We start from the raw sequence: 144,179 nt of genomic DNA on the forward strand, positions 1-144,179 counted from the left end.
ATTAACATAATAGAAAACGAATAAAGAGATATCGGTTATAATTTAATGAGACATTGACCCGAAACACCCGCTAAGGAAAAGAAACAATTATTTTTTTTTATATAAAAATGAATACCTTTTTTTAATTTACAAATTAAATCAAATGTATTTAAGGTAATAAACTAAAATAAATAGTTATTGCCAGTGTGTTTGGGTTGTTTTCAGCAGGACATCCTAATCCAACAGTTTAATAACCAAGGAGAGGCAAACATTTGATATCCTGGTTCCCGGTACTACGTTCCAGGTATTAGCTAGTAGTCATATTGGGATATGTGCGATCAGGAACCAGTCGATTTATTTGAATACTTGAATAGCTGTATGATCCAAAAGAATGGTCAGATCCTACTGAGATCGCATTGCAAGAGCTAATTGAAACATAATTGCTGAAGCATGATTGAATACATGTTTCATCTGTTTGGAAATATATCACATTCATAAAAGGTGTACGAGAAAATGGTTTACCTACTCTGCTTAATTATACCCCAAATATTGGCCTACTAGAATATAGGTTTATGAGATGACAATATTATTCCATTGGTAACTAACTATTGACTACTGATAGTTAATATTGTAGTGCCCCCTTGGCTTTAATCATAGTTACTTAAAGGGGCTGTACAATGTAGCTGTCAAATTCATGTTAACCAATTGACTCAAATTCTCATATTCGAAATATAACAAACTAAAACGTATTTCCAAATAAAAGATATATGAAACAGTTTACGATGCATAAACTCGAAATTACGTATCAGCATTTCGTGTGTACTTTAATGTATACGGCTTCTGATTAATGTTTGAATTAATAAGGATGAGCATTTGTAGATCGAATCAGTTACCCAAATTGTGTACCCTTGTTTCATTTTCATGTTAACATTCATTTCCTTTAACTAGCTAAATACGTCTTGTTCATGCGTAATCAATCTCAAGCTAAGAGGTTCAATAGAATTTCATACCAAGTAAATAACTCATTAGCGATGTTTCTTTGCTTATTTTGAATTCTGAACCAAATTGGCTGGCAAAAGTTAGTTCTTATTTCACTATTTCAATTTCATTAATGAATGAACAAATCCGATCTAATTTTTATATACATCTCGTAGCTAGTGTCCCTCTAGAGGAAACACTTCATATGTGATTATGACGTATACCCTATAGCTCTTTTATTCTAACGAATGATTTTATTATTTTCAATTTGAATTGCTGAAATAAAGACATGTATATACATTGCGACAGACACGTGCGTTCGTGCGATTATTAAATTTAGAAATTTTGATATTCGAACATTACTAAAATACCGTTTCTTTAAAAAAAATTCTAGAACTGAAATTTCCCTTTTCAAAATACGAATGTAGACATATTGCCGTAAATCTAGAATCTCTATGCACTTTACCACTATAACACACCACTTTATACATACACGTAGTTGATTTGAAGCAGAGATTAGTACCTGGTTCAACCCACCCCTAGTTTGCAGACAAGATTAACGATTTACGTGTATAAAGATTGAACTTATTCTTGGAAGAGAACAAAACAAGAGCATATTTACTGGTTAATTCCCATAAAACCGTCAGATAAAGGAAGCAATGTGATACTGTATAGTTACAATTAATAAACATAATTTTTCTTAGTTTTCATCGGTAAAGTGGAACAGACACAACGAGAATATGATTATATAAGCGTCTAGAATAAAACACTAAATTATATTCTCTCAGACAAACAGAACACATTTAACAGATTCAGTGTACAGAAATAGACTAAGAAAAACTCAAGATCGGTGTCAGACTTTTGATTTGGGCGTTTAAATACGACTTAGGAAATGCGCTAAAACAATCCAAATCAAATACGATGTAGAATATCTTTGACTAGGTTCAGAATCACATGGCCTGATGCAATGCAACACTAGACGTGAACAGTACGCATCGACAGGATGTAAGACAGTAGTTACTAACTTATATATAGCATAGCAACACACATTTAGTTATGTTTTGATATAACCAATACAAAATCAATGTAATTTTCTTGTTTCGATTGATATAATTTGCCGAATCATCATATTTGAAACATTGCAATTAAAAAAGTAAAGTCGGTGTTACATCAATGAGACATGTCCACATCATTAAAAACGTCAAAAAAATCTATAGAATTTCAATTAAAGCTGACAACTGCAAATGCTTCCAAGAAGAACAGCAAACAAATGTTTTCAAGCAATAATTAATACTTTTGATCATTAGAAATTCATATATCGTTAATTGTGACTGCTATACACACTACTAGCACGAACAGGTTCATTCTAATCATTTGTTTTGAAAAATGAAACCAGGTTCAACTCACCATTTTATAAATTTGAAAAGACCTGTACAGGAATATGATAGTTGTTGTCTTTTCGTTTGAAGTGTTTTATCTTTTGATTTTGCCTTTTGATTAGGGACTTTCAGTTTGAATTTTCCTAGGAGTTCAGTATATATGTGATTTTACTCTAAGCTTTTGAAAATAAGACGTGCATAAAGTGAAAACATGAGTGAATCTTGAATGTTATACAACCATCAAAAAAGAAATATATAAAATCACTGAAACCGATTCTAAGAAACAAGTTATCAAGCTTCCTAATTAAAATTCACAATGGTTACAACAAAAGTATATCATTTGGCAAATTACCAATTTTTTTTATCCGGTTAGTTCTGTAACAGTATTTTAAAACAATGCTTAGGACTATTTATGACGTCTTTACACAAAATCTGGTGAATGTGTACTGATTTGAGATCTGTACTTTAAAAATATTTTACTGACAAATCTACTGAGTTCAGATATGTATGCAGGAAATTAAACACTCACTTTGGATTTGGAATTTTGTATATTACGACAATCACATAGTGAGAATTCTATTACAATTAAATATGAGATGTAAAGGAAGTGAAGCTGCCTTTCAATGTTATCTAAGGGACAATACGAGTATTCAAGATGATGTTTATATGGGGGAAAGTTTAAATAAGCTGATTTATATTCCGTTTGTACTTTAAAACGTATTTGTTCTATCATTACAACGATATTATTTAATGAAAAGTATCAGCCAAGGCCATTTACATGCATAATTTTTAACATCAAAAAACATTTCTTACGTACAGTAGTTTTGCCGGGAATTTTTTTTAACATATACACATCATTTGTCTACAAATAAATCTTGTACATACGAAAAGATATATTAAACAAATAACCTATGTGCACTTTATCTTTATAGCTACTTAATTTCAACACAAAAATGCAATTAGGACTTCCCTTAGGCCGTAAACGATGCTTTATAAACATGGAATAACCCTATAAGTTATGTTCATCCGAAGTGCTTTTTTTTGGATTTACCTTTACCAAAAAAACGCTCAAATTATGTAAGTTTACATTTTATTATACCTGAACAAGGCCGTGTTCACACCAAACGCCGTGTAGAGAAAACATGTTTACAATTATTTTAGTGTAGTGTACACTGGTTTCACATTACATTTGTTCACATCTATACACCTTGTTTAGCAACCTGTACATAAGATTTGTTCCCACTTGTAAACTATATGTCATTTAAATGTTCATTACGTAGAACTTAATTTAAAATTTTTGGAAATTTTTTCTAGCGGTAAGGGAACAACCAATTGACTTCAAAAGGGGGGGGGGGGGGCGGAGGATGGGAATGGAAATATTCCGATCTCCAATTTGATAAAAAAAAAAAAATGGTCATACAGATGATAAAAAAAAAATGTTCTGAATCAAGAGTGTCCCCATACATTATAGTGTTAAATATTGAAAAAAAAAGTATTTGATAAACAGCATCGAAAAAAAGGAATAAAAACGTACGCGCGAAAAAAAATCTGACTCAGATAAAAAAAATAACTCTCCCCCTTTTTTTTAAGTTAAGTGGTTGCTACTTTAAGAAAGCCATTTTTATAATTTGCAGTAGTTTGAATATACAAGAGAAGTCTCGATAACGCATTAGAAAACGTTAGCTGCAACAGCGTGCTTACAGCCGAAAAAAAAAAGGATTGAGATATTAGGGATCACTACATTTTTATCTTTTCTGTTCGTTTCAAATGGTATTTCTTCTCCAAGGAGTATTTGGTAAAGGAATAGGGTAGCGTTTTTTTTAATATTTATTTTACGTGTTATTTAATGGATCTGAGATACTAGACAAACATATCATTTGAAGACCTTTTCAAATGAATTAGGCAACAATTATTTACTTCATTTTTTGTGGAGGGGGAGGGGGGGGGGGGCGTGAGCTATTGATTTTTTTCAGGACAAATTTTGGTGACAAGTCGAAATCAATTTTAGCATTATATATAGTGGCAGATGAGGGTGAAACAAACAATTTTTTTTCAGGGCCAAAAACTGGAAACTTTTTTAGTTTCCAAAACAAAATCCATAGCTCACCACCCCCACCCCCCTTGCCTTTATGTTTTATACTCAACTATAATAGCCCCCTCCCCCCTCCCCCGAAAATCAATTGGTTGCTGCCTTATGGGTTCGGCAATGATGCTGCTTTGAGTCTTGATTAGGGATTAATTAAGTACGTTAATTTTTTTTAACAAAAAAAATCTGTAAAAATTTAGACAACTTATAATTATCAAAAATATCAATTTTACTCAAAAATAGTTTCCTCCTTAAATATATACACGATAAAACTAATGTCCTAAATGCCTAGTTTTGTGTACACTTAACCTACACAAGGCCTACATTGACTATCGACTATGTGTAGGTAAAACATGATTTAAACTACATGTAAACATTGAGTTTTATCAATGGGAACGCAATTGTGTTTAGTTTATGTGTGAGTTACACTAACACAACACCAACTTTAGGTCAATGTGAACACGGCCCAAGTGAAGCGTAAAATATGATCAAAAGGAACATGAAACATTCATCTAAGGTCACTTTTGACTGACGGACTTTAAACCTTATTGTCTTAATACTTTTAGTTTATTAACGAAAAATTTAAGAAAAAGTTGTTCTATATAAATCGTGTCCTTGTGGAAGTACCACTGAGTAGACGATCATCGACTATAACAGTCTATGTCTACTTTCATCATGAACGCTCATTTTCTAAATTTTGAAAACCAAATGAACTTAACATGTGAAGCGCTATATTACCAAAAGGAACACAAACAATTGGGAAATTCATCTGAGGTCATTTTCGCTTGGGGGAGTTAAAACCTTAATGTCCTAATAACATCTTGAGTTTATGGAAATACAAAATATTCATTGTATTTACAAATCTTGTTATACCGCAGCACTGACCACTAGGTTAATGATTTCTTTAAAAGTGTACCAACAGTGGTATCGACACAGTGCTATTAAATTAATATAGATGCATGATTTTTTTTATTAGTTGTTAGTGGCTTTGAACTAGCTGGCAGATAACTGCGAACACTCTAAGATCTGTTCCTAGTGTCTTTTTGTTGTCGGGACGTACAAGTACCCGGCCACGTTCAATTGTATTTTTGTCCATTTGATGAGTTAAGCCTTTTTCAACTGATTTTTATAGTTCGTTCTTATGTTGTACTGTTATTGTCGAGGATTAATAGAGACTATCACAGTACGCGGGAATCATATATGTACTTATACGCGTAACCGCTCTCTATATGTAACGTCATGGTTGCTATGTGTTAACGTCATTGTATTCCAGCATAAAATCATCCATTTGTATAGACGTCTTTTTCTCAATTCATAACACAACGCAAACTACAATTATACGATCACGAGATTGGTACCGAGACCAGGATAAAAGATGGATTCGTCGAGAATCAAGTCTATTCGAGCTGGAAATAGAGCTGCTGTCACGAAATTCTTCAAGAAACTAGATAAGCTGAACACTGATTCGGAGATGGATATTGACATTGCAGGTCCAATTATTGACGCTATAGTGAAAAAACAAAGTGCAATTCTTAAACTGGGTGAACAGATTTTGGTAAATACATCGGATGAAGATCTAGAAGTTGAAATCACAGATGCAGATGAGTATGATTTAGAGCTTGAAACGCATTTACGCCGTTATAAGAAAGTAGCACAAACAGTTACACGTACATGAACAGAATTATCTCACGAAAGTATCCCAAACACAGGCCCCGTCATGAACATGCATGAAGTCAGTTCCGAAACCCGTCCTGTAATGAACACATAATTCATCCCAAGATTTTCGTCACAAACTAGTTCCCTGTCTAGTCAAAATCACCGCTTGCCGAAGCTAACCCTATCTACTTTTTTCTGGGGATATTCTTGAGTGGCAATACTTTTGTGAGTCGTTTGATAACACAATTCACAGCAATCATACACTTACTGATGTCAAGAAATTCACGTACCTACAGTCACTTCTAGATGCAGATGCTATGAATGTCATAAATTGTTTAATAAAGGCAACAGTCAAGCGCAAATTATCACAAAGCCGTGGAGTTATTAGTAAATCGCTTTGGAAAAACACACAAAATTGTGAACGCTTATATGGAAGCTCTTTTAGATTTGCCAGCACCCTCATACACATTAAATAGTATCAGTAATTTTTCGGATAAGTCAGAGGTTTATAGCCGTGGACTAGAATCTTTAGGACAGTGCCAAAATACATAGGGTTCCCTGTTAATTCAAGTTATGCTTGGTAAGCTCCCTGATACCGTAAAAAATAATATAACAAGAGAAACCGGAAACGACGACTGGACTCTTGGAAATCTAAGAAAAGCAATACAACGGGAAATATCTATTCAAGAAGCCAGCACTAATGGGAGTGAGACTTATGATATACCTACCGCAAGTTTCCATGCCGTAATTGGTAAGAAAAATGGAAATTACGTAAATAAATCAAAATCTAAAAACTATTCTCAAAGTAAAATGTGCAATTATTGCAATGATCAACATTTTCCTGCAGAATGTAAAAGTTCACCGACAGCAAATCAAGAATGGAGATTGTTAAGAAGAGAAACCTATGTTTCAATTGTTTTGGTAACCATAAAATATCCGAATGTAGGTGGAAAAACACATGACGTACATGTAAAAGTAAGCATCACATAAGTTTATGCAATGAATCTTCAGTTCAAAAATCTTAGAGTCAGAATATTACAAGCAATACAGAAAACGGCACGCCAATCATGCATACATCTGCTAAACAGGAAAATTCTACCGTCTTTTTGAAAACGGCAATCGCTCCAATATGGTCACAGAATCAGTACGCCGACGCTCACATCCTTTTCGACGAAGGAGCTCAACGATCATTTATGACGCAGGAAATCGCCGACAAGTTGAACGTCAAGCTAGACGGAAAGGAAACCCTCAACTTATCCGTCTTCGGAAATTTTGACAAGAATATTCGTCACACATGAGTAAAGCCACAGTGTATTTAGAAGCAGACTCAGGAGAGAAAATACCTTTGCAGGTATTGATTGTACCTACCATAGCAGCGCCGATTCATAATAATCGCAGGTACATTGCTCAGCAACTTAATAATTTGATGGGGCTAAAACTAGCCCAACCGTTATCAGAGGATAATAGCTTTGAAATTTCTTTACTCAATAGAGCAGACCACTACTGGGATGTAGTCAAGGATGATATCGTTCGAGGCGACGGACCGACAGCGATGAGCTCAAAAATCGGATATTTGTTATCTGGACCACTTACATGTACAAGAGGACAACGCAATTTACATATGATGCACATCTTATCTAGTCACACAAAAGAGGACTATGATATTGAGAGATTTTGGAAATTGGAGTCCCTTGGTATACAAGACACGACAAACTTAACACAGAGAAATAGAACATCAAAGAATTTTCATCAACATCGATAACATATGAGGATGGAAAGTAGGTTGCAAAACTTCCATCCTGAATTACCGACAAACTAGATGATTGCAAGAGCAAGGACCCATAGAGTCGTTAACCGCTTTAACCAGGAACCAAACGTATTTAAAATATATGGCGACATAATTAAAGTGCAGGAAAAACGTGGTTTCATCGAAAAGGTAGAAGAGAAGGAGGACGAGCCATAGCGCATACACTACATACCGCATCATCCCGTTCAAAAAGACTCTACAACTACTCCGATTAGAATTGGGTATGATTGCAGTTGTAAAGAGAACACAAAAAGTCCGAGTTTGAATGACTGTCTTCATTCATATCCGCCAATTTCAAATAACATAACTGAGCTACTTACCATATTTCGTACTCAGAAGTTTGCAGTGACAACAGATTTCGAAAAGGCATTTCTGCAAGTTGGACTTCATAAATCTGACCGTGATGTAACTTGCTTCTTTTGGTTAATTGATCCAACAGATTCAACCAGTCCGTTTACAACTTCAGTCTTATTCGGAGCTACATCCTCATCATTTATACTGAATACAACTTTATTAAAACACTTTAAAGAGAATCCTAGTCCAACAGCTTCAGGAATTACACAAAACTTGTATGTAGATAATGTTTTCACTAGTTTTACTGCCGAAGACGACTTAATGCAATTTTACCGAGATTCTAGGTATTTATTACAGAAAGGAGGCTTTAACCTCAGATCATGGAACTCTAATTCTTACAGACTACGAGAACTTGCTGACACAGAAAACGAACTAAATTCCAGTAAAGAGGTCAACATATTTGGAATGTGATGGAATTTAGCGGACGACAAACTTTTATTTGCAGAAGTAGACATATATTCAACCATGGTAGATGTAACAAAAAGAGAACTATTACGACAGTCGTCTAAAATCTTTGATCCGCTTGGCATACTTAGTCCCGTGACAGTGAAAGCTAAGATACTAATGAAGTCACTATGGAAATGTAATTTTGGATGGGACGAACGCTTACCTGAAGATGTAACTACGCAATGGACTATATAATACTTTATCTACAGATCTTAAAGATACAAAATCAGTTGAACTTTCCAGACTATTTAACAACGATGAATTATCGCCGCAAACAGCTAGATTCACATTTTTACTTATGCTAGCAAACAAGCTTATGGAGCATGCGCGTATATTGTACAAGGAAAACATTCGCAATTAGTTATGGCTAAAAACAGAGTTGCACCGCTTAAAGTAATTACTTTGCCGCGATTGGAGTTGATGGGCGCCGTAGTTGGAGCGAAATTAGGTAAACATGTGTCGAATATTTTAGGAATTACAGAAATAACATTTTGGTGTGATAGCCAAATCGTTCTGAGTTGGTTGTATTCGTCGAAAATAAAAAAAAAAACACACTTATAGCAAATAGAATTACAAAAATCCGACAACTTGTGGAAAATAAAACTTGGAGGTATGGTAACCCCGCCGACTATATTACGCGCGGCATGTCTTCGTCTAAGTTTTTGAATAATGATACTTGGTTCAACGGACCGAAATGGCTTACAAATGAAGAACAATGGCCGCATTGGGATCGAAATTCAGTTGCTATGACAACAATAATAGACAATGAAAGTAAAGAAATAAACCGGTAAATTCAACAAAATGATGACAGATTCACAGTTGTAAAGGAAGTCATCAATACAGAGAAGTTCAGCAGTTATCCGAAACAACTTCGTATAATGTCTTACGTTTTGCGCTTTATAACGAATTGTAGAACACTTTCACGAAATAGGAAATACCAACATTTAGAGGTAGACGAGATTCAAAATGCTTCACTCGTGTTGATACGGAATTTACAGCAAACTATATTCATGAATGAATTCCAAAATATTGTTTCAAAGGATACTAATCGACTACCTATTGTACGTGAGTTGCGATTATATATCGACGAAAAAGGACTACTACGGTCCGGAGGAAGAATTGACAATGCGTTCGCTAGCGACACAGTGAAATACCCTTATTTCCTTTGACAAAACACCCATTGACAACATTATATATTTTGGACGCACACAAACTACAAAATCACAGTGGAATAAATAGGACAATTACGTTAATTCAACAGAAATATTGGATACCGAAAATCCGACAAAGAGTGCCAACCGCATTACGGAATTGTGTTCCCTGAATGAAGATAATTAGCCGACCGTATGTGGTGCCTGACCCACCACCGCTACCAAAGGATCTTCTTGCAGATGACCCGGCATTTAGCGTCACGGGAGTTGATCTTACAGGAGCGTTACATGTACGAAAAAATGGGCACAAGGAACTTATGACAAAAGCGTACATATGTCTATTTACGTGCGCCTCAACCAGAGCTGTTCACATTGAGTTAGTTCACGATTTAACGACACATTCATTTTTATTAGCTTTTCGCAGATTTGTTAGCCGTCGATCTTTAGCGAAAATTATGATATCTGACAATGCTTCTACGTATAAATATGCAGCATCAGAGATTTGTCAAATATTCAAATCAGAAACTGTGCAAGGAAAACTTAGTGAGTTCGGAACAGTGTGGAAGTTTATACCTAGCAGAGCTCCTTGGTACGGAGGATGGTGGGAGCGACTTATTGGACTCACGAAAACTTCGCTCAAGAAAACATTAGGACGTGCCTGTATCGACTTAGATATGCTACACACCGTTGTTACAGAAATCGAGTGCACACTGAATGACCGACTACTGATGAAAAGGATCCAGAACCATTAACGCCGTCTCATCTTTTGTATGGCTGAAGATAAAAGATACTGCCGTATCCTTCAAATGACCACAGCGAATTTAAAGACACTAGAAAAACACTAACTTGCGCTAAAACGTAACAAACAACAACAAGAATTACTACAACACTTTCGGACGAGATGGAAGAAAGAGTACCTAACATCACTACGGGAATTCCACAGAGCCAGTGGGAGTAATTTACAGAGGATAAAGACCGGGGACATAGTACAGATTCATGATGACTCGCCTAGAACTGTATGGAACATTGGTATCATCGAGGACCTTGTGCGTGGTGGAGACGGTTTAGTGAGATTAGCAATAGAACGTACAAAATTTGAACTTACGAATAGACCAATCGTCAAATTGTACCCACTAGAGATAATTTTCTAATGACAATGATGAATCTCAAGTACTTAGAAGAAGTGTTCGTTTACAAAACCGCAATCAGAGACTGTAATTATAATTGAGAACAATTTTCAATCGCAACATGATTCAGAGATAGTTTTATTTGTGATTCATAGACTTTAAAATTTCAAATATTTCATTTCTTTTCATTTTATAGATACATTTCGTAATTAAGATAAATTGCTCATTGAGACTTTAATTGCACAACTCGCGGCCCCGAGTATGTCGAGGATAAATATAGACTATCACAGTACGCGGGAATCATGTATGTACTTATACGCGTTACCGCTCTCTATATGTAACGTCATGGTTGCTATGTGTTAACGTCATTGTATTCCAGCATTAAATCATCCATTTGTATAGACGTCTTTTTCTAAATTCATAATACAACGCAAACTACAATTATACGATCAAGAGATTATACCACTGTCCCAGGTTAGGAGAGGGTTTGGATCCCGCTAACATGTTTAACCCCGATACATTATTTATAGGAGCTTGTAATTCAGTGGTTGTTGTCTGTTTATGTGTTACATATTTGTATTTTGTTCATTTTTTATATAAATTAGGCCGTTGATTTTCTCGTTTGAATTGACATATTGTTGTTAATGTCTGTTTAATTTTGGTCTCTTGTGGACAGTTGTCTTATTGGCAATCATACCACATCTTCTTTTTTTTATAACAATTCATTTCGAGAATCCAAATCTTGCTGATTTTATTTTACAATCGTTTTATATTAAGGGTACGGATGTTGTTTTATAAACATTTGCATATATATTAAATGTATTGTACAATGAATATATAACATTGATGGTCGTATGTTTATAGCACATAAGGTATTCTGTTAAATGATAATACTGAGGGAAAATATATTCTGTTAAATGATAATACTGAGGGAAAATATATTCTGTTAAATGATAATACTGAGGGAAAATATATTCTGTTAAATGATAATACTGAGGGAAATGGTATTCTGTTAAATGATAATACTGAGGGAAAAGGTATTCTGTTAAATGATAATACTGAGGGAAAATATATTCTGTTAAATGATAATACTGAGGGAAAATATATAATACTGAGGGAAAATATATTCTGTTAAATGATAATACTGAGAGAAAAGGTATTCTGTTAAATGATAATACTGAGGGAAAATATATTCTGTTAAATGATAATACTGAGGGAAAAGGTATTCTGTTAAATGATAATACTGAGGGAAAAGGTATTCTGTTAAATGATAATACTGAGGGAAAATATATTCTGTTAAATGATAATACTGAGAGAAAAGGTATTCTGTTAAATGATAATACTGAGGGAAAATATATTCTGTTAAATGATAATACTGAGGGAAAATATATTCTGTTAAATGATAATACTGAGAGAAAAGGTATTCTGTTAAATGATAATACTGAGGGAAAATATATTCTGTTAAATGATAATACTGAGGGAAATGGTATTCTGTTAAATGATAATACTGAGGGAAAAGGTATTCTGTTAAATGATAATACTGAGGGAAAATATATTCTGTTAAATGATAATACTGAGGGAAAAGGTATTCTGTTAAATGATAATACTGAGGGAAAATATATTCTGTTAAATGATAATACTGAGGGAAAAGGTATTCTGTTAAATTATAATACTGAGGGAAAAGATATTCTGTTAAATGATAATACTGAGGGAAAAGGTATTCTGTTAAATGATAATACTGAGGGAAATGGTATTCTGTTAAATGATAATACTGAGGGAAAAGATATTCTGTTAAATGATAATACTGAGGGAAAAGGTATTCGGTTAATTGATAATACTGAGGGAAAAGATATTCTGTTAAATGATAATACTGAGGGAAAAGGTATTCTGTTAAATGATAATACTGAGGGAAAAGGTATTCTGTTAATTGATAATACTGAGGGAAAATATATTCTGTTAAATGATAATACTGAGGGAAAAGGTATTCTGTTAATTGATAATATTGAGGGAAAAGGTATTCTGTTAATTGATAATACTGAGGGAAAATATATTCTGTTAAATGATAATAGTGAGGGAAAAGGTATTCTGTTAAATGATAATACTGAGGGAAAAGATATTCTGTTAAATGATAATACTGAGGGAAATGGTATTCTGTTAATTGATAATACTGAGGGAAAAGGTATTCTGTTAAATGATAAAACTGAGGGAAAAGGTATTCTGTTAATTGATAATACTGAGGGAAAAGGTATTCTGTTAAATGATAAAACTTAGGGAAAAGGTGTTCTGTTAAATGATAATACTGAGGGAAAATATACGCCCTCTGCACCAAGTGTCGTCCATCGTTTAGGAATCATAATATAAAAAATGTATCGAAGAGAAAAAAATTCATTTTTGTACGTTTATCAATGACTATTTTGTATATGATGTATGAACTAAACAAATGTGATGAGTACATAGCTGCTTACATCTATTCCATTAGGTTTCTATGGATAGTTGTCTCATATGTTCTTTTTGTTTATAGGATGAAACAGGCGACAATAGTTTACTGATGTTTAAATCGATGAGCAGAAACAAATAAAGATAACAAACAAAAAATCATGGGATCGCATGAACTCCAAAATCACTACTACTATCCACGCACTATCACTCATGCAAGTTTTAACTCAGTCATAATGTCAGTATAGGGAAAAAGGACACAATCGGTAAATCTACAAATCGGAGGATTGTAATTGTGTCTTAGGATGTGTGACTACGAAGACATGTCGCTTAGGAGTTAGGACACCAAAACATCGTATCATTCAGCTAACACGGGATGATTACCATTAAACTGATGCAATGTCGATTAAAATCTTTCTACCTCATAATTTTGTAAGTGCAGTTTGTTATGTAATGAGCACAACTCTGTTAATGAAGTCTTTTCAGTGTGATCTCGTAAGAACGAAACGTTTTAACTGACATTTGTAAATGCCATACGATGGTGCTAAAGGTATGTTACTATTAAAAAAGGAAGGATGATAATTGGAAAGATGGATGAAGTACATAACAATACTTGCCTTTTAGATTTACGAAAAAACACAAATTGACTTAGTCAAAATGTAGTACAAAAAGAATATACTATATTTAATCTGACAAAACAAAGTTTAAATTCTTCTTCTGTAAGTGAACGACTAGAATTGAATAGTTATGTAACGTAACAGACACTTTTTTGTTATTGAAAAGAAAGCTGTCATCTCAGACATGTTAGACAACTAAATATACAATAAATGGGATCTGATCCATATACTATTATATAATACCTATTTTATTTGCTATCGAAAGTAAAATTAGAAATTAATACCAAAGCGAAAGTATAATACACTGGTTGTCCTTAACAACAAATATATGACGCAAACTTTAAACATGAAGTGTGTCGTCCTAATTGTTTTCATCTTAGGAATATTAGTATCTAGTGGAGCTTGTGAAGAATCACGAAAGGTATTTAGCTTTTAATAACATGTTATTTCAAAACATAAGTCATAAAGGTTTTAGAAATAACAATAATGTAGTTAATCAACATTAAGAATCAAAAGAATATACTAATATGATGCACGTCACTAACATATCATTTTCGTCCAGTAATTTACTAACTCTGTGATTGTGTGTCTCCAGTGGAGTTACTCAACATTACATGACAGATGTAATATGGATTAAGATTTCTAAACAAGAGATCATCTCTTGATTCCTTCTGTATATTTGTCCTAAATAGTTACTAGCCTACAAAGGGAGTTCTAATAAGTCTGAAAGACTAACGAAAATACAAAGTCAAATTGAACCGCAAAAAAGTAAATGATGCAAAATGTAATCTGGATATATATATGTCGTTAAATGAATTTGAATTCTTCTGTTGTAAGTCAACTACGAGAATCGAATAACGACGTAACCATGGTAACTAGTGTGGTTTAATTTTGTTTTTATATACATTTTACTTTTACTTTCGATACTGTATAAACGTGTTATGTTTTTCTGAATATCTAATATAGGTTATATCACGATGTATGATGAGTTTAACATTTTCTTACTAATGATTGATTTTATGTCATGCTTGTTGCATCAATGTGCCAAGATATTGGGAGAATCGAAATCACAAATATATTTAATCCTGTTAAATTCAAATGCATGTCTTAATCGACATTTTATAATACAGTGACTGTCTTTGGTTTCCTTCTGCCAAATTTGTATATCTTTTTGTTTAAGAATTCACCAGATCGTCTCTAATGGATAGCTATCCTATTCCTTTCCTCCCCTATGGTGTCATTAGCACCGTAATCAGCCCTTCTGTATTGGGATGAATTATCTTTGATATGATCACAATTATAAACTTAGTGTTGACAAAACTTTTATTGTTTTGAAATACTACGGATTTTCTCTTATGACCCAGCCAAAACAATTTCGGAATTTTGAATCGACTTTCACTGATATTTTTTATAGACGAAACGCACGTCTGGCGTACAAAATGTCAATTCTGGTATCTATGACTAGCTTATATCTACATGTATAATATTTCACAACAAAGGAAAGTAACTTATCGCACAAATAGAAAGTAAAATCACACAAATACTGAACTCAGAGGAAAATCTAATCGGAAAGTCCATAATCACATGGCAAAATCAAATGACAAAACACATAAAAAACGAAGGGACTGTCATATTCCTGACTTGGTACAGGCATTTTCAAATGTAGAAAATGGTGGATTAAACCTGGTTTTATAGCGCTAAACTTCTCACTTTGTTGACAGTCTCATCAAATTCCGTTATATATACAATGATGCGTGAACTAAACAGACATAATAAATAAAATAGTCAAAATATGGGTACAGCAGTCATCTACGGGGCGCCGAATGGGACTCTTGTGGTTTTGTACAAAATTCAATTCTGTCATAACAAAATCATTTTTGTCTTACAAAACTATGTGCTACAGACTTGTTTTGTGAGAACTTCACAAAATTCATTTGTGTAGACAAAATTCATTTTTGTCATGACAAAATTCATTTTTGTAGACAAAATTCATATTTGTCATGACAAAAGTCAATTTTGTCTAAAAGGTATGCAAATATAAACATATTTGCATACAAAATTGACTTTTGTTACCTGATATGGAAATTAAATCACAAAAGTCAATTGTGTGAGGTAAGATTCAATTTTGTGAGACAAAATTGACTTTTGTGAGACAAAATTAACTTTTGTGAGACAAAATTGACTTTTGTGAGACAAAATTCAATTTTGTGAGACAAAATTCAATTTTGTGAGACAAAATTCAATTTTGTGAGACAAAATTCAATTTTGTCAATTTTGTTGAGACAAAAGTCAATTTTGTTAATTTTTTTTGAGACAAAAGTCAATTCTGTCAATTTTGTTGAGACAAAAATCAATTTTGTTGAGACAAAAGTCAATTTTGTTAATTTTGTTGAGACAAAAGTCAATTTTGTTAATTTTGTTGAGACAAAAGTCAATTTTGTCAATTTTGTTGAGACAAAAGTCAATTTTGTGACGACAAAATACATTTTTGTGACGACAAAATTCAGTTTTGTAACAACAAAATTGACTTTTATGTGACAAAATTGACTTTCGTGAGACAAAAATCAATTTTGTTGAGACAAAAGTCAATTTTGTTGAGACAAAAGTCAATTTTGTTGAGACAAAAGTCAATTTTGTCTCACAAAAGTCAATTTTGTCAATTTTGTCTCACAAAAGTCAATTTTGTCAATTTTGTTGAGACAAAAGTCAATTTTGTCAATTTTGTTGAGACAAAATTCAATTTTGTCAATTTTGTTGAGACAAAAGTCAATTTTGTCAATTTTGTTGAGACAAAATTCATTTTTGTCAATTTTGTGTAACAAAAGTCGATTTTGTATGCAAATTAGTTCACAGAAACCAAACTAAACTAATTTGAATACAAAATTGACTTTTGTCGCCCAATTTTCAAATTAGGTAACAAAATTCAAGTCTGTGTAACAAAAATGAATTTTGTCATGACAAAAGTGACTTTTGTCCGCTGATAGATAATTTTGTATGACAAAATTTTAAATTTGTAGTATGATACAAATTTTGTTAAACTGAACTTATTTTTGTTGAACAAAAGTCACTTTTGTCCGTACAAAATTGAATTTTGAGTACAAAACCACAAGAGTCCCATTCGGCGCCCCGTATCATCATCGTGTAACAATTTTAAAAGGAACAATTTAACAGAACACAAAAACATCTATCTACACACGCATTCATTAATTCGCGTGTCTGACGTCAGAACAGTATTCTTTAAAAAAAAATAACTATACTTTATTGTAGACGCACTCCAACAGTGCCATTGCAAGGAAGATAGACGTGAAAGCGTTCCTTAAATTCGCTTCTAACGCATTACAGTTTGTCGCTGGCGGTATAATGAATCTTCCAGGTGTAAAAGTGATAACAGCCTGCATTCCAGAAGCATACTGTTTTTACAGTAAATATGATGATCCCGATCGAAACGTAAAATGCTCTATGTATGTCATAAAATGTCTGTATAAGCAGTTTGCTAACATAGGAACTTGTTTGTATGATCTGGCCGCAGACACAGGTATCGATTTTTATTATAATGGACTAAATTTTTATAATTATGATCATTTTACAATTCTTTCAGACGCTCTTGTTTGTAGTGGTGTTGATAGATGGACAATAAATTATTTGACAGAGATGTTTAAATATTAGATACCACAAAGAACTTCTTGTACATATGTTGGTTTGTTTTTCGGTTTATTTACCTTATAATACTCAATGTTTTACCTAATATGTTGTAGTGTGGGTGTTGTTGTTGGTTATATAGCTTATAAATCATGCCGGTTTTTAAAGAAAATAATGACGAAAAGTATGGACAGGTAACTGCTTGATACGTTAAAATTCAAAATGAAATTTTAAAATCAAAACGGTTTACATATCTTTCAAATAACGTATTTAAGAATGGGTCCCAAGACATAAGTCCGTTATTTATTGTTATTTTCATGGAAACAAATCCCTTCATTTCCGTTATGGCATCACACAACTTTCAAATACTTAAATACTGTAATTATAACTACGATGCTTTGTTTGCTTCATTGTGATATCGTGTCATTCATATTTAGATAGAAACAACAGTTTAATAAAACATGACCATTTTAATTGCAGAAATATTTCTTAACCTAGACAGTTGAAATTGGTTAACTATCTTTGTAGGAAGGCTTGAATATAGCTGTTTTATCAGTAATATATTTTGTTTGATTGATATTATGTGCTTTTCTATAAATTGTATTATGTGCTTTTTATGATGAGTTTATTTACAACCACTGGTCGAAGCCACTGCTGGTGGAGATTTATTTCCCCGAAGGTATCACAAGCCCAGTAGTCAGCACTTTTTGTGCTGACATGAATCATCATTGATATTGTTATAGCTATAAATTAACTGTTTACAAAATTTTGAATTTTTTGAAATAATAAGGCTTTTCTACCTCATGCATAGATTACCTTAGCTGTATTTGGCAACACTTTTAGGAATTTTGAATCTCAATGCTGTACAACTTTGTACTTTATTTGGCTTTTTCTTTTTAATTTTTTTGGATTCGAGCGTCACTGATGAGTCTTTTGTAGACGAACCGCGCGTCTGGCGTACATACAAAATTTAGTCCTGGTATCTATGATGAGTTTATTTACAGCCACTGGGTCGATGCCACTGTTGGTGGAGATTTATTTCCCCGAGGGTATCACAAGCCCAATAGTCAGCACTTTTAGTATGTGGTTATTTTACTATGTTATGTGATTTCTTTGTTATATCATGGGTAAATACATCTTATATGAGGTAGTGTTTATTATATTATGAGAAATTGTTTATGATATGTGTTTTATTATAATTATATATCAATGAATCAATGAATGTGTTTGTAGTTAGATGTTTTTGACTATTTTATTTATTATATCTGTTTAGTTCACGCATCATTGTAAATATAACGGGTCATCAAAGTGAGATGTTTAGCGCTTTAAAATCAGTTTTACTACATCATTTTCTACATTTGAAAATGCCTGTACCAAGTTAGGAATATGACAGTTCTTGTCAATTCGTTTTTGATGTGTTTTGTCATTTGATTTTGCCATGTGATTATGGACTTTCGGAATTAGATTTTCCTCTGAGTTCAGTATTTTTGTGATTTTACTTTATGTTTATTAGTCCCCTACCGACGAATTCGAAGTGGACTTTAGGTTTGCAAACTGTCTGGCTGTTTATCTGTAAAATCGTAAGTCCGGCAAATCATTTTTCAACAATTTTGTTCTTCACGCTTGAAAAAGTTGATTTTATAATTAGATTATAGTTTCAATATCACAAACTAGTCAAACAATTTACTAAATTTTTTCATCGGTATAAGGGCATCATGCAGACTTCTTATACGTTCAGGTATTTCAAATCCAATTTTTTATGAAATATTCTTTATAAAGCACAAAAATGTCAGTATTCACCTCAGAAACTAACAAAATCATCAAATAGAATTATTAAGAAGGGATATAGTTACGATACTGTTGTCAGGTCATTAAAGATTGCATATTTTGGCGTTAATATTGATACAATTATATGGTCTTTGCATCGGAACTGAACACATTTATTCAAAAAACAGTTGTTGGCATGACACGGGTTATGTTCTTCTCATATATGTAATGATGGTATGATACTAAACCCCTAACGAGAAGGATTGTGCCTGATATTCATATGATGAAATCATAATCTTTCAATCAGTTTAATTGAAGTCTTGAGCTGGCATGTCAGTTAACTGCTAGTAGTCTGTTGTTATTTATGTATTATTGTCATTTTGTTTATTTTCTTTGGTTACATTTTCTGACATCAGACTCGGACTTCTCTTGAACTGAATTTTAATGTGCGTAATGTTATGCGTTTACTTTTATACATTGGCTGGAGGTATAGGGGAGGGTTGAGATCTCATAACATGTTTAACCCCGCCGCATTTTTGCGCCTGTCCCAAGTTAGGAGCCTCTGGCCTTTGTTAGTCTTGTATTATTTTTAATTTTAGTTTCCTGTGTACAATTTGGAGTTTAGTATGGCGTTTATTATCACTGAACTAGTATATATTTGTATAGGGGCCAGCTGAAGGACGCCTCCGGGTGCGGGAATTTCTCTCTACATTGAAGACCTGTTGGTAACCTTCTGCTGTTGTCTTTTCTATAGTCGGGTTGTTGTTTGTTTGACACATTCCATCGTGACAAGTTAAAGATCAAGTTCGAATGTTGGTCCTATATGATAATGTTATGCAGAGTTATTGTGTTTGAACAAAGACAATTCACTCAAATAATGAGTTTTTCTCACTTTTTTTATTATGCTTGAAGATATTGATTTGATGATTGTTATACAGTTTATATACAAGTTACAGATTAAGTTTGGTCTGGGGAATATTATGCAGAGTTATGGTCCTTGAACTTAGAAAATTCACTGAATTCACTCAAACAAACAGTGTCTCCACACTTTTTTTGACCATGCTTGAAGATATTGATTTGATAATTGGTATATAGTTTTGTCATGACGAGTTACAAATCAAAATTGAATTTCCGTTCTGATGATTTTGTGCAGAGCTATCATGGTCCTTGCACATAGAAAATTCACTTAAATAATAAATTTAAAAGGTAGGGGACTATGCATTGCGTTGCAATACTATCATATAAAAAAGAAGATGTGGTATGATTGCCAATGAGACAACTATCCACAAAAGACCAAAATGACACAAACATTAACAACTATAGGTCACCGTACGGCCTTCAACAATGAGCAAAGCCTATGCCGCATAGTCAGCTATAATAGGCCCCGATAAGACAATGTAAAACAATTCAAACGAGAAAACTAACGGCCTTATTTATGTAAACAAATTAACGAAAAACAAATATGTAACACATAAACAAACGACAACCACTGAATTGCAGGCTCCTAACTTGGGACAGGCACATACATAAATAATATGGTGGGGTTAAACATGTTAACGGGATCCCAACCCTCACCCTAACCTGGGACAGTGGTATAACAGTACAACATAAGAACGAACTATAAAAATCAGTTGAAAAAGACTTTACTCATCAGATGGACAAAAATACAAGTAGACGTGGCCGGGTACTTATACATCCGACACAAAAAGACGCAATGAACAGATCTGAGAGTACTCGTAGTTATCTGACAGCTAGTTCAAAGCCACTAACAACTAATAAAAAAATCATGCATCTAAGACTAAACTATCAATCCGTACACATCCAACATCCAATGGATTTAGTGTAAAGACGTCATAAACAGCATGACCTTGTGCAATGCCAAGTTACAGGTATCGACAGATTGTAGATCCATGAATATGTATATGTATATAACATACTAGTAATATTTAGTTAGCTTTTAATTTACTGATAACAAAATCAATATTTATACCAATAAAAACAATATTCAATGATCTTATTACAGTGTTGAATAGGTAAACTTTTAAAACAAGTTTATTTAAAGGAGCGACAAGTTTACATGGATCATTTCTAAATTTCCGGGCACGGTTAACAACATTTCCGTAAAAATGAGGATGTGCTATCCCGTTTGAAATAAGTTTTCTACAGGTACAAGTTCAAACTTCAAAACCAAATCTTTATATCTATGGAAAAATTTAGTAAAGGTTTTAAGTAATTTATGGCAACGATATCCCTGGTTTAATAATTTACCAGTAATACATAGGTTGCGTTCGTTAAAATTAAAAACGTCACAACAGACACGGGCATAGCGAACAAGTTGTGAAATATAAACACCGTAAGACGGTGCCAAAGAAACATCAGCATCTAAAAATGGAAAATTAACAATAGGGACCGAAAAATCGTCTCTTTTGTCGTAAATTTTAGTGTGGATTTTCCCGTTTAAAACCGAAATATCTAAATCCAGGAAAGGACAGTTATTACCGAAAAAATTTGATTTATTTAAATAAGTTCCTTGGGGTAAATTTCAGCAGTATATTGAGAAAATTCTTGATTATTTAACGAAAAAATATCATCAAGATAACGGTAAGTGTTGTTGAATTTATCAATTAAATGCAATTTCGACGGGTCTTTACTAAGTTTAGTCTTAAACTGTGATTCGTAACGGTACGAACACAAGTCTGCTATTAAAGGGGCACAATTAGTTCCCATGGGGATACCTACAACCTGTCGATAAACTTTGTTGCCGAAACGTACATAAATATTATCAAGGAGAAAATTAACAGCTTCAATCATCTCATCACACCTCCAGTAAGTATATCTAGCATATTTACCTTTCTCATTTGAGAAGAAGGCTTTAAATGAGTTGCACATTCAGCTTTACCAAACGACCATTTAATTAAATAGGAAAAATTTTGTTTAGTAAGATAGTGTGGAAGTGTAGTGTAAAGAGTAAAAAAATCTTAACAGAATCTAAAGGACCATCAAAAGCAAGTCCAAAACATCCAAAGAATTTTTTACACTCCAAAAATGGTTTATACCACTATGTTCATATATTTTATTACAATAGTTTATGATAAGCTCTTTAATAGTAGTTAATGAACTAGTTAAGAGCACTGAAAGATTAGTTGTAGAACACTTACTAGAGGCGGAGATGAAACGATATCTAAATGGCTTTGTGTGTAGTTTAGGTAGCCAATACATAGTAGGGACCTTCAAATGTTCAGAAGAAGCCTTAAGCTTTGATGTGGTTGTGATATGCTTGTTTACTTTATGACTCTCTGTGGAGCGGATGGACTTGAATGTAGATGAATTTAAAATTTCATTCTTAAGAACGTCCGTGTAGTATTTACGGCATACCACCACCACATTGGCTGCTTTGTCGGCCGATACAAACACAAATCGCTTTGAAAGTATTTGAAGTTTATTTCTTATTCTGGAAATAGGTGCATTATGTACTCTATTTTGTTATAATAAAACACTCATGCAACCACGCATCCCATATTGCGGATAGGACCCGACACAAATATCAATTTCGTGTTTCGGTAGTTAAGCTTGGGATGGTCATTTTAAGATGCATTATTTGAATATAATCAAATATGAAAATTATTCATGTTTATATTGATATATTTATATTTTAATTCTTCTTCAATATATCTAGTTTTTATGACAGATCTACCATCATCAGGGGTCCAACTGTCAATTTAATGTTACATTCTTTAACTTTGATCTACTAAGCATATCTCCAATACTTTTATGTTTGCTATACGCAACTATTGGTGCTGTATTGAATATTTGTACACAGTCTTCGTCGAACTGTAATACATGCCAGTGTTTCATTATACGTTTCTTTATTTTACGTATATATGGATTATATTTAGTTATTAAAACTAACGGAATACTTTCCCTCTTTAGATTTGTTTTGTTGTAATAAATCAGTACGGTCAATTGATAAAGCATCAGTAATACTATCATCTATTTCAGCGTTATCATAACCCCAATCTAATAATTTCACTTTGAAATTAGTTAGATTGTTTATTAATTTGTTATGGTCACTTGTATTTCTAATTTGCCGTATTGCTTCATCTTTAATAAATCCTCTGAATACATGCTGTGAGTGACAGCTATTTCTGTGCAGAATCTGTTTCTTTAAAATGTATTTCAAGGTCAAGGATGCCATATGTTGTAAATCGTTGACCTTTAATTACATCAACATCCAAGAACGACATTTTATCGTTTTTGATGTCATAGGTGAACTTTAATAAGGGGTTATAATCATTTGCCTGACGAAAAAAATCTATAATTTCATCTGATGCTCCATCATATATTATGAATCCATCGTCTCTATATCTGCCATGATAGAATATTTTGTCTTTATATTGAAATGCAGAAATAGTTTGATTCATTATTTCAAACATAATAAAATTGAGAAAGGAAATGGTGAATATGTCAAAGCGACAACCACCCGACCATAGAGCAAACAACAGCCGAAGGCAACCAATGGGTCTTCAATGTAGCGAGAATTCCCGCACCCGTAGGTGTCCTTCAGCTGGCCCCTAAAATATGCATAATAGTACAGTGATAATGGACGTCATACTAAACTCCGAATTATACACAAGAAACTAAAATTTAAAATCATACAAGACTAACAAAGGCCAGAGGCTCCTGACTTGGGACAGGCGCAAAATTGCGGCGGGGTTAAACATGTTTATGAGATCTCAACCCTCCCCCTATACCTCTAGCCAATGTAGAAAAGTAAAAGAATAACAATACGCACATTAAAATTCAGTTCAAGAGAAGTCCGAGTCTGATGTCAAAAGATGTAACAAAAGAAAATAAATAAAATGACAATAATACATAAATAACAACAGACTACTAGCAGTTAACTGACATGCCAGCTCCAGACCTCAATTAAACTGATTGAAAGATTATGTCTTCATCATATGAATATCAGGTACAATCCCTCCCGTTAGGGGTTTAGTATCATACTATCATAAAATATATGAGAAGAACATAACCCGTGTCATGCCAACAACTGTTTTTTTTAGAAATAAATGTGTTTAGTTCCGATGCAAAGACCTTATCAGTGAATCAATGTTAAAGCCAAAATATGCAATCTTTAATGACCTGACAACAGTATCGTAACTATATCCCCTTTTAATAAGTCTATTTAAAGGTTTTGTTAGTTTCTGAGGAGAATACTGACATTTTTGTGCTTTATAAAGAATATTTCCATAAAATTTTGGATGTGAAATACCTGAACGTATAAGATGTCTGCATGTTGAGTTATATTTACGAATTATTTCCTTATACCGGTGATAAAATTTAGTAAATGTTTTGACCAGTTTGTGATATCGAAAACCCTGGTGTAATAATTTTTCAGTAATACATAAATTTCTCTCGCTAAAATCTAATACATTGTTACATACACGAGCGAATCGTACAAGTTGAGATATATAAACACCATAAGATGGTGACAAGGGAACGTCACCATCTAAAAATGGATAATTAACAATAGGAAATGAAAAATCATCTCTTTTATCATAAATTTTTGTATTAAGCTTCCCGTTTATGATATAGATATCAAGATCGAGGAAAGGGCAGTGGTCATTGTTATCATTAGCTTTATTTAAAGTAAGTTCTACAGGATAAATTTCTTTAGTATACATACTGAAGTCGTCATTTTTTAGAGCCAATATATCATCCAAATATCTAAAAGTATTGTTAAATTTTTGTATCAAATGTTGTTTTGATGGGTCTTTGCTAATTTTAGTCATAAATTGTAACTCATAACAATACAAAAACAGGTCCGCAATAAGTGGTGCACAGTTAGTCCCCATTGGAATTCCAATAACTTGACGATATACGGAATCTCCAAAGCGAACAAAAATGTTATCAAGTAAAAATTCAAGTGCATAAATAGTATCAAAGCATGTCCAATTGACATAGTTCTTTTGTTTATTGCTACTAAAAAATGATCTAAAAGAGTTTGAACATATGTACTCGCATTCCGACTTTTTAAATGCCCAGTTAATTAGGGATGTGAATTTTTTCTTAATAAGAATATGAGGCAAAGTGGTATATAGGGTAGAAAAATCAAAACTTTGAACAGATTCAAAATCACCAATATATGCATGCAATTTATCAAGTACTTCCAACGAGTTTTTGACACTCCAAAAGTAATTAATTCCATTATTTTCAAAGGCCTTATTTGAACAATTTATTATCAGGTTTTTTATTGTACCAAGTGTACTAGTAAATAAGTATGTCACAGATTTCCGGTGATATTAAATACCGTTGCTTTTATAAAAATTCTAGAACTGAAATTTCATTTTTCTATATAGGAATGTAGACATATTGCCGTAAATTTAAAATATCTATGCACTATACCACTATAAAACAACATCTTATACATACACATTGTTGATTTGAAGTGGAGTTTAGTACCTGGTTCAACCCACCCCTAGTTTGCAGACATGATAACGATTTACGTGTATAAAGATTGAACTTGTTCTTTGATTAGAATAAATCAAGAGCATATTTACTGGTTAATTTCCATAAAACCGTCAGATGAAGGAAGCAATGTGCTACTGTATAGCAAATGTAATGAACATAATTATTCTTATTTTTCATCGGTAGAGTAGTAAAGAAACAAAGAGAATATGATTATCTAAGCGTCTAGCATAACAACACTCAATTATATTCTCTCAGACAAACAGAACGCATTTATCAGATTCACTTTACAGAAATAGACTTAAAAACACAACATCGATATCATACTTATAATTTGGTACGCCTGTTGGTTGTGTCGTTTACATACGACTCTCGACTTATATTTTTTCCAAAATGTCCTGCACCAAGGCATGAAAATGGTAGTTGTTATCTTATAGTTTGTTTCTGTGTGTGTGTTACATTGTCGTTTGTTTATGCTACAATTTAGTGTTTCTGTTGTTTTGTTTTTTTCCTCTTATAGTTGATGTGTTTCCCTCGGTTTTATTTTGTAAGCCGGAATTTTTTTTAATCGATTTACGACTTTCAAACAGCGGTATACTACTGTTGCCTTTATCTGTATTGAAACACACATTTAGTTATGTTTTAATTTATCAAAAACAAAATCAAGGTAATTTTTTGGTTTCGATTGATATAATTTGTTGACTCATCATATTTCAAACAGTGCATGTAAATTAAAAAAAAAACAAGTTGGTGTTACATCAATGGCCAACAACTCCACATTATTAAAAACGGAAAAAATATTTATAACATTTCATAAAGAGCTGACAGCTGCAAATACTTACAAATACTATTAAAAATATCAAACATGTTTTGAAGCAGTAATTAATACTTTGAAACATTAGAAATTCAGATAACAACTAGAATTGTAATTGCTAGCAATAACGGATGGCACCCTCGTTTCCTCATTGGCAGGGTAATGGCAGCTATTTTAAATTTCCAGAGTAAAGGAAGGCACACATGTCTTTTAACATTACTGTAAAGTTTCAATTAGTTAGGAGCATTTTGGAATTGTTTACATTTTTGCTGTTTGCATGATCACGGCGGTCATTTTTAGAAATTCTAAAGTCAAATGGGACATCTGCATATGCCAGTCAATACATGTTTGTGTATGAAGTTCCATTAACTTTTTGAGCATATCGATATTTGACATTTTTGCTGTTTCCATGGTACCTGCAGCCATCTTGAAAATACCCCGATTTCAAATCTGCACATGCTGCTTAATATTCTTGTATAGTTCCATAATCATTGGTTGATAGAGTTTCATGATATAAGCTGGACAAAAAAAGAGGAAGAAAAAAAATAGAAAAAAAGAAACGCAGAATAACAATATGTCACCCCAACTCCGTTGAGGGTGCTCTTATTATAAAGGCTGACATATACACCTTACTAGCACACACAGAATCATTCCCATTATTTGATTTGGACAATAATACATGTATTCAAGTTAAACTTTAAATATTAGTGAATCATGAATCTTACACATTCATTAAAAAAGGAATGTTTAAACATACTCAAACAGATTCTAAGAAACAAGTTATCAAGCTTCCTAATTAAAATTCACTATGGTAACCACAAAAGTATATCTTATTTTCTTCATTTGGAAATACCTGTACCAAGTCAGTAATATGACAGTTGTCCGTTTTGAATTTTCCTCGGAGTTCACTATATTTGCGTTTTACGTTTGGCACATTACAAAGTTTTGAGTGTGCGAGTACAAGTAGTTCTATAACAGTATTTCATTACTTTGTCTAGGACTATTTATGATGTCTTTATATAAAATCTGGTGTCTGTGTACTGATTTGAGATCTGTATTTTATTTTTTACTGACAAATAGACTGAGTTCAGATGTGTATACAGGAAATTAAACACTCACTTTGGATTTGAAATGTTGTGTATTACGACAATCACATAGTGAGAATTCTATTTCAATTAAATAAGAAATGTAAAGGAAGTGAAATCGTTTTTCAATGTTATCTACGGGACAATACGAGTCTTCAAGATGATGTTTATATGGAAAAAAGTTTAAATAAGCTGATCTTTATTCCGTTTGTACTTTTAAATCTGTATTTGTTCTATCATTAGAACGATATTATTGAATGAAAAGTATCAGCCAAAGCCATTTACATGCATAATTTTTAACATAAAAAAAACATTTCTTATGTACAGTAGATTTGTGGAAGAAAAAAATTAACATATAAACATCATTTGTCTACAAATAAATCTTGTACATACAAAAAGATATATTAAACAAATAACCTATGTCACATAGTATGTGCACTTTATCTTTATAGTTATTTAATTGCAACACAAAAATGCAATTAGGATTTCCGTTAAGCCTTAAATGATGATTTATTAAATTAAAATAACGCTACGATTTATGTTCGTCCGAACTACAAAAACACGCTTTAATTTGGAGCCTATGATGTATTAGAAATAAACAGGTAAAGAGTTAAATATGGCGAAAAGAGACATGAAACATTCAGCTGAGGTCACCATTGCCTGCGGGACTATAAACCTTATTGTCTTAATAGTTTATTTTTAATTGTTCAACGAAAAATTAAGAAAAGTTGTTATAAGTGTGTCAGTACAGAAGCACTGCTTAGGTGATGATACCCACGGGACTAAAAGTTACAACGACCCTATGTTAGTGAAAGAAATAACACTATTTATTGTGTGCCTCAAAATCGCTCTTCATGGATTGACGTTCATCAGGAACGCAAATCCCGAACTTTAGAAATAACTCTTAATGTTTGCATCCAAATCACTTAAGTTGGTGATTTGTTTTACAGTAGTATTATTATATGTGTTCGAATTTGTTTTATATAAATTTGAATATGTAGTAGTATTGTAAAACGAGTATGCAACATTTAGGGTCTTTTGTTTATTGCACACTTATAAGAACAAATAATAATGTGATGATCGAAATGAATACTAGAGTCAAATCACCTGCCGTTCACGAAAGCGACACATACAAATGTTGCTGACGTGGTATTTTAAAAGGTGCACAATTGTTATATCAATTTATCCTGTAATCAACAATAATTGTAACGTGACGGTACCCAAATTGCACCTATTTTGACAGTTTTTTCACCTACGTTTTTTTATGATCAAGAAAAAAAATATCCATACTGTGTTTATTTTGTAGCCTTATCCTTCTTTATTGTATAGGTACACCAATTTAATTTTGAATCCATATTGAGTCATAAAAAAAATGGGTTTGAATCAACCTCCAAACTATCCATGATTCTGTAATGAGGAGTACCCAAATTGCATCCATGCTTAAATTCACATCGTCAAAAGTCTAATAACCGAGCTTTTGTTTAATTTCTTCAAATATTTTGAACAAGTGGATATTAGTCCATGCTTACTCTTCATATTTTACGAAATGAATACTTATAATATATTGTATTTGCTAATTTTAAGAAGATGACGCTTTGATGACGTCGCATGATGACGTTTTCGTACATTTTGCTTTTTCAGTAAACAGTCCATCTGTTGATAAACACTGTGAACGTTTTGTGTATATCTAAATATGTTTACCTATGTTAAAAGACGTGCATAGTATCAAATCATAAAAATACAAAGTGATTAGTCTCTAGGAAATCTTGTAGGATTTCTGTTGCTATTTTTTCTAAATAGGTGCAATTTGGGTACTCGGTGCAATTTGGGTACCCTTACGTTACAGATTTGTGGCAGTTGTGATAAAATAGACAGTTTCTATTTAGTTTGCGTTTGTTTTTGTAGTGTTCAGTCTTTCTGTGTTCTTTGTTTTCAATTCATAGTTAATGTATTTCTCTGGGTTCATAACCCGATCTGTTTTTGCTCAATCGATTTATTCGATGGTCTTATAATATGCACACGTCTTCTCGTTGTTCTATCTTCAATTGCGAGAAAAACAAATATAGAAAACTGTTTATCTTTTGGTTTGCTTTAAAGCAATGTCAATTTCTTTAAACAAATATTTGTGAGTTAGAATTGGAATATTTGTGCATGAATTGGTTTCTTTTTTAATATAGTCGGAAAGTATATATTTTCTTATATTGACTAAGAAACAGGATATACAATCGACGAGTTTTGCCTTAATTTTGGATTTAAAATGTCTAATTTTCCCTAATGTTTGTTTTATATTTACTTAAAGTTTCTTATTGTGTTATGCTTTTCTGTTATGTTGATATTATACAGATGTATAAAGATTATTTATAAGTTATTGCTCACGGAAAATATGAACTTTTAAAACTGTTTTAGATTTAAAATGACACTGACAATACAGCGCGTGTAAACGTTCGATACACATTGCACCTTAGTGGTATTTGGCATCATGCTGATGTCGAGTAAATACCGTTAGAGTCACAATCCTCTTCAGGGTCTAACCAATTTTAAAATTTGTACTTGCTGCTTCTCCGCTAAGTACATCGATGTTAAATACGTTTTTCTCGTTCAGATATGCATATTAAAGTTACTACTAGACAACCAAGCCATATATCAGTGCCTTTGTTTTCAGATATCCTGTAATCAAAAGATATGTACCTAGATGCCGTCTTTGAATTCTTGCAGACAAGCGTAATGATTTACTGTATGTGTATCAAGACCACACTAGCTCTTGGACAGCGACAATCTATGCTTTCAGACCTATGTAGATTCCCTTAAATTTGTCAGAAAAATAAAATAATACCATAGAATATAAAGTAATAGGCAAAATAACGTTATTTTAATGAGGATTCTCAGGTAAAGAAACATTTTAAGCGTCCTTGATTTTTCTGGTTGCTTTAGAAAATATTAGTCATTTTACAATATTATAAAACAGCTTGGACTGATCTTTATTTTTTTGTGCCTTTAATTGCCAAAACTATGGTATCGTTTTTTTAATTGTCGTTAAGGCCTAACGTTGGTGTATAATGGGTCATATCAACTTAAATTGAATTCAGGTGCATGATTGCGTAATAGTCAATCACGCCACCTATTATTTTTATATTGATGTATAATGTTAATGATAGCCGCAAATGGTCAGTTTAAAATTCTTGTCACAACAGTATCAACTCTTACCATATGTCTGACATAATTTAGCTAATATTTGAGCTAGAAGTGTTAAAACAAAGCCATATTTGCAATATTTGTATGTATGCGATACCAGTCTGATGTATAAATTCACTTAACAATTTATAGAAATGACTGCTAACATCTGAATTTTCCATAACTTCCAAGAAAAATTATTGGTTTCTTTATAAGGACCTTTAAAATCATAAAATCATAGCATTTACAAGTTAAATTATTTTGTTTTTTTGACCCACGGGGTAGACTTTTTTCTCTGTTTTTTTTCCTCTGTGGCCTAAAAATCCCTTAATTATTCTGCTGTTTCTAGCAATATGGAATATTTAGTACATATTCAGTATAAAACACAATATTGTTAGTTCTGTTAAGATATTTTTATATTTCTAACTTGTATTTTTTAAGCTGCGATGACAAAAAGCAGATTTAGGCGTTACGGCTTACTTTTCGGTTATCGACAGGACAAAACAGCCCACCAATAATATTCAGGAAGGTAAGGTCCAGGATTTTTCTTAATCTTAATGAAATATTTATAAACTTCATATTTGAGTAAATTTCTTTAAAATCTGTGCGATAAACCAAGTTTGCTTAAATTCAGTATGTTCTCTTTTTCACCCAATTAACTGGAACATGCACATTCAGGTAAACATGGTGTTTTCAATCATTTATTTCTTTTGAAACTAATTAAATCGTTTCTATTGTCATGTCATTAAAGATGAAATTTTTTGGAGTTAATATTGCTTCCCTAAAAGGGTCTTTGCACCGAAGATAAATACATGTATACTAATAAAACTAGTTGTTGGGATGGTACGGGTTATGTTCTTCTCATATATTTTATGATTGTATGAAATAAAACCCTTAACGGGAGGGATTGTGCTTAAATTTCATTTGATAAAGATCTAATTAGTTTAATTGAGATTTGAAACTTGCATTTCAGTAACTGTTAGTAATCGTTTGTTAATTTATGTTTCATTGTCATCTTGGTTAGTTTCTTCTGTTACCTTTTCTCACGTCGGAATCGGACTTCTGTTAAATTGAGTACTACTGTAAGTATTACTGATTATATTCATCATTGGATAGTGGTATATGGGGAGGATTGAAATCTCAAAAAACATGTTAAACCCTGCTGCATTTTTGCGCCTGTTCCAAGTCAGGAACCTATTGTCCTTCTTAGTCTTGTATGATTTTTTTAAGTACAGTTCATTTTCGGAGTTATTTGACGTCCATTTAAACTACACTTGTTCATAGTTATGCTCTTCAACTTTGTACTTGTTTGGCTTTACAACTTTTTTTTTATCTGAGCGTCACTGTTGAGTCTAGTGTAGTCGAAACGCGAGTCTGGCGTATGAAAATATTTTTCCAATGATTAAATTTGTTCTTTAGACTCTTTTGAGTACATTTGAACAACAAAATGGTATATGTTTTTTTCAAATTATCATTGCTGTTGCCTTCATGGGAAAGCGTGTATCTGAAAGTCTCATCTACCATTTAACATTTTAAATTAAAAGAAATAGTTGTGGTATGATTGCCAAAATGACAAAGGAATTAACAACTGTAGGTCAACATACGGCCTTCAAAAATAAGCAAAGCCAACACCGCATAGTTAGCTATACAAGGCCCCGAAATGACAAATGTAAAACAATAAAAATAAGAAAACACTACCGGCCTAATGTATGTACAAAAACATGAAGGAATCACAAATATGTAAAACAGCTACAAACGAAATCCAATGAGTTACAGGCTCCTGACTTGTGTCAGGCACATACAAACTGACGGACTGATACATCTTAGCGAACCCTCGCCCTTACCTGGGACAGTTGTTTAACAGAACAACATTAGAACGAATTTTAAAAATCAAGAGAAAAAGACATAACCCATCAAATGGATACAAATAGCAATACATGTAACAAAACATAGATTGGACGTGACTGAGTACTTGTACATCCCAACAGCAACAAAATCTAAGTGCAGATCTGAAAGTACTCTTATTTACTGACAGCTAGCTCAAAGGCAATATAAATTAATAAAAAACTCAATCATTATAAGAATAATTGTGCCATACAAATAAATATTTCCCCTATGACAACCATAAAATGTTATCAGTTGTAAGGTGAACCTCATGGTTTTTCTTGTAACTAGATATGACATTGAACACGTTACAGTGTCGACGTGCCATGGTGCACTTTATGGATTGCCATTGCGCTGTTTTTTTTGCATCTTTAATTTCAAGTTCAGTACAATTCATTTATTGTAAATTACACGGAAATTCCTTCAAATGTATACAATGTATCTAAGAACGTCAACACTCACTTTTTACTTCTCAAGGACAGAGAACGATGATCACACAATGAGACCGTTGTTTTGGTATAGAACTTTTATATGCATTTAAGGGAAACGCTGCATTCCTTCAGTGTTATTCACCATATAGTTATAGATACTTATACCGGTAACTGTTCCACTAATCCACAGAAATTATTTTTAAAGGAGAGAGCGAAACTTTGTTCCGTTTGTATAATCAGTCTGTACTTTTATTTTGGTAGGTTTTTAAAAATATTTTATTAAATGTCAAATGTTAAAAGAGCCGTTATTATAAAAACTTTTGAAGTCTCCAAGATATAGTAAATCTGATCTAATGCCACCAATTTTCGAATTTTGGGTCAGTCGACTATAATGTTACATAATGCATCTTATAATCACTATATTCAGCAGATAAATGATTTTATAACTTTCCGGGCGTTCTCTAATACGTTAATAAATGAGCAAACACTATACACCTATTTTAAATAATTGCATCGGTCATATTTCTTGAGAAGATAATGAATAAGACTTTATATGTATTCTTATGTCTAAATTAGTTTTTTGATTTATTGGTTTTTTGTTTGGTTTTTTTTCATCCAGTCTGCAGCGTTCGGAAATATTGGCCCTCAATAATGTCAATACTCTCCGTACTTTAATTTGGCTTTTTAACTTTTTTATTCAAGCGTCACTGGTGAGTCTGTTGGCAACGAAACGCGCGTATGTTGTACAAAATATTTTTCTTCTGGTAACTATGTTCAGTCAGGATTCTACTTCGTCAAAATTATCTCCCCATTACGCCAGTTCATTTACACAATCGTAGAAATGGAAGCCATTGTAGGGATGACGCGCTTCGAATTTTGCTCTTGGAAACCGATGAATTTATCCACATTGTACCATTACGATCCTTATATGTCAGTTGTATTTTAAAAGACAAATGTATCAACTAGGTAGTGAGCATCAGTTAATGATCTTGTCTGTATTGATTCAACTTAAAACTATTGTCTGATCGGTTGTCAGGTGGAATTTTTGAAAAGTCATAAACATTTAAAAAAATTTTAATTAAATATTTCGTGGAAGGGCAGACTAGATTTTTTTAGTGATTGAAGACTATAAACACTAGTTATTACACACAAAAAATTATAATTTTTCGAAGATATGCATTTTCATCATCCAACTTGAAAGACTGTCGTCAAGTACATTTAGTAAAAAATAGCTATTCGAACACACTCTGTTTTTGTGATTCATTAGATAGGTATTTCACTTGACCCATATATTTCATCTTTTAGTACTGTGATTTTTATGTTATAAAGTCAACCTGTAGCTTTGATATATAAAAATGATAGAATCTGAAGCGAGACGATGTATGAAATATTCTTGCTTTGTACGATATCAAGACAAAATATTCAACTCAAACACGCCCTAACATAAAAAGGTGCACTCAATTTTCTCTTTTCGATACTATTGTTACCCATTTTTTGTAATTTGTTCTTGAGTCACATAATGGAAGGGCAGACACGAAAATTACTGAACTAATAGATTGATATTTTTTCCGTCCGCGGTAATTTTTTTTTAAATCGGAGGTTATGCATTTTTTACATCCAACTTGAAAGATAACCCATGTCGTCGACTTGATATCTAATTGTTCTGCTTAACTATGTACTAGATAAATTAAAAACTTAGGCAAACGGTGTTTTTAAAATAAAACACTTCGTAATTGAGAAGAAATTTGTAATTTTGTTTGTTTCTATTAACTTTAAAAAATTTTGTCACTATAGTAAACATTACAGTACACATTTATCGCCTTCTCTAACAAAGAGGTTCGATTCTTTTGTTCTATTTCAACCGAGTTTCCGACTGTGTTGAGGTAATTCAGTATTATGTATAGTGATTTTTTTTATTATAACGCGTTATTTTCGCTTTCTACTATACCTGTACAAAAGCTTTTTTTATCCAGTGTTGTACAGATCTTTGGACACATTTATAGGAAAAGCAGCCTGTAATTCAGTGGTTGTCGTTTAATACTGTTTTATGTTCATTATTATGTACATAGTTATGCCGTTAATTTTTCGTTAATTTTTCATACTTGGGCTTTTTATAAATGACTATGCGATATGGGCTTTGCTCATTGTTGATCGCCTTACGGTATTATACAGTTGTTAATTTTTTCATTTGGTCTCTTGTGATGAATTGTTTTATTGGCAATCTTACCACATCTTCTTTTTATATTATAATTCGTTTTATTCTTTTTATGTATTACTAGTATACGAAGTGAAATTACAAGTCCTTAACAATAAATAAATAAAGTATTCCAAATCAATATATAATACTTCTTTTCTGTCTTTTTGTAAACGTGTATGTCAACTAGTAAATGATGACATTTAATTATTAATACATTCAATTTTAGGTGGGCTTTATTCATGTATAGAGACTTAAATGAAAACAAACTTTAAGATAAAAAGAAATAAAAAGGAATTGATCTAGCCTTCTTTTATACATATACATATATTTATATCGTTATGCAACATCAAGAACAATTAGACAGATCATATATCGAAAATACAACGAAAAGTCGATATCAAAACAAAATGATATAAATTGTTTTGTTCACGAAAATTTAACAGCTGCTGCCTTTGTATTTCATTCCAACAAATATGTGATGGCAGTATTTAACATGAAACATCTTATTTTTCTATTTTCAATACTTGGAATGTTTGTAACTGGAGGAGTTTGTGGAGGAGGGAGAAAGGTATTTACAATTAACTGAAATATATTTTGAAAGAAACATCTAATTTAAAATTTACATATTGACATTTGCGGAAACTAGGTCTTTACCGAGGATTACATTTTGACTTCAATAACAGTTGAACAGGGGACACCTCAATATACAATAACAAAAACCAACATTGTAAAATTTAAAAAAAAAACTTTATCAGGTATGTATGTCTTTTCGAGGATATTCAAATGATGAGCATATAGTCATAACAGATGTTACTCAGTGTCTTTGATATCGCAACAAAGCCAATCAATTCGTTTTGGCCCCAGATAACTTTTAAAATGTTCATATCATTGGAAAAGCTCCAAATTATTTCCCTTTTGTGCAAAATGTCATTTTTGCATTAAAATTGAAATATCTTTTTTAACTCATCGGTGACCTATATTTTCAATTCTTTTTCTTCAAATAAGCTCTACTTAGATTAAACAATAATAAAATTTAAAGGACTTCTGTAATTTGGTTCGTTCTTTATTTCGATAATACGTCTATTTCCCTTATTTGTTCAACAGACAAAAGTACAGTAACAAAAACGCATGCTTCTGTCGGAGCTAAAATGAACAATGACCCTATTGTTTTATTTTAGTTTTTCTATTAAGTGTATGCTTAAGTTCGTTTTCCTTAGTTGATTATCCCTTTAAATACTAAGTTAGCGGAAATATTTTTTTTAATTGTCTCAACCTAGCCACCTCAACGATAACATACTATAGTTCAAAGGACCCTACTTAAAATGTTACCTTTAGTCTAAAGCAAAGGCGTGAGGGCATACGCATCGATTTTTTTTTCTTGATAATGTCTCTATGGGCAAACTGTCACACACCTAGGACTAGGATGAATAATTTGCTTATAGGTAGCAATTAAAACTTGGTTCGTCTAACAGTGTAAATATAAACCATGCAAATTTAATAGTATATATGTTTGTTTTAGACATTTACCAGTGCAGATGGATTTGACGTGAAAGCCTTCTTCAGGTTCATCATTGCGGTAGTAAAATTTTTCGTTAGCTTTGTGATGAACATACCCGGTGTAAAAATAGCAATACCATGTATTCCAGAAGCATGGTGTTTTTTCAGTGACTTTGATGAACCTGATCGAAACATAAAATGTTCCATGTATATCATTAAATGTGGAATTAAGCAGCTGGCTGGTATAAAAACGTGTTTGTATGATTTGGCTGTAGACATAGCTATTAATATTTTTATTTATAGATTTAATTTTTATAATTATGATTATGTTACAATTCTTGGGGACGTTCTTGTATGTGCTGGTTTTAATGAATGGGCAATGAATTATTTGAAAGATAAGATGAAATACTAGATACCACATTAACCAGTGCTACTTTGTTTTTTCATTTGTTATGTAATGTGTAAATGATTTCCAGGATAATGTTGCCGACTTAATCTTGTTAATGTTTCACTGTAATAATTAATGTTCAATGTGTTATTGTTGTTCTTTATTTTGTTTGTTTTTGATTTTTTTAATACTACTATGTATGTTTCATGTGATATAGTAAATATCTTGCTGGAAAAAAGAGAATTATGAAATGTTAATTGTTTTGCCACTTTTAATTGAAAACCACAAAGTATCAAAATGTATATGTTCTCTGTTCCCGTCGTGTAATGATGTCGTTTTAGCGGTATATTTAACATTGCCACAAAGCGTGGAGGTTTGGCTAGCCACAAACTAGGTTCAACACGCCATTTTTTCTAAAAAAAAGTACAAAGTCAGGAATATTCCAGTTGTTCGTTTCTATGAATGTTGCATTTTTGTTTCTTTTTGTTGATCTTCTGTGTGTAGTTACTTTATTGTTTCTATTTATAGTTGATGTGTTTAGTTTCAGCTTGTAATCCGTTTTTTTTTTCTCAATCGGCGTATGAATGTTGAACAGCGGTATTTAGTCCTGGAATCTATGATGATTTTATTTACAACCACTGGGTCGATGCCACTGCTGGTGGAGATTTATTTCCCCGAGGGTATCACAAGCCCAGTAGTCAGCACTTTTTGTGCTGACATGAATTATCAGTGATATTTTTATATTTATAAATTAACTGTTTACAAAATATTGAATTTTTAGAAATACTAAGGCTTGTCTACCTCAGGCATAGATTACCTTAGCTGTATTTGGCAACACTTTCAGGAATTTTTTATATCAATGCTCTTCAACTTCGTACTTTATTTGGGTTTTTTTCACCTATTTTGGATTTGAGCGTAACTGATGAGTCTTTTGTAGACGAAACGCGCGTCTGGGTTAATATAAAATTTAGTCCTGGAATCTATGATGAGTTTATATACTGCTCTTGCCTATATAAATCTGCAACAACAAAAAAACCATACAGAGTATTTTCCTCTTTTGGTCTTGCCTATTTGCTAAACGGCTTCTAACTTCTGTAATTCAATGGCAAGTGTAGTTACTTCCAAAATGCTGGGATCTTGTTATTCTTATAAACCCATGAGCCAAATTAGAATCTTGAAGACATTTTGCTACAATTCAAATTTAGATGTAGTTTAAAAGAGGGGCGAACGATACCAGAAGGACAGTCAAACTGATAAATCGTTCATGGCTAGGTTAGGGTTTATGTTTTATGTTGCCAAAAACTATGCTTCAAATTGTAACTTAAAGTTATTTACGTTAAATTTGAAGGTTAGTGACGTCATAGTGATAGTTTAACCAAAAATAGGCAAAAGTAGTGTACTGGTGTTTTCTTGGAATTTGAATATCTGTGAAAACGCACTTGATACAATAAAAGTAAATTATCAGTTTTCAGATTTTTTTCTGATGTCGGTTTACTTCCTTGACTGTCTCTGTCATTAAACTGACATAATGTTAAGCTTCTCAATACTAGTACATCATATCAAAAACCAAATATGATCAAATATACATTTTGGGGCCCTTTAGGGACGGTGCAATATTTATCAAACAGGGGGGACCGGTGCAAATCGCAAAACCTGTTTGGAAAAAAGTATTGTCCCATGCTGATGTGATAGGAAAAAAAGTTATGTCCCATGACCTCTATTCATTAAAAAAGTATGTGTCCCATGAATATCATGAATATATTGAGTGAATTAAAACACAATCTGTACCTTAAATAACGTAAAGCAACAATATTTATTGTGATATAAATGTTTTTGACAATCATTTTAACATTCTCCACTAGTCTTGACCTTCAAATTTAGTTTTGACTGGTGTAAATCAGCCCATCTAACTAAATTAAATATTGATCTTACAAAATTCAAGCTTATTGGGTAGTTTGATTTATTGCTGTGAAATGAAAGAGTTTAATTTTACAATAGGTAAAAATAAAAATTATTATATAAATTCAGATAGGCATCTTTAATTTTTTTTATAACTTTTTCAAATCAACTTGGATTTTCATCAAACTATGCAGCTATCTTAGATATATATTAAGCTTACTGAATCTTAGGTCATTTTGTTTTTTGTTGTATTGCTGTCAAATTTAAGAATTAGATAAATCTAGGTAAAAAAAGCTAGAATTTGCAGTTCGAACAAAATAGAGATAGTACACTTTACAATTTAATTGTTAAATTTGACAGCAATACAACAAAAAACAAAAATGACCTGGGATTCAGTAAGCTTAATATATATCTAAGATAGCTGCAAAGTTTCATGAAAATCCAAGTTGATTTGAAAAAGTTATTAAAAAAATTAAAGTGTACTATCTCTATTTTGTTCGAACTGCAAATTCTACCTTTTTTGACCTACATTAATTTAATTGTTAAATTTGACAGCAATACAACAAAAAACAAAATGACCTGGGATTCAGTAAGCTTAATATATATCTAAGATAGCTGTATAGTTTGATGAAAATCCAAGTTGATTTGAAAAAGTTATGAAAAAAATTAAAGTGTACTATCTCTATTTTGTTCGAACTGCAAATTCTACCTTTTTTGACCTACATTAATTTAATTGTTAAATTTTACAGCAATACAACAAAAAACAAAATGACCTGGGATTCAGTAAGCTTAATATATATCTAAGATAGCTGTATAGTTTGATGAAAATCCAAGTTGTTTTGAAAAAGTTATTAAAAAAATTAAAGTGTACTACCTCTATTTTGTTCGAAATGCAAATTCTAGCTTTTTTTACCTAGATTAATTTAATTTTTGAATTTGACAGCAATACAACAAAAAACAAAATGACCTGGGATTCAGTAAGCTTAACATATATCTAAGATAGCTGCATAGTTTGATGAAAATCCAAGTTGATTTGAAAAAGATGCCTATCTGAATTTATATAATAATTTTTATTTTCACCTATAATTGTAAAATTAATTTTTTTCATTTCACAACAATAAATCAAACTACCTAATAAGCTTTAATTTTGTAAGATCAATATTTAATTTAGTTAGATGGGCTGATTTACACCAGTCAAAACTAAAATTGTTTATCATATTCTGTTTCTGTTAGAATGTTTCTTGTGTGTATTTTTGGGCTAATTAAAATAAAACGTTTACTACTTAAGCATTTGAAAAAAGTGTATGTCCCATGCATTAAGATAATGAAAAATCATCAGGCCCCACTACTTTGCATGTTGAAAAAAGTACATGTCCCCTTACCATTTGCACCGGTCCCCCCTGCTTGATAAATAATGCACCGTCCCTTATAGCTTGTTGTTCGGTGTGAGCCAAGGCTCCGTGTTGAAGGCCGTACATTGGCCTATAATGGTTGACTTTTTTAAAATTGTTATTTGGATGGAGAGTTGTCTCATTGGCACTCACACCACATCTTCCTATATCTAAACTTATATTGTATTTTTGCCAAATTATATGCTTCCTTTAAAATATAATTGTTTCGTATTTCGTGTTTTTTATTCGGTTGTTTTGGTCAAAAAGTAAAATCTCAAAAATAATGAACTATTTCGCCTGCCTTTGGTTCACGAAAGTCAGCAAAAAGCCAGTGAAATGTTATAATATTTTCTCCCTGAAGTCATTCGTTAACGAAAAGTAGATCAACTTCGTATTGGTGAAAAAATAAATCAGTAAAATCACTATACCTTTTAAAAAGATGTAGCACAAAGACCCGAATGTATTAGAAAAAGCCGAGCCAGAGTGGTCTAATAGTTTTACAAAATTGAATTTAAGTACCTGTTATCTCGAAACATATGGAATATATCGATGTAACGTAAATTTTCAATTGTTTTAACCACTCCTTGGAAATTACACCGGATAAACATTCGTAAGTCTGAGTGAAAACGAAGAAAACTAGACTTGATACTGTAAAATATAGTTTACAATATGCATTAGCACTTAAAATCTTCCTAAACATTCTAACGTGCCAAATCAAAGTTTAAAAAAAAACAAAAACAGAAGTAAAATATTTTATCGGATTGCATTTTGAATGACAATATCTTAAAAAAGATAATAGTATATTGCTACGACCGATCAGAAAATAAGAATTATGATATTGGCTTTGCAAACAAATCCGTGCTGGCCTGCATTTATGCCGGTCCATTAAAGTCGTCAAGTAAGAACATCAGTATGTGTCACTCAACTAATAAATGTAGACAACTTATCAAGGGCATACGATACAGTTTTGATCCCATATCGAAAATTTGATGATATTTGCATATAGGCTATGTTTTACCTAATTGAATAAAATATGATATGTAATAACAAATATACCATCATGTGCTACTTTTTGTGTAAATTGAGGTTGAAATTTCAGATATTTTCTCAAAATTCGGATATGTGGACGTATCTTTCCTTTCGATCGAAATACATATTTTTTTTGTTTTAAAAGATAAACACAGGCTGTTTTTCTAATTATTTTGTAATTTCTGTTTTTATATAAATGTTCTTTTAATTTTACTAATAACTCTTATTTATCAAATGTTCGTGATTGTAGGATAAAAAACCGTAATTTTTTCTCTATATTAATCAAATTTTAAAAAAATTGCACTATTGACTTTTTCATGACATTGGTACACATAATATTCATAAATAATCAAACCAAATGTCATTTTAAATAAGAGGGGCCCATGAACTCGTTTTCATGTAAAATTAGTTTGAATGATAAAAATCAGTCGAAACTGCATCTTTTCCCGATAAGTCACCGTTCGAAATCAACATCTTATTGGTTTAAACTATACCATTTGACGTCGAACAAAACTTCATATTTCTTTCAAGTGTCATAGTCCCGTCTGAACGTCGGGATTGCCTCCTCTGAATGTCGGGATTGCTTTGAGTGACGTTAATATTTTAAAAAATTTTGATGACTTTGTTTCTGCATTCTGCATGTTCGGTATGTGTGTTTAGTTATAAAAAAACAAACGGACAGGAAAACAATTATGTATATCTTTTGTTTAGAAGTAAAAAAAGGTATAGGCAGTGGAATAAAACATGCATTTCCCTTGGCATCGAGAAATATGAAGATTTTCTCACCCTCGAAAAATCATATTTCCCTCAGGCATAACCCTCGTGAAATATGAATATTATTGGGTGAACAAATCCTCATATTTCCCTCAGGCACGGTAAATTAATGTATAATGTTCAATACAACTTTATAAAATGTTTTGAAAAACAAACAAGATGACATAATTTGTATACAATATTATGCAGTATCCAGAATAGAATAAGCAGATCAAATGATATCGAAAGTAAAACTAAAAGTCAATTCAAAACGAAAGTATAAAATAGACTGGTTTTTCACGATATTTGAACAGTTTGTTATTCATACCAACACATTTATGATGCCATCACTCGCCATGAAATATATTATTTTTCTTCTGTTAATACTAACAATGTTTGTGTCGGGAGGAGTTTGTGTAGGAGAACGGAAGGTAAATATTTACAATTAAATGAAACATATTTTGAAAGAAATATATAATCTTTGATTTACAAATACAACTAGTACTAGTTAAGGAATACTAAATAATGAAAGTAAATATAATATCTATAATGAGCTAGTCGGTGAAAACTTAAGGTTTAAACTGAATATATCGCCATAGGAAGATGTACTATGAGTGCCAATGGGACAACTCTCCATCCAAGTAATAATTCCGCTCATCGAAATAAAAATGTACTATATAAATATACCTCCTTGTCATTAGAAATCAGAACGCAGATGGTTAAAGGGCACTAAGCTTTACTCCCCCTTTTTATAGCAAGACATCTTCAACAATAAGTGTAATTTCTTTCATATAAAAAGAACGTCTTTATTCTTTAACTGATATTCAGGTCTTCTTTCTACAACCCTTCAAAATTACTCCATTGCATATGGCTGAAAAATAAAGTGCACCTGTCTTATAATCATTTAATTGATTGATTGATTGATCGATTGATTGATTGCTTGCTAGATTATCTTTTTTCTTCCATATATGAAGATTATAACCATTTTAATTAAAACATTACACAAATATATTCATCTGGTAGTCTGATCAAAAAATATAACATAAATAATTTGCTTAAATAGTTATATATTTGATTAATTGCTTCAATCCACGATAATTTGACTTTGTAAGATAGTTTTCTCATTGGGAGTCGTACCTTATTTCAAAGTATTTAAGAAGAAGTAAGACGATGGCCAAATTTCGGTAATATTTACAAGATTAAGATCAACACAAGATAAATATATAGCTATAAAAAGTTCATACTCAACAACAGTATCAGGTCGGTTTATAAACAGTTTTAAATTACTAAACCTGACGTATTCCTGAGAATTTGATCAATTTCATTCATTTATTTCATTCAGCGACATTGAAAACTATCGTACAGGGTTCTAAATAAAAAAACAAGAATAGATTTCCTAGTATATGATATGTTTGTTTTAGACGTATGCTATAGCAAGGGAATTCGACGCGAAAGCTTTCCTAAAGTTTATTTCCAACGCAGGACAATTTTTTGGTGGCGCTATGATGAATGTTCCAGGTGTTAAAGTGATCACAGCCTGTATTACAGAAACATACTGTTTTTACAGTAACTATGATGACCATGATCGAAACGTAAAATGCTCCATGTATATCATTAAATGTCTGTATAAGCAGCTGGCCAACATTGGTAATTGTTTGTATGATCTGGCTGGAGACACAGCTATTGATTTACATCATAATGGACTAAATTTTTATAATTATGATCATTTTAGACTTCTGTGGGACGTTCTTATATGTGCTGGTGTTGATGAATGGACAATGAATTATTTAAAAGATATGACTCAAAGTTAGATAACATAAACACCTGTGTGTGTTTGCTTTTGTTTGTTTGTTTTTAAGTCTATGTAATATACGAATGATTCCTTCAACATTGTTGTCGAATTAATGTTTAATTATAATAAATAATGTTTTTTGTTGTTATAGTTTAATTGCTTTTGTTTGCATTTTGGTTGACATTGTAAAAAAATGATTATGCAAATGAAAATGTATGTAAAGGTATATTGTTTTGATATGTTAAAATAAGTGGTACAAATCTATCAATCAGTATCCTACAAATGCTCGCAAGCTCGACAGTATCTCTTTTTTCAACTTTTATGTCACATATTTGCGCAACGGTCTCAAACTTTTTTCATTTACTGTTCAGTGCTTCGAACTGCCAAACCGTTGAAATATTGTCAAACTTATTTAGACAAATACCAAAAAACAGTTTTCTACCATATGTATTATACAAATATATCGATGTAGGTTAACTATCTCTTTTCCTGAGGCTGTGATTCCAGCAGAGAAATTTAAACAAATGCTACAAAAGTGTCGTCCGTTGAACCAAGCTGGAAATATAAATACACTAGCATGGTTTGTCAGAATCGGACGTGGAGTCCAATGCCACATGTAGTATGAGAACAACAATCTCAGATGTTTGTAAAGAATCCTTTCAACCACAATTTAATGGGGTAACCTTTGCTATGAAAATTTTGTGTCCCTCTCTTACAAGCTCCATTGACCACTAGCAACTTGTCCGTAATTCTACCACCTAGTCATTCAGCGCTTTGTTGGACCTGTCTCTGCCAATTTGTTGGTGAATATGCAAGAACATGTTGCTACTGGACACATCAAATAAACAGCAAAATATTTTAGTCACTATTTTTAAAATAAATAGAGGCAATAGCAGTATACCGCTGTTCAATAATAAGCAATCTATTTTACTAAAACAAAAACAGGTTATTAATCAACACGGAGGGAACCACATCAACTATAAGAGGAAAAACAACGGAAAACAAAAACACTTAACTGCTATAAAAACAAACGCCAACAAACATAGAAACGGATTGCGCACAATTGATAACAACTGACATATTCCTGGCTTGGTTCAGGACATTATAAGAAAAAATATGTGTTAAACCAGTTTTATGGCTTTATCTAAGATAAGCAAAAAATCAAGAAAATTGAAACCCAACATATCAAGTAAAGATGCAAAGGCAAAGTAGGTCAAGGAAAAAAACTCAACAAATTAATAGTGTAGGTAAAATATATATGTATAGAAACTAAAACAATAACGGATTTTTTTTCATGGATATTAACAAAACATGTGTAGATAAAAGCAGAATGATTTAAAGTATATATGTTTTTGTTCAGATGTGTTAGTTTTCTCCTAACCTGTATCATAACTCTTTATAATTCAATCGGTTGAGTTGTATAGCACATTTCCAGATAAAAACAATACTTGTGTTTTTGTAATATATCAGAAAAGGAGAACCGTCTCTAAACTAATACCCTGTCACAATTTTCCTTCTATTGGTATCAATTTTATTTCAATCTTATCAGAATTTACACCACAATTTGGTTTTTTTAGGAAGAGCTTTTCTGATGAAAGTAACAATATTGAATCTTTACTGATATTGCATTCTATACTTTCACCTTTAAAGTTGGTGAGCATAAGAGAGGGTAGAGTATGCCTTAACCGATATTCGCATGGAAGTATATAAGATATATGTTATATTTAAATTTTGTCTTTGCAATTCGAGGAAGTATCATCAATAATGCTGAAATATGTGGTTATATATTGTAAAGTATTTTTGCGTTAATGTTTGGGATTATCCCTGGCATTCTATCTCTCCTGCTCTCACAAGCTCGTTTAGTCATTTCTGATTGGGACTAAATTGCTCAATATATGTGCAATAATCGCTCATGGAGGTTTCCTCCTAGATTGCATCACCAGCATTTAGTCAGCATTTCTGTGTTACGATTAATAAACGACTGTGCAAGACCATCATCATGATCAAGGGTAGTCATGGTCGATAAAAACCACCTTCATTTATTAACATTATAAGCATTGATATAATTGTATGTACAAATTATTCGATGTATTAAGAATTTTCTATCCAAGTAAAAGATTACTTAGATGTATTTGCCAATACCGTTCTGATTTTTTGTTCGTCCGTCAAAACTTCGTACTCATATGGCCCTTATGACATTTATTATTCGTCTGGCGTACACAAGTTTAATCTTGGTATCTATGATGAGTTTTTAACAATCACAAATCACAATTCCACTGCTGATGGACATTTCCTTCTCGGGGAAACATTTATCACCAGACCAGTAGTCAGCATTTTGGTTTTGAAATGAATAATAATTGGTACTGTCGTATGTAAATATTGACTGTAACGTACAAAACGTACAGTGTTCGATACTATAAAGAATTTTTCTACTTTAGAGAAAATTTACATAGCTTCGCTGTTTTTGACAAAAACGATCAGAATTTTTGTACATTAAGGTTCCTCAGCTTTGTCTTTAATTTTCTCTTTTAACTTTTTTTATTCCAACGTCACTGATGAGTCTAGTGTAGACGAAATGCGCGTCTTGCGGTTAGATTAAAATTCAGATATCGTTGATGATTGTTTTATTACCACACGTAAAAATTATTGGGAACCTCGTGAAATTTAAAACCTACTTAGAAAAATATTCATCAATATTTACGCATCAGCCTTATGATATACAAATTTGTTATTCCCTAGGCTTACGATAAAATCATTGATGAAGTAATACGGAGTGCAAACAAGTTGATTTAGAATTTGATAAATTCAGTTAAGAAAAGTAATCCCATGTAAAAAATAAATTAAAAAATATTGATCTGAGGAAAACTCTTAAAGGAAAGTCTCTAATCAAATGGCAATATCAAAAACTGAACCACATCAAGCGAATGGATAACAACTCAGTTACTGTTATATTTCTGACTAGGTACATGCATTTTCTTATGTAGAAAACGGTGATCTATTACATTTGAATTTATGTGTAATTGTAATTGACTTTGCAATTCGAATACATTTTAAAAGTAATGATTAAGAATAAAACAACCCATTAAATGTCTGCTAGACACACATATTATTTGTTACATGTTTAATGTGGAAAGTGTCATTTATTAAATATCTACTTTCAAACCAACACTTAAAAGAGTGGCGAAAGATACCTGAGGAACAGTCAAACCCATAATAAAAGCCATGGCTAAAAATGAAAAAGACAAATAGACAAATAATAGTACACAAGTAACAACATAGAAAACTAAAGACTTATCAACACGAACCCCACCAAAAACTGGCGGTTATTTCATGTATTCCGAAAGGGTAAGCAGATCATGCTCTACATGTTTTAAATATTCATGATTTTGTTTAAAGATATATTCATATTTATGCTATCATCTACTAGTACAATATCAATATTTGTTATTCTGACGTCTGTTGAAAAGATTAAAGACGCAGTAATACGAAGTGCAAAAAAGTCAATTCTAAATTGATCAATCAAGTTAAGTTCAACCAAATCAATGAGGATAGTGTATCTCTTATATATGTAACTGCTGAAACCTATGTTCAAACATTGAATAAACATGTCTTATTTTCGTTCCTAATGTCATATATAAGCTATAAGATCAATTTTTATTTACTCTCATGCACTTGTTATAATGAGATTAAGCAACTGCATTGACCCATGATTTATAGGCATTGATCATTGAACACGTGCATGTTCTGAATTAGTCAGTTATGAAACACCTTAGTGCACTGAAATGCTGATCCTTAAGCAACTTATGTCACATATTTCTATGTAATTTCTTAAGTCAAAAACTTAATGGTTTTTGAACAAACAGTAACAGAATCACTTTTGTCAACAAGATATTTATCAGCACTTTAGTTTTTCTCATGTAATTACTTCCGCATTTGCTGATGACGTGACTTCAATAATAGTCATTAAATTAATTGGTTAAATTGGCAATAAAGTAAAACAGTCGTTTTTATATCAACTATTGATCTATTTCTCTAGTGCATTTATCTTACTACTAATGTTCCTACTTCATTGGAGATTATATTAGATTCGTCTACGTTAGAATTGAAAAGACACAGAAAACAGGAGAAAACGATTATTAGTAAACATAATGATGTTGAAAAAGGAGTATTGAGTTATGCAACCAAACACCACACATGAACAGAAATAAAAAGATATTATCGTTCTTTTGGAGAGCCAAGTATGGTGTAGGAGGAGGAGGAGGAGGCGGAGCCTATAATCACATGTATAAATTCAGGACGAGAACATGATGTGGTATAAATAGTCGTCATGTTTTATATAAGATGGACACGCTGAGTCAAAAATATAAATTGCTAGGACGAGAACATGATATGGTATAAATATTAGTCATGTTTTGTATTAGTTGGACACGCTGAGTCAAAAATATAACTTATTAATTCCGTTTTGAGTTCACAAGGTTTCCATCCGCAAAGAAAAATGAATGTCACCTTATCCGGGAATCCTAATCAGAATTCGAGCTGACTAGTCTTTGCTCTTATATAAATTGCCAAATGTTTTAGAAAAAGCGGCAAATACCAATTTTCAGTCTTTGTGGATAATAAAACGAATCTATTAAAATTTTCACTATAAAGGAGCACGCTTCATAGAGTTATTTCCCAGAAGGAGTAAGTGATTAAAATTAGTGAAGTTACATAAGAATAGAATTTCGAAAATTCTTCAAAAATGGTATTTCCGTGATGTTATATAATTAAGCATAATCCTCTTTCATCATTTTATTCGTATAGTAAATGCAAGTTTTGTTTTATGTCTTATACTACTATTTGGGTGGAGCCTGAATATCCTAAACCAACAAACATGTAACGGACATACACACATTTATAAGATTTCTGTTGAAGCTAATTCTTGTGATCCAGTTTGAGTTTGAATCGTTTTTGTTCTTTTCGATTAGTAAAAAATACAGCCAGACCAGCAATCGACAAAACACTCAGTGCAAGTAAAACCCCAAATGAAATCTTCATGAACAGAGAGAAATCAGTCCATACTGCTTTAACACCTGAAATTAAATGACATTAGTTAAGATGCTTGTAGAATTATAAATAAATTATTAAACATGAAAAATGTGGATATGTATCCAATCTCAGCTGTAGGAATTTAAATTCTCATCGAATTCTTTGAGTAATATGAATTTCAGTTGATAATTTAAACCACCCGTAAACATTGTAATTGTCGTTACTTACACTAGAAACACCTAATAGGCGAGTGACTTATTTCAAAAAGACGCTTAGTTAACGACTTTAATGCACCCACCTAACACACGGCTGTATTATATATAATTCGAAAGCTGTTAATCTGTACTTTCTGTTTTGCCCGGTCGTAAGAAAATCGTACGGTGCATTTTTTGTTAAATCAAGGTCAAAGGTCATGAAAAAACATTCTAATTTTTGCGATTACTAAATAAAACGCCATTTTCTAATTCTTGTACCATAAAATTTTCCAAAAGATCATATGAACTTTATGGAACATGATACATATTTTCCAAATCAAACAAAAAATAAGAGATTCGATGCGCAAAATTTCCCGAAAATTGAAATTTATCACAAATCCTAAAAAAAATGAAAAATTATCCAAAAAGCAAAATATATCTTGGGGAATCGATATTTGTATGCTAAAAAAATAGATAAATGTATATGTTTTAGGTCAAGGAATATTTGTTTTGTAATTTTAAGATGCAATTATTAATTAATGTTCATGGAACAGCCTTCTATTGAAGTGTTTCCAGTTGCCCAAAAATCTGCCATCTGCAAATAGCGATCATTTTGTTAATCTATGTTAAAATAGCACATCGCTAATTGTGAATATCAGGGAGAAGAATGATTTTCCATAATAAAAGAAGGGGTATTTAAAATAAGAAAAGAATATATGTGAGGTAATTGAGGTTAAAATATGTTTTTTACGAGGTCAAACTTTTTTACTTTTTGTAATCATGTTTAAATGCAAACATTCGCTTTGGGGATTCCGTATATCGTCAGATTATCGGAATTCCAATGGGGACTAACTGTGCACCACTTATTGCGGACCTGTTTTTGTATTGTTATGAGTTACAATTTATGACAAAAATAAGCAAAGACCCATCGAAACAACATCTGATAAACAAATTTAATAATACTTTTAGATATTTGGATGATATTTTGGCTCTCAATAATGACGACTTCAGTATGTATATTAATGAAATTTATCCTGTTGAACTTACTTTAAATAAAGCTAATACTAACAATGACCACTGCCCTTTTCTCGATCTTGATATCTATATCACTAATGGAAAGCTGAATACTAAAATTTATGATAAAAGGGATGATTTTTCATTTCCTATCGTTAATTATCCGTTTTTAGATGGTGACGTTCCCTTGTCACCATCTTACGGTGTTTATATATCTCAACTTGTACGATTCGCTCGTGTATGTAACAATGTTTTAGATTTTAACGAGAGAAATTTATGTATTACTGAAAAATTATTACACCAGGGTTTTCGATATCACAAACTAGTCAAAACATTTACTAAATTTTATCATCGGTATAAAGACATCATTCGTAATTATAGCTCAACATGCAGACTTCTAATACGTTCAGGTATTTCACATCCAATTTTTTATGGTAATATTCTTTATAAAGCACAAAGGTGTCAGTATTCACCTCAGAAACTTACAAAACCTTTGAATAGACTTATTAAGAAGGGATATAATTACGATACTGTTGTCAAGTCATTAAAGATTGCATATTTTGGCGTTAATATTGAGTCACTGATAAGGTCTTTGCATCGGAACTAAACACATTTATTCTAAAAACAGTTGTTGGCATGACACGGGTTATGTTCTTCTCATATATGTTATGATGGTATGATACTAAACCCCTAACGGGAAGGATTGTGCCTGATGTTCATATGATGAAATCAAAATCTTTCAGTCAGTTTAATTGAAGTCTGGAGCTAGCATGTCAGTTAACTGCTAGTAGTCTGTTGTTATTTATGTGTTATTGTCATTTTGTTTATTTTCTTTGGTTACATCTTCTGACATCAGACTCGGATTTCTCTTGAACTGAATTTTAATGTGCGTATTGTTATGAGTTTACTTTACTACATTGGTTAGAGGTATAGGGGGAGGGTTGAGATCTCACAAACATGTTTAACCCCGCCGCATTTTTGCGCCTGTCCCAAGTCAGGAGTCTCTGGCCTTTGTTAGTCTTGTATTTTTTTTAATTTTAGTTTCTTGTGTACAATTTGGAAATTAGTATGGCGTTCATTATCACTGGACTAGTATATATTTGTTTAGGGGCCAGCTGAAGGACGCCTCCGGGTGCGTGAATTTCTCGCTACATTGAAGACCTGTTGGTGACCCTCTGCTGTTGTTTTTTATTTGGTCGGGTTGTTGTCTCTTTGACGCATTCCCCATTTCCATTCTCAATTTTATTACTTTGCGACTAAATCGTAGGCAACATTGAAATAAGTAACCTTGTTTAGAAACACTTGGTTATCTAAATCGGGATGTAAACGAACTACATAAAATGCGGCTGCTTCTTGTTTAGTTTAAAATCGTGTTATAGTAAGTCATATTAAATGTGTTTAGAAGTTTAATCGCTTTAATTATTTGAATAAAAGATGCTTTGAGCATTTTCTACATAAGCTTTAAAAATACAAATGCATGTCATTGTGTATGTAAAACACTATAAGCAGTTATAAAATAACAAAATGAAAAAGTTAAATACCCTTCCTGACCTCATAAGATCATTCGCTGTTTTAGGAGTGTTCGTTTTCATGGTATGCTGTGTTTTTTGGACTGTTGTTCGTCTCTTGGACTTTAATTTTATTTTGTTCATGATTTTAATTAACTTTATTTGATTCATGGTTTGACATGTTGATTGTCCCTTTGGTATTATTTTACTTTAAAAACATTAACTTGCAGTAATGAAAATCGGCCAAAAAATCACCTCAAAGTAAAATGAAGAAGATGAACGCAATAAGACAAATATCCCCGAAAATAACTTAATTTGCTCACGGTGATATATATATATAGAACAAAATCGTTATCATGATACATTTAGCTACACTGATCTATAATTTTTAAACCTTTTACTACTTGAATAGTGACGAAATATATCAAAGGGACATCAAACTCATAATTAAAAACAAACTGACATAGCCGGGCAAAAAATGAACAAGACAAGCAACAGTATACAAAACACAACATATAAAACTACAGATTGAGTTACACAGACCCCTAAAAAAAATTTGAGTGAACTAAGGGGCTCCCAAAGGGTAGGCAGATCATGTTCAACATGTGACACCCGTCTTAGTTTAAACATATTTATTTATAGTGGATTGGGAAACAAGTTTTGCAACTTAAATTAATCGCTTTCCACTTTGCGGGTGCGAGTGCTGCCTTGTAGCGGCATTAGCCTGCTCTTTTTCGAAATCTACAAAGGTGTGTTTAACGTGCAAGAGATATGGCTCTCTTTCAACGCGGGTCAGCCATTTATCGTCCCCTTCCGACGGACTTTCATCGTTTCGTCAAGACCATTCTCACAAATGGTGCCAAGGAAGAGCCGAAAATTCAGTCCCTAAAATTTTCATCACGGAACGGGAATCGAACCAGGAACCTTTGTGTTAGTAGTCCGATGCACTGACCACTACACCACGGCTCTCTTTTATCCGTCTTGTGGCTCATGTATTGCCTAACTCGGTGCCAAGCCTTATTCGGTTGGTGACATTCACGGCAGAAATGACGGCAATTTGGTTACGTCGATGGAACTTATCAGTCGTCATCTGGCGAAACAGATATCTCATAATTGTCAACCAACTCGTAGTGGCGTCCATGAAATTTTCAAAGGGATGATTTCAACTTTGCATTTAAACTCTGGTTTATAACATGTTCAAACCACCATTTTTCTACAAATGTCCTGTACCAAATCAGGCCTATGGCAGTTGGTATCGAATAATCTGTTTCTTTATATGTTGGCGTTTGTTTTTGTAGCAGTTCTGTGTTTCTGTTATATCGTTGTGTTCCTCTTATAGTTGATGCGTTTTCCTAGTTTTTGCTTTGTGAGCCGGATTTATTTCAGTTACTAGTAAATCGATTGATGACAATTGAATAGCGGTATACTATAGTTGCCTTTATGCCTTTATTTTAGAGGAGTTGAGGCTCAATGAAATCGGTCTCCTCCTTTAGTAGTATAGATATATAGATATGCAGGCGTTGCTATAATGTTGTTACATAGAAATGAAAAGTTTATAATTTGGTTCTAAGGGGTGTTTTTATGGGTTGTTTTATGCTCATCTCTTTTGTCGTAAAACTTGTTCTCAACCAACCCTCATCATCGATTGCAAGATACGTGATAGAGTAAACTTTATCTGTTGAGTCTTTTATTTTCAATTTCAATGGAAAATACGAGTCCAACATTGTCACAAATTTTGTACTTTTCAGTGAGATGACATCATCTATATAATGGAAAGTGAAGTTTCAAGATAATGATAGTTTCTTTTCAGTCGTCATCAGAAACTCTTGCATGAAGTCATCCTCGTATGAAAAATGAACTAGTCATTCAAACTATTCAGAAAGTCTAGTTGCAACTAGAATCGTTGCGTATTAATGGATATTTTTTCTTCAAAATTATTCTTATTTGATGAATTAATGCATGTAAACAATGAACAACGCAATTTAAGCAATCAAGTAGTCAAGTTTTATAATGTGTTTTTGAAATTCTTTGAAATTTCAATTTTCATCAATTTATTTTCTATTTATTTTGTTCTAAAGTTTCAATTCACATTAAATAAATAAAATGTCTTTTCACTACATCAATATTTATAATACAGCTTCGCAACAAACAATTAGAAAAGTCGAAATATGTTTATATCAGTCTGGTAGTTACAATGCAGATTGCAATCTCTTAGTTTCACCCCCTTTATTTCAAGCAATAAGATGATTCGCGCACATATTTTTTTACTCTAAATTTTTCAGATTCTTAAGAATTTGTTTATTAAATCTTATATTGACCACATACAATGTTTAAATAGGAAGAAATGCTTAAAAGCTGTTTTTTCGCAGATGGCGGTATTTTGGGCAACTGTATGCGTTGTTATGATTTGCTGTTTGATTAGAAGTAAGCATAATTTTATGATGTCAAAAACTTCTTTGATAGTCATTACAGGGTTTTACTTATTTTAATTGATTAGCATTTGCACCAGAAAGAAAAATTTGGGTTTTCACACATTTTGTTAACTTTTACTCGAATTTCAGGAAACATGTGCTCTCTGTCAAAAACACGCTTTAAATATTAAAAAATGCATTTGAATAATGACTGTTAATCTCTCTGCTAAAAGTTTAAATTGTTTGCATATGTGAATTTAGTATATAAAAGTCATATTATGCAATCAGGCTGAAATCTTAGAAAATATGCACTTATTCGTCCTTGGCCTTTGATCTTGATTTGACGGAAATTGCACCGTACGATTTTTTTACGACCTGGCAAAACAGATAGTACAGATGGGTAGCTTTCAAATGATATATAATTTAGCCGTGTGTTAGGTAGGTGCATTAAAAATTTAATTTTATGGTTAAAGTCACTCGCCTATAATGTCGGGGTCGACATTCCTCCGTTGAAATATTGCGTGCTTAAGTCCAGTTTATTACTTGTTGGTGAACGCACAGTTTTTCTTTCTTTTTCATATTTGTTTTCGTTCATAATTGATTCATCATAGATACCAGTATGAGAATTGTGTACGCATGACACGAGTTGATAAAAGAGCACTATCTTTTACACGTAAATGACACCTTGTAGATTTCGAAAAAGAGCAGGCGTATGCCGCTACAAGACAACACTCGCACCCACAAAGTGAAAGGAATTAGTATAAGTTGTAATAACGTGTTTCCCAATCCACTATAAATAAATAATTATGTTTAAACTAAAATGGTGTGTCATTGACAAGCATTTATTATAACGGACGCCAATATATACAAATGAAGTTTGGGTTTTGAGAAAATAGAGACAGAAGATACAAAAGTGGCATGTAATGTGCAGTTAGGTTTTGTCTGTATTTTATTGAAAAAATTATGTCCCTCATTTTGCATTATATCATTACCCCTGACAACATTTAGTAAACAATCGAGGGCAATTTTTAGATAATCAAAACGTGTTTCTTTAATCATGACCAAGCTTTCGAGATATGTATTACAGTACCAGATTTCAACATTGATACCGTTTGTTAAGTCACGAAATAAAACAATTCAGACTAAACCTATGAAAAAATGAAAGTATAATATGATATGTGCACACACCAAATTAGTATGTGCATTTTCACATATACTTGTCACGAAAAAAAACAAATGCAAACGTGTTATATTAAGGTATATATAGGTATTTTGTTTAGAGATAAATGACTGCATTAAATTATATTGAGGAATTAGCACTATGAAAGGGGACAGTATACATTCCATATCACCTGAATGAGTGTTCTAATGTTCAATACATAGTACAACATGTCATGAAAAGACGACAGACAGACAGACAGACAAACGGAAAACGAATGAAAACACTACATGATACGTACACCGTGATAATAGTTATCAAAAAGTACCAGATTATAATTTGGTTCGCCAGACACGTGTTTCGTCTACATAAGATTCATCAGTGACGCTCATGTCAAAATAGTTATAAAGCCAAACAAGTACAAAGTTAGAGAGCATAGAGGATTCAAAATTCAAAAAAGTTGTGCCAAATACAGCTAAGGTACCTGGGATAAGAAAATCCGAAGTTTTTAAAAAAAATTGAAAGTTTTGTAAACAGGACTCCTTAATAGAAATGACATAGAATACATGGCATGTCACCAAAATGAATAGGATTTAATGTTGAATATATAGCCTCTGGCCTTTGTTAGTCTTGTATTATTTTAATTTTAGTTTCTTGTGTACAATTTGAAAATTAGTATGGCGTTCATTATCACTGAACTAGTATATATTTGTTTAGGGGCCAGTTGAAGGACGCCTCCGGGTGCGGGAATTTCTCGCTACATTGAAGACCTGTTGGTGACCTTCTGCTGTTGTTTTTTTCTATGGTCGGGTTGTTGTCTCTTTGGCACATTCCCCATTTCCATTCTCAATTTTATTTTATACATACAGTGATTCAATATCTTACAAACCTGGACAATGAGCAAAGTTAGCTGATTCATCTCTTTCATTCATACAGTTATAGTACCCATCACAAACAAACGTCTTATTGATACAGTAACCATCTCCGCAATGGAATAATGATTTGTCACATTTGATCATCTCATCAGCTACCAAAAAATAATTCATACTTATAGGAAAAAGTAAAATAACAAAATACCGAACTCCGAAAATAATTCAAAATGCAAAGTCCCTATTCAAATGGCAAATTCAAAAGCTCAAACACATAAAACGAATGGGTAGTTATAACATCTGTCGAATGGATTTGATTCGTGCAAATGACATTCGAACGATTCCAACTCGTTACGTCCCCTGGATGGACAGAACACCATCGAACTAATAATACCTATCGTTTGATAAATAAAATCTAAAAAATCAAACCTATTTTATGAAATTTGAATAGTTTAAAATCAGCGTCCTACGCGGTACATATATATATTTTACAATAGACCTTATGTTTCATTTACTTAGGTTATTGTAATTATAGAACCACCAACACATGTTTTCTCCGAAGTACCTGTTGCACTGTAGTCAGTGCTGCGGTAGAATACCTTTTAATAAAAGGCATTTTTCTGCATTGATTAATTAACTACAGGTTCCAACTGCTATTTAACGTTTCTTTCATCAGCTATTATCATATTTAGAATTGGACCTTTAAAAGAAGTATTTAGTTGCAGTCATTTTTTGTCGTTGATATCAATAGACTAATTATGATTAAGTGTTCAAAGTACGTAGAGACACTACAATATGTTAAAATTCAATTTGTATAATTTTAATTTGGCCCATTCGTTACGAAAAGATTCAAATGTGCTAAAAAAAGTTTTCATTATTTTGATAAACTATGACATTTAATTTCATCAGCAATATATACGTAGTATAGTTATTTGTATAATGCATGTACTAAATAATCACCTATAAATGCTGCTATAAATCATATGACTAAGTGTTAACGGTTCGATCGATTAAAACCAACAGCCTTATTTTTGACGAAACAATAAACGAATATCATGTATGATAGCGAGCAACACACGACAACCACTAAATAACAGGTTACTGATTTTACTTTTGATAACCATTTACACCACTGGGTCGATGACACTGCTGGTGGACGTTTCGTTCCCAAGGGTATCACCAGCCCAGTAGTCAGCGCTTCGGTGTTGACATGAATATCAATTATGGTCATTTTCATAAATTTCAAGTTACAAAACTAAGAATTTTTCGAAAAAACTAAGAATTTATTATCCCAGGAATAGAATATACTTTATTGTCTTTATAACTATTTTGATTTGAGTGTCACTGATGAGTATTGTGTAGACGAAACGAGCGTCTGGCGTATTTAATTATAATCCTGGTACTTTTGATAACTATTATGAGAGACAAATAAATAATATGGCGGTGTTAAATTTGTTTGCGAAAGGGCATTCCTCCCCTAACATGTGACATAATGTCTAAGCGCAATATTAAAACAAATTTTATAAATCAGATGAAAAATGCTAGACTCATCAGCTCGACAACAAAGTAAACTTAAAAAACTAACAAAAAAAGACAAAAGTACTAATCTTCTCGCAATACTTAAAGTTATTTAAAAGCCAATAACAACTATTTGCAACACATATGTTTTAAATGTTTAATATGTTCACTATTTGCTATATAAATGTCTGTACCAAGTTATGAATATGAAAGTTGTTATCCATTCGTTTGATGTGTTTGAGCTTTTGATTTTATCATTTAATTATAGGAACTTTCCGTCTTGAATGTTCCTCGGAGTTCAGTATTTTTGTTATTTTTCTTTTTTATACATTCTAACCACACCATCATTGACCCTTATAACAGTGCTTGAAATGTTAGTAGTTTTGTTTTGGAGAGGTGTAGTTTCTACTGTGGTCTATTACAACTTAAGGTTCCTACTCCCGTTTAACGCCAAGCTTGTATGCTAATTTTATGTTAAAAAATTAATCTTTATTGGTAATCTTTGACTGTTGTCATTAATCGCGTGGAAACAAAGTACACCTACGGGTGCGGGAATTCTCGCTACATTGAAGACCCATTGGTTGCCTTCGGCTGTTGTTTGCTCTATGGTCGGGGGGTTGTCGCTTTGACATATTCACCATTTCCTTTCTCAATTTTATTGTATACCTTTACACAATACAATGCATTTCTTGGATTGTAATATGACTAGCTTGCTTCTGAAAAAGATCAAAGTGACCTAAAACAGTTTATCACGACTCAAATCAACCCCTGCATTTGTTTTCACTAGAATTAAATGCATTATGATTTTTTGTATCCTGTAAGCTATTCCGGTTTGAGATTGAGGTTTTCCGATATCCAGGAATTCTTATTTCGATCGAATTTAATTCATTTAAATTTTTACTTTCAACTCCGCTTTTGGTGCTAAATTCTTTGAATTCCGTATGAAATCCATTCTTTCATTTTGCTTAGTTTTATATGCGTTCTCGCAAACAACTTATATTCCTTTAATAATTAATTTATATATAAAAGTTTCTTACAGATAGGTAAAATTACCCACATGTTCATACTCAAAGAAAAAATAATAAATGGTATTTTATAGAAATTGGAAAAAGTGATGCGATTGTCTATGACAGAGCCACGAGAATAAAAATGAGTAGATAACAGTAATACTAGGTATTCGTATGGCTTTCAACAATGCATGGGTAGACCCAATATCGCATAGTCAGTTAGGAAGGACCCAAATATGACAAGATTTAAAAAATTTATAAAAAAATTTTAAAAAACCCAATTCCAACGAGAAAACCAGTGGCATAATGTATGACAAATTATTACACGAACAACATTTATGACGGACAGCAACAACCCCTGAAATGCCCAAGATTCGGAATGGTCACATAAAGAATGTGGCGGGGGGGGGGGGTCATTTGTTTATGAGAACTCAACCCTTTCCTAACCTTCCGACAGTGGTGTACTAGCACAACTTAAGAACAGACTGTAAAAATCAGTTGAAAAAGGATAAACCTCGGTTTTGTTTTGTGACTCGGATTTATCTATGTTAATTAATAATCGATTTATGTTTATTAAACAGAAGTATACTACTGTTGCCTTTATAGACACATCAGAGCAATACAAAGGTAAAAAAGAATGTACAAAAGATTGAAAACAAAAAGTACCGTTCTAAGAGTACTTGCAGTTGCTTATAGTTAATTCAAAGCCAATAACAATTAATAATTAAATGATGTTTCCCAGGCTAAGTAACTCTGTTGGATTACGTATAGGTATTCCAGTAAAGGTGAGACGAACAGAAAAACGTATGTTGGTAATGAAAACAATGATGTTACGATCACTCAAAAAAAGTATGTTTAAGAATTTAATATTAAAATCAACACACAAGGTTTAGTCCTCTGCTAGTTGTTCGTATTGTTTGATTTAGGTTTGCGACCCCCGAGTTTAAATGTCTATAATAAGTACGATGTAATGATTGTAGAGAAACGTTCACCTATTCTAACCCAGTCAATTTATATTATCTAAATATCAAGAACTTTTAAGATGTCTTGTTACTGCAAACATTTGCAGTAGTCTAGATATTGTATGTATCTTTATATGCCAACCAGAACTTCCATATTTGCTCAAAATCATTCATTACTAAAATTGAGGCCATTCGTTATATTCATATAGGGCCTCCCCGGTGTATGGCTACGCTACCGGTTTTAGACAAACCTTGCATAGGTGTTACTACTGCCTGGAATCCAGTCCCAATACTCATATACCGACTTTTAAACTTTATTGCGACGTCACGTCCTGAAGATACAATTGGTCGAGGAATAGTAACACCGCAAAGACCCTTTGATACAGTTATTTCGTCGGTTTCTTCGTCTTCACCTAAAACGGAAAAAGCAATAAGCATTGTATAACAATGATTGGTTAAGTAGTAAGTGAAAAATGCTACACTGCATGTAGTCCTTTCAGCAGATTTCAAACTTCAGTTATGTGCAGTTAGGCACCACAAAAGGCTATATTATCTGTACAAGTATAAATACATCGAATCGTTAATCTATCAATTTGTGTAATTAGTAATTGAAAACTCATAATGAAAAGTATTTATATTCATAAATGGCAGTGCTAAAAGAAGGTAAACTCGGACCGATACAAAAAAAGTTTATAAATCATGAATGTACATGTGTTTACCATTCTATCTTTTTATAGGAGTCTGGCAGATCCGTAAAGTGCTAAAACGTTACATTTCATCATTGTCAAGCCACTAACTACATAGGCAGTCATTTTGTGTTATAGTTTTTGAGACAAGTGTGACGACACACTAGACAACTTTCGAGTTCGATGCATTTTCGCCAAAAACTCTGGTTTTAGTGAACGTCATTTGTGCGTTTAGGGGCGTCGTCACTTCCGTTCCAATGTTGAGCGAGTGGTTGGAAAACTATAATTCTATATTGTACAAATTATTCGGCAAATTGAATTCTCAAAATTGACAATCAGCATTGCTGTCATTAGGGAATTGTCATTAAGTACCTACAGAACAACCATTATTTCTAGTTTATCCTGCACAATGACGATCACTAAGACGCTTGATGAACGTAAATGGTGCAGGGATACAGGCGACCCCCTCTATCTGGTAAATGACTTCATAAAGGCGCGTCTAATTGACGAGTTTTTTCCGGTGACGGATGAACTCGAAAGTGGTCTATTATTGGACGATTGGTCGGACGGACGGAAATGGGGATTGAATCCAAGCATCCCAATCTGTCATGGGTATAATAAATGAAAACACGTGTCCATTTTGCATACAAATAGATAAAGAAACATTCAATGATAAGTTACCTCTAGTTGGAGCAGAGACATACATAATACCATTGATTAGTATAAGTGACTTAAGTCTCTACTTAAAACAATCATAAACTGAATATTGCGTATATTCAGTGATCTGTATTTTATTGATTATAGATAGTTTTTAATTCTAATAACAAATCTTAAACCTTGAGTTCGTTGAACAAACAATAGATATAAGAAGATGTGGTATGAGTGCCAATGAAACAACTCTCTATCCAAGTCACAATTTTATAAAAAAAAAATAAGTCAAAGTACGGTCGTCAACACGGAGCCTTTGTTCACACCGAACAGCAAGCTATAAAGGGCCCCAAAAAACTGAATTAAAAAGGCTGACCTACCATCAAATACATGTAAACTGTCGTCACAGTATACCATATGGGGATGACCAATATCAAATCTCGTAAACTGTATAGATACCACGTGATCTTGGGGAACTTTAAGTCTAATGGAACATCTGTATCCATGGTCATAAAATAATGACTTAGTCAGTGAGAGTATTACTGGGTCTTTTATAGTAATCTGGTATTTACAGAAATCCTCCATATAATCTGAAATTTTAAAGAATACAAATATGAAGTATCGGTGACCATAATGTCGTGTTTAAAACCAAATTTATTTAAAATATCAATAAATGTAACAAGAAAAACCAAGTTGTGTTATGGCTCATTACAGATGGAGTTATGCACTGGTTTTCTAACAATCAGAAATTATTTAAACCAATTGTCGACCATTACCTTTGAAATTTTAAAGTTATTTCTCTTTGATCATTTTGTTTGGTGGTCCGCAACTTCTATTGTATGTTGCAATTATTGTGATGAACAGAAATTCTCGAGAAAAAGAAGATTTCTAAATCCTTCTATAGTATAATTTGACTAAAAATAACCTAAGTTTTAATACAATTGCATAATTCATACACTGAATATTTATACATTTGCGTAATTGATGCAAAAATTGTTGAGAAGTAACTTCCCTCCGGCTGTTTCTGTTCTTCGGTCGGGTTGTTGTTTCTTTGACACATTCCGTATTTCCATTATCAACTCTATAAGATTCTAAACGTACATGATCTTTTCTACATGATTCAAACAATATGCAGCAAAGATATCAGTGTAACAGGTTTCAAGGGCAATTTCTTGACAAATCAAAACACTAAGTAGGACAATATACATTTGCGTGTATATTTCATATGACCTAGGTTAACAGTCAGTGTTAAGAGGTATATAATTGTAGTTTCGAAATAACTTTTACTAGTGTGGTGACTGAAGTCAATAAACATTAATTTTGTCACCTAAACCGTTTGAAGAATTTCTTTTTAAACAGTTCTTGGCACACTTGTTTTACCATTTATATAAAAACAAACGTAATCACAGGAATATCGTATCAAGAGGACATACATACTGTAGTTGCAAGCTCTTATGTACATGTAATGTTGCTTAACATTGAAAGTTCACAATTGGAAAATTGAAATAATCGCATTTGTCGTAAAATTAGTTCTAAACCGACCCTCATTTTTAATATTCTAGATGTAAACCAACATTAACTAAACAAAACTGTATCTGTAATGTAAATATGATATTTGCGACAAAAATAATCACATAGTTTTGAACTGTTAAGTGTGAGGATATCGTCTAATAAAGCAAAAGTTGACCCTTAAGTTTGTTCTTTATATAGGTAATCAAATGTGTACTATGACATTTTACTAAAACAATGGCTAAAAAACGCTCAAAAACAAATGCTTATAGGGAAAAAAGATACATTTGCATATTGATATTTTCATTATTTAAGCAAGAATTAAGGGAAATATTGTAGAATGCATTCAATCAAACAGTCAGCAAAAATTAGCCTACTCGGGTAACTGTATTAAATTCGCCCTCGCCGCGATACAGAATTTTCGTGCTGATGCGGCGTAAAGAAATCACTACAAAATCAAACATGACGGTTAAAGTCCTATAACTCTAAAATGACACAACAATTCAAAATGTGTTGTTTATAATTATGAAGTAGATCTGTGCGCAATATTTGAAAAAATTGTCCAAATCTCATAGTTAGAGAAACTCGGAAACGACAAACCAAGCAAAACATTAATGAAGCTTTTCTCCAAATGATTCAAACATACAATTTAACTGAGTTTCATGATATCCTACCAAAGCAATTTCTGGATTTTGACTAACAGGCGGACGGACGTACAGATGGAAAACATTATACATTAAAACCACCCGTATATATGACGGGCATATAAATTTTAAAAACGTTCGTCTGAATATTTAAGGAATAAACCGTAGATATGTCATGTACATTTTTGTTATGATCCATTATCGGATTGGTAGTTTATATACTGGATAACCTTTTATTTCTGTTTTCTTTATCTCCAAGTATATTACTGATCTTAGTTTACACATTTATAGAGCAAATGTAAAATAGACACAAAAAACCAAACAGTTTAGACTTACATGTACGATAATTATACGTTGAACACAGGGCATCATTAATTATTACCACACAAATAATACAAACGAATAAGAAATCCATTTTGATAAGTAACAGGTATTTGAATTTTTATCGCAGTTGAAAGCAGATAAGATAGGTCAACGAGTTTTCTATTATATTGTCGTCTTTGAATAATTTGAGTCTCAAAGACATTAAAACTAGGCATACATGTGCGCAATACATTGGTGTATGTCCATCATTTAAAGATAAATTGGTGTTATTTAGTGTTATTTATTCAGCTGGATTTTTACGTTTTATATCAAATATCTTTTTATTTGTATTTCTTGCATTTTATATACTCCTTAATTCTTGACTTTATAAATATATACCATCGCCTATAGTTTTTGTATTATTCGCTCCTTTAACAAATCTTACTTCTTACAATAGCCAAGAGTCTTAACATTATAAATACATTTCTCGAATATGGACTCTCATTTAAAAATCATTACAGTTAATAAATGTAAGCTCCTACAATAGAAATGTGAACGTTTGAAATACACCTTACCGCCATTAAATGGGGAGTAATTCATACAAGGATGGTCATAGCAGTGTTTTATATGGCATTCTTTGTCCGGATGTTAAACAGTCCAGGTTACGTTTGCGTTTATAGCTATACGTACCATTAAATGCACTATTGTCACATTATTTGATAGAGATGCCAAAGGGTTCATCTCGACAATTGTCGTTTACTTCACATTAAATATTTCAGGTTTAATAGAAAAATAGACTAATTTCACAATTTTTGTTTTCTATGAGTACAAAATATAAATTATGAACCTATCATCTATGGTTTTGCAATTTGTTTTATTCTCTACAGTACCAATCCTTTTGGAAACCTCTAAAGTATGACATATTTGTAGCGCAGAAGATTTTGTTTCGTAAATAATTTCGTTCGTATCCAAGATGTGATGTTGTCATTGACAGAACTACATCCTACACTGGACCTACAGTTTTACGTTCTACGTTTTGTTGCATGATGGGAACAAATCTCAAACATGGTCGTCGTTATGGAGTGAATCCAAAACACCAAATCCAAAAGAAGATTTCTGATTATTAGTTAAAACGGCTTTAAATTTTCGGTCAAATGTTCTTTTGAGGGAAATTAAAACTAAAACAATATCGATAGCAGTAGTAAAAAATGGAATATATAGGATTAATATGTGTTTTGATGGTTTTGACAACTGTTCCAAGTGTTACATATGCTGGTAATAGTCGTCGTAAGTATTTTTTTTTATACTTTCATATATAGAAACAGTAAAATAAACATTGTCTATAGTGCTTTTCTACAGGCATTTTGAAATAAATTTATTTTGATTTTAAAATTTCATTGAGTGCAAAGTGATGGTATGAAAACTCGTCTTGTTATAACTATGCTTTTTAAACCTACTCTATATAGTATTTGCTTATTGTTGATAGCCATCCGGGGACCTATTGTAATGGTGAACACATCCTCGCCATTTTACTCCATATCGGAAGTTGTCGTGTTATGTTTTATTTGATTGCATTGTATTTATGTTTTGGGAAGGTTAACTTTCTGGTAATAAGACCCGTCACGGCCTGGCTGGGGAATTGGGTAGGCAAATGCTCACATTAATCTGTACCGATACAGGCTCCAAATGTCCTCCTTTATACGCCATAACTATGGTGGTGCTCCTATTTAAAGGAGGCTCATACGGAGACAAGAAGAAGTTAATATTCATACCTCATCTGCTATTTTTATACTAACTAATTGTTCGTATTCAGTACATGTTGATGTGTGTGATTACCAATAAGGCAACTCTTCACTAGAGACCAAATGACATACAAATGAGCAACTATTGGTCAGAGTAAAGCCTTAATCCACAATGAGGAAAACCCCATGCCACAAGCTTCAAAAGTCCTAGAAAGACAAATGTGAAACAATTCGAACAAAGAAAACTAGCGGTTTGAGTTATGCACAAAACAATAAACGGAAAACAAATTTGATATGCAGCAACAAACAACTACCACCGAATTACATGCCATTGACTTGGGACATGCATAAACAGAATATGGCGGGGTTTTTACCGACAAAATTTCTTCAAGAAATGCCTGTACCAAGCCTGGAATATAACAACTTTTCGTTACTCGTTCATGTGGAAGATAACATATGATTTTGACAGTTTTTTGGACTTCCAACTTTTTGAATTTACCTTGATATTCGGTATTCTTCAGAATTTACCTTGATATTCGGTATTCTTCAGAATTTACCTTGATATTCGGTATTCTTCATTTACTTTCTTTATTTCACTGCGACATATTTCACATTTGTTAACTACCACTGGGTCCATACCACTGCAAAATATTTCATATTGATTATTGATTACAAATGGGGTCATACCAATGTACTTTTCAAATTGATTTAATACCACTGTGTTCATACCACTGCAACAATATTAACTACTACTGGGTTCAAATGACTGTGACGATATTAACTACCAGTGGGTTCAAATCACTGCATACCAATACCAGTGGGTTCATATCACTGCGACAACATTGATTAATAACCACTGGGCTTATATCACTGCGAGATATTTTACATTGATTATTACCACTAGGTTCATGCCACTGCAACATATTTTTTACATTGATTAACTACCACTTTATTTATTTTACTGTGACATATTTCACATTTTAAATTGTTTAACTACGACTAGGTTTATACCTCTGCAAGATATTTGTAGTTCAATTGATCAAATACTATTAGGTATATACCACTGCGAGGTACATATATTAACAAATTATAAACCTCGATCAGGTTCATACCACTGCATCATACAAGTTTTTTTCAATTGATTAGATCTGATACTAACAGGTTCATAAAACTGCGACACACATTCACTTCCAATTGCTTAAACACTACTAAGGTCATTTCACTGTGACATCCATGTAAATATGTATTTTCAATTGATAAAATGCTACTAAGGTCATACCAATGCGACATACATGTATTTCAAATCTATTAACTACGATAAGATACATACCACTGCGACATACATGTATTTTTAATTGAGGAACTACAACTTAGTTTATGGCACTGCGACATAAATGTATTTCTAATTGATGAACTACAACTTGATTTATACCACTGCGACATACATGTATTTCTAATTGATTTCCTACGAGTAGGATTATACCGCTGTGACATACACGTATTTCAATTGATTAAATTCTACTAGATTTATACCACAGCGACATATTTCGTGTTGACTAATGGTATCTATGACTAGGGTAATATTACTGCGATATATCTAACATCGATGTACATGTACTACTACAATAGGTCTTCACCATTACTGATAGGATGTTGTTATGTCCCGTGGAAACATGTAGCAACCGCCCAAATTACGATTGTTAGATCACTAGGAATAACATACTATGCATTTGAATAAACCATCAGCTTATGAAATTTATAATTTGTCAACACACAAAGCGAGCATATTCTTCTTTGGGAAAATTGGCTTCACACATTACTTGTTCATTTTAGATCTGGTTTTGCTGTTTAAACTATCTAATGCCTTCCGTTTCTTTATTTACATATCTTGAAATCAAGAGCACAGAGCTGAACATTGTTAGTCAATAGCAGTTCGCTAAACATAATTCGAATGCAGCAAATTCAGCATGTTTTATAAAACTGTTGATTCATTTCACCTGCCTGGGTAAAATTTCGTGAACTTGTTAACGAGTGTAATTTCGTCGGTGTTTCATTTTGCTATTATACCACAAAGTCTGCATACAATTCTATAGTGTATGTGTTTATTATTGAAACATTTTAATTCATGGTTTCTGTATATATGTTGTGTACAAGTTGTAATGTTGTACAATTTTTTTTGTAAAGGCCTTAGGTTATTAGTGTTTCATGAACCGCTCAACACAACTGTATGATGCAAGCACACAGTCTTTTGTTTTGCTTATTTCTGTGAATTTTCCACAACTACATGATACAGTCTATACTGAGCATCGATGCAAAAAACATTATAAGAACACAAAAAGACTTTTTATGGATATGATTTTGGTATAAGAAGAAAAATAAAATTAGAATTTAAACCATTCGGTTATCCTCATTTCCAGTTTGAGGACAATGAGAATAGCACTAAATGTTAAGTTGAAGTATATAAATTTTAATTTAAGAGAGTAAATTTAACTGATATATTTTAAAAGATAAACTTTTATCACTTGTTGCAAGAAGTTAGATGTAAAAATACTTATAACTTGTACAAAAACCCTGTACAAATTATAATTTGTACAAAATTACATCTTGTACACAACATAAAAACAAAATCAATAAAAAAAAATCGTATCCAACGAATAATAGTAGATGAATTTAAACTTGAATAAATACTTCAAAAGGTAATATTTATCAACTGACCAATCACGTGCATTGAATTTAAGTATTATTCTTTTAACAGATTTTGTAACTGAAAATTGTGGACATGTTGTTGGACCAGATTATGGAGCCTATTTAGAATTCGACAGGGCTGCAACATTCAAAAAAGGAGTAGTTGGCGTTCCAGACGCTCTAAAAGGTCAAGAATTTGAATGTATCATTGTTGTAAGGGGTATGCCAACGACTGGAGAAAAGCGATTCATGGCTTTACACATGCGCCAATTCCACTTAAAAGAACAAGCAGTAGTGAGGCCCGAGAACGAGGTTGCAAAGTGCGGGAAAGCTTATGTGATAATTTACAATGGGATGGATAGAAATGCAGCTGAAAAATTTGTCTTCTGTGGTGCAGATGCAGTTACTCAAAACTTGGAATGGACAGGAGAATATATGACATTTTATTTCTATATCGACTATCGTAATCCTGATTTGTCTACAGTCGATCCACTGGTATCACTTCCGCCTGCAACCGGAAATACGACATTGTCTCCACCTACAACAACACCAGATCCGTTTCCGTATCCGACAGTCTATTTCAAGATGGACATAACATCATATGATTTTGGTAAATACTTAAAAATCTGAGAGTTAAAATCTATCAATATAATTTCATACCCATTTAACGCTACTATATAGTCTTATTAAATTAAGGAAAAAAAACTTGACAGCTATACAATGTAACTTAGCCACAATGTCTATGTGCTTGTTAAACGTTCCAAATCTCTTCCGTGATTTTATTTTGCCAAATCTTTTTTTTTGGATTTTTGGATTTGTTTGGGTTTTTTTTTTATGTTTTGTTTTCGCTTTTAGGTGGATTTGCTATTGATATTAAATCTCTTATTGACTGGTTTTTTTTTTATTCGTAACTTTTTCAGGCGAACAGAGAATAGAGAAAGGCATATGCATATACCTTATACTTATCGTTGAAAAGTCTGTTGACCTTTTAATAAGTTGTGTCGTTTTGTAACTGTCTCATCGATGGACATCGAACTTTTGTTATATGTTGGTTTTTTTGTGAACTATTAAAGTATTTTAAATATAGCAATAGATAGAATCGTAAAAAAATAGATTTCCGATCTTGGAGATTTGAAGACGCTGCTTACCCAAGAAGTCAAGTTCTTACTTTTGAACAAGAGTTGTGTAATATCTAATTGATAAAATGTCTAATTGATAAGCATGGTAATGACCGCTAAAATTCAAACAAATCATGTTACATTGGCAAAGGAATGTACGAAAGCATCTACACTGGAACTATCTTTAGCATTACAATAGGTGTGATCCCATGTGATTTCAGCTTGAGATATTTCTCGCGTAAAAGGCAAAAATGAAAACCTAACTTGAATTTACAAAACAGGTCATTCTAGTATATTTTTAAGAATCTATCATTTGGAATATTTTTAATCTTTTCTTCTATCGAGTTTATACTTTTTTTTTTATCTTTTAAGAATGTAATGAGACCATAGACAAGGTATCTTTAAAATGTAACGACAGCAAAAGATGTATAGACGATTCCTTGAAATGTGACTTTTGGTTCTCTCGAAATTGTGCGTCAGATGTTTACCCACGTGACAACACCGACGTGAGCAGACAAGCACCTGCAAACTGTTTTAGTAAGTATCTGTATACATACCCGTAGCAAGGGCGTTTGGGGGGTTCGGACGACACCCCCCCCCTTTTGAAAATAAATAATAAAATTGAGAATTGAGAAAGCACTGTTCAAGTCAACGTTCTGTTCGAATTGTGACTGTTAAAGTCGAGTTGGTGAGTCCAAATAACCGCCCGTTGAGAAGTCCTGGCTACGGCCATGTATAGTTAAAAAATGTGTGGTAAAAATCTTCTTTTGACTAATTTGTTGTTATCTTGTTCTTGTCTCCGTATGAGCCTCCTTTAATTATGAGCACCACCATGAGTTATGACCTATAAAGGAGAACATTTTGAGCCTGTATCGGTACAGATTTATATGAGCATTTGCCTACCCAGTTGTGTTTCTGTGATATTGTTAACTGCTAAAACTAATGCAGTTGTCATGGTAACTTTATTTGGATGTTCGGTTGGGTTTTGTTCTGCTTATGAATATAAAAAAAAGAATATGTGGTAGGACTGCCAATGAGAGAACACTCCAAAGCCAACATTTTTCAGTTGGTTTGATATCTTATAATTGCTTTGAGTTACGATTCAGCAGGGGCGGATCCAGACATTTTTAAAAAGGGTTTCCAACCCAAGATAAAAGTTGGGATTCAACCATATGTCCCCATTCAAAAGTATAGATCGTAAAACAAAAATCTGACCTTGTTTAGAAAAAAAGATATTAAGATATAAGATATTTCATCGCAGAAAATATACACTTTATACTTTATTGTCTTTATTAAACAGATTACAGACAAAAATGTTATTTCATTCGATAATTCACTACAGAAATTTAAATAGTTTAATGCCAACGACCGAACAGACATAAGCCTTTATTTATGGTTTCACATCGATCATTTGAATTGTTCTATTTAAGTAACTATTCTTAAGTGATTATTTTTTAAATGCGTCTTCTTCAGAAGAATTTGAATGTCAAACCCATAAAATTGTAGTCTTACAGTAATTTTTAGTTTCATTTTGATAAAAGAAACATGGCTACTTGTATTGTATATTACAAAGTAACGATACAAATCACTATACAAAAGGAAGAATACACCAAAGAGGGGGAGGGGTGTAGGGGACAATAAATTTCCATAAAGTCAATAACGACGAACACAATTAAATACTATATAGTTTGATAACTTTGAAAACCCTATATCAAAAGAGAAACGTTTTGTTGTTCCTATCTTGACCAGAATCAAAAGGCTCCAATGAAGAGCCAACGATCTTACACATGGGAAAGTGCTTGAATGTGAATGACATTTCCATTCCATAGCTGACTGCTATAACATCAGACAGCTTATTATTATGTAAAATGAAATAAAATAAGATTAAAGATTGAAGCTTTCAATTATATCAAAGCTTCTGTCTAAAATAAATAATTGATAAAGTTTTGCGTTTTTATCTTCCCCTTTTCGAATTTCCCTGATAGTTCAGTATTTTGTTATATTTTGATATATTTTGTTATATTTTGTTATATTTTGTTATATATATGATACATGTTTATGAAATTAAGATAGCATTTGATATTTTTTGACAGGAAAGCCAACAACGACAACAACTACCACAACCCTTGCCCCTCCACCTTTCAGACCTGATTTAACTCCCTTGTATGCTGCTGTAGGTGGAGTGTTAGGTGTAGCGCTACTGTTGTGGTGCTGCTGGAAACCAGCTTATCTCCCTTGGCGTCTTGGAAGATGTCGAAACTATCCTTGTTGGGTTAAATGTGGAAATCTGTGTCCTTGTCTCAAATGTCGTGCATGCTTTCCAGGTAGGAATTACACGTTATGAATAATATAAAATGTGATATCGTATATCTAGTTTGAATAAAAGCTTAATTAAAGAAAATAGAAGAAATATCAACCATAATTGTTTCATGTCTTGTTTAATATCGGCTTTTGAGCCTGATGGTCTGTTGGTTGGTCAGGTTATATAATTTTATTTTATATTGAGATGAATCTTTTTCTTACAAATATTAAAGTAATATTTCAGTGTTAAATTTGAATCATAAGAAAAATCATTTTAAACAGTGGACTTTTGATTTTACTTCAATGCTAGAAAAGGACTAAAATTGTGTATAGAACTAGTAATTTTAAAGATTTTAGATTTCTTTTTATTGAAATGGTTATTAAAAGGTGTTTTAATTCTTAAATATAGATGATTGTACATTTTGAAAGATAAATATCAATGGAAGTTAACTTATGTTGTTTCCTTTTCCTTGTAGGACCATCAACTATGAGCCCAACAGGGGCTGCTGCTTGGAAAGCTGCGAGGTTACAACGAGGCTCTCTTATTTCACAAGACATGTCAGAGTTCTCTCCACTTGGCTATCCGGATAGTCTCCATGGTGAGCATAGTATAAGGCATGCACCAGGGGGATATTCATCTCAAAATGGTTCTCTCCGTCCTAAAAAGGATGGATTAAAATTGGACATATCAAATCCATTTACTCCATATCAACCTCCTCGTAAGAAGAACATTATATCACAAATATGTCCATGTATGTCGTCAACCACAGCAGTTGAAGGTGAACCTCTATTTACATTTAATCCTCACTTTTGTTAAAAGTTCATAATTATTCATTTGATAGCCTATATTACAATTCAATATATCTCTTTTTGCTCCAGCTATATCTCCCCATACGTCAGGTACCCGAACACTCTACCTAATATGCTTAGCTATTGATCTAATATAAGGCCTTTGGATTTTTTAAATTAGTTTCTTCGTCGGTTTTTAATATATTATTATGTAATTACAAACGGTCACAAAAACAATGTGGCTATCATAATATAAATAAAGAGAAATGGTATGACACCTTTTCACCAGAGACCAAAGGACAGGAATCATCACGTCCTTCAACAATGATCAACACCCATATTGTACAAATATTATATACATGTAGTTATCTATTTAAGCCCCCTGGTAATAAAATACATGCTTGCATTTCTCTGAAATATAGTTACAATTTATGTTATTAAGATGCCTAATACCGATTTGCTAAGTATATAAGTATAAAGAAGAATCCCCAAGATGGCACATACTCTGACTCCCGGTGTTGCAGAAAGAGTGACCATAGCCTGGTTCAAAAATAAGTGTCAACAGTCATTAAAACAATCAAGTTGAAAATTTAGACGGAGCAAGCCCAACCCAAAATTAAACAGGGGATCAGGTACAAGAATGGTTTTCGTATTCTACTACTACCATTGCTTAAGAGTGCATTGTTTATTAATCCAACTTGTGAATGTACTCTAGTACTCTTTAGTGCTGCAAGTTGAACAGAAGTTACAGGAGCTGCAAATTATTACAAATAAATATACTTGAAATTTCAAAAAACGGCTTAAAATATATTGCATTTTTCACAACTACATCTAAATGCAATAAATACGTCTGCCTACTTGAAAATTTCTGAATTGCTATATCCCCATTTCCTGCAACATTCTCGTACCTATCGCATTATTAGATAGTATTGTGGTGCAGTTATTGTTTGAAACAATTGATATATGTGGAAATCAGCATTAATCCTTTTGCGTATGAAGAAATAATTAGAAATAGTAAGAGACTCCATTTCAATATAACATATAAAAACCCTTCTGATGCACAAAATATGTTCGCAGTCAAACACTGATTGTGCTATGGAACTAAAAGAAAATAATGCACGGCTTTTCCAGTTCAAAATACTTAAATGGCATTATTTTTTCCCCTTTCAATGCAAATTTTTGCTTTCAAAATAAAATTGCGTTTCTACTGCAAATGAATATTTGCATGACAAAAAAATTCCCTTCGATGGAATTTAATTTCTCGTGGGAACATTTGTATTTGCTGCTGGATTTTTTACACAGTTTACGACACGGGCGTTTTATGCACTTTTTCAAAACACTGATACACCTAATTTTGACCTGCTCCTTTGATAACTAAACGACATAGGATTCAGTAAAGGTATCATTAAGAACTGATATTTTACTTTCAAATTTTACCAAATGTCCATACCCATATTTGTCATATTTAATGTTAAATGAATGCAAAATGTTGTCTTGGATATACAGAAAGTAGATTATATTTCACAAAATTATTATTGGAAATCATATGTATGGAAGTATATGCACATGTAAGACTGCACCAGATAGCTGAATTTGTTAAAGAGTCTTCAGAAGAGAACGGGTAAAGTTTTAAGGTTCGATTTTAATTTTATTTCCTAACTAATTTTTACTACTATAAGACCTATATTGCTTATAATAAAATATATATATTCTTTAGCAATAATATTAAACATTCCTAATGACAAATGTAACTTTTTTATTTATTAGGAGGTCCTCGAAAGTCTATTAAATCTGGACAAGTAGCACCCTTTCCGAATGGCAGAGGAAGTATTCCGAATGGAGTACCCACAACTCCGGGCTCATTTGAACAACGATTGGCACAACCGTTTGATTTCTATCCAAGGAATAACGTGAAGAATGTTTCAAATGCGCCACCCAATCCTCAAGTTGAAACAGATTCAGTGAATCTTGCTAACAATTGGATGAGACTGTTGTCGGCTGATGGATCTCATTTACGTGAGCAACGATAAACAGTAATCAAATTTAGGATAGCAAAACCAGTTCTAGAAAGGAAGGTTAAGATATGTCTTCAATATTTTATTTAACTTTATTTAATTTCACATTGAATATGTGAATAAAAGAACAGACAATAGTTTATTCAAATTAGTATTTGAAGTTATTCAAAGTATTCACGCAATTTGTTTTCAACTGGTTGCTTTATCTTGAATGATATTGCAATCAAGTTCGTTTCTAAAATATTTCTGATGTGTATAGTACGTGTAGTATTTTTATGTTGGTATTTGTACATGTTTATACGTACATGTATGTGAGATTTAAGCATGATAAATGAATGATTTACGTGTGGGAATGAAAGTGTGTATGTATGCGGAATACACATTGATACAAGATACAAGATAATAACGATTGTATTGGGTTTGTTGACAAAAAAATGTTGTATTTTTGTTATGAATACACATAATATATCCTTACTTTATAATATGTATAATACTGTATATATCTTATAAAATATTATGTAATCTCTCTCAGGAAAAATTGATACGACACATGCATTTTGAGATTAAACTAAAGATTATATTAAAAGGAAATTTGTGATATGAAATTACTGAGACAGTTTACGGGGTATGGTATGGTACCAGCATTACACATTTACTGATTGATAATGTTTGGTTTTGAAAGCCAATTTTAACACTGTTGATTATTTCTTGATGGCCATTTTTTATTGGCTCTAGGATGTCGAAATGCACAAAGAGAATATTCGTTCAAAGAAAACATGAAGACAACACCTACGTCGCACAATAATAAGTGTTTAGGTGAAATGAAAAAAATCTTGATACTATAAGTCAGAAGAGTATTAGTTAAGGAGCAAAATAAGCTAAAAATATTGATAGGTTATGCAGCTCCTTTTTGAAATATTTAAAAGGCTGATTCGGATTTTTACCTTGTGTTTGCATTGGATTTTTTTTTCAAATCAAAAGAAAAGAAATCTAAGATCTGCTTGAGTTTTGGTATAGGACATTTTATGAGCTAATGAAAATTTATTTGAAAAGAAAAATGGGTGTTATTGAGCAAAATATTTGATCTGTATCGTAGGGAAAAAACTAAATGTCTGAGCATCTGACAAAAATTGCTAAACTTGGCATATATTCGATCTTGATTTCTAGGCCGCATGGCCAAGTTGATGCAGAAAATATCAAAATGTTGGTTGACTCTATGATACTGTCGCAATTTAGAAATAAGATTAATAATTTCATGTTTAAATGAAAAATGGTCGTCGCTACGTATATCGCCGGCGTAAGAATGTCACATATGTACTTAGTCTAGTTTTAATGTGTCCGTAGCTATATTCGCTCGCTTTATTGTTTCATTGTTATTCAATCGATAGGAAAATTCTAATCAACTTATTTTATAACGTCTTTACTGGTATTGCCCTCTTAGTTACTTCTCTCGGCTCTTTCCAATGTACAGTAAGGGGACATTTTTCATATTAACTAAGAACAACTTATCAATCTGAAAATGACAAACATTTCAAAACTTACACTTTTTAATTTTCCTTCGCCATATTAAAACTTATTTGTTTTCCATCTGATTGTGGCAAATGTTTTCTTTCAGAAGTTACAGAAAGATATTTACGTACTTATCAAATAGATTTATGCCATGTATATAACAGATTAAAATACATCAATACATTTAATGCCATGACATTCTTATTGTAATGGTAAAGGTGTTTTACTATAGTCCTCAGATGTGATGTTTCTGTGTATCACTGAAAATGAATAACAAAGTGAAATGTTCTTACCTCATAAACATTGTTTTTGGATATTCGTTTGTCTTTTTTTTTGTCTGTATTTTATTTTGTTATTGGGTTTTTTTATTGTGTGGGTTCTTTTAATGTGAGAGGGGAATTCAGGGTGGGAGCAACATTTGAGATATACAACAAAAGATACTGTGACATATTAAGCCATTTATACAAGGTTGAGCTAAACAAATTGTTAAAGTAATACAAACACTGAAACATCGAAAATTGCGCTCTTTATGCCAATGCAATAAAGACAATATCCATTTAACAGCATTTGTCGTTTTGAGTCGTCCTTTTTGTTTCAATAAGTACATTGTAACATTTACATGAAGAAAAGAATGTTTGAACAGCACTGAATATAAGAGCCCCAGTTTTTTTTTAATTTCTACCTGGTTAGTATAATCATCATTTATAATGTCAACAGAAATAAGAAGATGTGGTATTCATGAAAAAAAATAGAGACATTATGGTGTATTAAAAAGTTAAAACTTATTCATGTGAACAAAATGATATCAATAGGAGTAAATCAGTTTTAGACTTGGTATTCACAGGTTATCTATGTATAGATACTAAAAGACAAAGCCTTATCCTGTATCCATGGATCGGAATTTGTAACAAACTGAAGATTTAGATACCAATTGTAAAAGGGATTATCACCGCCGATACTTAATAACAATGTGCCATTGAGAAGGAGTGCAGCTCATTTGAATAACATTCTCAAACTAGTTGTACTTCATTTCTCAACAAGAAATGAATCATAAATAATAACTTTTTGACCTTTAAGGACGTGTACATCTTTTAAAATGAATAAGACATATCAATAAATATGACCTTATAGGACTTTGACATTTTCACAAAAGGTATAATACTGACATTTTCACTGATTGGTTCAGAGTGAAGAGATACAGCTTCTATGTTTTGTTCTTTTATGGATCTTCGATAGTTCCTTTCATGCTCCAGGAGTTAAACTTACTTTCATACAGATGAATAATAGTATACTTGAGAATTGAGACGGAAGTAATCATGACAAAAACGAAAAAATACGAAAAGACTAACAAAAATTTACAAAACACTTCATGAAAAACTAAAAACTTAGCAAGGGAACCCTGCCAAATATCGAGGTGTCCCCCAGTGCTCTGGAAGGGTTAACAGAGTAACTTGAACAGTATGTTTCACATTTGGCACACATCATTTTGTAATTCAAGTACAATGTATAAATTAAATGAAAAGCAAGAAAATACAACACCAACACCCGAACTCTTCCGAATCAAAACATGATGACCAATGATACAAACAACAACACATAGTCCTGGTAGCCTCTCGAAATTAGGTATATCAATGTATATTCAACAACCTACATGCAGACAAAGTGTAAACTGGAAAAGAAGTTATGACCTGATAATTTCCCTAAATTTTCTCCCTTTTTCCCTGTCCTTCTAGTTTTTTTTTCATGCTGCTGTTGATTTCAGTATTTCCAAAATTTCAGAATGCTAGATCCATATTGAAGTCAAGCATCAAAATGCTGGTCGTACATTTACTCATGAATCAGATGATAATGGCTTTGTAATGTGCATGGTAAATACAATCATGTAGGTATTTTAATATGTCAGTACAAATTAGAAGATATATTTCTGTATTCTTTTTTTATAAAACTTGCAACACAAATCAAAAATTTTTTTTTTTAATAATAAAAAGTTTTTCGCCAGCGAAGTACATTAGAAAACTATTTAAAAAAAAAAATTACAAAAAAAAATTAATGTAACAACACAAATTACTTTTTCAATTAATTGTCAGTCTATACAACAAAATTCTAAAATGATTGAAGGTAATTTTAATGATTCGGTTACAAATCTCTCTCTCTCTCTCTTTCCCTCTCTCTGCTTATTCATTTTGACAAATTTGGTAAACGTTGAACAAAAAAATAGTAACAAATAATTTGAAAGGAAGTTGAAAAAATATATCAAATTCATGTTTAATGGGATTATAATGATGAGGACTAACGAATTTGCCTCCCCTCTAACTAAATGTGTTAAAGGATATTTTTTTAATTCTTTTTCATTTCTATATAATACACATATACTTTGAGAGTTGGATTAATATTACCATACTATGAATGAAAAAAGATATAAAAATCACTCAGTTGATTGTTAGAGGAAATAAAATATTTAACTAATTATATGCATTTTTTTAAATTGTCGAAATAGAAATTTATTACTATTTGTTAAATACAACCACTGCTTTATCTAAACTAAGAAAGTTTTAAACAAAAATCCCTATGTTTGTTAAAAACTGCATGGACACCAACATATTGTTTCATGCAATCGAATCTCCAGACTTTGGAATTTTAATAATGCTTTTACTTGAACTTCCTCCTGAATTAGGAGTACTAGGTCTGTCCGGAGATGAAGACATGTTGGGATCAGATCCGTTCTTCACTAAATGGTAACCATCGTTATGAGTTTTGTAATATTTCCTTGTCAGCGGATAATTAGTTTGATTATCCCATTGTTGTATGATTGGAAGTGGATCCTTCAAGAACATCTTCCATCTGTATTGGCGGTATACATAGATACCAATTAAAACGCAAATGATGACGACCGACCCAACACCAATGGCAATCCCTGCTATCAACGCAGAGTTATCACTAGATGCTGTGTTTGCCAGTTCTGCATCTGGAAGACAAAACAGGAGTATATCAGTATAAGTAATATGATAAGTCAGTTTATCACATATTTGTTACGAATACGTCTGTTTTTGCATATGCAATAACCTCAAAATTGCCCGGGCAAAAAAAAGCATATTCATATTGTGCCCTGATTCTAAATGACGTGACGTCACTGCGTCCTTAACGACACGTTTGTGATAAAATGTTTAAGATTTTACCTTTTATCTTTCATTATAAAATTGTTATAATTGACCTTTTTTCTCTTTTCTGCAGAAATTAAATATGTGATAAAAAGATTATAACATGTCTTTTCCATATTGGCCCTGGTATCATCCCTCGACCCATATCGGCCTCGGCTAAAGCCTCGAGGCCGATATGGGAGTCTCGGGATGATACCAGGGCCAATATGGAAAAGGGCATGTTATAATCTATACATATTTGATAAGATCAGATAAACAGAGAGATATCGTCAGTATAATATGTATTTCTATGTTGTGATGTTATGCTATTGTTTCAGAAAAAGGGAGAAGGTTTGGATCCATTGAAACGTTTAAAACGTTTAATCCCGCTGCAAATGTTTGTACCTGTCCTAAGTCAGGCATCTGATGTACAGTAATTGTTGTTTGTTTATGTAATTTATACGTGTTTCTTGTTTCTCATTTTTTAAAATTTTATAAAGATTAGACCGTTGGTTTTCCCGTTTGAATGGTTTTACACCAGTAATTTTGGGGCCCTTTATAGCTTGTTGTTCGGTGTGAGCCAAGGCTCCGTGTTGAAGGTCGTACATTGACCTATAATGGTTTACTTTTTTTAAATTGTTATTTGGATGGAGAGTTGTCTCATTGGCACTCACACCACATCTTCCTATATCTAATTACGATTAGATGAACAGTTACGTATCCTCAGTATATGCTGGGAACAGTCAATGTATAGACAATTATAGTACATTGACTTGACATATGAACGAGCTCTTTCCCCGTTTCGGGCCGAATCCTTATATCCACTCGTTGATATGTCAAGTCAATGCACTATTATTGTCTTTATACTGCAATCTAGAAAAAAACCATGTTCAATTGTGATTTAATGTGTTAATGTTATTTATTTGATATAAATATTGGGGGAAATCTCCCTTCAAAATGGCCTCATATCAGGCGGAGAAATAGACAACACAATGAAATGTACATTACCTGTTGAAACCCACAATCGATGGTGAACGAATTCGTTTGAGTATCGACTAAAATATCAACAATAAGCATAAAACATAATGATTTATAGGTTTCAAACAAAAAATATTAACAAGTGAAATATGTTTTTTTCCAAAAATTGTAAAAGAAATAAGCTGGAGTCGTTCCACGCTTCGTTGTATTCATTTGAAACAAGAACAAGTTGAAGAGAGGTCGTATAAATAATTAAATATAGTTTCGGCAACTTCTATTTAAATATTCGTGAGGAAAAGTGAAATCTGTCGGGTCAGTGACTGTATATGACATAGAAATATACAGTCAACGCATTTTGACTGCTCAAATAGAACGAGTGCAGTTTAAATATATGTTCCTGTTATATTAGATGTTATGTTAGATGTCGTTAGTTTATAATATATAATTACCTGTACAGTCAGATTCGTCAGACTGATCCCCACACTGGTCATAATTATCACATTTTAGTGTCGATGAAATACACAGCGAGTTGGTACAGCTGTATTGGTCACTTGAACAGGGTGCTACAAAAATCAAAGTATAATATATAATTATGAAGTGACAAACTGTTCTTCTTCTTCTTATGGTATCCAGTTATCCATCAGATTTTTGATGATTACTAACTGCTGCGCATGCGTAGGATAATAATAAATAAATATTTACAAAAAATAAACAAGTACTAACATGACATGTGGTTAAAACTATTTACATAACTACTAGGTTTACTGTTTTATATTGTAGAGAACAGTAGGTGTCAACTGTTCTCTAAAAATATTTAAGGTCGGAGAAAGTACTACCTTTGGAGGTAGTACATTCCATTGTGTAATAGTAAACGGAAAAAAGGAATATTTGTAACAGTCTTTAAATGTAAGTATGTGTCTGTAAGTTTGTGGATGGAATTGTCTGGTTCTATTGTCTGTTGGTATGTCTTGTTTAAACAAGTTGCTCTACTTAGGCCAACAATGTGTTTGGTTTGTAGGTGGACATCTTTCTGATTGGCAACCCACAACTTCTTTTAACGAGTAGGGAGAAACTGGGACATGCTGATTTGGGGAACAGTTATAAATGTTGACGACACCGACGACGATGGAATGTGGGATCGCTACGTTTTGATGTCGTAGGCTACATAAAAAAGAAAAGACTTCTGACAAACATGTTTATTCCAAGTTCGGATATTTAGAAAAATAAATTGGAATTATTTACAGAATTTGTAATAACATCCGAAGATTCGTCAACATTGATGTTGACAAACTAGTGAGAATGTTACATAATTTTACTAACTTTCAAAAATAGTTTGTTTATCCTCTTCATTAAGTGTGTTTATATTGTGATTTTTGGATCATGTCTCTTACCATATGAAAATGCCGAAAGTATAAGATCAAAGCCTCTGTAGATGGCTGTAGAGTCTGTAACCAGTTGAACAGTGAGTGAAGTTCCAGTAGAAGTTATGTTGGTTGGCGCTATATCTCCACAGTTATGATCCAAATTCAACGGACTGGCAGAGGTGTCCGCTCCATCATAAAAATTGACACTGTCCTTACAAACGCTACTAAGTACCTCAATTTCATACCGTCTACAAAAAAGATTTTTTTTAATACATAGTTACACTTGCAAAATTATAAATTTTCCTCGTACTAAGTACTGTAAAGCTAGGTTTAACTTTCTAAATCAAATAATAAGTGGTTAATATCAATCAATCTATAATGTCGGTAACACCAAATGTCAGTCAATAATGTATATATATGCTAGTAACATCATCAGTATAGCATCGAACTTTGCAATCTGGAAATTGGGATATTAAAAGGACATCATTCATAAAAATATACACAGATCATGCATCGTAAGGGGCCATTTTTTTAATGATCCCTGTCTGTTGTGAATGAGGCAAGGATAAGAATCATAACAATTGGTTATATTCTCGATAAACAGGCAACTTCAATGTAAATGCTTGAAAATCTCAGCATAAGTCGAACCAGAGGAGATTTTAGTCGTTTAAGAAAACAATCTAAATAACAAAAGGGCTCCGTTGGATAGAAATAGACCTTATGCAAGTGAATATCAATACATGTATATCTCTATTTCGGCTTGAAATTGAATCTCGATCAAAAGTATGTAACTGTTTAAAAATTGCGTTGTTATAAGAACCATATAACACAGATCAAAATTCATCTTTTATTTCGTACTTCAACAGGCTATGTTCTTCTCATATATGTTATGATGGTATGATACTAAACCCCTAACGGGAAGGATTGTGCCTGATGTTCATATGATAAAATCATAATCTTTCAGTCAGTTTAATTGAAGTCTGGAGCTGGCATGTCAGTTAACTGCTAGTAGTCTGTTGTTATTTATGTATTATTGTCATTTTGTTTATTTTCTTTGGTTACATCTTCTGACATCAGACTCGGTCTTCTCTTGAACTGAATTTTAATGTGCGTATTGTTATGCGTTTACTTTTCTACATTGGTTAGAGGTATAGGGGGAGGGTTGAGATATCACAAACATGTTTAACCCCGCCGCATTTTTGCGCCTGTCCCAAGTCAGGAGCCTCTGGCCTTTGTTAGTCTTGTATTATTTTAATTTTAGTTTCTTGTGTACAATTTGGAAATTAGTATGGCGTTCATTATCACTGGACTAGTATATATTTGTTTAGGGGCCAGCTGAAGGACGCCTCCGGGTGCGGGAATTTCTCACTATATTGAAGACCTGTTGGTGACCCTCTGCTGTTGTTTTTTATTTGGTCGGGTTGTGTTGTCTCTGACACATTCCCCATTTCCATTCTCAATTTTATAAAATTTTCCTAAAAATAATCAAAGTTGTATACATGTACATGTAAATGTGCACTTGCATACGGTCGATTTCTAACCGACGCAGCTCAAATGATACAATTTATAGAATCCCGCACAGCTATAGACAAAGCTTTGTTTAACCACTTTGAAACTATATTTTATTTACAATGATTTTGTACCATCTTATCCCAGTACAAATAAGCAGAGAAAATTGTCCAATTGATGAGCAAGGATTACAATATTAGTATTTTACGGCAAATATGTTCATTTAAAAGGATAGAAAAAATAGCTTGAAATAAGATCTGACTGATTAGAGTAACTAAAAGACTAGATTAATTGGTTCAAAAATGTCTATTGGCTGATAAGAGTACAGTCATGTCCAAATCTATATCTGGATAAGCTGGTATAAGAATAGCTTTATTGTCATATAAAGTACAATAAACATCATTTAGTTTGTGATGGAAAAAAAGAAAAAAGGAAAATATACATGAATCAAGGGAATAACAATTGAATTGTAAATGAACACATGGACAACAAATTTTCTGTCCTCAGTTCTAATGACTGAATAATAAAGGTGATAATATTTTTAAAAAATCCATGAAAGAAAAGTTTAGCAGATGCAAGGGTAAAAATCTATACGGCAGTACAAAAGAAAGATGGTAAAAAAAATCCCTTGCTATGCCGGTTGAACAAAAGGAATATCACCAATTAGTATCTATAAATTCCTTGATTACATATGTCAACTAGTGAAGACAAAGACTCAACAAAGATTAAAAATGCCAAACAAACATTACAATCAGATATCACGGATACGGCTACTTTTGATATTAACCATAACACCTTCGTAAAGAGCCCATCAGGCACTAAAGAAATATCCAACAAAAACAATGAGAACCAAACAATGGAACAACACGAAAAAAATGTAGTGTCTCAGACAGTGGACCAAAATAATAACATGGAAAAATTTATGACATGTATGGAAAAACATTTTACTAACGCTCTTGATAAAATATGTCAACAACAAACTGACATGCTGGTTTCGAAAATGACTTCAATGGACATTGCATATAAACATACCATTCAACAAAATGAAGAAAGGTTTGCTCAAATGATGGACAAAGTAGAATCTGTGATTAACAAAAAGGCTAATTTAGAAAGAGAAAATGGAGAACTAAAATGCAAAATTCAGCATATAAATCATGAAACTACACTTGAAAAAGAACTACTGAAAACCAAAATGGAAACTAAATGTGAGATGCTTACACAGAAAAATAAATCACAAAGTGACAAAATTAATAAACTAGACCTGGATCTTGGTGAAATTAACAAGGAGATGCAGGTAAGGAAAAACAAAATAGAATCATTAGAATCATCATTTACTGCTCTTCGCAAAGACATTGAAGACAAAGAAAAAGAGATTCTTAGTTTAAAAATACACCAGAACACACCCGCGAAATCGCGGGCATTCAGAGCGTAGTTTAAAGTATGTAAAGTGTTGTTGGAAGAATTTTGTAAAATACAGAATGACTGGAGAATTTCAGCAAAAGTATCATAAGTCATAGGTTATTGGGGACAGGAAAATGTTTTTTTACCCTCCACCTTTATTTCCAAAGTTCTCAATTTTTGGTTTTCTATCAATTTCAATATGAACATACATTTAGTATGTTATGAACATTTATTTAAGTAAGGAGCCTGTAATTCAGTGGTTGTCGTTTGTTTATGTGTTACATATTTATTTTTCGTTCATTTTTTGTACATAAATAAGGCCGCTAGTTTTCTCGTTTGCATTGTTTTACATTGTCATTTCGGGTCTTTTGAAGCTGAGTATGCGGTATGGGCTTTGCTCTTTGTTGAAGGCCGTACGGTGACCTATAGTTGTTAATATCTGTGTCATTTTGGTCTCTTGTGGAGAGTTGTCTTAACATGGCAATCATACCACATCTTCTTTTTTTTATGTAATCAATGAATTTTGTAAAAGATTTAATGACTGGAGAATTTCAGAAAAAGTATCAAAAGTTCACATGAATAATTTTAGAGCTTATCTGTATATTATAAACATTCATTACTATATAAATAAAGCGTATTTACTTTCAATTCTAAGTTTACTAATCGATCTATGGTGATCATTGATATAGTATGCAGACCCTCTCTATTTAATAAACTCTGTGACCGCCGTGGATAGTAAACTTGAAAATGATAGCAGATAAAATTCTGAAAATACACTTTATTCGTAGTATATGTATGTTCAAAGTATACAGAAAAACGCAAACCGGAAGTCTAATCTGACTTAAAATTTCGTACAATGACGGGACAATATCCGGATGCCTTTTTTCTCGTTTTTCTCCTAAAATAACTCAATCTGAATAATCATATGAATGGATGACAAATGCGACTATGCACTGTACCTATAGGACACAGAGGCGTGTTGATTAATTTATTCTGGAAAGAAGAGAAGCGACACCAAAAATGAGGTCTTCTCGTTTAATAGTATAGATGCCAGTAGTGGCGACGGAGAATTCCAAACTGTGCCAATATCTAGACCATCAAAACCATCAGTTATTCTCATGGGCACCTCAAATACTGAAAACATAGACCCTAGAATCTCACCAGACTACAATGTGCACAAAGTTACAGCATATAACCTTGACGAAACAGAAAAAGAACTCCAAAAGCTTGAGAGTGAACCAAACGTTATTGTGTTACACTCCTTAACGAACGAGTTAATGAACAAAACTCCAAATGACTGTGTTGACAGAATGACTAGGATATGCGATGATATACGTTCACGTTTCAATAATATCAAGATCGTGATCTCCTTGCCAACACCGAGAAGCGATTCTGAAGATTATAACTCAGATGGACAACTTATAACAATTCTAATGAAAACCAAGTTCAGGGGAGATGACTCTGTTATCCTATGCGACAATAGCAACTTGGCATACAAAGGACAAGTGATGAATAGATATATAGCTCAGGACCAATTTCATCTTACTCCTGATGGAACTGCTGTACTAGTTGCAAATATCCGTGACTGTATCGATAAAGCCCTTAATTTGCCTCCACGCAGTACACAGGGAAGAACTGGATATGGAAGAGGACGACCCTATAGAGGTAGAGGAGGCAGAGGCGGCAGACGTGGCTATGGACGTGGCCGTAGAGGATACCGATAGACTGTTAAAATTACCTATAGTATAAACCTCATTGATATCTTCTTTTTAAACAAATTGTACTGAGCTGTGTTGTTATTTTGAATATTATATATAATCCTCAGGTAGAGAGATTATTTCAATAAACATTTTTTAGTACTATTTTTTTTATATAACATATCGAGTAAATTCAATTTTTTGTGTACAACTAAAAATAGATCTAGATATACAACGTAATAGATATTCAAATATATTGTACAACCAAATACAGATATAAGAGATTAAAAAAAAAAGGCTAGTGTAGTGTGTACACATAAATATACAAATACATATATACGTTATCATAAGATACAATATGAAAACTAGTCTAAATATATGCAGCTGGAATGTTGGGGGGTTGCTGTCAGAACATCATGATAAGTCAAATGATAAGAATTTTTTATCAGAATTAGCACAAAATGATTTAGTTCTATTAACTGAGACCCATGTTGGTTATGAAAATCATTTGAAATTTGATAACTTTTTGTACTATCCATTCTGCAGACCAAAATCTAAAAATAACAGATATTTTGGTGGTCTAGGGATTCTCATACGTAAAGAAATTCGTAAAGGTGTAAATTTTTTGAATAACGGGACCTCAGAATACCAATGGCTAAAATTGAAGAGAGAATTTTTCAATTTAAACAAAGATATATATCTGTGCTTGATATACTATGCTCCCAAAAGCCAAACAGACCTACTGGAGATAATAGAAAAGGATATAACTGATAGTTATGGGTCTATGGGGGACATCCTGTTAGTAGGGGATCTTAATGCCAGAACTGGGTCAGAAAAAGACTATATTGATGGTGACAGCACCTCCCATGTTCCTTTATTTGATGAAAATTATGATGTAGACTGTTTCACAGAGGAAAGGGTCAGTAAAGATTTAATAACTGATTCCAGAGGGAAAAACTTGCTAGAATTTTGTATAGGTAATCAGTTACGTATCTTGAATGGGCGTATGTGTGGTGATAGCAAGGGTAAATTTACATGTTTCAAACCTAATGGATGCAGTGTAGTTGATTATGCTTTAGTTTCTCAAAGCCTACTCCAGCAAATTTTATATTTTAATGTATCAGATTTTAAGGCAAATTTTTCTGATTGCCATTGCAAAATCACTTTTAAGATTTTAGCATCTTTCCAATTGGAGAAAAATAAAAGTCATATGAAAGACTTTCCTTTGAGGTATAAATGGGACACAGAAAGTATTCAAAATTTCCAGGAATCATTTACACATCCTGTCATACAAAATGAGCTAAAATATTTTTTAAATAACAAAATTATCTTAGACAAAAAGAATGTGAATGATGCCACATATAGTATTCATTCAATATACGAAAAAGTGTGCAAAGTATCACTAAAAAAGAAGAAGAAAAGGGTAAAAACATGTAATCATAAAAAATGGTTTGACCAAGATTTAAAAAGTTTGAAAAAACATGTTAATGATAAAGCTATATTAATGTCAAAATTTCCGAAAGATCCTATAGTGCGTGGCTCTTTTTTTAAACTTAATAAACAATTTGCCAAACTAAGGAGGAAAAAGAAAAGAGAATTTAGAGAAAATATTTTGGACCGTTTAAGCAATCTAGAATCAGAAAATCCAAAGGATTATTGGAACCTTGTCAATCAACTCCGTCTTGAAAATAATTCAGAAACTAAAAACAACATAGATGGTGACATTTGGTATAAATATTTCTCTGACTTGTCATCAATTCCTGAAAATGAACACATAAAGTCCAAGATAAAAGAGATAATGAGTAAACTTGAACTATTAGAAAAGAAAAACTTTGGATTCAGTGAGATTGACTTTAAAATCACCCCTGGTGAACTCCAAAAAGCCCTGAGGCAATTAAAATCTGGGAAAAGTCCAGGTCTAGACACTATTACAAATGAAATGTTAAAAGTTTCACAGAGTTATATGCAAGATTGCTTACTAAAACTTTTTAATGCCATTCTTCTATCTGGCATTTATCCCAGTAATTGGTCTGAGAGCTACATTACTCCTATATTCAAATCTGATAACCCGCAGAACCCTGAAAATTACAGAGGTATTGCCATCAATAATGGTCTTGGCAAACTTTTCAATACCATTCTGTATAACAGACTTGATAAATTTTTATCTGATAATAATATCATAAACAAAACTCAAATTGGTTTTTCTAAGAAAGCTCGCACTTCGGATCACATTTTTGTACTAAAATGTCTCATAGAAAAATATGTTAAAAGAGGCAAAGGTAAATTGTATGTATGTTTTGTAGATTTTCGCAAGGCCTTTGACAAGGTTATTCATATTGGTATATTATACAAATTATTACAGCATACAAATAAAGGTATTTTTTATAACATTTTGAAATCTATGTATAGTAACGACAAAGTGTGTGTTAAAGTAGAAGACAAAATAACTGATTTTTTTAGATATAATGTTGGTGTACGACAAGGTGACGTTTTGAGTCCCACATTGTTTAAACTGTTTATTAATGATTTGCCAGATATATTATCTAACAATTATGATGATGTCAATTTAAATGATGAAAAGATACCATGTCTACTTTATGCTGATGATCTTGTATTAATATCTGACTCAAAAGAAGGGCTTCAGAAGAGACTTGATACTTTGTGCACATTCTGCAAAGATTGGTGTATGGAAATAAATGTGAAGAAAACCAAGATTATAATATTCAATAGGAGTGGTAGACTCCTTAATGAAAATTTCAATGTAGGAAATAATTCTATTGAATGTGTTAAACAATACAAATATCTTGGCATAGTCATCCAAAATACTGGAAACTTTAATGAAGCCAGGAAACAATTATTCCAAAAAGGTCAAAAGGCCAGTTTTAAACTTTATAAAGATTTGAAATCATCTAATCCTCCTATTAAAACTCTTTTGCATTTATTTGATCACTGTATACAGCCAATTGTAACTTATGGTTGTGAAAATTGGGGTGTTATTAACATTACTTCTAAAAGGAAAAATTTGTCCCTTTATGACATATTTAAAGATTGGGAGTTTGAGAAGCTAAATTTAAAATTTTGTAAGTATATTATTGGTGTTACAAAGATGTGCACAAATGTAGCAGTCCTGTCTGAATTGGGTAGATATCCTCTTTATATAAATTTGCTAACACATATGTTTATGTATTGGCATAGACTAGAGAATTCTCCATCTAATTTATTGAAAAATGCTTATGCTGAGTTAAAAATGATAGAAAGTAAAGGTCAAACCAGTTCCAATAATTCATGGCTCTCTAATATCATTTTCTACAGTGAAAAATTGGGTATTGACCTAAATATATGTAAAAATCTAGGAAAAAATATGTTTATGTATTGGCATAGACTAGAGAATTCTCCATCTAATTTATTGAAAAATGCTTATGCTGAGTTAAAAATGATAGAAAGTAAAGCAGTGGCGGATGCAGGAATTTTCGAAAGGGGGGGTGCTAGCCCAGGGCAAAGGGGGGGTGCAAACATATGTCCCGATTCAAATGCATTGATCGGCCAAAATAAAGGGGGGGTGCGGACCCCCGGAACCCCCCCTCTGGATCCGCCACTGGTAAAGGTCAAACCAGTTCCAATAATTCATGGCTCTCTAATATCATTTTCTACAGTGAAAAATTGGGTATTGACCTAAATATATGTAAAAATCTAGGAAAAAATAAATTTAAAAACTTATCGAAAAAACAGCTCAAATTAAATTTTCAAAATGATTGGGAGAAAATGCGAGATTTTTATTTACAGAATCAAGGCAAATTGGACACTTATTTTTAGTTCAAAAAGTCATTTGACTATGAAAATTATTTAGATTTAAAGCACCCACAAAAACATTTATTAACAAAATACAGACTTAGCAATCACTGTTTAAGAATAGAAACTGGCAGACATGAACGAATTACCAATGTATGTGGTAAATATGAAATATTACCTCGACATGAGAGGATATGTTTATATTGTAATACAAATTGTATTGAAAATGAAATGCACTTTCTTCTGGAATGCCCTATTTACAATAACCTCAGAAGAGATATCACTGATTATATAAAAAAATACCCCAGTTTAGATAGTTTAAATATAAATGATCTTTTTTCATGGATCATGATTAATGAAGATAGCAGATTTTTATCTATTTTAAGTGCATACCTGGATAAAGGCCTGCAACTAAGAAAATCAGAAAATTAGTTAGATACTCTAAAATATATCAAAATTATCTCCCCTTGACCACTGATCCTTTCTTCATGCATTTGAATTTCAATTATTATTTTATGTTTCTTTAATCACTCTGTAATGTTTATGTCATGTTGTAATTAATGTTATGCTCTTAATGGGCCCTTTAATTTGGAAAATAAAAAATATTGTATTGTATTGTATTGTATGTAAATATACGAATTGGAATGTTTCTGCATCAGCAAGGTTTATATATGATTGTCTAACATACCTAAAGACAGCTACAACTTTATAGTTCGTGGGTACTGTGACAGCGAGGTAACAGTTCATAGAGTTAGGGTAATATAATGCTGTACTGGACTGCAGTGATATGCCAGTTGTTATGGCAACGGTCTGGTTACATGATGTTGTTAGATACACTGAAACAAAAATATTTAAGTGTATGTCTATAGATCAGAGATAAAACAAAAGGTTAATTTTGTATCAATACTGTGTAGGAACTTTTGTTTGTGGTCCATAAAAAAAACCCGGAGCATGCAACCAAAAAACGTGTTAAATATGGAAAGAAAGAAAAAGTTATAGATTGGTCATACAGGATACAAATGTATTGGTGAATTCTGCTAGTATACAGTTTCTTAATCTATAACTTTGATAACTGAAGTATTTTCCTGAATCAAAGAGCTGAAGAGCTCTGAGGGAAAAGACGGCCATTGTTTCAATTTGTAGGGGGGTATCTTTTGATAGTCTACATACAAAGAATGAGCAAAAGAACAGCTAGAACATATAGAAAGGCTGACAATAATGAAACTAACTGTTGTTTATTGATATTTCATTTCCTTAGTCAAGAATTCATCATAGAGACAATTTGGACCAATGAGATCTGCACCTTCTAAATCAAAACATTTAATTAAAGATGGGAGTTAATTATCTAAAATTCAATTGAATTTAACAACTACTACAATATATTTTAGAATTTTAATTATGTACAACTGAACGGCAGGCTAAGACCATTCTCATTTTTTTGTGACAGTATTCTCAAGAAAGTGAGGACTGAAAAATCTATTCAGTTTTAATTTTCCATTGATAAATTTCCCAGTTACAACTCTCATCACAGGGATACATGTACTTATAAAATCAAATATGATTGATATAAGCTGTGTGAAGTTTGTTTCCAGATCCCACATTTTGATATATCTGTAAAATTCATGAATAAATAGCTTTAAAAGCAATATTTAAAAAAAATGAAAAAAAAGAAAAAAAAAAATGACCACTACAATAATTATGTTGGTACGCAAAATTATTTTTTAATTGATGACTACTTATCATATATATACTTAATGTGACATTTTTAGTGTTCAGATACATTAACTTTCATTTTAGTGGGTAATTACTCATCAATTGAGGTGCCCCTTAATCGGAGAAAGATTCTAAAAACATAACTTTACAGAAAGAATGAAAACTGCAGTTGCTCTCCCCAATCTCAATAGGTATAAACTACAAAAAGCAACATTTTATTTTTTTTTAATTTTTTTTTTAACCATTTCAATAATTATGTTGGTACACAAATTTTTTTTTATATAGAAGACTACTTATCATATACTAAATGTCACATTTTAAGTGTTCAGAAACATTTGATTTTAGTGTATAATTACTCATCAATTGAGGTGCTCCTGAATTGGAGGAAGATTCTAAAAACAGAACTTTACAGAGACAATGAAAACTGCCGTTTTTCTCCCCTATCTCATGTATCCCCATTGACATTGTTTACCGCGAAAGTTGACCTACAAATTATCTGATTATAGCCTCAGATTAAAGCATTGCATGTTGGTGTGTGAATCATCTACACTACAGCAAACATCATTAGGTTTATATTTAACAAATACGGATTTTAAATTAGTATACAAATACTGTGAATGATTTTTATAATGAATAAAGGATATCCCTGTGTAGGTCGGCATTCCAACAATGACGTCACTAGGTTAGATATATTTAGAATATTTCGTAATACTGATTTTTCCGGACTGTAAAAGAAACGTATATAGTGTAAGGGAAAGCTCAATATACGATAATTTCACGAGATACAGAAGGGAAATGTGTAAAAAATGTATTTAAAGTCAATCTGTTCTCCTTGTCATCAATTTCAGTATGACATTTTGAGGGGGTTTCCAAACTATCAAAACAAAATGATTGACGTGAGGGAATGATACTCTGGCCAACCCCATTAGGGAATTGACGGCTTGAAGCCGTCTTTCCCCAAAAATTGAAACTAAGAAAATAATCTAGCTAAACGAATTCTTGAAAGTGAACAATCTTTGAAGTAAATTCCTTTTTAATATATTTTTAAGTATTCTATGCATGCCTTTTGCTTCAACAATGGGGATTTCAAAAAGAAACATGTTTAAATCAATCCATTGTCCTTTAAATCAGAAAAAAGTTTGTAGTAAAATATATGAATAAGGATAAGAATGAAATTGTTTATTATAGTGTCAGATATTGATTGAACAGCATTCACACAATATTCATTTTTTTATATAAATAAGGCCGTCAGTTTTCTCGTTTGAATTGTTTTACATTTTCTTATCGGGGCCTTTTATAGCTGACTATGCGGGATGGGCTTTTCTCATTGTTAAAAGCCGTACGGTGACCTATAGTTGTTTATGTCCGTGTCATTTTGGTCTCTTGTGGACATAACCGACCGTGCAAGGGCTGTATAGCCAGTCAAGGTCGTTAAAAACTTCCATTTGTTGTCTTGTGGACAGTTGTCTCATTGGCAATCATACCACATCTTCTTCTTTTTTATATATACTCAAACAACAATCAATATCCAGCCAAAAAATGACTTATGAGACACTGATCCTTGAAACCAAAATATATACACTTGTAAATAATCTCATAAAAGTTATATTCAAAATGCGACAAGTCACTTAAAATATGAATAATTCTTAGGGCAGCAACCATTTGATTTTCTGGGGGGGGGGAGGGGGGTGGGCTATGTTTTTTTTTTGAAAAAAAGTTTGTTTCAAGTTTTGGGAGAAAAAAATAATTTGTTTTTGATTCTGAGAAAAAAAAATGTTTGTTTCACCCACAGCTGCCACTATATGTAATGCTAAAATTGAAAGAAAAAAACCATAGCCCCCCCCCCCCCCCCCCAGAAAATCAAATGGTTGCTGCCTTTGGTTAAAAAAGGTATATGTATTATGCTTTTTATTATTCTCAATAATATGATATATATAATGCAATAAAAATGTTTCAAATTTGTCAACATGACTTAGTTAATTTCTCCTAAATCTTATATCGAAAATTCAATTCTTCGAAACCGTTATTTGTATGACCAATTTATTTTTTAAGGACATTTGAAATATATACATATTAATGGAAAGGTATAAATATTTCAACACGGGAGCATATTCATAATTTATTTAATCCCGGTGTCTATGAATAGTTTATTTACCTGTATTGTTACAACAAACGAAATCGTCAAAACAATATTAATTCGTGTAGATGTACCGTACATAAGTGACAAATATATAACTTGAAATTATCGTTCGTGTTTCTAAAAAGAATGTAAACAAATATACTATGCGAATGATTAATTTTGTGCCAATACTGATGTCTGTTTTACTCACCTGTGCTTATCGAAATTGCTGATGGGACGATCAATGAAAAAATGAATAAGAAAACACTGAAGGAACAAAACGATAAATTCATTTTGACGGACACATTGTACATTGTTTACAAATGGCGGCGCTGCTTGGCAATACTCCAGTTTACCTGTACAGGTAACTTAAATTTAATCAACGATGTAAATCGGAACGGAATTGATAAAAAATAACGAATGATCCTTAATTTATTAAAAAAAAGAGAGTAAAAATCGAAGACTACTTGTTAAGCCGAAATATTTTTCAACACTATTTTATAGAATAATTTTCGTATATCATCACCTTAATAGATTAGTGTAACGTTTTCCGTTTATTACGTAAATGCATCATTGGATTTTATTATCTTGGTATAATTAGATTACTTATTCGCATTAACCGTTATAAAGTAATTCCTTACAATCTATTTTTATCGCCTTCGATGATCAGATTGCACTTGTTACATTGTTAAATGTCAAATCAATCATGTAATCAGCGGGTGCCCCGTTGCTTTGTTTATACAGGTGCCTCGGCCGTTGACCTCAGTTTCGGTTGACCTGAGCTCCGGGCTCCGGGCTCCGGGCTCCTGTATTATTGCTCCTGTAGAATATTTCTTTGTTCAGAGTCATTTAACCATATTGTAATCAGGTTACTAGAGTAGTATAAAAGAGAGAAATAGATAGTGAGAAGGGAGACGAGATACGATATACGAGGGAGACGATTTTGTGTACGAGAGGTGTGTACTTACGATTTATGATTATACCACCGTATTGTTGAGCCTGCAGTTAAGATGTTGTAAACTTGTATTACTTTTACATGTACTTTGGATTTTGAATAATACAGTATTGAACTTTTAATCGACTTTGTGTTTATGTTAACTTGCAAGACTTCGTTCAGACTACACCAGGATCCATTTATTTATTTATGTGACCAGGATTCCCTTAATCACGCTACCAGAGATTTTTAGGGTTACCCTGTTAAAGAGTATACTTGGCATTTGTCGTCCGTGGACGTGTGAAACGTAGACACCAAACAACAAAGCACAAACACAAGAATACACACTTTAGTTTAAGTCCCCATACTTAAACACTTTTTCGTCACATTGGTGGCAGCGGTGGGATTTGGTATTTCTACCGGTATTCTTTCTTCATTATTTTCTGTGAACCATTTGGCTTTCTTATTTCCTTTGTAAGGTTTTAAATTATCTCCATGGATTATTACAGCTGTCGACTTTTTCGAATGTTGAATTTTGAAAATAATGTCACTTTTCTTATCTATTATTACCCATGGTCCTGTCCATTGTCGGGCAATCTTTAATTTTAGTCCTGGTGTATTTTTCTTTTGATTCCTCCATACTAGATCCCCTTTCTCATAATTGTGACGTTTTACATTGGTGTTATATAAAATTTTCTGCCTTTCCGCTGATTTCTTTAAATGTTTTCTCGCAAGATCATGAGCTTCCCGTAGCCTTTCTTCCAGCTCAGTGACATACTCTGATGTATATGTTTGGGTCTTGGGACATTTCCTCTATTGGTTCCGTTATGATGTTAATAGGGAAACTCATTTCTCTACCAAAAACTAATTTATACGGGCTTATCCCTGTACTTTCGTGTGGCGTTGAATTGTAGGCCATCATTATAAAATCTAAGCATTGATCCCAATCTTTTTGTTGTGATTTTATATATTTTGAAAGCATATCATTTATACTTCGGTTCATACGTTCAATCATACCATCCGATCGAGGGTGAAAAGGTGTGGTTCTTGTCTTATTTATTTCTAGCAGGGTACACATTTCTTTGAACAAGGCGCTCTCATATTGTTTCCCTTGATCTGAATGGACTTCTATTGGACAACCATACCTTTTAATCCATGCTCGAAAAATTATATTTGCAACCGTCTTAGCCTAAATATCTGGCATAGCATAAGCCTCTGTAAGTTTGGAAAAATAATCACCGACAACCAATATACAACGATTTTTATCATCAGTTATAGGAAAAGGTCCTGCAATGTCTGTGGCAATCCTTTCAAACGGAACTCCTACAACATATGATTTCATACAATGTCTTTTCTTGTTAGGAGGATTTTTACGTTCCCCACAAATTTCGCATTGGTTTACATAATTTTTAATTGACTCTTGCATATTTCGCCAATAAAATGGTGATAGTTTGGCTTTTTCATACGTCTTCTTTATACCTAAGTGTCCTGCTGTTTTAGTGTCATGTAGGTACCAGAGGATCGTTTTTTTCAATTGAATTTGGAGCACATATTTTCCATCTCCCTTTCTTTGTGTCATCATCCCAATACATGCATAAAATTCCGTTCTTCAATATTTTAAGTGTACGCTCTCGTAGCTTATCTCGTAGCTTATCTCTCCCCAATCAGGCTTTCTTCCTTCAATTTTGTATTTCAAGATTTGTTTTAAAATTGAATCAGATTCTTGTTTGTCTCGTATGACCTCTAAGGTTAAGTCAGTATCCGGTTGCGGTATTTGTTTCGCTTGTTTTGGTCTGTTTGGTTTTCTCCCCCTCTTTATTTTTGAGGTTCGTCCCAAAACACTGTCGTCTTGCCCGATCAAAAACCCGCTAAAAGAAGTGGAATTTTGTTGTGGGCTCGAGCGACAATGATCATTTACTTCCTCATCGCTATTTTCAAATTCTCCTGAATTTGTAATAGTGTCCACTGGACAATTTGTTTTCTCTCCTTCTTTCATCTCTTTGATTTCTATATGACACGGACCATCATAGATGTAATCCCAGGGCATTTCGCACTGTTTACAGAAAATACCTGTTTCTGTTTTTAATCTTGACATCGCATCCGCATTACCATGTCGGTTGCCAGGTCGGTGTTCAATTTTCATATGAAATTGACTTAATTGCTGGATCCATCTATGTATTTGTCCATCGGGATCTTTAAAATTTTGCAGCCATGTTAACGAACCGTGGTCAGTTCTTAATTTGAAACCACGGCCTAATAGGTAATGTTTAAAATATTTCGTAAAGTAGACTACTGCTAACATTTCTCGTCTGGTAACGCAATAGTTCCTCTCTGGTTTGTCAAGACATCGGCTTCCATAAGCAATTACACGCTCTTTTCCATCTTGTACTTGAGAAAGTACAGCTCCAATAGCATAAGCGCTGGCATCAGTGTCCAGTATAAACTCAGACCCACTTGCCCGAGGATATGCCAATATAGGTGCTGTAATTAATCTTGTTTTTAGCTCTTGGAATGAAATTTCGCACTCCTCGTCCCAAATAAAACGTGTGTCCTTTTTAGTTAAATCAAATAGTGGTTTAGCTACTTTCGAGTAGTCTTTGATAAACTTCCTGTAATAGGATGATAGCCCAAGAAAGCTTCTTACTTGTGTCACCGTTGTCGGTTTCCTCATATTTTCTACAGCTTGGACTTTTGCTGGGTCTGTTTTTACGCCTGATTTTGAAACAACATGCCCCAAAAATTGTATCTCTTTCTGCAGGAAATTGCATTTCTTTGGTTTCAACTTCAGTTCAGCATCACTGAGTCTACTAAGGACCTGTTCAATGTTTTCAAAATGTTTTTCTAATGTTTTTCCAAAAACAACTTTCTTGGCTACGTGTTCTTTCTACTTCAGGATTGAATTCACTGCTATCTGCATGTAAGTCGATAAAATCTACATAGTTCTCTTGTTCTGATGAGGAGGCCGACTTTTCTGACTGTTTTGTAGTAGGGGTCTTACTTGTGCTTGCAACAGGTCCATGCACATTACTCTGCTCTTTAGCCTCCTTTCTAGGGGATTTCACCTCACTCCTATTTCCGGTTTCATGTAATGCTCTCTGTGCTTGCTCCTTAACCTCATTTCGATTTATATGATGTGCAGACTGTAAATGTATCATTGAAAGCACTAGTTAGCAAATATATATATAATTTTAATATTTTTTTGTTTTGATAGGTTCTTATTTTTATTTTTACATAGACATTAATTTTGTTCGCAAAACTATTTTAAAGTTTATTATAAAAATTTGGAACCTGTGACCCTAACTTTTTGATTGGTGTCAATCGGAACAAATTTTATTTTGTCTTTTAAGTTACTCTTGTATCCCAAGTTTTTTTTTGGTGTTCAAGGAATAGTTAGAATATCATTATGAGATGAGTAGTTTTATTATATGTTTTATGCTGCATAAACTGAACAGTGGAAGTTCAGGGCTAAGAGGGGGGCTGTGTAACGTTTTCCGTTTATTACGTAAATGCATCGTTGGATTTTATTATCTTGGTATAATTAGATTACTTATTCTCATTAACCGTTATAAAGTAATTCCTTACAATCTATTTTTATCGCCTTCGATCAGATTGCACTTGTTACATTGTTAAATGTCAAATCAATCATGTAATCAGCTGGTGCCCCGTTGCTTTGTTTATACAGGTGCCTCGGCCGTTGACCTCAGTTTCGGTTGACCTGAGCTCCGGGCTCCGGGCTCCGGGCTCCTGTATTATAGGTCCTGTAGAATATTTCTTTGTTCAGAGTCATTTAACCATATTGTAATCAGGTTACTAGAGTAGTACATATAAAAGAGAGAAATAGATAGTGAGAAGGGAGACGAGATACGATATACGAGGGGACGATTTTGTGTACGAGAGGTGTGTACTTACGATTTATGATTATACCACCGCATTGTTGAGCCTGCAGTTAAGATGTTGTAAACTTGTATTACTTTTACATGTACTTTGGATTTTGAATAATACAGTATTGAACTTTTAATCGACTTTGTGTTTATGTTAACTTGCAAGACTTCATTCAGACTACACCAGGATCCATTTATTTATTTATGTGACCAGGATTCCCTTAATCACGTTACCAGAGATTTTTAGGGTTACCCTGTTAAAGAGTATACTTGGCATTTGTCGTCCGTGGACGTGTGAAACGTAGACACCAAGCAACAAAGCACAAACACAAGAATACACACTTTAATTAGTTTAAGTCCCCATACTTAAACACTTTTTCGTCACATTAGTACCGTTGCGCCAATCTTTAGACTTTTATAATAATATATGAAAAAATCAGTAAAAAGAAAAATTATAAATATATATGTGTATTTTTAGGGCTGTCCAAGACTAATGTAAGTCCAAAAGTAAAAATTAATACAAATGTAACAACTTTTAAAAACACGTAAAAATACGTACGGAACACTAGGCCGCCATAATCAATTATAATAGTTTTTATCGAAACGGTATCCACGTCGGTTTTTTTTCTTAAAGATATTATTTTTTATATACCCTTTGGTATCTTCTACCTCACCTTTACATCAATTATGTTTTGTCACTTAACGAGTGCAGGGCCGTTAATACATTGAGGCAAATGAGGCAAATGCCTCATGTTAGAAATTAAAAAAAAAAAAAAAATGAAACAAAAGATTGTCTCAATATCAGATTGTTTTCACGGAAAGTGTCAAACAAGAAGCAAGTTCTCTTCACCCTCTGGTGTCGCCCCTGTATGTTTTTCGTGATCCATATTCTATTTTACTTTCAGTTTTCAGAGTTGATGGTCTATTGTTTGTATTTCTATGTCCCGGGTTTGTCTTTTGTTCATTTATTGTCCTACTTTATGACTATAGTTTGAGTTTTGATTTTCATTTGTAAACGTGTGGTTTTCGCAATGTTGCATGCCCACCGATGTCCAGATAGTGTGCGAGATTTTTTTTAAAGAATATACGATGCTACAACCCACAGAAAAAAATGGTCGTCTCTGCATGAAGAATTGAACTTGATATCAAAGAATACAAAACTGGTTTCTTTTTTTGGTAGATAAAACTAGACAGCTGACATGGTTTAAATTGAAGTAAGGTCACCAATTTCCTGGTATCAAATAATTTGAAGAAAAAAACAATAATGTATTGCCATATGACCTTTAACACAGAAGGGTTAAACTTACATTAAGTCATGTTCAGACCCTTTAACAGAAAATATAGGAATATGGAGTAAATGTGTAAAAACCTAATCGCACACAAATTTAATGCATAGAAAAATACTAATGATCATGGAGGGTTTTCAACAATAACAAAATCATTAATACCGGAAAACACGGCCAAGATGGTCCCTAGTGTCGACTAAAGCAGTACTAGTACTTAGAGTATAATACTGCAATGTCACTATATTTAAATCTAGTCATAAAAAAATCACCAAAGTCTAAGCACAATACCAGACAAGAACAGACAGACGATTTTTGCTTTATCCTACATAGGTCTTTTAATGTTGTCCATTAAACCTAAAAGTGTTAAATTACAATGAATCTATGTTTTTGCTTTGAGACCAGAACATTGTCGAAAAAATAGTTAAAAATTAATCGCATTTCAATATCAGAGTCCGGGAAACGTTCAGAATGCACGATTTTGTGTTATTTTTCTCAGAGCTTCTGGGGCCCAGACTCCTCGCAAAATTTTGTTCGCATCGCTCCGCTCGGCGAATATATTTTGCCTCACTATTAGAAGAGGCTAGTTACGGACCTGGAGTGACTTCTTTTTGAACTTTAACTATTGAATTCTCCAAGCATGAATTCTCCAAGCATGTACAAGTATTATGGGATTCACGATGGCGAGACAGTATCGCAATGAACCGATAACAAAAAAAATGCATTTATATTTTTTTAAAGTTTGTCTTTTCTTTTCTTTTGGCTCAGGAGCTGTCTTTTTTTTTAAATTTTGTTAGGAGAGGGAATTATAGGGGTGTCGACTTAGAGATACGTTTTGTCCAGATTCTATCTGCTGACTGTACTGTTCGTGGTTAGATATTTGGCTTGGATCTGTTAAACAGACATCGCACGCTTCATTCATCTGTCTGGTGTTGATGGCACGTATAATTGGTGTTTCAATGTCACTGAGCTCAATTTATATTAAACTATCAGAATTGTCACTGAGGCAAAATTATATTCAGAATTGTCCCAGAGGCCAATTTCTGTTATACTATCAGAATTAACTGGCATGCATACATGTATCACTTATATTTTCTGTCTCCGTCTGGATATTTTTGTATTTTGTAAATTAGGTTTATTGTGTGGTTAAAGAATACAAATTATATAGAGTGTATCGATGCTTTTTATAGCAAAATCCCTTATATTAATTATAATAAATTATTAAGTTATAAGCGTAATTTAGTCAAAGTTTGTACAAACTATAATTTGTACAAAGTCAAAATACAAATTATAATTTGTACGATTTTTTTGTACAGATTATAGTTTGTACAAAATGATAACTTGTACACAACATATATAAATTGGTGAGTTGGAAGGACTGACCGAAAAAGTAGCGACTACTTTCACCTTATTTGGAGTGGGAACATGCCTTGGGATAATATAATTAATCCGTTTTTATTTTGCTATGACCCTTTAATTCATTGGTAGTTAACAACAACACCAAAGATCTTACGTCTTCTCCTTATCTTTAAGTGTCAATAAGTTTGATTTATCTAAAATTAAAAAAAAAAAAAAATCTGTTTAAAACGTCATGTGCTATGAAGGACATATAGACTAAAGTGTTGTATTGAGTGTTCAGCAAAGATTAAGAGATCAGTTCATTCAAGAATGGTCAACAGAAATGAACAATTCGCCCAAGGGGCTGTGTTATAGATTGTACAAAAATGTTTTTAAATTTGAACACTATTTATCAGTACTACCATTTAATTTATTAATAACCTTATGTAAAATTTAGATGTGGGAATAACCGTTTGCCCATTGAGACGGGAAGGTGGCGCAACATCCCAAGATCTGAAAGATTGTGTCACTTTTGCGCCTCAGCTGACATTGGTGATGAATACTATTATATCATGTCATGTAATTATTTCAAAGATGAAAGATGCAAATACTTACCACAATATTGTAATAAAAATATAAATGTTATCAAATACAAACAAGTATATTCAACCCAAAATATTGTTGAGCTTGAGAAACGTTGTAGATTTATTAAATCTATTTCTGTGAAAGTCTATCCTCTTGGTTAATACAACTATGTGGTTATTTATCATTTGTGTAAATATTTATCATATTAATTTGTATTTCACACATGCTATATCTTATATATGTAATATATATTATTGTAATATCTTCTCTGTAACTATGTATTTGGTTTATGAGAATAAAGATCATTCATTCATTCCAAACAGACTGATTGTGCGTTATGGGCTTTGCTAATTGTTGAAGGCCGTACGGTGACGTATAGTTGTTAAAATGTGTGTCAGTCATTTTGGTCTCTAGTGGAGAGTTGTCTAATTGGCAATCATACCTCAATTTCTTTTTTTTTTATATCCAATATACATGTAACCATCAACTTTTGCGAAAATTGCAACCGATAGAATCTGGATATAAACGAAGTTGCATCTAATCTAGTATACTGGCAGCAATTAAAATGATATACATAGTGATTCCAAATCATCAGTTTATTTATAACCAAAACAAGTATACATTAACAAGCTCAATGTATGAGAAGATATGTGACCAACATACCTTCAAAATTAACTGCATCTATAAGTTAGTACGCGATGTCATCGATATGTGTATTCTAAGAATGTGGATATATGTAAAAATATACACGAAAAAAGTGTTATTTTATCTGTTGTACAGGAAAAACCAACTGTATAATTGATTACTGCAAGATTTTAAGGGAGTTCAACACGAATGATATTTCCAGAGGTTAATATCCTTGTTTACAAGAAATTAGTGTTTTTTCCATGAGAAGCTGTTTTAAAACATTACTCTATTTGCTATTAACAGTTTTCTATAATTTGGTTCTTCTGGGGTCACTAACTGTAAAGAGAAAACAAACTGAAAATAAGTTAACTCATAAAAAAGCATTCATTTTAATTACAGTTTCATATAAAAATACATAGGTATTAAAATAAACGAAAATAAAATCTTGTAAATTGATACTATAATATCGTTAATTGTAAACAAAGTATGTTAGTAATTGGTTGTTATCCTTTCGTTTGATGTGTTTGAGCTTTCGACTTTCCGTTTTGAATTATCCTCGTATCCTCGGAGTTCGGCATTTTTGTTAGTTTTGTAAAAAAAAAAATATATTTGACTTTTAACAAGGTTTCGGTAACTGCAATTACATTTTTTTAAGTTCGGTATTTTTTTTATTTATAACAGATGGTTCACAAAAAATGAAACAATCAACATTTTGTACATCACTTCCCCTAAGGATCCGATACTGAAGTTCATTGGTTATTGTTGGTTTTTGTCTGCCACAAACAGTCGATTAATTCAAAAGTGGTGTTTTCTATTTTGACTCGTTTCACTTAATTTGATATCACTAGTATCTTTATAATTAACTAATAGGTTGGTGAATTGCTGATTGTTAGAGTCAATGTAATGACTCACAGCTACTAACATTTGATCCTTTTTTGTGTTTTAAGTAGTCACTTCATTGGTTATCATAACGCATATTTATATATATATGCATATTTACTGTTTATTAGCGTTAAAACAAACATCTCTGAATTATTAGGATCTTAGCAATTTGATGAGCATGACATTTTATATTTTCCGCTAGGGAATGCACTATCAATAACATCAATGTTAACAAGTAACAAAAGTATTGCTTCATTGCTCCTTGTATCTATTTGCCCTTTTAAGGAAGCACAATACAAAGATTTTTTCACTCTCAATCAGACAACTTTAAACTGACTTAGTTCATTTCATCCTTTTTTATATTTATAAATGAGGTACCAAACGAAAGAAGAAAGATTAATCTTTCAAATTGTGATAATTTCATTATGATATAATTATTGTATAATTAATTATTATGTAATTAGTTGCTATATTGTGATATCCACACTTGAATGAATTTAGCGTCTTTGTTCTTCATAGCATCCCAAAATATTTTATAGATTCTTGTACAACACAGCTTGACCTCCAAAACTGTGTCTCAGATTTCCAAAAACATCAATAGAACAAATTCTATACCCAATTGAATTTAGTGGTCTCTTATGAATTGATGTTGCAAACTTCATTGAAGATTTATGAGAGAATGAAATACAATAGGAAAAATCTGAGACACAGTTTTGGAGGTCAAACTGTGTTGTGCAAGAATCTATAAAATATTTTGGGATGCTATGAATAACAAAGAAGCTAAATTCATTTAAGTATGGACATCACAATATGGCAACTAAATACATAACAATTAATTATGTAATAATTGTGTCATAATGAAATTATCACAATTTGAAAGATTATTCCTTTTTCTTTCTTTTGGTACCTCATTTATAAAATTTAAAGAAAGGTGAGTGGAATTACATCAGTTTAAAGATGTCTGATTGGGGATGAAAATCTTTGTATTGTGCTACCTTAATTAAGTAATTGTAGTTCCTGTCAATATAATACTCATGAACCATCACAGCTGTTTACAAAACTTTGAATTCTTCGAAAAACTTAGGATTTTCTTATCCGAGGCATAGATTACCATAGCCGTATTTGGCACATTTTTGGAATTTTGGATCCTTAATGCTCTTTAACTTTGTACTTGTTTGGCTTTATAAATGTTTTGATATGAGCGTCATTCATGAGTCTTATGTAGACGAAACGCGCGTCTGGCGTAGTAAATTATAATCCTGGTACCTTTGATAACTATTTACACCACTGGGTTGATGCCACTGCTGGTGGACGTTTTGTCCCCGAGGGCATCACCAGCCCAGTAGTCAACACTTCGGTGTTGACATGAATATCAATAATGTGGTCATTTTTACAAATTTCCTGTTTACAAAACTTTGAAATTTTCGAAAAACTAGAGATTTTCTTATCCCAGGCATAGATTACCGTAGCCGTATTTGGCACATTTTTTGGAATTTTGGATCCTCTATGCTCTTCAACTTTGTACTTGTTTGGCTTTATAACTATTTTGATATGAGCATCACTATTGAGTCTTATGTAGACGAAACGCGCGTCTGGCGTAGTAAATTATAATCCTGGTACCTTTGATAACTGTTGTCAAATGTGGGCGGGCAATGTCTTGCTGAGGCATCTTTATCTGAAAGTCAGAGAATATGAGGCTGCAAAAATGACCTCCTTATAACCGGTGTTGAGCCGTAATTTTGTGTTGGATACGTACTAGTTGTATTATGCAGTTATACGATGATGCTGTCATAATATCAATTTAACTGTCAATTTGTTGTATGACGCTCAAACGGCTCGTTGTTGAAACCAATTTCAATACCATGCAGTCCCAAAAGTATGTGACACCAAACCGTCCGTCTTTCATTCTAACTGTTGATTTTTTTTAATCCACTGTTCTCTACGTTAAATGAAGTTTACTTTTAACTTTGGCAATTTTTCACTTTCAAAAACGTATTTACATTAAGTGATTTTACTTCTTTTAGCGGATTTTTGAATCATCATATGGCCACTTGACCACGACTGCTGATATGCAACTTTTGATAACTGATACTAATAAAGTGGTTAATTGGTAATTATTTGCATGCTATCAAACTACATTTCTGTCTCATTTAGCATCTTTCGTTTATGACATCTATATTATGTATTGTTTTATTTCCATATATTGTTTCATTTGTGTGTTGATTTATTTTATTATTGGCGTTATCTACTGACTCAAGGAAACAATAATTCGACACTTGATCTAAAGGGGAGATTTTTTTTACAAATCAGAAATAAAATGTCTACTTCAATATGTCAGAAAAATACTTTGGCCGAGATTCTTCATACGATTCTGTTTATTACCCCACAATTATAAACACTGTAAAATAAATATCCGTATTCTTTTCTCTTATAGCAAATGTTTACTTATGATTATCATACATGTTATTTATCCGTTTAACCTTGTTTAGTCATAAGTGGTCCCATTTAGTACCATAACAACATTAACATAAAATATACTATATCAAGTTTAGCATAACAGCTATAATTGTACACTTACTTCATTCTTACATTTAAAGAAATATTTTGACCTGTATCAAAAAGGGGCGTTTGAGTTAATATTGATTGGTATTGTCCGGGCTCTTTCCCAGAATTTAATATTACACTATCAAGTTCATGCAATATATAATCCAATGGACGAATATGCCTTCGTCATATATAGTCACTCACTGATATAACGTCAGTCTAAGTGCAATAACGGTATGTATATATGATATTACTTACGTAACAGTTACTTAGCTGGATCACCTTTTTTCGCTATTCTAAAATTAGACATACACGTTTGAAATCAGGTTTATAATAAAAAAAATCATCAATAGGGAAAAGGTAAAATCACAAAAATACTGAACTTAGAGGAAAATCTAATCGGAAAGTCCACAATCACATGGCAAAATCAAATAACAAAACACATCGAAAACGAATAGACAAGAACTGTCATATTCCTGACTTCATACAGGCATTTTCAAATGTAGAAAATTGTGGATTAAACCTGGTTTTATAGCGCTAACCCTCTCACTAACAAATCTTAAATAATCAATAGAAAAGATATTCATTTTTAAAGCGAGTACTACATATTATACTTTAGAACATCTTAACCTGTCGGAAAGTGAAAAATTAAGGTGTTATTGAACAAGAGGCTAACATTATTTTGAAAATGAAAATATTCAGCACCAATTTTCAACAGTGATGCTTTAGTATCAAAACATCCGAGCAGATAATCTTCAAAATATTTTTTATTAAATGGTATTCAATTAGTATATGATGTATTGACTTGGTCTTAATCAAAGGCAGCTTTGATGCAAGGTGGTGGTTTTAAAGTTCCCAATTAAAGGCTTGTCCATAAGTAGTTGCAATAGAGACTATATTAAATATAGTTGTTGGGTTTTTTTTCTGTACTTCGTGGGATTAATATCTTTCTTTATAACATATCAATTTGAAATATTCATATGGATTCATGATGCTTCTATAATTGCTAATGTTTTTTACAATGTTAAACATACCGACTTATGTTCTCGACGAATTTAGGGACCATCCCAATTGGTCCCAACATTGCCATTACTTTATCAATCTGCTCACTCCTACTATACCCAAATATACACCAGGTAGCAACATGTTCGCAGTTGTTTGTTAGAGCATTGTAGTCGATTTTATCAATTTTCTTCAGTAAAGAATATGCTCTTGCGACAATTTGCTCTCCTTCTAACTTTCTCTTGGCATATTTTCTTAAAGTTACTTTATCCGGATAAAATAATTTGGTTTCTTCTATTATGGTAGCATTACTTTTAGACCTAGAAGTACCACATCCCCTGATGCTTGTGAAGTGAATAATGCTATATTTATTCTCTGCTTCATTGACATCAACAACGATGGCATGATGAGAAGGCCCATGTCCTTCCCTTTTAAATATTATATGATCCCCTTTCGTTAGCTCTTTTAAGTTGTTGACTTTCTTATCTTTATGTTTGAATTCGATTGCGTTGAAAATCAATGCTGGCACATGTGATAAATATCCTCCAACACCCACTGCAGCTGCTCCAACCTGCGACGATAGTTTAAAATTGATATATAGCAGAGATTGTTCATTTTCATATATCATCTCAAGGTGAACAATAACATGCCCCAATTTATAAAAAATCATTAATTGCAATTGCGCCACAAGGGTATAATTAATTTGCACAAAAAGCTGATACCAAGTTTATGCTATTTGACCTCTTATCCAAATGTCGATTGAAGTTTTGATGTGAAGGATGTATCCAAAATACGAAAAATCAAACAGTTTAAGTTTCATTATAAATTTAGAAGTAAACAAAAAGATATATACTGGTTGGTAGATTCTTATAGACTCTATATATAGATATAGATATATTAAGGACACAATTATGCCTGTATCGCTCATCTGTAAAAATAGCCAGACTGCTGACGGGGAATTTAGTATGTACATAATAGTTATTCTTTGTGTTGGTGGTAAGTTTTGCAATTTACATGTCTAAACTAGCTCATCAGAGGTAGTGACCCAGTGTTATTAAAAATGACAACATTTTGTTGACACTAACAATTCCCGCAGGCAATGTTGCTTTAGATGAATTAATTTAAAACCGACAAGAAAACATAGCACTGGGCTTATGATACCCTCGGGACTGATATTGTTTAAAAGAATTTCTTTTTTTTAACAATATGTGAATTTCTTAATCTTACTTCCTTCTCCACGTGGGGTGTAGGGATAAGATATATTGCTTGCGAAAGGAAGAGAATAATTTAAGCAAATACGGTGTATTAAATTATAATCCTGGTACCTTTGATAACTAATTGTACAGTAAATATGAATATTGTATGAAAAAAAATATGTTCTGAGACTAGTATATGGTCTTATAACCAACAAATCACCACTAGTTGATATTTTAAGTTTAAATTAACTTGATAAAATATAATACTTTGTTTACAAAATTGAAAAGAAAAAAGTCGAATTCGAATTCAGAGCGCCACTCATACAGAGTTTAATCATTTGGAGAAGGCTTTTCTCAAACTATAAATGAATTTCTCTTTCTTGTACAAATATGTGTTTACATTGAAAGACCAGCAGATAAATATTATTCAAAAGCGTATTAAACAAAAAAGTATGGGAAATAATCCCAAAAATTCAGATAAGTCTCAATTGTGGGCAAAATTTTAATGCAATCGAAGAAAAACAGTTACAGATGTGCTGGTCACCAACTAAGTGCTCTTTATTACTGTATATGAACAAAATTAACATAGCTGAAGAAACGGAGGATACAAAAACTAATTCGATCAACAAAGAATTTTGTTTTAATAATGTCGAAGGAAAGACATGACACACTCTTTGTGCCATTTTTAACATCACAATACCACTATATAATATATCAAAGATAAATAGTACGATTAAAGAATACATCATCATTTAAAAATGAGCCATTAATATTTATCACATGCATTCATTTTTTGACTTAATGCATGATGAGATTATTGTCAAATTGTTCTAAAAAGGAAAGAAATAAAAGAAAACATCACTAGATTTTTACAACCGCGTAGTGCAATAAAGGATCTTCTCATAAAACTAGTTCACAGGTCGGTGCAAACCCACTTTCTATCATTCAGTATAAGATTAAACATAAAATATATGGAACTTCATAGTAAATAAGGATATGCCAACAATAACACAGAATGGAAACTTGTTGTCTGTTTCTAAAATAAAGAAAGATCCCCAAACTATAAAAAAGGTGTTGTAAGGGTACCGTAACGTTATAACAAAAATAAGACAACAGGCTTCCACCTCGAAAAATGGGGAAAACACTATCTATCAAAAACAATACACGGTAGCTATAGTATCCGGCTAGGATCGTGGTTTTTTGAATGATTTGATCGGATTTTTTTTTAGTGTGACCACTTTTTTCGAGTGAATATGATCGAAAAGGTAAACAAACTTCCTTTTTGACGAGACGTAACATAGAAGCTTGAGTTCAATATACGTGGATATACAAGGTGTGTTAATATTTGATAAAAAAAAAAGATATAATCAATCCGACATAATTTTCGGTAAAACAGTTGAATTAAGCATTACAATGCTTTATTCCAATAACAGAATAAAAACCAGGATCCTCAATGCTCTTCAACTTTGTACCTGTTTGGCTTTATAAATATATTGATATGAGCGTCACTGATGAGTCTTATGCAGACGAAACGCGCGTCTGGCGTACTAAATTATAATCCTGGTACCTTTGATAACTAATTATACACAGACTAATGCAAATGCTAAATGCAAACATGGAATCCATATACTATCCTTAGATAAACAGACATTTTACAAAAATTCTTGTTATTGAATTGAAAACGACATTTTGAGACTAAATTCATTTCTATGTGTTCGTTTTTTTAGAGCAGTCCGGGCTTTTTCAAGTACGTCTGAGTTTTATCGAGTGATTTTACAAATTTCCTATAGTTTAAAATGTGTCAGTGTATTTACGTTTAAAACAATAAAAAGAAGGGTTAAAATTGTGTACCTTTTAATCCTATCATGATTTTCTTGATAGAGGGTTACTGCTCACAAGGAAGCTATTAAACCAAGAGTTTCAAATGGTGAAGTTGAAATCATCCCTTCGTAAATTTTACGGACGCCATCATGAGTTGGTTGACCGTTATGGAATAACCGTTTCACAAATGATATCGGATATGTTCTTTACGTCGTAACTACAATCCACTTCCCTTTCATGAATGTGACCTACCGAATTAGACTATTTACCGGATTTGTAATCACAAAAGCAACACGACGGGTGCCACATGTGGAGCAGGATCTGCTTACCCTTCCGCAGCACCTGAGATCACTCCTAGTTTTTGGTGGGGTTCGTGTTGTTTATTCTTTAGTTTTCTATGTTGTGTCATGTGTTCTATTGTTTTTCTGTTTGTCTTTTTTATTTTTAGCCATGGCGTTGTCAGTTTGTTTTGGATTTATCAGTTTGACTGTCCCTTTGGTATCTTTCGTCCCTCTTTTAAGGCACTAAACCAATGCATTCACTAGTTTGATAATGGTGTACTAACACTTACACTTTATAAACAAGTATCGTTCATTTGTATATATTGTTGTTTGTCATCTTATAAATTACATGTACAGTATATATTTTTGATGTCAACAACCTGATTTAAGCATAGATAATTTGGATTGATAAAGACAACAGTAGTATACCGCTGTTCGAAATTCATCAATCTATAGAGAAAAAAAAACAAATGCGAGTTACAAACGCATCAAATATAAGAGAACTACAACACAACAGAAACACAATATTAAATGTAACACACACAGAAACGAACTGTAATATACTATTTCCCTGACTTGGTACAGGGCATTTTACAATGAAAATGGTGGGTTGAACCTGGTTGTGTGGCATGCCAAACCTCCCGCTTTAATGGCAATGTTAATTATAACATTAAAATGACAATATTACATGATAGGACTACAATAAAAAATAAATGGGACAAAAAAATTGACAGAGAAACAAACGATTAATAGCCAACAACAAGTACCTGGTTAAATATTTAATACGACAGATGCACGCCACGTCCACACAAGACTAACCAGCAACGCCCAGATGAAAAAAAGTTTGAAAGCCCAAAACGAGTACAAAGCTGAAAAGTACTTAGACGTACGTACATAAAGTGTGCTAAGTTGGTAAACAATTCGTTTCATTGTTAACTTTATATGAAATGAAATTCAATTTTTATTACCATTACTGATTCTTCTCTGCTGTCGAGTAGGTTTCTTACTCCTTTTTTAATAAACAGCTGCGACATTGGCGCATGATACGCCTGTTGCGTTTCAAAGAATAAAATTCATTCTCTTACAATTGTGGCTTATTATCTATTTTTTGCATGGATACAACTTGCACGGAGTACGATACGAAAATCCGCGTTAATTTTATTTGCTTATTCAACATCATTAGACGATATAACGGAATTTGCATTGGTGACCTTGAAAGATTACGACGATGTGCATTTCTTGTGGAAAATACTAAAACAACGATTCGTGGAATATTTTATTTTACACAATGAGAGTGTTGACCATAAGACATTTAGGTTTAACAACGTGTGAGAATGGGATATCGCTTGATACTGTATCAACTCTCGTTATTTAATTCAAATAGTAATAATAAACTCGCCGAAGGATCGTTAACTAGTATATAGAAATTGAATAACTCGAGTTGATATCAAGCGATATCCACTCTCACTCGTAATGAAACCTTAAAACAATTTCTCCATGTCATATACATTTTATTTCGAAAAATTAAAGGGAGATTGCCTTAATCTACATAAACCAGTCACCAAAATTTTATGAAAACTCCACAAAGCAAAACGTATTGTGAAAAAACTGTAAAATCCCTTTACGTTTTAAAGTTATTGTCCGACATGCTGACGACGAACACCGGTGTACCATAATTCGTCCCGTATAAAAAAAAAACTCCAGGGTTTACCATGAAAAATATTATTAACTGTGACAATAAAAGTACCATGAAATGAAGTTGAAAAGATTATGAGTTCTCTGCAATATGTTCTAAAGACCTTTTTATGAAGTATCCAATAATTTTCAATTTATTACCGAAAAGTTATGGTAAAACGTTTTGCTTTAAATTGAAGAAGGTTGATTTTGATCACCGTAGTAATATGTTTTGGTGATTTATAGAGAATATATGATATTTTCATTCATTAAATAACAGTAATAAACTAGAAAAGACATTTTTTAAAGTCAAGAATACTTTTTTATTTTCGTTAAAAAAACGGACCAATTGTTTAAAAAACTGGACTTTTTCACAATTGCTCACGAAAAAGCCCAAACAATATCAAATACTGATTTTTTTTTAAATTTTAATACAAGGAAATTGTGCTTCTTTGTTGCTTAAAACCTTAAAGTATACAAAATAAGAGAGGTAGTCATGTAAACATACTATTGTAATTACGACATAGCAGTTAATTGAACTGATCGCATGTTTTATCACTCGACAAAAACCGTATGCACTCGAAACAAATGGACCGATTCACTTGAAAAAAGACGATCGTAGCCGGACACTATACTTATGGTGCAAAAGATATGAACAAAGTGTCTGATGTTCACGTCATGCAATGAGCCAGCTACCCAGAGTCACTCTAAATCTAGTGTGTACCACATGGTCTTCAAAAAAAATACAGGTTTATATATTTTTTTATATGATTCCTATCAAGCCCTAAATCGAGTATTTAAATTTTTGTATACATTTAAAAGACCCTATAACAGTTTTGTGCAAACAGATATTACACCGATATAATCCAAATAACTTAAAGAATAATAATATGACTACTGACGATGTTTATAACTTTAAAAAGGCACATCAAAATATAAGGAGACACAATTGAACAACAGGGTCTAAAAACTTTTAAGTGCAAAATTTTCAATTCGTATGTATGCACATAATTGTGACCCTCCATAACATTTGCAGGCTTATGGAGGTAAAACGTCATTTTTAAAAAATATAAACTCAAGATTTAATGAAATAAGTATTTGTGAAGAAGAGATAAACACTTTCCTTAGCTTCTTTTTTGCTGACGCAGAACTATACATCATATATAAGTTTTGAAGAAGTTTTACTTTATCGTTTGAAGTGAAAAATATTTGAATCTACATTTTAAATTGATACAAAAAAAATCAAATTTCTGCTCTATAGATTTCCTTTCATAAATGAAATCTGAAATATATCCCTAACAAATGCACCGTATAAAATGCATATAAGAGAACACCTACTTATAAACTGTTACACGTCCCATACTAAGTATAGAGACATGCATGATAAATCTAAATTAAAAAAAGGAATTCTTAAAGCTTACTTTGACAAATTTTAAACTTACTTCAATTCAACAAGTTTATATTACATGTTCCTAAAATAGAGCTACAAAAACAATGCTCTGCTTTATAAATTTTCTTTCATAAATGGAGTCTGAAATATATCCATAATAAATGCACCGTATCAAATGCAATATGATATGAGAACACCTACTTATAAACTGTTACGCGTCGCATACTATGTTTAGAGACATGCATGATAAATCTAAATTAAAAGACGAATTTAAAAAAAAAAGGAATTCTTAAAGCTTACTTTGACTAATTTTAAACTAACTTCATTTCAACAAGTTTAAATCACATGTTCTAAAATAGAGCTAAGAATTGTTCGTATTGTATTAAATTTTAGTCTTTGAAATTTTATTCAAATACGCTATTGAACATTACTAAGAGCCAATAAATACAATAATTTTGTATTTTATAAATTAGTGCCTTCAATAAATAAAAGCCGTCATAGAACAGTCTCATTTTCATACCGATATTCGAAATGACTCGTTTCATTGCTATTACAACAAATATGTCATAATAACATGACAGAGAGTTTTGTTTCGGAATATTCTAGATAAATATAAAAAGCAAATTTTAGACATTGTACCCTCCTAAGCCTGGACGTGGCTAGTCACATATAGTTAACGGCGTTTTTCTCACAATGACGTTCTACCTCCATAAGCCTGGATATGTCGTGGCTAGTCACATATGATGTATTATATTCACATGATACATACTATATCTGATTAAATGAAGTGAATTTCAAAGCTTTCAAAAACATTATATGGCTGGAATAGTATATAAGTAATGACTATATATTTGTAAATTACTTTCACGGGTATCAGTGTTACTATTATAACATACTGGAATTAAGTGTAACTAAGGTATCATAAATGCTCTTCATCGACAGCAGATAAAACAAAATAATGTTGGAATATATAAAAGAATATGTGGTATGATAGCAATAAGACAACTCACTTGATAAGACCAAGGGACATAGAAATTAACAACTATAGGTCACCGTGCGCGGCCTTCAACAATGAGCAAAGCTCATGCCGCATAGTCAGCTATAAAAAAAATCTGCAATGACAACTGTAAAATAATTAAAACGAAATAACTAACTGATGTATTTTAAAAGCAGGTATCGGGTTCTTTCAATATTCTGCATTCAACATTAAAAGGAAATACTAATTCTTCAAATACGAAATTATAGATATTTTGATTGATATTTGGTTTAATTCGGTAAATAAAATTACACATTAAGATATCTTACCCCAATAAGAATTAACGCCATTCTTCGATTCTTTGCTTGGTTTTAATGTCTAAAAAATAAGAGCACACACTTAAACTTCAGTAGCTACAGGAAACCCTGACATTTATGAAGTGTTTAATTCTACGAAATTTAAAGTTCCTTGTCGTACGCGTCCCTAGTTACAAATGTTTACCTGTATTTTACGATTCATCTAACAAATCAATGTTTAAATTTGTGCAGCGGAAACAATAACGCATTTGTTCTTATAATCTTGATGATATAGTTTACATAACCAATTATATGTTTAAACGGGTAACCAAATGATTACATATTTACAAAAAATTATTTATTATGAAATTATTGGGTCAAATTTAACTAAACTAAAACTCACAGTCATCATTTGGGTATCTAAGTTTGAAATTTGTACGATAATCCACACAACATGGCTGTCAAAAAGAACCTGTGGCTAAAATTGCAAATGCTGTCTTTTATTTTGGAAACCGCCGTAGAAACAATTGGTCAAAAGTGATAAGTTTAATATGAATGTCTTTTACATCAATACTACCAGGTGCCTTTTTATAGTTGTTTTGCCCATACATGACGACTTCTTTTTAATGTCTGCCAATAATCATGAAAATTACAAGATATCAATAGAAACTTGTAATATCAAAAATTATCATCAAGACAGCAACATACTAACAGCGCCTGTATACGGAGTATACATCTCCAAATTGGTACGATATTCCCGTACACATATTGTGTACTATAATTTGTCTGTTTGTCTTTTTTTCTTTTTTCTTTAGCCATGTCATTATTAGTTTATTTTTTTATCTATGCGTTTGACTGTCTCTCTGTGACAGAAATCGTCAGGCGACTTCAAATTGGTGGTCTTAACAATGATTTGTACCAATGTCTGCGTGTTTGCCTATTATTTTGAAAACTAGACTATTTAGATAGAAAAATTATTTATTGAAATTTATCACCCGGACAAGGTACAAATAAATATCGTCCACAATAGTAAATCGACTCCTTTTTGAAGTTGTTTCCGTTATATTATAATTTTTCAAATTTATTTTGTGTACAGCATTTCGGTTTTGACACATATCAATTATATGGTGATTTTTATAAATTTCCTGTTCACAAAAGTAGGAATTGCTCGAAATACTGTGTACTTGTTTGGCTTTAAAACTATTTCAATCTGATCGTCACTTATGAGTCTCATGTAGATGAAACGCGCATCTGGCGTAAAATATTATAAGCCTGTTACCTTTGATAACTGTTTACACCACTAGGTTGATGCTGGTGGACATTTTGTCCCCGAGGGTATCATCAGCCCAATAGTCAGCACTTCAGTGTTGACATACATATCAATTATATGGTTGGTTTTTTTTTTTATAAATTTCCTGTTTACAAAAGTAGGAATTTCACGACATACTAAGGATTTTTTATCCCAGGCATAGATTACCGTAGCCATATTTGGCACAACTTTTTGGAATTTTAGGTCCTCAATGCTTCTCAACTTTGTACTTGTTTGGCTCCATAACTATTTTGATCTTAGCGTCACTGAGGATTTACCCTTTACCATAAGGCGCCAAACACTCATTTACGGGTACTGTTAGCGTCAAATTGATAAAAAAAAAGTACCTCGAATCGTAAAAATATCTTATTCGTTCGTCAGAGGTCTAAAATCAATATCCTTTACGTTCTTTTTGGAAATAAAACTAACGTGATTTGTCAAAATCAGTCAATTTTTTATCGTCTAAAAGAAAGTGTACATTTTATCGTCATGCACCAAAAAATACCGATAACGTCATTTTGCAGGAATGTTTACCGCTATTCGTCACGAAGGTATTCCTATTTCGATCCTCTTGAATATATAGAAATTATCAATAGCAAGAATGGCACACATGGCAAATTCTACAAATGAGTCAATATTTATGAAATCATTGGTCAACTCATAAGAGTCAGTGCCCTTTATTGAAAATGTTTACCATATGTTTGTGTTTCTGCATATTTATATAATCTTAACAACTGCAATTGTAGTGTAAATAACAAAAGGCGAAAGATACCAAAAACATCTAGAAAGACAAGATTTACAAATAAGTGAAAAACTGAAATCGTCGCTCAACTCTTAATGGGAATAAATATCCTTAAATGACAACTTTTTTTTGTTGATGTTTCTTTTATCTTATAAACTCTAAGAGTTAGATACAAACTTAAGGTCACAAAACAATCAGCAAGGCGATATCTGCAACAAGGTCAGCGTAGATGAAATTTTTGTACAGAAGTAATTGTCCTTAAATAATATATTTTTGAAAATGTAAACAGAAATAAACACACTACAAGATCAACAGACAATATATTGTTTTCGTGAATGATATTCATGTCGCCAATATTAGAGAGTGTCCATTGTTGAACTAGGTGAGCGATACAGGAGTTTTATATCTGTATTTATATTTAGACCTATTTTTGTTACAAGTAGATACATTGATAGCACGAACTACTGTAAAAGATTATTATCTGATGAAACGGTACGGTGGTCTCTCAAATCAAGAGCTTCTTCAATATACATACAAATAGATATTTATCCTTTTTCAGACATAGGATTTAACATTTTGAAAAAATTTGCATCCAAATTATTTGATTAATATCATTAATTTTATATTTAGACCTATTTTTGTTATATTGCGGACATTCAATCAAGAAATGAATCTCATTTTCAATTTTTCCAGTGCAAAATTTATAAAATCTCTCATTAGAGGGTATTGTTGGTCTTGCATACCTACCAGTTTCTATTGCTAATGAGTGTGCACTTATTCTTAATTTAGTGATAAATAAAAAGTTAACCACAGTTTCCATCTTTTATCTTAGATAGTTCGAATTTAATTTTATTTTTGTAGAAATCTTCTAGTTTCTGTTTGAAATTATTATTACAATGCTTGTTAAAGGATATTCCAATATATTTCATTAATTCAGATAATTTATTAGACCACAAGTTTTCTCTGTACTAAGTAGATATTTTAATAGGATTGATTGATTGTTGGTTGCTTAATGTCCAGTGGCAAATATTTCAGGCATATCTGTCAGGACGAATATTTACACAGTGTCTGTAAATTGTGTCATTTTAGGATAATTTAGTTTGTATCAAGCGGATACATTGTTATGACACAGTGTCTGTAAATTATGTCTTTTTAGAATAATTTAGTTTGTATCAAGTAGCTATTTTGGTAGGACACAGTGTCTGTAAATTGTGTATTTTTAGGATAATCTAGTTTGTATCAATTAGATCCATTGTTAGGACATTGTGTCTTTTTAGGATAATTTAGTTTGTATCAAGTAGACACATTGATATGACGCAGTGTCTGTAAATTATGTCTTTTAAGAATAATTTAGTTTATATCAAGTAGATACATTGATATGACACAGTGTCTGTAAATTATGTCTTTTAAGGATAATTTAGTTTATATCAAGTAGATACATTGATAAGACACAATGTCTGTAAATTGTGTCTTTTAAGGATAATTTAGTTTGTATCAAGTAGATACATTGATAGGACACAGTGTCTGTAAATTGTGTCTTTTAAGGATAATTTAGTTTGTATCAAGTAGATACATTGATAGGACACAGTGTCTGTAAATTATGTCTTTTAAGGATAATTTAGTTTGTATCAAGTAGATACATTGATAGGACACAGTGTCTGTAAATTGTGTATTTTAAGGATAATTAGTTTGTATCAAGTAGATACATTGATAGGACACAGTGTCTGCAAATTGTGTCTTTTAAGGATAATTTAGTTTGTATCAAGTAGATACATTAATATGACACAGTGTCTGTAAATTGTGTATTTTAAGGATAATTTAGTTTGTATCAAGAAGATACATTGATAGGACACAGTGTCTGTAAATTGTGGCTTTTAAGGATAATTTAGTTTTTATCAAGTAGATACATTGATAGGACACAGTGACTGCAAATTGTGTCTTTTAATGATAATTTAGTTTGTATCAAGTAGATACATTGATAGAACACAGTGTCTTTAAATTGTGTATTTTAAGGATAATTTAGTTTGTATCAAGTAGATACATTGATAGGACATAGTGTCTGTAAATTGGGTCTTTTTAATTAAGTATATTTTGATTTGTATCAAGTAGATACATCGATAGGACACAGTGTCTGTAAATTGTTCCTTTTTAGTATTTTTGATTTGTATCAAGTAGATACATCAGAAACATAGTGTACAGGTCTAGTGGTTTTCGAAGCGTTCCGTAAATTGTATAATTATGATATCATTTGGCCACCACTTTTAGAATCACTTCAGGCACTTTTATTGCATGTAACTATATTAATTGCTTATATGTCACTTGACACAACTTAAAAGGGTTTATAGGACAGCTAACTGTTATCCGTAAAGAAAGATCACGTTGCAAAATTTTGCTAATATTGTTATCCCATTCTCAAAAACGGATCAATGTTGTCATGGTACATGTATAGAAATAACAGAAACTAAACTAAAATATTGTCTAATTTATTGGTTAAAAATATGAAATGCAAAGACCAAAGGTTAAAGTCCCCTTATTCTCTGACTTTGGTGACAAGTACCAGTGTTCATGTGTTCTAAGTTTTAAAGGTTTGAATACATGTACATGTAGGAATAATGGATTCAGTTTCATTTTGAATCGGAGATATGGTAAAAACCAATAAGCATGAATAAAGCAGCCACAAGAATGTACACCTTTGCCGCTTAGCTATATATACAATTGGGAGGTTGTTACATAAAATACCCTGAAATATATAAGCCCGGTATATTCACATCTGACGGCGTTACTTTATCTCATGTGGGCAATTGTTTTTTCTTTACAGGTTAATTTAAATATAAATATATGTGTGTGGTCATTTAAAAGTACGGTCACGGCGGGTGTGTTGTGTCGCTACCGCATTTGTGGCGGTGGTCGAACTCAGTGTCCAATAACTCTTGGCATAGCCACTGAATTCGACCATGTGGCGAAAATAGCGACACAACATCTACAAATATATTATGCTTCTTATAATGGAATTGTGTATCCGCTGAGCTTCTGTTTCCCAGGGCCAGCATCCGATATATTTTGGAAGCAATAATGTTAATAAGGTTATTATATTGATATATAAGGAAATGACATTATAAGGAATAACAATAAGGTGGATATAAGGAATAAGAATAATGTGGAAATAAGGAATAAGGAATGGACAATAATGTGGAAATAAGGAATAAGGAATGGACTATAAGGTTTAATTATATATACTAGGGACTTGCCAATTATGTTTCTCGGCAGTCCCATTCTTTGTCAAGCCGTGGCCGTACAATTTTGTACTTTTGCCAAATAAAATATTTCTTACTTTATATTTGTATTTCATTTGGCCCCACGTTGTCTCAGATAACAAAAGGCGAAAGATACCAAAAACATCTAGAAAGACAAGATTTACAAATAAGTGAAAAACTGAAATCGTCGCTCAACTCTTAATGGGAATAAATATCCTTAAATGACAACTTTTTTTTGTTGATGTTTTTTATCTTATAAACTCTAAGAGTTAGATACAAACTTAAGGTCACAAAACAATCAGCAAGGCGATATCTGCAACAAGGTCAGCGTAGATGAAATTTTTGTACAGAAGTAATTGTCCTTAAATAATATATTTTTGAAAATGTAAACAGAAATAAACACACTACAAGATCAACAGACAATATATTGTTTTCGTGAATGATATTCATGTCGCCAATATTAGAGAGTGTCCATTGTTGAACTAGGTGAGCGATACAGGAGTTTTATATCTGTATATATATTAGTTTTTTAAAGGTGGAAAGTATAGTGTTCTGTTGCTTCTGTAAAAGGTGTTACATCCCAGCTTCTTTGTTCACCCCAGTTTGAGTTTCTTTGTTATGCATGCTTTCCTTTGTTCTGTAACATTTTGGCGGAATGTCAAATCCACTATAAAACTTATAATCAATTATACGGAAAAGACTATCTATCAAAATTCACGTAGAAAAAATCCAGTGTATATGCTGGGATTCGAACTCAATACCTTTAGCATATCAAGCCACAACACATACCACTACACCAGGACGACTGGATACGAATTAATAGTAATTTTACATACTTAAAGGATTTTTTTATAAATGGGGCGAGTTGTCAAACCTTTATTAAGTGAGGTTTAAACCTTTTCCGTTAATAACATGAATAAGTCAGTTTTCAGACTGATTGTTCAATTTGATTTTACACTTTTTCAAAAGTGGGGCGAGTCGGTAAACAAGAGTGGGGCGATTTTTTTATAAAGTGGCGATATAGTGTGGGCCGATTGGCAAGTGGGGCGAGTTGACATTATTTGATATCTACTCATCGTGTTTGAGGGTCATTAAGGGTATACATCATATAGTAATATATAAAGTATATTATAATGGTTGTGTGGCATTCTAAACTAGATTTTATGAATTGTAAATGGGTTTCCGTCTAATCTAAAACAGCTGGGATGTAAAATAGTTATCCCTTCGGACTTGGTGTTTCAGTGTTATCGGGGTGATCTTACACTGACACACCGCGTCCTTGTGGGATAACTATTAATGAATCTTCACACGGAATCGCAACACGTCTCGTTCACTTATTCTTTTGGTTGGTTTTTTTTTTTTTTGCGTTTGAGGATTTTAACGGATGAACATATCAGTTTTAATCAGTTGTTCATGGGTTGCAATGAGTAAAATACCTTACTCCGAGGAAAATTCTAAACGGAAGTTAACTAAGCAAATAGCACAATCAAAGGCCCAAACACATCAATCGAATGGATAACAACTGCCATATTCCTGACGTGATTCATGCATTTTCTTGTGTATGACTGTTGCAAAAAATTCCTTTTAATTGACAACGATGTGTAAACAAAACAAACAGACAGAATATGTAAACATGTCAAAAATAGCGGTACAGCAGTCAACATTGTGTTATAATCTTAATTACTGTTAAACCAAACAAATATTTCAGCAGAGAAAAACAAAACAAATTGTAAGGGTTCCGCGGAACCAAGTGTCGCCTGCTGTCAATCACAGGCTCAACAAAAATGAGGAAAACAATTCCTCTCAATACTATCTTTTGATTGTAAGAAGCTTTTGTCCAAGTTTGGTAAAATTGCAAAATAGTTTATTTATCTAATAAATGTTTCAAAAACTTTAACTCCAGACTGAACTGTTTAACCGTTTAAAGATTTTAACAAAATATCCTTCTAGATACTAGCTTTTGATCATAAACAAGCTTCTGTTTAAGTTTGGTACACATCCATGATGGTGTAAGAAATTTATTTAAATTTTAAAAACTCAGAGTGACTGTATTGTTTTCTGACAGAAAAACTAAAACCATTTATAAATAAATTACGGAATTATATTTTTTTTAATCAAAATTTACTTTTAATTACTATCTAATGACTACAAACAAGCTTCAATCCAAGTTTGGTAAAAATCAAGGATAGTTTAAGAAAGTTATTGAAATTTTAAAAACTTTAACCACAGAGTGAATGTAATGTTTCCCGGCAGAAAAACTAAGTCCATTTATAAGTAAAATACGGAATAAAAAGAATTTTTTTTTACAAAATGTCCTTCTGCATACTATCTTATGATCATAAACAAGCTTCTGTCCATGTTTGGCAGAAATCCAGGTTAGTTAAAGAAAGTTATTTAATTTTTAAAACTTAAACCACTGATTGAATATTTGTGGACGCCGACGGAATGTAGGATCGATATGTCTCTTTTTCGACTAAAGTCGAAGGCTCGACAAAAAGTATATAGACAATGCACATTGGCAACACGAAAGACAGGAATACAAAAAACTTACCATAGCACAATAACACAATCTAACGGGATAGGTAAATGATATACCAATTACTGGTGCATGTGATACATGTGTCTAAAATAATTAATATGAATCAAATAGTAGCGAGTGACTAAATCATTTATACTTTTTTTGTCATTATTAATTCAGAAAAGACAATATTTATTTTCAGACAAAAGAAACGATGGGAGAAAATGAAAACTGTTTGTGTGGAACGATAAAACCTTTACAATTATGTCTGTTCATGGTAAACATTAAAGATTTTGTTTTGAAAATTGATTACCAGTTACTGTGTGCATATGCATTTATAAACCAAAGGTTTTAAGTAATGAAGTTGAAATCATTAATTCGAAAACTTTCCTGACGCCATCGTACGGTGTGGTGCATCGTTAGGGAATATCTGTTTCATAGATGACGATAGATATGTCTCAATATTAACACAATCCCAACCCCGTCGTAAATTAGACTTACCACCAGGTTTGTACTTACTTGAGCTACACAACGGATGCCACATGTGGAGAAGGATCGGATAACTCTCCGGATCACCTGAAATCAACCCTGGTTTAAGGATTGGTTCGTGTTGCCAAGTCTTTTGTTTTGTATGTTGTGTTTTGTATACTGGTCGGATTTGTTTTTTATTTTTTTTTATTTTGCCATGGCGTTTTAAGTTTGATTTTAACTTATGAGTTTAAATGTCCCTTTGGTATCTTTTGTCTATCTTTTTGTATATTTGCATTTAATTATTTACCAAAACTAGATTCGTTTGACGGTGTAAAGTAACCTGTATTCTAAAGTGTTAAATATTTGCTGCATATAAATCTATTGTTGATTCTTTTCTGAACTAGCATTTTGACCTGATATATACTGCAATTGCCATACATATCTTTTATATATATAAATTACTAAAAACACACAAAACTCTTCTGTATTGACTTTTATTATTTCATGAGCTGAGATATTTTAGCATTGGCGTTCTTAGACTAAATTCCATCTTCACACTAAAGTCATGCATTGAATGTGTACTGGTTATATTATGTATTTATTTGTTTTAGTTGTCGTTGAACTAGCTTTCGGAAACTGTGAGTTCTCTTAGATAGATACTTTGTGTCTTTTGTTCTTAATGGCATAGCTGTTAGTTTGGGGTTCTTTTTAGCGCTTAGTACCCTGCAATTTCTACATTATCTTATAGTTTAAGTTTGCTGTTACATCACTGCCCTAAATGAAGTGAGAGATGATAACTCACAAACATATTTCATTTCTTGTTTGAATTGTGTCACATTCTGATATATGCTGGAACATTTAATGTAGTTACCTATAAGATTTGTGTGTTTTTTTTTATATCTTTATTGAAAGGTTAACAGTAAACATACACGACATATACAACATCTTCTTTCATTTGTTTGCAAGCTTCAGCTGGCCCCTAAACAAATATACACTAGTCCAGTGATAATGAACGCCATACTAATTTCCAAATTGTACACAAGAAACTAAAATTAAAATAATACAAGACTAACAAAGGCCAGAGGCTCCTGACTTGGGACAGGCGCAAAAATGCGGCGGGGTTAAACATGTTTGTGAGATCTCAACCCTCCCCATATACCTCTAACCAATGTAGAAAAGTAAACGCATAACAATACGCACATTAAAATTCAGTTCAAGAGAAGTCCGAGTCTGATGTCAGAAGAGTATCAACTTATCAATGAAGAATTCAAAAACAAATGTTATAAATGATATGTGTACTAAAGTATTGACCGAAAGCGTAAGCAAATCCTGCTTTGTATGTGCTACTAGTCATGTATATAATGTAAGTACACACCCGGTGATGTAAAATTAGAAAAACGACCGGGATTGTGCTTTTCACAATTTGAATATATTTGTCGTCCTTTGCGAAAAAGATATTCCAAAACAGTCAACGAATTCGTGAAGGCGTCCGAATAAAAATCGAATGAATGACTTCAAATTCATCACTTAGAGTTTAAGGTTTAAAACACATTAACTGCTCTAACAGAGGTATGAAGTATATTGTAGTACAATGTAACCTGTGTTATCCGACACACTGGAGGACCAAAAAATAAATGTCGGATTAAGCAGGGTGTCAGAATACTCATATTTTTTCCTCAAGGATACTTAAGCATATTTTGGGATCATGAAAATCGGTCGGTTAAAGCAGGGTGTTGGAATACCCAGGTGTCGGATTAGGCAGGTTGCACTATACTAATGAAAGGACACTATATATATTTATGGACACCATAACATTTGTCGGTGCTTTACTCATTAGCGACATGTTTTTGGTGTCTTGAATCTTTAGAATAACAATTTATTCGTATATCTGTTAGTTTGCCGATTGTGACATTTTAACTGATGGTGTATTTGTTTGGCAGTTGGTACATGTATAGCAGACGATGACTATCCTGTCGACGCATTCGATATCTTTTTGAAGTTCATACAATTCCCTCGGGTTTTTTTTATTGCTACCTTGATTTGTTTCCCTCCTTAATGGTTTACGAGATTTTAAATTCGGTAAACTAAAGTCGTGTAAATTCAATACTATTACCAGACTTAACTAATCGATCAGATCGTTAATCGAACACTAATCGATCATATTTGATCAGTACTCGATTGATGACTTGAAGTCATCGATCAGTAATCGATCAAACTCTCTCAGGAGTTTGATCGATTTAAGACCGATTACTGATGGATTAGTGATTGATTAATGACAGATTAGTGATTGTATTATTATTGAGAAAACAATGCTATTCCAGAAATAAGCCACCCCCTTATTGAAGACATCAGTTGTGAAATAAAAATTCCATGGAAATATTTTCACCATTGCCAAAATTTTCTGGAATTCCAGGATTTACTCAGTAAGGCCACACCAATTTAATTTCTTGTTCTACGGATATTTGGACTCCAAACATTGGGGCGAGCGAGCGATTTGAAAATTTTAATAAAAAAATGTTTAATTTGCAAATTTTTGAGGCGAAGCTTTAAAAAAAGTAAAGGCGAGCGATTATAACTTTTTTTTTTGTAAACATAAAATAGAAAGTCATAATCAGGTTCAGAACAACCCCTTAAGGAGGCTCGAGGGTATAAAAATTTCAGAAAAAGATTAAACATTTGTTTTTCATTACAAATTTAATTTGTTACCTTTTGTAGTTGTTACTTTATCATAGGGTACAAAAATAAAAAAAAATTAATCACTTCGTATTGGCTCCAGATGACTTTTTAAATGTATAGATCATTGAAAAAGTTCCAAATTATCTCCCTTTGGTGGAAAAATGCCATTTTTTTGCTTTAAAATTGAAATATCTTTTTTAACTCATCGGTGACCTATATTTTTTAATATAATTTCCATATAAGCTGTACTTAAACTAAATTATTGTAAAATTTGAGCGATTTCTGTTATCAATTTCTTTTTTTATTTCGATATTACCTTTATTTCTCCTATTACTTCAACAGAAAAAACCCACCTTTACAAAAATGTATGCTTCTTTCGAAGGCAGATTGTGAGCGCAAATGAACGGTGACCCCACTTTTTTATTTTATTTTTCTATTAACTATAAGATAAAGTTTATTTATAGAAAAATGTAGACAAATCCTATATAAATGATTTAGACCCGCGAACCCCCTTAATGTTATAATTATCCCTTTTATGAGGGGTCAATATAAGTTATAATAGATGTTTTTTGTAAAAACACTTATTAGTACAAAAGGGCTCATATTTTCCCAAAGAACTATAATATCTATATGGTAGTAAATGGTCAAAACATGTCCAAGAATATTGTAATATTCCTGGACTTTAACATGTTAACAGTTTAATATTATTCAAAATAAGTACACTACTCTTTTAGAAAAGTTGTTTAAAATATAATGTATTTCTCCTCTTTTTGAGTAAAAAAATCTTTTTCAAAGGTTTTGTATAGTAACACTATACACATCCTTAGTATTTCTATTTTCTTTTCTACAACAGTAAAATGACTCCTTGTCTGAGGGAGGGTTGTTACCAACCTGATAATAACAATCATAGGTCAAAGTACGGCCTTTTGCACAGGGCTTTGATCCAGACCAAACAGCAAGCTATAAGGGACCCCAGAATTATTAGTGTACACAATTCGAACAGGAAAACCAACGATCTAATTTATATTTCCAAACGGGAAAATACCAATGACCCACATCAACAAACGATAACTGCTGAACGGCAGGCCCCTGAATCAATCAGGACAGGTGCACAAACCTGCAGCGGGTATGGCTGTCAGCAGATAAAATAATTGCAGTTGAAGGCAAATCCTTCAGAAGTTCTTTGTACTTTATTTTAACAACGAACATCTTTTTGATAGGGAATATAAGTCAGGGGGAAAGAAACCAATGTTTTGTTCTGTGCAGCTATTTCCGCTGTTCTATATATTTATATCGGAGCACTCCCACTTGGAATAAATTGGTTTCATGTTGAAACAAATATTCTCACAGATATTTACACAGTGTGGTGAGGTGATTATAAGTTAAAAATCGTTATATAAAGGTTAGACTGTGGTTTTAAAAACAAATGTTGAGATCTTTCTATAATGTTTACAAAAACAAAACGATGCGGGTAATTGACATGATTACTATTTTTTTTCTTTTACGCCTTTCATTGACGGAAGGCGTCAAAGCAAAATTTAAAATAGCCTTCCAAGATGTCATAATTATTTGGACTCCTGTTTATATAATTATATATGACGTACAACATTATTTCCATGAGAATTTGGATCTAGCACGTACCCAACCCTTCCCATATCATATTTTTACTTATACTTATCAAAAATGTATATCTGTCAACAAAGCATATAAATGTTGTTTTTTTATGAAAAATAAGATAAACCTAAAGTATACATGTATTTAACTTTGTTGTGGACTATAGAGGAACTTGTTATTGTGGACTTTAACGGTGTTTTCTTGTGGACTTTAGCGGAGGTCATTTTGTGGACTTTAGCGGAAAGTTTGTGGACTTAAGCGGCGTTGTGGACTTTAGCGGAGATTTGTTGTGGACTTTAGCGGTGTTGTGGACTTTAACGGTGCCACAGTGCATACATACATACATAGCAGGAGAACATGCATCCGGTCTCGCTCGTTTTGGAGTTCATATTATTCCCTCGAGTTTTTATTGTTACCTTAATATATCTAATCCTAAACAATTTGTGAGGTTTAAAATTTAGTAAACCACTGTTGTCTCAATCCAATAGCTTCATTATACGCAGAGATCATCTATCAAGAACATCTTGATAGAAAATGCAGGTTATTGATTCAACTGGTAAAAATATATTCCATATGCAGGTGCTGCTACAACAACAAACTTCAACAAACTCTCATTGACAATTTCGGAACGAAAGTCAAGATGTGAGACAGATTTAACTGTACTTGTGTATTCTTCATTTCGATTTCAATGGGATAGATACGTTTAGCTTAATAACCCACCTTTGAATTATTCAGTGAGATGACATCGTTTGTATAGACGAATGTGAGTCACAAATTCAGAAATTATTGCGATGTTTTTATTATTGCGAAAAATGCGACAGGGTTGTGATCGCAATAATTTAGAAACTTACAATTTTGAATTATTTTATATGAATTAAACCGAGTTTTCTCAATATCGCAAAAAATAAAATCACGTTTTAGTCTAAAATGAAAATATCTATTGCAATAATAAATGCACGCAATAATTTCTGAATTTACAGTAATACACGATGGTCTTGAAGTTTAGATTCAGGATACTGACGTTGTTTATCATCTCTTTTTTTTACGATATTTTGTTCAATCATGTCCTGATATATTAAAACTTAAGTAGCCCAGGTCGCATACTAGTATTTAGGGACCCCTGTATTTTAACAGCCTCACTGAAATCAGATGAATTTATACAACAGTTTTACATACATAATAATATTTAGATAACCAATGCGATTGTTTTTCACCTGATAAGCATAGGCGGATTCAGGACCCCCCCCCCCCCCCCCCGGCCCTTTCATGGAAAAATTTGGTTGATTATATAGGGAATCAGGGAATCATTGAAGCATGACTGGAGTGGGCCCCCTTCTCTTAGGTCAGTCAGCGCCCCCCCCCCCCCCACACCTTTAGGAAAAGTTCTGGATCCGCCACTGGAAGTACTTTCATTTTCATATTCAGAAATGCATTTGAATATGTATCATGACCGTTTACTTTTTTTGCTATTTTTAAAAACCTAAGGCCACTAGTACTTTTAGGTCTTTTATGGTGCAGTGAATACAAAATTAAAAAAAAATCTCAAAAAATCATTTTCATCTGTATGTAAAATTATTTAATATTTTTCTACACCTAATTCATTTCTCAGTTTGGGAAAGTATGTTCAGTTGATACTGTATTTTTTTGTCCAATCACACAGTTTAGATACATTTTGTTGTACCCTAACGCTTTTCGTCGACCCCAATAAACAAGATGTGCTTCCTCGACGAACTGATGTCTATTTATATAGTGATGCCAGGGACTGAAATATGAAGATTTTATTAAAATCAAAGGATGCCTCTCATGACAGAGCCATGCTTTACATTTTTCTGTCTTATCAAACTCTACAGTCAAAGGTACAAGAAGATTTACATGGTGTTGAGGAATGGTGCAATGATAACAATATGTTCATCAATAAAAATAAAACAAAATATATGGTTATTCGAACGAAGCAAAGAGCAATGCCACATTACAATGAGAGCTGTTTAACTATTAACAATCAAGTGATACAATCTTCCACATGCGAAAGTCTTTTAGGCATTAAAATTGACCCTTCCCTCACATGGACAGTTTCACATTAGACCATATTTCTAACTAATAAATTTCTAAATCTAGACTGCAGAAAATTATTCTATAATGGTTATATCCTGCCACCAATTGATTATTTAATGAATGGCTATTATCTATTTTGAATTTATTGAACCATAAAACTAATTTTGAATCTTCACCTTGAATAATCAGCGAAGCGGATTATGTAAAATGTGAAGAGTCAAAAATTAGTTTTATGGTTCAATAAAATCAAAATAAATTATTGCCATTCATTATAAATAAATTTCTATAAAAAATCAGGCTCAAAGAACTTTTTATATTATTTATATTAACAATAACAACGTACACACATGTTGGCGTATGAATACACAACGTCAGAGTGGGCGTGTCGCCATCAAAATTGACAACATTGAAAATAAAACTAATAATTTTAACCAATCAGAAGACAGTAAAAACACCAAATTTATTTATTGTTGTATAGTGTGGAGTAGTTGTAGCAGTGAGGGTTTAAATAGGATATTTAAATTACAAAAGAGAGCTGCTAGATTAATACTAGAAACATACCCTTTCGCTCCTTCTGCGCCCTTATTCAAACACTTAAACTGGATGACAGTTGAACAGAGAATAAAATATCACAAGTTTGTGATGACATTTAAGTGCATTAAAAATGATGCCCCATCATATCTTATAGTCCGGCGGCTACAAGCATATTTCAGACGAATTGTGCACATCCTGCTACAAGCATGAAATTTGGCATAGACCTTCCTGAACTATTACTCTTTGATTTCAGATAGGGAGGCATTTGAAAAAAATGTCTCACTTCCGGTATAATTCAAAATGGCGGACTTCTTACTTAAATCAGCCCAATATCGAAGGCTAGTATGTGAATAGATATTATTATCATGCTACTATATCATAATATTTAGTACAAACCTTTGTTTTTTATTACTATGATATATTATATAGATTAGATTCTTTAACAACCCTACTTCCGGTAAAATCCAACATGGCGGACATTGTACTAAAATAAACTTATTTTTTAGGGAGGGTAATTGAAATGTGTTTTAACATATTGCTACTATCATTACATTGTGCAGGATCCTTTCTTTAGTGCTTCTCATGGTTACAATGTATAAGACGTATATCTTTAATACCCTTACTTCCGGTAATATCCAAAAATGGCGGACATAGAAATTTTAATTTATTATTTGAATATTCAACTTTTTTCAACATGTAAAGAAAATGTTGTTTTTTGTGCTGGTCATTAAACATTTGGCTTTAAGTTATCCCCAAAACCACTAATTCTATTCTGTTGTAAATGTTTAAATACATAGTTGACACTTCCGGTAAAAAATATGGCGTAAATTTCAAAGGTAAGTCCTCAATCCATATCTTCGATGTAGAGTTTTAAATAGATTGATTGAAACAAAATAAAATCACAAAATTACTAAAACAATTTTAAAATTACTACTATTTGGCCAAAAATACATGTTAATTCACGGTCACCACCACATACACACAAGGCAGTGCACGGGGGACCCGATTTTCCCCATAAACAACGACCGCGGCATCCTTTCTTACATCCACAATGTACAAACTTCTAATAAAATGATGAGGCCTCAGAAAGAGTTTTTTAAAAGGAATCCTCTTTGTCCCTTCGCCATCCATTAGCGCCTGGATTTGGTAGCATAAGAGCCAATCCCAAGTCCGTCCCCCTAAACACCCACCTGAGTTTATTGCACGTTTTAAATGCTGGAAAAGACTAGACCAAGTTGAGGGAACAGCCTCAATTAGCCTTCCCCTGTGTGCAAATAGTTATTTTCTTGCTTCGTTAACCATGTTAGTCCCATCTGATAAGTTTGTGCGATCTTACAGTAAAACCCCGGTGATTTTGGCTTATCAATCATCATTCTTTATGTTAAAGTCACATCTTCAAATGCCATCAATGTCTCCAACGCAGTCTTTTTTCCTTTTCAAGCAAACAGAGAACTGTATCACAACCGGTAAAGGCATGGATCACAATAAGTGTGTGTGATCACTCATTGCCTAGTGCATTTGAAAGGCCATTGATAGATATTAATCTAAAGTTTTTTGCATTCCCAAACACAATCCATAGTTCGTCTACCCCTATGTCACGGAATAGCGAAACAGTAATGACAGCATCATCAGTAACGACTGTTCGAATCATGACTCGTGTTTCACTGCATAAGACACATGCACAATGATGCTAGTGTCTGCCCTGCCTCTTAATGTGAACTTAGTGCTAAGCTTGAAATACATCATGTGGTGGATAAGATAGAATATCCAGAGTATTCGTTGCTACAACTACCATACGAATCTAAGACTTCATCCACTCGTGTTACAGTTTCAAGGTATTTTATTAAGGTAAGGACATAATACCCAATCAACATACTCGTAAGGCCGCAAATACATGTTTATTCACAATCGGAGAGCTGATTTTCCACATTTACAAAGATTGTGGTATTGTTTCTTACGTCCAGTGTACAACCTCTTGATAAGATGAATAGGCCTCACAAAGAGTTGTTCAAAAGGTTCCCATGGATCATATTTGTTCCTTCGCCATTCATAAGCGTCTGGACTAGTTAGCATAGGAACCAATTCCAAGATTATTACTCATTCACACCCGCCATGGTATATTGCACGCTTTACATGCTGTAAAGACTAAACCGAGTCGTGGGAATAGCCTCAATAAGTCTTTCCTCTCCCAAAACACATATTTGCTGGCTTTGTTAACCCCATCTGATAAGTTTTTGGATCTTACAACAAAGTCATATATTGTTTTATCAATGACATTATCAAATCCATATCTGGTGATGTTGGCTGATCAATCATCATTCTAAATGTCACCAACGCAGTTCCTTTTCCAGCAAATGTGTAAACTCTCAATACCTAGTGCATTTGAAAGGTCGTGGATAGATATATATCTAAAGCTTTCCCCACTTCCAAATGCAAACCAAAGTTCGTCTGCCCTTATGTCACGGAATAGCGAAACAGCAATGACATCAGTATCGACTGTTCGAGTTATGACTCAATTAAGTTTGTGATTCACTGCATCAGACACATCCATCCTGATTCTAGTGTCAGTCTCTTCATGTTAACATGGTGCTAAACTTGAAACATCATCAAGTGGTGGATAACACTGAACATTCTGAGCATTTGTTGTTACAACAACCTTTTCCTCAAAATTTAATTGAGCAAGCTGCTGTGAATGAAAATTAAAAAGTTCTTTCCTATTGTCGTCATCTCTCAGAAAACTTTGCCAATTTTGAGAAATTTGTTTTGACCCTGGACAGCCTTGGGGTAATTGTAATTGTAATCGTTAATCAGCTGTAATTGATTACAATTTTTCAAGTAATCATAGTAATCATTAATCAGCCAAAAATCTGATTACATGTAATTTAATTTAATCAATTACTTTTCAAAATACCCTGTTATTCTTATTACTTTTTGATTACATTCTGATTACAATGAAAAAAAAACTTGAACTGTGTTTATGTTCAATAAATGTAATTCTTATTTAATAAATATTCAACATGTAAAAATAGTTGGGTTTACTCTATAGCATTTTAATTGATGTGTATACCTCAGTAAGAAATAAACTGTTATGAGTACTGTGTTGAAAAGTCATCATTAGCCTTACAATTTTATGTCTCTGGCCTTAGTAAAAGTTATTGTACATTTATTCACAATTTGAAGATGTTCATATATATATTTGATAAAAACTGTTATATAATATAATAGTTCTTATCAAATATATATATGAACATCTTTAAATTGTGAATAAATGTACAATAACTTTTACTATTTAAGTAATAATTATGTTATACTTTTCTGTAACCCTAAATTATAATCTTTTGTTAATATTGTGATTTTTGTCAACTTTGAATTGACTGGTAGGAAACCAATTAAGGTTTGTTTTTATTGCAATTTTTAATTGAATATAGCTGTAGGACAATATATATGATAAAAGATTAACCAGCCATGTGTAAATTTGTCTAATTAGCACAAACTAAATCAAAAGTTGGACAAACATCTTGTTTAAAATAAGTCTCGGTTATTGTATAGAAAGGTATATACTATGAAAATTAGAGCGAGGGGCATATACCTTTCTATGCAATATCCAATTTATCACATATTTACAACTTGAGTAATCCTGTAATTAGTCTATTGATATGTTTTGGCTGACTGGATATAGCTCATTTACGTAGTTTTGTAAATCTACTCACTATATAATATCATTGTAAAAATGGGATTTCAAAGGCCCTTGACTTTAGAATGTAAAGAAGGTAGCTGCTGGTGTAAGTATGTTTATTGATATGAACGAAGTGTTGTTTTACTATACATGTACGTATTTACATGGTAAGGTGACAAAATGAATTGACCAAGAGCAGACAATTCTTAAATTGCAGTGAAAGCTTTACATTCTTGAAATTTTTTTTTTTTATTTCACATAAAACCTAAAACTATCTTAATACAAACAGCTGGATCCCCCTCCCACATCTTTGGTTGAAACACCTTTTAAAAATGTCTGGATCTGCCCCTGGTATGTACCCATAGGTAGTCTAGTGGATAGTTTATATGCATGAAATATTTGTCACTGGACATTAGGCAACCAACTATCGACCAATTTATGACTAAATATATCAAATTACTTTATTAATAATTTCCCTTCAAAAGATTCAGGGTTGACTCTTTTTGTGTACAAAGTAATTGCATGGAAGATAAAGGATTACAAATTTTAGATTGAGTTGTACTTTAATCAAGGTATAAAGCACCATTATTATTACTCTTTATTTAAATGAAAGAAACTTTTTTAATTGTCAAAACAAAATTTAGATCAAAAGATTGATTAGTAGGATGTTAAAAATCTTTTTGAAAACTAATTACAAATATTTACTTAAATTTGGAACACATCATTTATTTCAAAATAGCCAGTAGCAATTTTTGTTCTAATATCTTGATTACAATACAATGAAATCTTACCCTTGTGGTCATTCATGCGTAGTTACTTAGTACACGGAATAAGTATGTACTATGAAAATAAGAAGGAAATTTCAAGCAATTTGATTGGACGAGAAGTTGTAAGTATGTGCTAATCATTTTTTTTTATACTTGGACTGGACATGAATGCTTTAATTTAAAGTACTTGTATTTGGTTAACAATTTGATAAAACTATTCTATTAAAATTTTTAACTGGTAACTTTATTTCATCCATATTTTAAATTCCATAAACTGCACCTTGAAATACATACAAAGTCTGTAAGAAGTCAGTAGACAAACAGCAAACTCTTTATAAAGCTATATTCAATTGAAGCTAAATAATTCAGATATCAATGATGGCAAAGTGTAATGGGTCATGACCAGTGATTCAATGTTCATGTATGCATGTCATGAACTTTTGTGGTTTATTAAATAGATGAAGTTTGAAGTTATCATTTTATAATATATAAAACAAAATCCTTTCTAAAAAGTACTATAGTTGTTTTAAACGTTAATTCATTCACATCATTCAAATCGGTTATATTTTTAAATTCATTGTAATCAGATGTAATCATGATTACTTTGCCAATGTAATCATTAATTAGGGTCCCGCCAAAGGCGGTCCCCTATAGTGATCAGTCTGTCCGTCCGTCCGTCTGTCCGTCCGTCTGTCCGTCCGTCCGTCTGTCCGTCCGTCCGTCTGTCCGTCCGTCCGTAACACTTTGTGTCCGCTCCATATCTAGAGAACCATTATGATTTCATACTTTATACTTTACATGTTTATTAACCACCACCAGAGGGCGTGTCATGATGTATGTACAACTTCCTAGGTCAAAGGTCAAGGTCAAGGTAAAAAAACTTTGGTTTCAGTTGACAACCCTGTGTCCTGTGGTGAAGATCGTGTCCGCTCTATATCTTGAGAACCGTTATCATTTCAAAGTTTATACTTGACATGTATATAAACCAACACCAAAGGGTGTGTCATAATTTATGTGCAACTTCCTAGGTCAAAGGTTATGATTTCAAAGTTTATACTTGACATGTATATGAACCAACACCAGAGGGTGTGTTATAATTTATGAACGACTGCCTAGGTCAAAGGTCAAGGTCAAAAACTTTGGTTTCAGTTGACAACCCCATGTCCTATGGTAAAGATCGTGTCCGCTCTATATCTTGAGAACCTTTATCATTTCAAAGTTTATACTTGACATGTTTATAAACCAACACCAAATGGTGTGTCATAATTCATTTACAACTTCATAGGTCAAAGGTCAAGGTCAAAAACTTTGGTTTCAGTTGACAAACCCATGTCCTATGGTAAAGATACAATTTTTTAATGCACATTATTCACAGCGGGGCCCACAGAGATGGCTCCCATCTCAATGATATCTAGTTTAATCAGACACTTTCAGAAATGATGTAATCATTAATTTAATTTAATCGTACAAATGACAAAGTAATTGTAATTTAATCAATTACATTGAAAGTAATCGGACCCATCTCTGACCCTGGATTCGTCTGTGTATTCCCTTTTCCCCTAAATGTAGCTCTTGCTTCTTGTAGCAGCCTTCAAACTACCAGTATTGTCTTTGTACGCATCCGAGACTACATCCACTGTTGTTACAGTTTCAAGGTGTTTCCTAACGAGTTTGCTGATTGAGTATTATGTCCTTACTTTAATAAAATACCTTGAAACTGTAACAAGAGTGAATGAAGTCTTGAATGAGTATTGTAGTTGTAGCAACAAATGCTCCGGATGTTCAGTGTTATCCACCACGTGATGTATTTCAAGTTTAGCACTAAGTTCACATTAAGCCTTTAAGAGGCTGACACAAGAATCATGGTGCATGTGTCTGATGCAGTGAAACACGAACTCAAACGAGTCATGATTCGAACAGTCGTTACTGATAATGCTGTCATTACAGTTTCGCTATACCGTCACAAAGGGGTAGACGAACTATCGATTGTGTTTATGAAGGCAAAAAACTTTGGATTACTATCTATCAATGGCCTTTCAAATGCACTAGGCAATGAGTGATCACACACACTTATTGTGATCCATGCCTTTACCGGATGTGATGCGGTTCTCTGTTTGCTTGAAAGGAAAAACAGACTGTGTGGGAGACATTGATGGCATTTGAAGATGTGACTTTCACATAAAGAATGATGTTTGGTCAGCCTAAATCAGCGGGGTTTTACTGTATGATCGCACAAACTTATCAGATTGGGCTAACATGGTTAACGAAGCAAGAAAATAACTATTTGCACAAAAGAGAAGGCTAATTGAGGCTGTTCCCTCAACTTGGTGTAGTCTTTTCCAGCATGTAAACCTGCAATAAACTCAGGCAGGTGTTTAGGGGACGAGCTTGGAATTGGCTCTTATGCTACCCAGTCAAAGAGGTAATGGATGGCGAAGGGACAAAGAGGATCCCTTTTAAAAAACTCTTTCTGAGGCCTCATCATTTTGTTAGAAGTTTGTACATTGTGGATTGAAGAAAGGATGCTGCGGGCGTTGTTTATGGGGAAAATCGGACCCCCCGTGCACTGTCTTGTGTGCATGTGGTGGTGATCGTGAATAAATATGTATTTTTGGCCAAATAGTAGTAATTTTAAAAATGTTTTAGTAATTAAGTGATTTTATTTTGTTTCAATCAATCTATTCAAAACTCTACATCGAAGATATGGATTGAGGACATTTACAATAGAATAGAATTAGTGGGTTTGGGGATAACTTAAAGCCAAAAGTTAAATGACCAGCACAAAAAACAACATTTTCTTTACATGTTGAAAAAAGTTGAATATTTTAATAAATTGATATTTCTATGTCCGCCATTTTTGGATATTACCGGAAGTAAGGGTTTTAATGATATACGTCTTATACATTGTATCCATGAAAAGCACTAAAGAAAGGTTGCTGCACAATGTAATGATGGTAGCAATACGTTAAAACACAAGTTACAATTACCCTCCCTAAAAAATAAGCTTATTTTAGGGAGCTACCATTTGATTTTTAGGGGGGGGGGGCTAGGATGAAATTTGAAAAAAATAGGCAGGACAGGAGTTTTGAGTAAAAAAAAAGGCAGGATGAGACACTTTGCAAAAAAAAGGCAGGATGACAATTTAGGTAAAAAAAAAGTCAGGATAAACTAATAAAAAAAAAGGCAGGACCGAATAGAATGAAAAATAAAAAGACAGGACAGAGATTACAACTAAAAAAAAATACAGGACAAAACTTTTCATCCTAGCCCCCCCCCCCCCCCCCCCCATAAAAATCAAATGGTAGCTCCCTTAGTACAATGTCCGCCATTTTGGATTTTACCGGAAGTAGGGTTGTTTAAGACATCTAATCTATATAATATATCCAAAAGAAGTAAAAAAACAAAGGTTTGTACTAAATATTATGATAGTAGCATGATAATACTACCTATTCACATACTAGTCTTCGATATTGGGCTGATTTAAGTATGATGTCCGCCATTTTGAATTTTACCGGAAGTGAGACATTTTTTTTCAAATGCCTCCCTATCTGAAATCAAAGAGTAATAGTTGAGGAAGGTCTACGCCAAATTTCATGCTTGTGGCAGGATGTGCACAATTTTTCACAAAGCCGCCGTACTATTACTAACAAGTTTCATTATGTTTCAGACAGAAATCCATACCCCTTGAGAAATGCTGTTCAAGGAAACCTCATACTCCCTAAACCAAAAACAGAAATGTTCAAAAAATCTTTTATGTATTCTGGACCGTTCTTGTAGAATAATTTGCCAATACCGTTAAGAAATATTACAAATGTTAATTCTTTCAAATACAAAATAACAGATTATTTATAGAAATCAACCTAGCTGTATAAATAATATTAAAAACTGATTATGTCATCATGTTTATTTTTTCATCACATTTCATCAAGTTGTATTGAACATTATTATCATACTTGACTTTTTATGCAATGTATATGTTTGCATTTTCTTTGATTTTTCATGATGAGGGCCTCAGGGAAGATTAGTTATATAGCTAACTGTGTAACCCTCTTAAAATAAAGTATTTTTGTTGTTGTTGTTTCATACCATATCAATCAAATTGCATGATATGTATAAGAATCTTACATGCATCGAAATTTCAAGATGTTAAAAGTCAAAATTTTCATTTATATATATATATATATATATTATATAACAAGATTTTACAAAAGTCAAAATTTCGACTTTGAAATAAAAGTTCAATTCAAATTTTATATTTCCACTCATACCCCTGGTCCGTACCAGTTCTAAGTTGGCTGTTAGTCGCCGGACGAAGCTAACGACCGCGAGAGCCGCAGCACAGCTGAGGCAGTTCACGCGACGGTTAAGACAGCGGTCCGAGCTCGACCGAACTCCCCGAAAGGATCCAGCCTCGCCAAGCCCGTGCCCGTACTAGTATTAAACTAGTATATGTCATTGCACGGTCGTTTGTAAAAAAAAGCTTTACAAGTTCATTTTCAACAGCTGTTTTTTTGTTGTTGTAATGTTTTGTTTTTTTTAAATATTGAACATTTATGTACAATATGACACCAGAATACTCACATGACGTCTTCATGTACTTAGGATTTAGCACCCAAAATACTTAAAAATAGGGAAAATATCATTGGATATACGCCTATGTGAAGCGTATACATCAATTATTTTAAAATTGCATAACTGCTCCCAGATAGTAGATCGATTTATCCAGTATAAAATACGGAAACCTCAAATAAGACCAGACTTATGTAAGTTAAATATCAAGCCTATTAGTGGAGTGACAAATCATGAAAAAGTCGCTTATTTTAAGAGTTTAATGGACCGAAAACCCCCAAGGCTAAAAATCCACATGATGGTAGAGTATATATTATTATACTATCATTTTAGTCCCGTCGTAGTTTTCCCACCTTGCAGGTTTTTGTCTTAATAAGACCAAAATTAGCCATGAGGTATTTCGCTCCATTAAAAAATGTTACCACAAAACTCAGATCAAGTACAAATTTGAGTAGCGTCTTTTTACTGTTCTTGATATATCCGTTTATAATGTTGTATGCAAGCGGGGGCATCATCTGTATCCATGGGGGTCACATTCCATAGGCGGATCCAGGGGGCTCTTGGGGGCCCGGGCCCCCCTTTTGTGGGAAAAATTTGGTTGATTATATAGGGAATCACTGAAGCATGACTGGAGCCCCCCCCCCCCCTTAGGTCAGTCAGCCCCCCCCCCCCCCCCTTATGAAAAGTTCTGGATCCGCCACTGCTAAGCACCACTGTTATAGTATTATTGTATTTGTCTTTATGAATATTACTTTTACTTTTTAGTCTATTTGTTATATCCATTTGACGTGGCTCTGTACGTATACATCCCGTAATTGTGTTATGGTGCTATGGTCAAGTAATGTATTATTGTTTTTCATTATTGCTTATGTGCTTTGTGTGTATGCCTTTTTGAGTTTCTTTGTTACATACATGTATGATGTGGCTCTGAACGTATACAACCCGTCATTGTGTTAAGATACTTTGTGTGTATGCCTTTTTTTAGTTTCTTTGTTACATACATGTATGACGTGGCTCTGTACTTATACAACCCGTTATGTTAAGGTACTATGGTAAATATTGTATTCCAGTCATTAATTTTTACTATTGTGCTTTGTTTATATGCCTTTTTTGTGATTCTTAGTTTTTATAGTGATTAAGATTATAACACAATTTTGACTGCCGTACACTAATTTTGACATTTTTACACAATTATGTCAAACAGTTTGTTTTGTTTTCACATCGATGTCAATATAATAGAATGTTATGCAACTGTCATATGAGTGGGAGGTTGAGCTAGCTATCAAACCAGTTTTTATCCACCATTTTCTAGATAAGAAAATGCCTGTACCAAGTCATTTATTTGACAGTTGTTATCCATTCGTTTGGTGTGTTTGAGCTTCTGACTTTGCTATTTGATTAGGGACTTTCCGTTTTGAATTTTCTTCGGCGTTCGGTATTTTTTGTGATTTTGCTTTTTACAGGATAATGCTACTTTTGTTTCAATTTTCTCATAAGCTCATGTATGAAGTTTGTTTCATGTAAATAACGAACGTGTCGATAGGAAGAGGAGCACAGTGGTATCTTATTGGAATGCTAATTTTCGGGTGAAAAATGCGTCATCAAAACTTAACAAATATATATTGTCAATCCAGGAATCAAGCATCTTGATAATGTCGGTTTAAGAGTGTTGATCGTTTTAAAATGTTTTTTTATATATATATTAATTTGTATATCGTCGCTGGGCTTCTAAAATGTCGTATATGACTTTTTTGGCTAAAAATACTTTTTGACACCAATGGTCTGGGCGGGAGGAAATCTTTGGTATTACAAAATAGCATACAGTTAGACCAATCAAAATATGTGAAACAAGACATATTACAAAATTGCCAATGTCAGTTGTTTGTAAAGTTTGCTTCCAAAATGTTGTATGAAAACTTGAAAATCTTTGTAGAATGGCTTTGGGAAAAAAATAATTGTACATTTCTTTATTTCTGTGAAAATAATTTAAGTACTTGGATAATCCAGAAATGTCAAAGTTGTTATTTCACTGCTATTTACAAAAATTTTCAAGTTCACATACGACATTTTGGAAGCATGCATTTTGCCAAAATTTTCAAAGCCTGTTTGTGAGATATTTTTTTCTTGAAAAATTTGTAATTTACAACATTTTAGAAGCCCAGCGACGATATGTCATTCGACGAGTAAGGGATTTGCGATAGATCTGAATTTTGTAGGTCTCATAAAGTTCATATGTATCAGTAAACCTTTAAAATGAAAATTCATATGACACATACTTCTTTTTCACGGAACGTTATTCTACGCCGTTCCCACATTGTAGTATAATTATAGGTTTTCTTTTAAGACAAACCGATACCAATAAATTACCGTACATCTTGACGATTGATAGTCACCCGATATTTTCTTATTTTGATCAAACAAATTAACATCATTTTAACAACCAGGGGTAGAATTTATGTCTATGTATAAGAATGAAAATTTCTAACTACGGGTTTCAAATAAAATACACTTTTATGCAAATGATACAAAGCAAGTTAAATTCGAGATATTGAAGCCAAATAATCCAACGATTTGTATACATGTAGTAAGATAATACAAATCCTTTAAAAATTATTGACGTAAGAGGAGGATATTTCCGATGGATTTCAAACAAAAAAAAACAACCCAATTCATATGCAAATAATGCAAAATTTCGAAATGCATCGGTCACAATACAAAACCCGGAGTTTAATTAACTTGATCTACAATCATCTGAAATTCTGACTGGGCTGACAGAGCGATATTATTTTATAATAATTACATTAGATGTATGTTTCATTATAATACTTTATTCTGATTGGCTAACTGCACATCTCGTGTTATTCCGTAACCAGTTGCATTGCTCAATACAACTTTTCATTCATGATTACACGTGCTCCAACAATAAAGTGCACAGGTGAATTAAATAATAAAATATATGAAATTCGTTTTTCATAATCATAGCTAAAAAATGTAATTATAAGTATTGAATGCTTCTTTTTGTAACTTTATAGGGTTGTAAAAGCGTTGACCGTGCGTACATTTTTAGAATGAAGCGCTTCCGCGCTTCATACAAAATGTACTTCGGTCAACGCTTTTACAACCCAATAAATTTACAAAAAGAAGCCTTCAATTCTTAAATAAAGAGACAAAGGCGTTATATATATGGCTCTGTTTCGCTCCGGGGCTCTACCGCTAGCGCACGAAACTGGCAGATACTCCAGGCCGCCTACACCCGTAGAAGATAGACTTTGTTTGTTTTGTGAAAGTTGCAGTGTAGAGACTGAAACACATTTTCTGATGGAATGCGCACTTTATGACGATATTCGGTATAACCTTTTTCATGAATGTTCAAAATTAATTCAAAATTTTCACAGCCTTGATATAGATAATAAATTTATTGAAATTATGAACTGTTATGATATACAATATTTCCTATGCAAATTTTTATATAAATTTTTCTGGCGAAGAAAATTGTTTAACAGCTCTTTATGAATTTTTTACTAGCTTCAGAGTTTTATTATTTTAATTTTACCAGGAAAGTCAGATTTCGACAATTTTTATATATATATATTTATTGAATATAGTGATTTTTTTTTTATTTTCATTTTTTTTTATTTTAATGGTGAATTTTTTGTGACTTGTATGTTTTTTACGGAATATATTTGAATTTTTATAGAACTTTAAGCTTTTTAGTGTCTCATAAGTCGTTTTTATGGCTGGATATTAATTGTTTTATGTGTATATATTATATAATGTTGCTTATATTTATGTCAATCAATATGTGACACTTTCATAAACTATTTACTTACTATATAGAAACCAGCCCTATAATACTAAAGCACACTAGTAACTATAGCAAACGTGAGTAATATTGAATTCGTAAAACGGTAAGAATTACTTATCTCTGAAAATGAAAATAAACTAAATACCGGGTACATTTGCTTTACCTTAATATACGAATGTTCTTATTTATGGTTTCAATGATACAAGTACGTAAATCACCTTTTAAAGTGATTTTGTGAGAATATGTCAAAATGCAGTATGAAATTTGAAAAAAAATATACGTAACTTTTATATGTCCAACGAATTATTTTACATTTTATATGCATACTTGCTGCTACAACTTCCGTTTTATTGATAAGAAACTTGTTTTGATTAGTATGAATAAATGCGCAAAAAGGGGGAAAAAAAGCAGTACGTCGTTCCTGCATTGTGCATGCATCGGAATCTTATTTTTTACGGTTTTATTTATATTTATAGTATTATATAGTTTTTACAGCAAAACAAAAATAGTTGGCCCCTTTTAATTGTAGATCATTAAAAGGGAAATGCTAATAGCAAAACCATGGCATTAAAACAAGTTATTCGCAGTAAAGGTTTTTGAGAAAAGGCCAATTAGTCTCCTACTATTCCAAGTTTTTTGCGATATTTACGAGCGTCCTATGCGTTAATACTCTTTTCTAACTTATTAAAGTTACTTATATTTTATTTTTCTAAATTTATATGTAGTTCATTGTGCCGGTTAGAAGCGTGCAAACTTTCATAAAAATCCTCGAGATCGCCATTTATGTATTTTGCATATTATGTTTTTTAATATTTCTTATTAAAGTTTTTTTCGATCAGTCAATCTGGGACGGTGTTCTCGAAAGTATCCTAAGATTCGTCCTAAGACACATCTTAGACCAATTTTAGGATGGACTTAAGATCAACTTAGGACACTCTTAAGTTGTGTCTCGAAGCTATCTCAGACGAATCTTATGTTAGGACATCCTAAACTTATCCTAAGTCGAAACTTTAAATCGTTAAAGATCTTTTTTGATAAAACATTTGTTAATGACGAAATTATTTAATAAAATTGTTTACGAATTTTATAATAACATGTACAGAATTAAATGCATAATTACCAATGTAATTATATAATAAAAAGATTGTTATTTAAACTGGAAAACAATTTGTTTTGAAATGAGAATTAAATTTGAAGTGTAATCGTATCGTGAAACACGAGGTTCAAAGTTTAAAATCATGCACAATTTCTTTATAAACGAGTTAATAACCGATGGTGCGTTTCATTTCATGTTAATTTTCACGTAAAATAATGAGCAAAAAGGGAAATCCAAACTTTATTACACTAGGATGAAGATAGGATGCTCTTAAGACACCTTATTGGGTGTCCTAAAGTTAGGACGCAAAATGAGATATATCATAAGTTAAGAGAGCTTCGAGAACACGACTTACGACAAAGACTTGTCATAAGATAGACTTAGGACACGTCCTTATCCTAAGATAGCTTCGAGAACACCACCCCTGATTTCAAATTATTCCATTATTTTTTACGATATTTATGCACATTCTATTCATGTTTACTTTTTTCTCGGGAACATTCAGTCTAATTTATACTAAAAAGAACAAGTTAATTTAAGATTTGATTTTACATTTATATATGCAGTAAATTGTGCTCTAGATGCTTGCAAAACGTCTCACCTCTTCATTTTATATAACATACAAATAGTTAATAATACAATGTCATAAAACACTCAAGAGCCAGACTAAAATGAGTTATGAGAGACTATCTAAAATGTATATACATTATGTACACTAAAATTAGAAATATAAAATACATCTTCTTTTCAATGGAATGTAATTGCAGAGGATGGCACTATTAAAACACATCTGTGAATAAAATTACATAAAATGTATCTTCATCAGACAAATGCATAC

At 32.4% G+C, this 144,179-nt stretch overlaps 3 protein-coding genes and 3 long non-coding RNA genes across 6 annotated transcripts; 3 read left to right on the forward strand and 3 right to left on the reverse strand.

The window, feature by feature from the left end:
- The first annotated feature begins 14,341 nt into the window (after positions 1-14,341).
- On the forward strand, positions 14,342-18,892 carry LOC143078338 (uncharacterized). Its single transcript, XR_012979178.1, has 2 exons — positions 14,342-14,438; positions 17,285-18,892. It is a non-coding gene; the product is annotated as an uncharacterized LOC143078338 (long non-coding RNA).
- Positions 18,893-42,725: 23,833 nt separating this feature from the next.
- LOC143078339 (uncharacterized) lies at positions 42,726-44,444 on the forward strand. The gene is made up of 2 exons (XR_012979179.1): positions 42,726-42,861; positions 43,852-44,444. It is a non-coding gene; the product is annotated as an uncharacterized LOC143078339 (long non-coding RNA).
- Positions 44,445-49,003: 4,559 nt separating this feature from the next.
- On the reverse strand, positions 49,004-63,828 carry LOC143080421 (membrane frizzled-related protein-like). Its single transcript, XM_076256265.1, has 5 exons — positions 63,716-63,828; positions 61,607-61,816; positions 60,144-60,305; positions 56,426-56,563; positions 49,004-49,294 (listed from the first exon to the last, which is right to left on the reverse strand). The coding sequence occupies exons 1-5, from the start codon at positions 63,792-63,794 to the stop codon at positions 49,137-49,139; spliced, it is 747 nt and encodes a 248-aa protein (XP_076112380.1). The 5' UTR covers positions 63,795-63,828; the 3' UTR covers positions 49,004-49,136.
- Positions 63,829-64,890: 1,062 nt separating this feature from the next.
- LOC143081031 (uncharacterized) lies at positions 64,891-74,610 on the forward strand. Its single transcript, XM_076257266.1, has 6 exons — positions 64,891-64,957; positions 68,180-68,719; positions 69,600-69,764; positions 71,321-71,551; positions 72,005-72,127; positions 74,085-74,610. The coding sequence occupies exons 1-6, from the start codon at positions 64,891-64,893 to the stop codon at positions 74,345-74,347; spliced, it is 1,389 nt and encodes a 462-aa protein (XP_076113381.1). The 3' UTR covers positions 74,348-74,610.
- A 3,191-nt stretch (positions 74,611-77,801) lies between these two features.
- On the reverse strand, positions 77,802-93,918 carry LOC143080422 (neuropilin and tolloid-like protein 1). Its single transcript, XM_076256266.1, has 5 exons — positions 93,760-93,918; positions 90,405-90,552; positions 81,348-81,568; positions 80,406-80,519; positions 77,802-78,806 (listed from the first exon to the last, which is right to left on the reverse strand). The coding sequence occupies exons 1-5, from the start codon at positions 93,860-93,862 to the stop codon at positions 78,448-78,450; spliced, it is 945 nt and encodes a 314-aa protein (XP_076112381.1). The 5' UTR covers positions 93,863-93,918; the 3' UTR covers positions 77,802-78,447.
- Positions 93,919-102,146: 8,228 nt separating this feature from the next.
- LOC143078340 (uncharacterized) lies at positions 102,147-114,440 on the reverse strand. Its single transcript, XR_012979180.1, has 4 exons — positions 114,292-114,440; positions 106,657-107,195; positions 105,881-105,918; positions 102,147-102,532 (listed from the first exon to the last, which is right to left on the reverse strand). It is a non-coding gene; the product is annotated as an uncharacterized LOC143078340 (long non-coding RNA).
- Between the last annotated feature and the right edge of the window lie 29,739 nt (positions 114,441-144,179).

This window comes from Mytilus galloprovincialis, chromosome 6 (genome assembly GCF_965363235.1).
Source record: "Mytilus galloprovincialis chromosome 6, xbMytGall1.hap1.1, whole genome shotgun sequence".
In the NCBI taxonomy this organism is placed as follows: domain Eukaryota; kingdom Metazoa; phylum Mollusca; class Bivalvia; order Mytilida; family Mytilidae; genus Mytilus; species Mytilus galloprovincialis.

Bases quoted from the DNA above. Each gene is read 5' to 3' on its own strand.
- LOC143080421 (XM_076256265.1), bottom strand. From the start codon at position 63,794: ATGGATTTCTTATTCGTTTGTATTATTTGTGTGGTAATAATTAATGAT. The intron at 61,817-63,715 runs GTAAGTCTAAAC...TTAAAATTTCAG, and splicing joins AACGTATAATTATCGTACAT to ATTATATGGAGGATTTCTGT. The intron at 56,564-60,143 runs GTTTGTCTAAAA...ATTTTTTGGTAG, and splicing joins AGTAGTAACACCTATGCAAG to CTGATGAGATGATCAAATGT.
- LOC143081031 (XM_076257266.1), top strand. From the start codon at position 64,891: ATGGAATATATAGGATTAATATGTGTTTTGATGGTTTTGACAACTGTT. The intron at 64,958-68,179 runs GTAATAGTCGTC...TTCTTTTAACAG, and splicing joins TCCAAGTGTTACATATGCTG to ATTTTGTAACTGAAAATTGT. The intron at 71,552-72,004 runs GTAGGAATTACA...TTTTCCTTGTAG, and splicing joins ATGTCGTGCATGCTTTCCAG to GACCATCAACTATGAGCCCA.
- LOC143080422 (XM_076256266.1), bottom strand. From the start codon at position 93,862: ATGTACAATGTGTCCGTCAAAATGAATTTATCGTTTTGTTCCTTCAGT. The intron at 81,569-90,404 runs GTATGTTAGACA...TCTTTTTTGTAG, and splicing joins AAAGTTGTAGCTGTCTTTAG to ACGGTATGAAATTGAGGTAC. The intron at 80,520-81,347 runs GTAAGAGACATG...TGATTTTTGTAG, and splicing joins ACTTTCGGCATTTTCATATG to CACCCTGTTCAAGTGACCAA.